Source organism: Lactuca sativa, chromosome 2 (genome assembly GCF_002870075.4).
Source record: "Lactuca sativa cultivar Salinas chromosome 2, Lsat_Salinas_v11, whole genome shotgun sequence".
Classification (NCBI taxonomy): domain Eukaryota; kingdom Viridiplantae; phylum Streptophyta; class Magnoliopsida; order Asterales; family Asteraceae; genus Lactuca; species Lactuca sativa.
In genome coordinates, this window is record NC_056624.2 from 149,536,226 (window position 1) to 149,654,798 (window position 118,573).

The 118,573-nt window shown below is 33.7% G+C and overlaps 4 protein-coding genes and 2 long non-coding RNA genes across 7 annotated transcripts; 5 read left to right on the forward strand and 1 right to left on the reverse strand.

Annotated features, from left to right (window-relative positions):
* The first annotated feature begins 14,327 nt into the window (after window positions 1–14,327).
* Window positions 14,328–19,550, forward strand: LOC111909682 (uncharacterized). The gene is made up of 9 exons (XM_023905459.3): window positions 14,328–15,266; window positions 15,400–15,726; window positions 17,105–17,365; window positions 17,536–17,958; window positions 18,047–18,115; window positions 18,210–18,374; window positions 18,479–18,695; window positions 18,785–19,084; window positions 19,165–19,550. The coding sequence occupies exons 1-9, from the start codon at window positions 14,508–14,510 to the stop codon at window positions 19,260–19,262; spliced, it is 2,619 nt and encodes an 872-aa protein (XP_023761227.1). The 5' UTR covers window positions 14,328–14,507; the 3' UTR covers window positions 19,263–19,550.
* A 722-nt stretch (window positions 19,551–20,272) lies between these two features.
* On the forward strand, window positions 20,273–22,179 carry LOC128132064 (uncharacterized). The gene is made up of 2 exons (XR_008229995.1): window positions 20,273–21,162; window positions 21,321–22,179. It is a non-coding gene; the product is annotated as an uncharacterized LOC128132064 (long non-coding RNA).
* Window positions 22,180–23,522: 1,343 nt separating this feature from the next.
* LOC111909680 (guanosine deaminase) lies at window positions 23,523–25,270 on the reverse strand. The gene is made up of 5 exons (XM_023905458.3): window positions 25,105–25,270; window positions 24,380–24,439; window positions 24,092–24,282; window positions 23,901–24,005; window positions 23,523–23,826 (listed from the first exon to the last, which is right to left on the reverse strand). Exons 1-5 carry the CDS (start codon window positions 25,118–25,120, stop codon window positions 23,638–23,640), a joined length of 561 nt encoding a protein of 186 aa, XP_023761226.1. The 5' UTR covers window positions 25,121–25,270; the 3' UTR covers window positions 23,523–23,637.
* A 5,959-nt stretch (window positions 25,271–31,229) lies between these two features.
* Window positions 31,230–36,053, forward strand: LOC111909679 (phytyl ester synthase 1, chloroplastic). The gene is made up of 13 exons (XM_023905457.3): window positions 31,230–32,201; window positions 32,294–32,345; window positions 32,445–32,500; window positions 32,584–32,742; window positions 32,826–32,930; window positions 33,039–33,139; window positions 33,224–33,345; window positions 33,445–33,553; window positions 33,652–33,782; window positions 33,861–34,230; window positions 35,216–35,329; window positions 35,433–35,518; window positions 35,624–36,053. Exons 1-13 carry the CDS (start codon window positions 31,766–31,768, stop codon window positions 35,922–35,924), a joined length of 2,142 nt encoding a protein of 713 aa, XP_023761225.1. The 5' UTR covers window positions 31,230–31,765; the 3' UTR covers window positions 35,925–36,053.
* A 22,703-nt stretch (window positions 36,054–58,756) lies between these two features.
* On the forward strand, window positions 58,757–83,186 carry LOC111909651 (phytyl ester synthase 1, chloroplastic). 2 transcript variants are annotated; one of them, XM_052768460.1, is made up of 13 exons: window positions 58,757–59,456; window positions 79,285–79,336; window positions 79,428–79,483; window positions 79,571–79,729; window positions 79,815–79,919; window positions 80,021–80,121; window positions 80,463–80,584; window positions 80,706–80,814; window positions 80,896–81,026; window positions 81,116–81,485; window positions 81,892–82,005; window positions 82,340–82,420; window positions 82,535–82,702. In XM_052768460.1, exons 1-13 carry the CDS (start codon window positions 59,027–59,029, stop codon window positions 82,559–82,561), a joined length of 1,857 nt encoding a protein of 618 aa, XP_052624420.1. In that variant the 5' UTR covers window positions 58,757–59,026; the 3' UTR covers window positions 82,562–82,702. The 2 variants fall into 2 exon arrangements, with proteins under 2 accessions (XP_052624420.1, XP_023761198.2); XM_023905430.2 differs by having other exon boundaries at window positions 58,763–59,456; window positions 82,340–82,425; window positions 82,535–83,186.
* A 2,029-nt stretch (window positions 83,187–85,215) lies between these two features.
* Window positions 85,216–87,522, forward strand: LOC128132065 (uncharacterized). Its single transcript, XR_008229996.1, has 4 exons — window positions 85,216–85,351; window positions 86,184–86,969; window positions 87,044–87,101; window positions 87,308–87,522. It is a non-coding gene; the product is annotated as an uncharacterized LOC128132065 (long non-coding RNA).
* Window positions 87,523–118,573: the final 31,051 nt, after the last annotated feature.

Consider the following 118,573-nt stretch of genomic DNA (forward strand, 5'->3'; position numbering starts at 1 on the left):
TCAGGGCAGAGTTTGCGCCAGCGGTCGAGCTTCAGCAGCTGGCCAGGGAGTTCTTAGACATGAGGCAGACGACAGAGACCGTGGCGGAGATCACCGCCAAGTTTCGGGAGAGGGCTTTATTGGTGCCCCAGTATGCAGGTGACGAGGATATGAGGAGGACTCGTTACCATGATATGCTACGAGCTGACATTCGGGAGCATGTTAGTTTTTCGGCTTGCCCTACCCTGGACTCCATGATTGCCAGGGCTAGGGAGAGAGAGATAGATTTGGAGCACATCCGGAAACGGAAACTTGAGGATGGTCAGTCATCGGGGGCTTCGGGGAAGAAGCCCAAGGGATCAGATGGAAGGCCGAAAGGCCAGTCGGGACCGAGCCGCTGCAGGAGGTGCGGCAGGCCGCACGAGGGGGCGTGCAGGATGGGATCGTCAGGCTGCTACAAGTGCGGCAAGTTTGGGCATATCAGCAGGGATTGCACTGCTCCTGCGACCGTTATTCAGACATCGGAGTTGCTGTGTTTCCACTGCAACCAGAGGGGCCACAAGAAGGCCAATTGCCCCATGTTGACAGCTTCAGCGCCAGTGAAGGCGCCAGCTCCAGCGACCCTGCGGATCACGGATGGCCGTCAGGGCAAGGCAGAGGCTCCAGTGGTGAGGAGTCGGGCATTTCAGTTGACTGCCGAGGAGGCACGCGCCGCGCCCGATGTGGTGACGGGTATGATTCCTTCCTTCTATCTTTTATTTTACGTTGTTATGATATTGATATGTGCTCCGTGTGTATACATGTGTATTAGGATCGTTCCATGTGAACGGCATCCCGGTTCAGGTATTGTTCGACTCGGGTGCATCCCGATCGTTCGTTTCTCTTGCTCTTAGCAAGAGATTTCATAAGACTTCAGGCGAGTTAGATTGCCCGTTAGAGGTAGAGATTGCCGATGATCGATCGGTGCGAGCATCGATGGTGTTTCGAAATTGTGTCCTGCGACTGTTTGAGGAGTGTTACCTGGTAGACTTGGTTCCCATTCCATTGCGTGGGAACAAGGTGATTATTGGTATGGATTGGTTGAGCCCTAATGGGGCAGTGATAGATTGCGCACAGCAGCTAGTGCGAGTCAAGACCCCAAGCGGGAGAGAGTTAGTGATTCATGGAGAGCGGCCGCAGTGTGGACCCACTGTATGTTCAGCAGCGAGGGCTAGGCGCTACCTTCAGCAGGGATGCGCGGGTTATGTCGCGTACGTGATGGACACCCGGGAGGCGGGTAAGGCGACCGTGAGCGAGGTCCCGGTGGTTCGAGATTTTGCTGATGTTTTTCCGGAGGAACTACCTGGGATACCTCCGGAGCGACAGGTGGAGTTCAGGATTGACCTCGTTCCCGGTGCGGCTCCAATAGCCAAAGCACCGTATCGGTTGGCTCTTCCCGAGATGCAGGAGTTGTCTACGCAGCTGCAGGAGCTGCTGGACAAGGGATTTATTCGGCCGAGCAGTTCGCCCTGGGGAGCCCCGATTCTGTTTGTGAAGAAGAAGGATGGGTCGCATCGGATGTGTATAGATTATCGGGAGCTGAACAAGGTAACGGTGAAGAACCGTTACCCGCTTCCGAGGATTGATGACCTCTTTGACCAGCTTCAGGGCGCATCTTGGTTCTCCAAGATTGATTTGCGTTCGGGTTATCATCAGATGAGGGTCAGGGAGGAGGATATGCAGAAGACCGCGTTTCGGACGCGCTATGGCCATTACGAGTTTGTGGTGATGCCGTTTGGGCTCACCAATGCTCCTGCCGCGTTCATGGACCTCATGAACCGTGTATGCAGACCGATGCTGGACCGGTCTGTGATAGTCTTTATCGATGATATCTTGGTTTATTCCAAGACCCGGGAGGAACATGAGGAGCATTTGAGAGAGGTGTTAGAGACCCTGAGGAGGGAGAGCTTGTGTGCCAAGTTCTCCAAGTGTGAGTTTTGGTTGCGCGAGGTGCAATTTCTGGGGCACCTCGTCAACCAGAACGGGATTCTGGTCGATCCGGCCAAGGTCGAGGCCGTGATGAGATGGGAGGTTCCGAAGTCCCCATCTGAGATTCGGAGCTTCCTAGGATTGGCAGGCTACTATCGGAGATTTATCCAGGATTTCTCCAAGATAGCCGTGCCCCTGACGCGGCTGACGAAGAAAGCCGTGGTCTTTCGGTGGGGACCCGAGCAGCAGGCTGCATTTGAGACGCTGAGACAGAGATTGTGTGAGGCGCCAATCTTAGCCCTGCCAGATGGCGTAGAGGATTTCGTGGTCTATTGCGATGCGTCCATTTCTGGGTTGGGCGCGGTGCTGATGCAAAGGGGGCATGTCATTGCTTACGCTTCGAGGCAGCTCAAGCCTCACGAGGCGAACTACCCGACGCACGATTTGGAGTTGGGGGCGGTGGTATTTGCCCTCAAGATTTGGCGACATTACCTCTATGGGGTTCGGTGTACCATCTACACGGACCACAAGAGCTTGAGGTACCTCATGGACCAGCCGAATCTGAACATGAGGCAGCGTCGGTGGTTGGATGTGGTGAAGGATTATGATTGCGAGATCCTTTACCACCCGGGAAAGGCCAATGTGGTGGCCGATGCGCTTAGTCGCAAGACGGCACCGATCAGGGACGCCTGTTTGAGGATGACTGTGGTGACTCCCCTGTTGGAGCAGATTCGGGAAGCTCAACAGGAGGCTATCAAGGAGGAGCATCGGAAGAACGAGCGCGTAGTAGGTCAGGTTTCCTCCTTCGATTATGATAGCCGAGGGTTATTGACACTACACCATAGGGTGTGGGTGCCGTATCGCGGGGGCGTGCGCCAGATTTTGATGGAGGAGGCGCACAAGTCCCGATTCTCTATTCATCCCGGGGCGACGAAGATGTATAGGGATCTTCGTCTAGACTATTGGTGGCCCTGCATGAAGCGGGATGTGGCATGGTACGTCGAGCGGTGCTTGACCTGCAGGAAGGTCAAGGCCGAACATCAGAGGCCGCATGGCAAGATGCAGCCGTTGGACATTCCACTGTGGAAGTGGGAAGATATCACGATGGATTTTATCACAAAGCTTCCCAGGACCGCGCGTGGAGTGGATTCGATTTGGGTCATCGTGGATAGATTGACCAAGAGTGCTCACTTTATTCCGATTCCGGAGAGCATATCGGCCGAGAAATTGGCCGACATCTATATCAGGGAGATTGTGGCACGGCATGGGGTGCCAGTATCGGTGATCTCGGACAGGGATGTGCGTTTTACTTCCAGGTTTTGGAAGAGATTCCATGACGAGTTGGGCACTCGTCTGCATTTCAGCACCGCCTTTTACCCGCAGACAGATGGACAGAGTGAGCGGACCATCCAGACTTTGGAGGACATGTTGCGGGCGTGTGTTCTGGATTTCGGTGGTAGCTGGGATACCTATCTTCCTTTGGTTGAGTTCTCCTACAACAACAGCTATCACGCGAGTATCGACCGCCCTCCCTTCGAGATGTTGTACGGACGGAGGTGTAGGACCCCGATATGCTGGGGTGAGGTTGGCCAGAGAGTTATGGGAAGCACCGAAGTGGTGCTCAAGACGACTGAGAGGATACAGCAGGTCCGGAGCAGGCTTCAGACTGCTCAGAGTCGACAGAAAAGTTATGCCGACAAGCGTCGATCCGATTTAGAGTTCCAGGTCGGGGATATGGTCCTCCTGAAGGTGTCACCGTGGAAAGGCGTCATCCGATTCAGGAAGCGGGGCAAGTTGGGCCCGCGATTCATCGGACCGTTCAGGGTCTTAGCCCGGGTGGGCAAGGTAGCATATAGGCTGGATCTGCCAGCCGAGCTTAGCCAGATCCACAGCACTTTCCATGTTTCGCAGTTGCGGAAGTGCCTAGTGGACGATTCTGCAGTAGTACCTTTGGAGGATATTCAGGTTGATGACAGCCTGAACTACATCGAGCGCCCAGTCGCAATCCTCGACAGGAAGTCGAAGGATTTAAGGAACAAGAGGGTGGAGCTAGTGAAGGTGCAATGGCAGCACCGCAAGGGTTCAGAGTGGACTTGGGAGTCGGTAGACGAGATGATGGAACACTACCCCGAGCTGTTTCAGGATCAGGCAGCAGACTTCGAGGACGAAGTCTAAAATAAGTGGGGGAGATTTGTAGCACCTGGTTTCCGGTATGTGAATTTTATTTGAGCATTGCCCTAATTTAGCCTTAGACTCGGCGAGTCATAGGGTCCGACTCGCCGAGTAGGGACGAGACTCAGGACGCGTTTTAAGTAGGCGACTCGACGAGTCCATATCCTGGACTCGGCGAGTCACCGCTGCGGGATGAAACCCTAAGTTTCAAGGGTTTGCACCCTATTTAAACTCTCATTCCGCCCCAACTCGTCCCCATTCACCCCCAGAACTCCCCCTACATCGTTTTCCCTTGTTTCCTTGAGAGTTTGAGGTGTTCTTGGTGTGTTCTTGAAGGTTTTGAAGAGTAAGAGGAGTAGATCAAGAAGAGGAGAAGGAGATCAGCCATCCTTGTGTCATTTCAACATTTCCTTTGAGGTATAACCCGTTTTCCCCTTGATTCTATGCTTAAAACTTCATTTGGGTCCTTCTTGGTCAATTCCCCAAGTTTGCATGTTCATTATATGTTGTAATAAGGCGTTTGGCCTTTGGATCTATGTAAGATTGAGCTCCAGGAGCTCAGATCTGTTAGCTTTTTGGCCTCATGAGGCTTGTTAGCCCTAGATCTACCATTTTGAGACATTTTGAGCCTTATAATCCATATTGGTGAATATCCACACGTAAAGTTGGAAACTTTACGTGTGATTCGTGTCCTAGAAGTCCAGATCTATGAATGGCAGGGTCTGGAACCGAGCAAATCGGTATATTTAAGGAGTGCATGGCGACGACTCGGCGAGTCGCATAGGTGACTCGGCGAGTCTGGTCGCGAGTCACCGAATTGGTCCCTTCTTCATGTGTCGAGTTGAGCCTTGAGTCACAGGGGGTGACTCGGTGAGTTGGGAGCTGAACTCACCCGTGTTAGGACTCGGCGAGTCAATGCCCTGACTCGGCGAGTCCAAGGCAATCTTCATAGCTCAAGAACAGACTCGGCGAGTTGTTCATACAACTCGGCGAGTCTTAGCATAAAGTGTTCATCGGATGAAGATGAACTCGACGAGTTGTTCATACAACTCGGCGAGTAGGATGAAGGTGTTGAATGGCAGTTAGAAGGTGAACTCGTCGAGTCATAGCCCGACTCGACGAGTAGAACCAGGGGCCCAGGACATTGGTTTGCTAGGGACTCGGCGAGTGGTGATCCACTCGGCGAGTCGGGTCGACTGAAAGTTGACTCCAGCTTTGGCTTAGAGTTAATCCAGGGGTAAAATGGTCATTTTACCTAAAGGACAGTTAGCAGTGTTTGATTGAGTATGCCGTGGAAATTGCAGCCGGAGGACTCCCGGAGCAGCAGCAGTCAGTTAGTTCCCGATCAGTTCAGCAGCTACTTTGAGGTGAGTTACCTTCCAGTAGCGGTGGGTCTAAGGCCACAATGCCGACCCACCAGTAGGAGTTGTATGATAGATGATTGTCTTTGTGATATCATCTAAGTTCGCTAGTACCTGACATGTTATATGCTAGTATGATATGCTGTATGTGATAGTAGTAGAGTTTGGTTGTTCGGACCGAAGGGTAGTCAGACACCCCAGATACGTCTGACAGTATGTGACGATATGTATGCATGCTGGCTTGTTATGTTATATGTGATCGTAGTAGTAGGGGTGAAATAGTCCCCGAGGATCGGTTGTTAGGACCGATGGGTAGTCAGCACCCCAGAATGGCTTGACACGGGTAAGACGGCACCCCAGAATGGCCGTATGGGTAGGTCGGCACCCCAGAATGGCTGTACCGGGTAGTCAGGCACCCCAGAATAGTCTGGCAGTATATATGTTATGTGTTTGTATGGTATGCGGTACGTTGGGGGAACTCACTAAGCTTTGTGCTTACGTTTACAGTTTTGTTTTCAGGTACCTCTGCATCGAAGGGGAAGGAGCCGGCGCGGTAGCGACACGTCATTCACACACTCTTCGGTTTCCGCATTTATGAGATTTACTGGGATTGTACTCTGATATTTTGATGGGATGTACGGTTTGGCTTTTGAGAACATGGTTGCAATGTGTTATGGTGTGAACAAACAATGTTTCTTTTTATTTAGACAATGTTTTTATTTATTAATGTTTTTCTTAAGTAGTATAAAAAAAAAAAAAAAAAAATTGGGTCGTTACATGATTGATTATTCTTGAAGTCAAAATAATACTTGGACTAAAATTAAAACTTTATTTCAAGCTTTGTTTCATTGAGTATACCTTCTGGTAAGATTTTGAAGGGTTTTTTTTAAAAGAGAGAATTTACATTAATTAGGGGATTTTTTTGTGTGAATTAGCTTGGAGTGTTGGGCGTATGAGTTTTTGGTTCTCATGTGGGGTCTTATTTCTAATCCTTGGTAAAATCTTTGTTGATGACATTTGAATAATCCTTGGTAAAATCTTTGTTGAATATTGAATTGTTATCACTTGTATTTCTTTCATGGAGATCAAGTTTATGCTTATATGCAAGTTTGTGCTTAAATCATTGAACATGCTAAACTTATTTGTTGATTGTGTTGTATAATGTTTGCTTATATGGTTTTTTTGTTCATTCATGATGTATTTTTGTTGAATATGCTAAACTTATTTGTTGATTATGTTGAAATATGATCAATCTTTGTAGCTAAAGTATGTATTCTATATATTTTTTGTTATTAGCAATGGGAAATAAACATACATGGACCAATGAGCAAACAAAATGCTTATTGCAAACTTGTATTGAAGAAGTGCAAACCGTGGGTATAAAAGGTTTGAGTTTGCACAAACAATCATGGCACAAGTCAGGAACAACCATTAAGGAAAAGTTTGGCGTGGATTTGAATCAACGACATTTAAAAAAACGCCTATGATAACCTTAAAGTGAAATACACAGGATGGTCATACTTAAAAATCAAAACTGAAAACTTTTACAATCCACAAACAAATACTTTTAACTTAACAAATGAGGAGTGACAGGACTTTAAAAAGGTATATATATATATATATATATATATATATATATATATATATATATATATATATACACACACACACACACACATCTATTATATGTATTTTGTTTATATCGTTGTCATTTATTCTTATATTACTTTTGTTACATTGATTGCGTTTAGGGACATCCGAAAGCCGCTTCTTTGAAAACTGTCCCATTAGTGTTTCCAGAGCTTTGTGCATAACTCTTTGATGGAAACAGTGCATCTGGTAATCTGAGCTATGCCACATCACAATCACCATCGGGACATGGATCATCTTCTTTCCATGTCGCACCACTACAACTTATGGACGCCCCTTCCATTAACATAGACGAGGATAAGTTCTTTTCCAATCATACTCATCCTCCACCTTTTGCTGCTTCACCTTTTGCTGATTCACCTTCTACTGCTTCACCTTCTGGTAACCCCAACAAAAGGGCTAAACCCTCAACTCCAAGACCTCGAGCTCCTAGTACCTCACCTGATCCACCTTCTTGTGCATCGCCTAAAGCTTCTATTAATGCTGATGATTTAGCACTGGAGATGCAAAAAGCTCTACGTCATTTGACTCAAGGGCCAACAATTCCCCAATGCTTAGAGAAGCTTGAGTTGCTCGAGTTAGACCCAGTAGACCCTCTACGATTTGTTGTGTATCATATTTTTTGAGGGACCATGAATAGGAGAGAGATGTGGGTAAATTTTCCTAATGATCCACAAATATTAAGAGGATGGATCGAGATGACAGCTACGAGTTTAGGAGTTTTAAAGGATGGAAAGATTGTTCGTTAAGTTTATACACTTGAGTTGTTTAGGTTTTAATTGCATGTTTTGGAACTTGAATGTTATTTTTAGTATTTGGAACTTGAATGTTATTTTTAGTATTTGGTACTTGAATGTTATTTTAGTATTTAGTACTTGAATGTTATGTTATTTTTAGTATTTGGTACTTGAATGTTATTTTTAGTATTTGGTACTTGAATGTTATGTTACTTTTAGTATTTGGTACTTGAATGTTATTTTTAGTATTTTGTACTTGAATGTTATGTTATTTTTAGTATTTGGTACTTGAATGTTATTTTTTAGTATTTGATACTTGAATGTTATGTTATGTTATTAGCTTATGTTAGTTGGCTCTTGAGTCTTAGGTTATGTTATTATCTTATATTATGTTATGTTTTGTTGATTAATAGGTTTGTAATGGATCACGACAAAAAGATACTACTCATAATTCTTATGTACTTGTACGTCCACTACTTTTGGAAGATGGGTGTGAAACGAGTGCAGGACAACGATTCGGAAATGACGGGACATGAATTTACGTTAGAATTACTTCACCGTAATCCTCTACAATGTATTGAAGTGCTACGCATGTCCTGTGAATCATTTGTCCGACTATGTGCTCATTTTAGAGTAAACTACGCATTAAAGGATAGCAAACATGTGTCGGTCGAGGAGAAGATGGCTATGTTTTTTATGATGATTGATCATAACCAACGTTATGTGATTATCAAGCGGAGATTTCAACACTTAAAGCAAACAATTCATAAGTTTTTTCATGAAGTGTTGGACAAAATGTTGCTTTTCGCACATGACATTATAGTACCAACTTCTTTTAATCTGAATCAAAACATTTCGGGACATAATAGGAGGCTACGACGGGTGTTCAATGGAGCAGTTGGTGCACTTGATGGCACTTTGATACATGTTGTTGTCCCAGCAAACAAACGAGATTTATATAGAAGTAGGGGAAAAGGCGATTGTTACCAAAACGTATTGGCAATATGTGACTTCAACATGATGTTTACGTTTGTTGTGGCCGGTTGGGAAGGGATAACACATGATTCTAGAATTTTATCAGAAGCATTAGCAAATCCACATGCACCATTCCCGCTTCCACCATCATGTAAATTTATGGTTATTTAAATAGTTTTATCTTAGTTTGAAAAATAAATGACTTTTTTTTTTGTTTTTTTACATATAAATATTATCTTTGTGATGCCGCCTATGCAAACATTCGAGGTTTTATGGCACTGTGTCGTAATGTTAGGTATTGGCTTGGAGATTTTCGTCGAAGACGTGCATTAACGAATAAAGAAAAATTTAACCATGCACATGCAAAACTTCGGAATGTCATTGAGCGTGCTTTTGGCGTCTTGAAAGCATGATTCCCTATATTGAAGAGGATGACGCCATTCTCGTTGGTTACACAACGAAACATTACCCTAGCATGTTCTGTGCTTCATAATTTTATAAGAAGAGAGAGACTACGTGATGAGTATTTTGCACGATATGATGAACCAACTGTCCCGGTTCGGAATAACAATGCAGTCGTTGATAATGATGAAAATGAGATTCCAACACATGGTACTGCAACGAACCGTGAATATATAACCCAATTACAGGATGAAATTGCCGAACAATTGATGTAACATATGGAATGAGAATTATTTAAGTTTGGTTGTATGGATTTTATTAAAAAATGTTATTGTAAGACTAATTTGGTTGTTTGAATTTTATTTCAATGTTTTAAGACTACAATTGTTACATTTTTGTTATTAAAAAACTATTTTCGGTTTATTAAATTACTTTATTTTTTATTTTTTAATATCTGCAGCAGCCTGCAGACGTTAAAAAAACAAACATGTTTATCATTACAATCTGCAGCACTTTGGTCCACATCTTCTACTGCAAAGGTCTGCAGAAGTGGTCCGCATACTTCAGACAGTTTCACTTCGGAAAACAAACAACACCTTAACGTCTTAAGAACAACTTAATACTAGTGAAGACTAGTATCTTGAAGTAGTTTACTCTTACTTGGTGGATACCTCTAGAGAATATCTCATTTGAGTCTTTTGTCATCTTCATCAACTTCTAATCTCCCAAAAGGAATCAAAATCTTCAAATGTTGTAACACTTTTTTCTTCTATGGTTGTTAATCTTTTAATGTTTTTCAAAATAATCATTGGTGGGTTAAAAATAGAATTAAGTTTATTCTATTTTTAGACTTTTGTTATTGTTATTAGCGTTTTTGGAAAAACAATTTAGAATAAAGCCCAATGTCATCATCAAGTGAGAAACTTTGGTCTTGAATGATAAAAAATAGTCATATGTAGATGGTCTCTAAGGGTGGATGTGAAGTAGCAATGTTGTATTTTTATAGTTTTATTGTGGAATACTCAATGTTGAGTTTAACTTTGACAGAAGATTGGTGCCCATCTTTATCAATTATTTGTTTGTGTGGCCATGCTATTAGTAACAATAATGTAATAAGATGACGTTAATGAAAAAAATAAGGATATCAAGAAAAATGACTATTACGGATTAGGAATGGCAACGGGGCGGGTTCGGGGCGGGGCATGGTTTCCCAAACCCGCCCCGATATCTTTCGGGTTTCTTATCGGGGCGCCCCAATAGGTTCGGGTTTTCCAGTCGGGTTTCGGGTTTCTTATCGGGTTTACAACAATTCATAACGAAATCTTTATTCCGTTTTAGGGTATCCCGATGTCTTATAAAAAATATGTGTTCTAGTCTCCCTTTTAAATTAAAAATATGATGAATCACTTTAATAAAATTAAATCGACGTTATATTAAAAATTATTTTATTTAATTTTAGTGTAATACGTCAAAACATAAAAATGATCGTTCACACCGGATTGTTAATAACTAAAAATATTTTCCACAGTAAGTATTTTATCTTTGATGCGTGCCATTAATATATATATATATATACACACACACACACACACATATACATATAATCGGGGCGGGTCGGATCGGGGCGAGGATAACCCACTCCCTGCCCCGAACCCGATAAAAAATCCGATAACGACCCGTTACCCGACCCGAAATAGTCGGGTTTCCCCATCGGGTTCGGGTTTTTTTTGTCATCCCTATTACGGATGAAGAACTTAGTTAAAATACAAAGTTTTGTGTGTTTTAAAAAATTAATTTTTTTGTTCAAAATGAGCCATTCCAGACTAATCAAATATATAATATGTATTTTTTTCTTATTTGCACCAAAAAATCAAAAAACTATCTCTATTTATGTTTTAAATGGCCGGTTTGAAATCTATATCACCATCTTTCCATTTAAGTGTCATATACCGAGTCCTTTTATTGTATCTACTTTTCATTTGTTGTGATTCTTTAATTTGTTGTTGGATTTTAGTAAAAATAAAGATCTCTCGAAATTCTAGATTTTTTCTTCAAAATTCTAGAATAGTTTTAATTTGTCTGCATTCACGAATGGTCAACAACTAGTTTTGAGACCCATGTATTACATGAGTTAATTTAAAAAAGAAAAAATATAAATGTCTAAATATTTGAAATCTTTGAATTTATAAGAAAATAAGAAAAATAATAAATTATTATAATGAAAATGTTTTTTTTTTATATTTTTAAATTTAAACAAACAATTTAAATATTTAAACAAAAGAAACTAATGAGCTTTAAGTTTGAGAATTTTGAAATTAAAAGGTAAGGTTATTAATGAAATTTATATTCATTTATTACTATATTTATTGCAATTATTATATTAAAATATTACGTGAAATAAAAAAAAAACAGAAAAACTTATAAAATGACATGTGAAAAAAAATTAATTCAAAATAACCACAAAATTACATTTGACAAATTGAATGAGAGTGTAATAAGTGACAAAAAAATCTCTTTATTTATTAGAATAGATATTAGTCTTAATATACTTTTTTGTCATATATTTTTTTAAATGACATAAAGTTAGTCCAAAATACCAAACAAAATTTTCAATTACCCAAAAACAAAAAACATATCATTTTTTATTAAGTTATTAAATGATCATTTTGTTAAATATTAAATGGAAAACTGTAAAAAAGTCATTACCTATTTGCTTCATAATTAATTTAGTATTTATATATATTTTTTATTCAGTTAAGTCCTAAAAATCGGTAATAGTATTCAATTTAACCCCTTTACCCGATCAACAGGTCATCCAATTTTCAAAAATTACACTTTTGGCCAGATTACAAACTTGGTCTAAAATTTACACTTTTGGTGAAAAACTTACCATTTTGGCTTATATTTCAGAATTTTGTTATGAATTCATTTTAACTTTAGTGTTTTTACAACTTTTTTCTCAAAAAAAAAATTTCAAATATGTTTTTTCTTTAAAAAAAAAATCATATTTATACAAAAAAAATATATTTTCACATAAAATGTAAACCCCTAACAGTAAAATCTAATTTGTTTTGAAAGATGGTAACTTATAACTTGGAAATTAACCCATTTGATATATTATTTTGGGTTTAACACAAAAATATAACGTTGTGTGGATTGAAAAAAACTTGTATGACAATAAATTTTGTTTTTTAATTTGATGATGCACATTTTTTTTTTATCATTTTTAATCTTTTTCTTAATTTGATGACAATAAAGTTTGTGAGGTTTCATTGTTGACGCACATTTGATGACAATAAATTTGATGATCAATATCTTTTTCTAAATTTAATGACAATAAATTTTGTTTTTTAATTTGATGACGCGTATTGTTTACAAAATTCATTTTGTATGATAAAAATTGAATCTTTTTCTAAATCTGATTCCTTTTAGTTGCTCTTTTGTATTATAAAAACATGTTTGTATGTATTTGTTTATAAAAACGTGTTTAAATGTATTTTTATAAAATACGTGTTTGTATATATTTATATAAACATATTTTAATACAAATGCGTTTATTATAAAATAGGTGTTTATAAAAAATATAGAAATATATTTTTATAAAAGAAATGTATACAAACATTTATTTGGATGCATGTAAATATGTTTTTACAAAAATAGATGTTTTTATACATTTTTTCTTGTAAAATACGTGTTTGTTTATATTTTTTTAAATGGATTTGTATATATTTATGTATTTAATAAATACCTATTTTTATAAATAGGTATTTCGTATACATAAAAGTTTTTAAATTTTTTTTATATAGAAAATATAAGATTGTTTATGTGAAAATATGTTTTTTTTTATATAAATATGATTTTATAAAGAAAAAATATATTTGATTTTTTTTTCTGAAAAAAAATATTCTAAAGGAAAATAAAATCATGATGAATTCATAACAAAATTCCGAAATTTGGGCCAAAGAGGTAAATTTTAGACTAAATTTGTAATGAAATTTAAAATCAAGTCAACAAATTTTAAATATGAGCAATAAGTGTAATTTTTAAAATATAAATGAGTATAAAATGATCAAATTGAATTCGATTCCTCATTTTTAGGACTTAAATAAATCTACCATAATAAATGAAAATAACTTTGCCACATGTCATTCTCTTATAAAATTAGCCACATGTCATTTTGTTATAATTTGAGATATATTTATTTTCCACTCATTACTTTAACTAGTTATGACACCCGTATGTTATACGGGTTGGATAAAACAAAAAAATTAAACATGAAGGTTTAAACAAAAATTTATTTGAATTTTAAATTTGATTTTTTAAAAGAAAACATATTAAATACTATATGAATTGTAATATTGTAATTTATTGGTTATTTTCAATTAAGGCAACTATTAATTGAGATGTAAATATGATGTGTTAATTAAGAAAATATAAAAAAAAATGAGAAAATGACAAATGGAAAAACATTTATTCAAAAATACCAAAAAATGACATGTGTCCAATTTAATGAAAGAGTGACATATGGCAAAATTATTTTCATTTATTAGGAAAGATTTTCATTTTCAATATATCATTAATTTGGTTTCCATAAATTAAACCTACCATTAATTTCAAATTTTAAATTTTAAATTTTAAATTTTAAATTTCAAATAAATTTAGGGTTTAAATATTTATGTTTAATATTTTGTTATAATTAACCCGTGTACTACACAATAAATACATAATTTTTATTTCTTTATTTTTTGCATGTTTTTTTCTCATAATTTTCACTTATTTCAATTTCAAATTCAAATAAAATTTGTATTTAATCGTTCGTACTTAACATTTTGTTTTAATCAACCCGTATAATATACGAGTGTCACAGCTAGTAAAAAATATATATAAAGTCTAAATGTAGATGAATCAACAAAAACTTTTTTTACGGTAATTATTAAATAGTTATTTCCACATATTAACAAATTAACCGTTAATTTTGACAATCAATAGACCAAGAACATTGTGAATCAGAAAAAGGAATCAGATTTAGAAAAAGATTCAATTTTTATCATACAAAAGAGCAACTAAAAGTATCATTTCTCTTTGTGTAATTTTGCAAAACCTGAAAACCCTTAAAAGGCACGTCCAAACACCCCATATGTGTCGATGCAAAACCAACTCACAATGAAACCTCACAATTCGAGCACAAGACGAAGATATTGATCATACCATCTTGTGCGCATCAACCATTCGGAGCGTCGGAGAAGAAAAGCAACCCACAGTTATGGCGGACGACGATGACGACGACTCTTTTGGTGAATTCACATTCGCCTCTAACCAGCCGACGCCTAATTCCTCCTCTCAGATTCCAGCCACCACCGGCGACGACGACGATTGGGGGGATTTCAATTTTGTCGGAAACAACGCAACAGATCACAATCTTTCTCCACAGCCGCAGCCACAGATACAGACAACGCCAAAGTGGGAGAAGATAAAAGGAGCTTTGCCGCTATCTCTATTTGGAGGTGAAGAAGAGGAGGAGGAGGAAGATAAGAAACCGGTTATGCCTGTGGCAGGAAATGATGTTAAGCAATCATCTTTTCCTGGTAATAGTGGTTTTCCATCCAATAACAATACTGATAAAAGTAATGCTAATCTGGGTATCAATGACTTGATCTCGGATCTTTATGGTCCGAGACAGCAGCAGACGGCCACAAAGGCGACCGATAATGGCAATGGATTGGACTCTACTGCAAGAAGTTCATCTGTATACAAGGATCCCCTTTCAAAATCGGAATCCTTGAGTTCTTTTAGCTTTCATTCAGTTGCCACAAAGGCGGCCGATAATGGCAATGGATTGAACTATACTGCAAGAAATTCAGCTGCATCCAAGGATCCTTTTTCAAAATCGGAATCCTTGAGTTCTTTTAGCTTTCATTCAGTTGGTGCTTCTGGGTATCATGGATCTGATGATGAAGGCGGCTGGGAATTCATGGATGCCTACTCAGAGTCCAAGTTAGCGCAAAATGGGAAGGATAATAAGGTAATGATTGTTGCTTCATGTTAGTATTGAGATCGTAATCCCTTTTCTGGAATTTCACTTGATGCGTCTGCTTACAATTACACTCCGCCATAGGAAAAGAGTGCACCTTGACTGTTTGAATCCTCTCTTTTAGGAACGTTCTGAGAAGACTGTGTCTCCTCCAAGTCTACAAGATGGCTCACATGGGCCTAATGATCCGTTTGGAACACCAAACAATGGTTCGCATAGGCCTAATGATCTATTTGGAGCACCAAGCAATGGAGTTTTTGTTGAATCTCATGTAACTGATAGTGGATTCAACTCCAAGCCAATCACAAACATTCAGAATGGATTTGCAGCTGACACAAAAGCTAATTCGAAAGATACCACAAACGAGTTAAATTCAAATCCACTTGGTGGAAGTGTTGATAGTTTTGGGGAGTTTGAGGCTGCATTTATGGAACAACCATCAAAGAAGAAGGTACACAATCACATGGCTTTTTTTTGTAGTCTTTTTTTGTTATTTCTTAAAAATATGTGGCACATGTTTCAATATCAGTGTTGAATGAAGCAAATGAATCAGATTCAAATCTTATGAAGCAAACATATTAGGCTATTTTAAGGTGGTCTTGATGAGAGATAACTGGGACAAATTCTTTCAAATGTTGCTTAGATGCATAATGTACAATCTGAGTGTCTGTTTTATCGCATAATATCAAGGGCATGATTATCATTCCATTACATCCAGTTCATCCATAAACCCTACTCACATTCATCCAAAAACTCCATTTGATTCTGTTCCACCAGAAAACTCTGTTTTATCGCATTCAGAGGTGCATGTATATTATATTACATAATGAAATATGCACATATGTAAACAATCATGAAAAACACTTAAAACATAAAGAATCAAAAGGCATAAGTATCATTTGCATATGCATAATGCATTTAACAAGACTACTTTTTGTAGATTTGAAACCTAACATAACTTGTGAAGATGTAAACTCCTTTTGAGAGTTTTTATTGCACATGTGCGTAATTTATGGTTGTTCAATAAAAGCATTATAGGTGATTTCTATGATATGAAGTGTTATGATTTCCTAATTCTGTGGATAGGAATTTCCGATTTGTATGATTCCTCTCTTCTGTGTATAAATATGAAATCATTTCTCTCTATGATTTGTGATTTCTATGAACATTCAACTCTGGATCCTGATGTTTTGGTGTTTCCTCTTACATGTGATCTTCAATTCTGGATTATGATGATTTCTATTGCTAATGATTACTGAACGATTTTTGCTGTTTTGAAATTGCACAAATTAGCACTACCAATTACCAAACTTCATTTAATTCATCAGTTTGTGTTAATTATCTCAAGAACACTAAAAACTTGATTAAGGGCCCAAATTCCCCTTTCTCTCTAGTCTGTTTTTATGGTGAAATTCATTAGAAAAAGGCGATTAAGGGATTTAATCTTCTCCTTCCCCTCTATTTATAGCTTCCTTAGGCTAACTAACCACCAGCTATCAAAGTGAGTTCCCCAAACTACCCTCCCTAAACTTCCAATTGCAACTTCACTTACACTTAAATGGCAGCATATTTTGTCCCTTTCCATAACATAACTTCCATGTTATCTTCCCCAAATCTTTTAATTAATAATATAGTTGATCAAAACAAATCCCCTTTCCTTCAATTAATAAGTTATGCCCAACATTTTAATTACTTTTACGCAATTATAAACTTAAATGAATCAAAACTGTTACTCTATGATAGGGTCGACATTAGTTATCACCTTATCATACACTTGATTGATATCCAGGTTTGACCACATCTAATTTGAGGTTGACCTAAACATGCAGGAAATATCCGATGAAGATGATCTATTTTCATTTCCAAATGGACTTAATGATGATTCACACAAGGAGAAGAACAATGGATTTGATTTCAGACAAAGTCCAGTGGCTCAAAACATTGTCTCCTCAGATTCATTCTCTCAAACCGAGTCAAACAAAAGTAAAAATGCCACAGTGTCACAACCTCCTGTTGAGGGTAATGAAAATGATGATGAAAATGTTGGGAAATCTGAGATATCATTTCAAGAAGCTGAATCAAAGCCACAGGTAGATTTAACTATTTAAGCTTGTTTTATTCTTCTATTTCCTACCATTATATCTTTTATTATAGCATTTTCATTCAGACTTAATGAAAAAATCTCAGATAGTTTGTTACCAATATTCATCTCATCAACCCTTTTATTAATTTTATTTTTATGATTCTTTGATTGTTTTAGGGATACGAGCCAAGTCCAAAGAATTATAAACAACCTGTGCCACTTTCCATTTTTGGCATTGAAGAGGAAACTGAAGTTGATAATTCCTTAAATCTTGAGCATGAATTGTTTAAATCATCATCATCACATGGGAAACACATGCGTACTCTTAGCTCAAATTTATCAATAAATGATATTTTATCCGATTTGTACAACCAATCAGAGCCAATCAGTTCTGATGTAGTGAATAATAATCATGATGATGATGATGATGATGATAATTTTGATGATGGTTCATGGGAATTCAAGGATGCTTCCTCTCAATCAAAAGCTCAAAATCAGAATTTATCATTTAAAGAGAAACTAAACAATTTCATTGATTTATATTCCAATTTAAAGGATGAGTTATGTTTTGTTGCAAGACACCATCTTCATGGTCTAAAGGTCAGTGCTCTACTAAATATGTTTTTAATTTAAAATATTGATTTAGTAAATCACTAAATTGGTAATTTCTATATCTTTTTTTTTCTAGAAAGCTCAAATTACTGCTACTCTAGCTGGTGAAGAGATGAAAGTGGCTGCTCTTGATAAACAAATTCAGGTTTTTTTTTTTTTTTTTTAAATTTGTTTTATTAGTAAATTTTACGATTATGCAAACATTATATAAAAACAATAACTTATTTTGCATATTGTAGGAGGCCTTTGAGAAGCTTCACCAAAAAGATATAATATCCACAGAAGTCAATGAAGATGATGACGTGGCACTAGTTATTTCTTTAAACCAATATATCAAAACTCTCCATGAGCCACATTTTCTAATATTCGACTCAGAATATAACATATCAAAAAGATTGCCATTAGTATGTAGTTATCAATTCATATAAATATAAAGTTACAAACTTTTTATTTTTATTTGTGATTGAGGGATTATTTGCATAAAATCTAACTTGTATCTTGTGATTAGGCAGAATCAGATTTGCAAACAGCCATTGACCTCATCAACCACATTACAAGAGTGTTGAAAATTATAAAATTAGCTCCAAAGGGCGAAGCATGTAATTATGTCACTCAATGGTTTAAGGTGATTCAAGTATGCTCTCAAGAACTCAAACATGCCACATGGATTTTGAATCAATCATTACAAAAGAACATCAATCATCAAATACTCTCTCAACAACAAGGTACTTTTTGCTTTTTGCTATGATGAAATTTATGATTGTGTTATAATTTATAACACAATCTCAAATTTAATCTTTTATTTTTGTTTTAGGTAAACAGTTTGTGAATGCCATTGGAGAGATTTATAGAGTGGTGGTGATATTAGGAGCAGCAGTCAAGTTTTACAAACCGTGGATTCTGTTAAATGGTGTAAATTTAGAGGGGCTTTATGGTCTTTTAGCAGAATGTGACTCTCTGTGGTCAACTTCAGGACTTGAGGAGGTTATATCTGTTGACTCTTTATCAGAGTCCATTAGTCATATTCGAGATCTTGATGAATTTTCAATTGTCAATCTTGATGAAGAGGAATCTCAATGCCAGCTGTCACTTTTATCACCACGAATAGTTCCAGGTGTGTAAATCAGTGAATAATTAGAGTAGCAATTGAAATTACCAAACTGACCCTATAATTGGTTTTTGTGCTGTATGCAGAAATGAAGATGGTGATATGGAATGGAGAAACATTTTTTGTAACAATTGCAAATTTATGGGCGAATTTAATCAGCCCTGATCCCCCAAAGTTGACATAAATGGTGTTCTTCAATATGAACAAGGTGTGTAGATGATGTGTGTTATTTAAGGGTAAATAGATTAGTTATTGTTTGATGATTTTGCAGCTTGTTGTGGACTATATAATATATATAGTTTTGCAGCCATTATATGCTTTGGAAATATTCTTATTAAAATTTGAAAAAAGAAGGTTTATTTAGAAAGTGTTGTCAGTGTAGAAGATGTAATACAAGTATAGACCAAAAAGTGTTGTTATTTTGGAATGCTACAATCAAGTGATTTTTTAATAAATTTATTTTGTTTTTTTAGTTATCCTTTTATAGTATAAGTTTTTATTCTCATGTTTTTACTATTATTTTTTTTTGTCATTTTGTTGGTGTAGACATTTTCCTTGAATTAAATGATTAAATTGAAATGGAATCCCTACACCATCTTGTTCTCAAGTTTAACTTAGAAGACTGATATTAAATTAACATTGTTTTTTCTTAAATAAGCTCCAATGAAACTCATGATCATTTTTTTTTTGTTTTTTATTTTATTATAAATTAGTTGATATAATAGTTATTTTTCTTTTACTTTTATTAAATCAATTATTATTTAACATCGTCTTATTATTTAATATTGTTTTTACTTATATTTGTTTTTATAGTTTTAGAAAAAAATTGATGTTTTGTTCAATAAACGGTTTAAGGCTGTAATATTTTTTTAAACAAAAGGTTGTAATTTAATATTCTTAAGAAAAACATATTTTTCAGACATTCAAACATATTTATTAATTAAAAATATGAATTTAGAAAAAACATAGATAATTAATTGATAGTACATCAGTCATCAAATATAAGTTTATAATGGATGGAAATGTTATATATATATATATATATATATATATATATATATATATATATATATATATATATATATATATATATATATATATATACAGAGAGAGTGAGAGAGAGTTAGGTTCAAATGTTTTTAGCAACTATTGTGTGCATAAATGCACCAATAGGAATTTAGGAATAATAAAATTTTTAAAAAATAATATAAGAGTAATTTTGTAACTTTACATCACCTTCATTTATTAAACCAAAAATAATTCTCTTATATAGATAGAAAACTCCTTAATTAATGGAACAATTACCATAAAAGGCCATAAACTAACCCTAGTCGTCCAAGTCCATTGTGTGAGGATGTGTTGCGTTGGTTCCCTTTTTGCTATCGGCCGAGAAAGAGAAATCTGGAGGGGAGGGGCTGTGCGATCGGAAGAGAAGAGGATGAAGGGAAGTGAGGCTGAAATCGAGGATCGACGGGAAGTAAGGGAAGGGTCTTCGGTCTTTGACTGGCCGCAGGAGGTGTGCCCCGGCAGCACGAGAATCGTTTACTGTTCCGGGCCGGATCAAGGTTGGGTTGGTGTGCCACCCACAGTAGGCGATTGTTGGAGAAGATCTCCACAAGTTCGTTCCAGATTTAGGGCTTAACCACATGGTCTGGAAAACCCTAGCGTATAATCGACCTACCAGAATCTCTCTAGACCAAGAACCGACTACTGAATTCAGTCACCTGATTCCCTGACTACAACCGTTTACAGATACCACCGGAGATGGAGTTTTTGCCCACGCAATCTTCGTTTTTTCTTCCGCAGTTTCTCAAAGTCAATCTCCAATGATCGATTTTGAATTTTTATATGTTTTTTGTGTTATGCCAAAATTTTAAAGATTTGGTTTGGATTTTACTATACAAAGCTCCCCCTCTGATTGCCCCGTCTTTGTCCTTCTTCGAATCAGGTATCAGATTACACAAATTATATCCAAAAAAGGTCTCCGTTCCTCAAACTGCAGCGGAGGATGACCTAGAACCAACCTCTCTCTGTAATCTTCTCCAAATCTTTTTCGTCTCCACATTTCGTCGATCATCAATCAGGTAAAAAAAATTCTCTTTTTTATTTGATTTTTAATAGAAATCATTGGGGTGTTTGGGTTTTCCTGGAAAATCGATATAATAAAGGGGATATGGGTTTGAGTTTTGAAAGAAATCCATGGGTGTTTGGATTGGGTGTTTGAGCTTTGGTGTTTTGACAGGGAAAATGAAGGAGAAACAATGAAGGTTTGATGCCCCATTTTCTTGATTGATTTGTCATGAACAACACCGTGTTCTTGACCGGAACATGATACTCAGAAGAAGAAATAAGGAAACTGGATGTTGCTTCTTTGGTGATTCATTGACTGTCAATCAAAAGAAAACACATGTTGAAACAAAATAAAAGTTAATTTAAAACTCAATCAGATATCTTATTTTCTTTATTGATTACAATATTCTATTATCTGAGATTTGACTAGATAATATCTGAATACATTAAATTCCAACAGAATATCTAAATCGATTCCAATTTTCAACTATGCTTTAATTGTTTTGTTTTTCTAAACCATTTGAATTGAGTAAAATTATATAAAAAAAGTAAAAACTTCTGAGTTTTGTAGATAATAAGAAGAAAACAAAAGTTAAAAGTTGGTGTGTATTTTTGTGGTGATGTAAACAGGAACATGTGTTTCTTTCAAATATTCATGATTCAGATATTCTGTTGGAATTTAATGTATGTTAGGATGATGCAGGAATGATGAGGTAACTTATGAAAAAAAGATTTGTGATACTTCATTCTCAAAGAATGAAGAAAAACAACAACATTCTTTCAGATTTCAGGATTCAACATCCAAAAACAGCAGCATTCTTTCAGAATTCAAGAATTCAAGAAGAAAACATGAAGAACGAGAGTATTCTAGCAGAATGTTGTTATTTTTTAAGAATATTATTCATTTTTGTTGATATTCATTTAGAATATTTATAACTATATTTAAAATGTACAAGACTTTTAGTCTGTAAGAATATGTATGAATTTGTATTTAAGTTCGGATGTATAAAAATATATTAGAATGTTTGTTATTTTTCAACATCTTATTCATGAATTTTGTTTTTCTTCAATAATATTCTATTAGAATAAAATTCTGAAAGAGTATCATTCTAACAAAAATATTCTGATAGAATAAAATCGGTAAAAATTGAAATTGAATTAATTAAAAAATCAATTAGGAGAATTAATCATCCCTAAAAATTCGAAAATTTCCTTTTATAAATGTAGTTAATTGTCCAAAATACCCTTTTGCTAAAAATTGTGTGATTATATGGTACATGTTACCCCATTGTAATATCATACACTCTCAAATCATGTTCATTGATTAATTTCATCCGTTGGTCCAGATCTGTGCATTCTGGCACACAATACTTAGTAAAAACAAAATAACCTAACTATATATATATATATATATATATATATATATATATATATATATATATATATATATAATATTTCTAAAAGCATATGTCAATTATTAAAGTATATCGATTAATTTTTATAATTGATGAAAATCTGTAAGTTATGTCATGAATGGTGATGAATATCAATTACTAATGTCATTATTTATTTGTCCCTAAGGTGAAGGGGTATCCTTACAATACATTTAAGGGTGAAAAACGAAACCACATCATCATCATGTATTTTCCTAACACATTATCTACACATTTCAGGAGAGAGAGAGAGAGAGAGAGAGAGAGAGAGAGAGAGAGAGAGAGAGAGAGAGAGAGAGAGAGAGAGAGAGAGAGAGAGAGAGAGAGACTCCCCCTAAGCATTGTGACCACCCCCACTCCACAATACAATTATTATGCTTTGGGATGATGTTTACTAGTGAAAATCCCATCCATATAGGATTTTTGTGTGTGAAAAAAAAAACCTCCATGCCAGATGGCCTAAAGTTTAATTAAAATATTTAACATTTGAATACACGGAAAAACTAGATATTCTGTATCTATTGATTGTAAAACTGATTGATGGGACATCTAAGAGTAGTAGGGTTTTTTTATTTTTATTTTTATTTTTTATAATGGAATGAATATGAACATACGACTATTATTTGAGTCGATCGAAATAAAATCCACCAACAAACCTATAATAAGAAGAGACGGATGATAATTGATTATTATCTTAAAAAGCCGAAAGTTGTACTTTGCACATGGGTATATCTTTTAAAGCGTTTTGTTTATGGAACACTTCATTTCCAAAAACTCCATTTTTGGAAAATTCTTGTTTAAAAAAACCTTCAACAAATTGGAAAACTCTCAGTTTCAGAAAACCTCAACAAAGTGTATATCCACAAAAAAAGAGTATTGTCTCTCACTTTCAATGCTATTTTAAGAAACACTACCTAACACTTCAAAAAAACAAACTTACGTATGACGAATTGATCATTTATAACATCAGAATTTATACCATTTTTAATCATCAGTAGTAAACAGCAACAAATTGTTGAACAATTACAAAGTTAGAAATATGCAAATTGAGATGAATTAATACATGGCAAATTTGGCTTTGGTTTTCTCAAACACTTGTTCAGCAATCATTGCTCCATTCCCATCTGCCTTTTTAATCTCCAGATTAGCCTTCTGATAGAATCCAGTACCTCTCAATGCATCTGCAATAAAATCATCAAATCCAATTGCAATTGCTGCTTCAGCTTTAGCTCCATAAACCAACCTCTGCAAATAGCAAATAAAGATTAAAAAAAAAAAAACTTCAAATGAATATATAAAATTCAATATTTAAAAAGAACCTTAATTCTTGAAAGATGAATGGCACCAAAGCACATTGGGCAAGGCTCACACGAGGCATATATCTCACAGTCTGAGAGCTCAATTTGGTTCAGCTTTTTACATGCCTGATATAAAACAAAAATATAAAAATTAAAATACATAAACAAAATACAATATTCAATATGCAACAAGATCAAAATCAAGATCAAACCTCTCTTATTGCTGTAACTTCAGCATGTGCAGTTGGATCAGTGTGTTTTAGAACCATGTTATGGCAACTCACAACAACTTCATCATTTCGAACAACAACTGCTCCAAAAGGACCTCCATCTCCACAATCGACTCCTTTGTAAGCTTCTTCAACAGCTCTTGTCAAGAATTTGTGATCTCTATCCTTCACAGCTGCTCAAAAAAAAATTCACCAGAATTGAAATCTTTATAAGCAAAATGCATTAATCACTTTTATTCACCATTCACCATTGTATCTTTTTTATCTTACCTTCCTGGTGTCCAGCAAAAGCAGAAGCAACAGCGATGGTTCCATCTTTAGTTTCAACAACTAATCAAGAAAAGGAAGAACGATGAGACCCGATTTAATTATAAAACTAAAGATCAGACTATAGCGATTCAGAAACCAGTTAAAATGAAAGAATCCCAATTACGATTTTGATGTAATTGGAATATGTACGATTGATGAAGAGAGATTTAGCCTGTGATTCAATACAAGTTTGCAATAAGATTTATACCAGGGTTTCATCTTAAGATCAATCATCGGATTGTGGATCCTTTTTAAAAAAATTTGATATAGTTATAAATGCATAATATATAGTACTATCATTGACTTAGTTCCATCTTTGACGTTTATCCTTTTTCGTAAGCTGTCAAGTCTAAAGTAGTAAGAGTACTACTCCATGAGAAGATCATTGACGCAAACATAAAACTAAATACGAAAACAAAATTGTGAAAACTGTTCGACTATGAATTGTCAATTTCGATACCTAACAAAGGGAAAATGGGATCTGTTAGGTAAATATGAAATTAAATTGGGGATCATCAGATGAAAACCCACCACACAAGAAGCAATCAATGATATAAAATGAAGATCGGAAGATCGACTTGGACATTACATGATCAACAACATTGAAAGCAAAAGCAAAAGTACAGAAAAACGAAAAAGGAAGGCCATGTGGAGGGAAAGGCGATCGAAAGAAATGAAAGACTCACCGTTAGCATCCTCCATGTGGGGTTTCAGGAAAGGTGAGTTGGCGTCAATGGGTTTGATTCAAAAGAACGCAGAGAAATGATGAATTGTGATTTGTAAAGATAACGAGAGAGAAAGAGATACGTGGAGAAAAGGTCGAAGTCGGTCCACTTGTGCATCTACTCTCAATTAGCAGAACTTTGGGGATTTATGATTTTTTAAAAATAAATTTTATTAAATCAAATACAACCATTTCTTTTCCAAGATAGAGTGGTTTGCCGTGAACGTTAGCGCATCCTTGATAAAATTAAGGAAAAATAAATATTTATATAACTTTAAAGTGAACAATATAATTTGGTTTTTAATTTAATAATATACAATTTTCGATACAATTAATCCTAAGCATTTGCTACATTAATTTGATATTTCTATATTTTCTTACACCATTTTCTTGTTTAGAAGATTTGTTGCATTTATCAATACAGAAGCGGATGTCAAACATCCAGAAATTCAGGATCTTCATTTATTCCCAAAACCCATTTGGGCTAGAACTGAATCTAAGTACTCCCAGTTAATTGAGTCGAAGGCTTTCTTAAAGTTCACCTTGAATAAAATTACTTTTTTCTTAATACTTTTTGCCCAAGAGCATATTTCATTAATTATTAGAGGATCATCCAAAATATTCCTTCATTTGACATACGCAGATTGTACTTCACCGATGACACTGCCAATCACCTTCTTTATTCTTGTTGCTAGAACATTGGTTATTATCTTGTAGAAACATCCTATCAGACTGATAGGGCGATAGTCTGATAGACTTGTAGGGTCTTTTGTTTTTGGAGCAAGTGTTATGAATGAAGAGTTACAACATGAGGCAAGTGATCCCCGATCTTCAAAGAGACGCATGGCTTTCATCACATCATCACACATCAGGTTCCAATAGGTTTTTTATGAACTTGAACGTTAGCCCGTCTGGCCCTGGTGCTTTGTCTCCACAACAAGCCCAAACGGCCGCCTTAACTTCAGAAACGGAGAATGTAGCTTCAAGACGTATGGCGTCCATCATCGATAGAGACTTGAAGTTTGTGTTAATAAATTTAGGCCTTGACTTCCATCTCTCCTTGAACTTCAATTGAAAGAATTTGTAAGTTTCATTTTTGATATCACTTACATCAGTTGACCATCTACCATTGATAGTTAGACCAATGATTTGGTTCTTCCGTTTGTTGTTGTTAACATGACCATGGAAGAAGGTTGTGTTTTCGTCTCCATCCACCACCCATTTCAGCCGGGCTTTTTGTTTAAGATCTAATGTTGCCATACGTTCGAGTTCCATAATCCTTTTTAGACCATTACATCGGATCAATAGTTCGTTTTCTGACAGGGTACGCGTTTCAGCTACATTTTCCAAGCCTTGATCTTTACTTTTAAATTTGTGAGTTCTTGGGCTTCTTTTTTATGTTCACTCTTACGCCATTTCTTGATCTCTTCTTTTACATGTTTAAGTTTTGCAGTCAGGTAAACATCCGCCCGACCGTATCCATTGAAAGTCTGAAACTGATCCATGCATTGCTAACAATCTGGTCAATTCCATCCACCGTGAGCCAAGAATTGAAAAACTTGAATGATGGAGGACCAAAATCTTTGGAAATCAAATCCAAAGTTAGAGGGAAGTGATTTGATAAGTGCCTAGGGTGAGCAGTGGCAGTGAGTGATGCCAACCATCTTATTATTAGCTGCCCATTTGCGGTAATGGTGCGAGAGATGATTTTTAGGTGGTGTGGGATTAATTTGATTGAAGTAAACGAAGTGGTGGATATTGTGGAATTTGCGGCTAAATGGGGAAATAATCCAAAAAAACGAAAGTGACTCATTGCTATCTGTTATGGTCTAATTTGGATGCTTTGGAAAAACATAAGTGAAAGGTTGTTTCAGGCGAGATTCTTTAACCCGCGTAAAGTTGTCGAGAACATTAAGTCCATGGTGTTTATTTGGATAAAAAATAGGGGCAAGGGTGAATTCTGTAGTTGGAAAGATTGGATTGTCTCACCTTTTATTTGAGTTAACTGTAATTCATTTACTTTCTTCTCTATTCATGTACTTGGTTTGGGGCCTCTGTTAGCTACTTGCTATTGAGGCGTTCCCTTTATAACATCATTGCTGTTTCTAAAAAAAATAGAAGATTTGTTGCACTTTTAACTATTTGATTCGTAATTATATTAGACCATGTACTTACAACGAAAATATAGGTAGTTTATGTGGTCACACACCATAATTGTAAACACCACCTCATATGTTTAGTGGTGGAAGAATTAATTATGGTAGGATCACATACAATAAACTTATTTCTCTTTCTCAGTCTCTGTAGTCGTATGTATCCTCAATATTTTAGTGGTTGAATGCAGTGATGACTTAACATTTTCTATTATAGTGGTTAGTGATACGTATAAGTAAACGAGATGGTCTTATAAATATTAACAAAACCCAACTTCTCATATGAGGAGATGTACCGTAGCTAAAAGTAGTTTTTCTAATGCACAATATACAAGTACTTTAGTACGTAAAGTACTATTTCATTCTCTTAACTTTGTATTATTTGTCACTTACAACCTTTCTATTTTATAAAATTATATTTTAGATTTTTTTTATTTGTAGAATATCACTTTCAACTATTTACCTTCAACTTTGTAAATTATCATTTTTTCCTGTCTATAACCATTCTATTTTGTAAAATGATATTTTACATCATTTTACTTTTTAAAATAACACTTTCACCCCTTCACATTCAACTTTGTAAATTGTCACTTTCATCCTTTTGTTTTCTAAACTTTCATGTTTATCCACCGTCACCGTAGTATATATATGATATGTGGTATTTTGGGGAACTCATTAAGCTTTGTGCTTACGTTTTCCAGTTTATGTTTTATGTACTTCTGGTTCAAAGGGGAGGAGTTCGGGATGATGACAGTGCGCACACCACATTGTTCAACATTTTATATTACTCTGATGTATTGGGATGATTATTGATACACTCTAATTTACTACGATTTTTATGATGTTTTGGGTAATAGTTTTACTAATTTAAAAATCAAAATTTTTAGTCTTAATTTTTAGGACATACAACTTTGCAGCAGTTGGTGTTAATAGACCATAACATTTGTTAATTACCTCTGGAACATTACACATCATTATCATAATTAAGGTATTTTATTATGTACTCTAAAACATATATTATGGGCTTTTTTCTATAATCTATAAGTTTTACAATAAATATCTCATGTTATTAAAAAAATATCAGAATATGTCCGACCTTGTTTAAACATGTACATGTAGTCACAATTTTGAATATTATATAACACAAAATGATTAAAATAGTTACACGCATTCTCATTGTGTATGGTGGTGGTATTTGTTAAGCCATTTATATGCAAATTTCTTGAAGGCATATAAATCCTTTATTTGTCTTCTCAAAGTAGATGATAGTTGTTGCAGTTGCATATTTCCACATAAGGTATTTTAGTTGATAGTAATCCTTTATTTTGAATTTATGTCAGTCCATTTCAAAGGAGAATTACCTTTGGAAACAACAATTGAACTAAAAAACTCCATGTAATAATATAAAAAATCAAAATAGATACCTATGATTCACTTAATCAACTTCGAATCATGGAATTAGTTTCAAAACTACACATTTCAGCTAGAATACAACTGATTTAAGTTATTTCCTTCGATTCCAGATGAGAGTTATCGAAAATCAAAAATTGAACTCACAAACTCCATGTAATCATTGAAATCATATACAAAATCAAAATAGATGCATATAACTCACTTAATCAACTGCGAATCATGAATTCAAATTCAAAACTACACATTTAAGCTAGAGAACAATTCAACTTGAGATCTAGAATCATAGTTAACCCTTTCACCAAGTTAGGGTTCCATTTTCTCGAAATCCACCAATATTGGTGGAATCAATCATTCCAAGGGTGGGGTAATGCTTCTTTGATGATTTAATGCATGTTTCTTGTCCCAAATCTCATGCAAATCATATAATAACATGCAAACTTTTGATTTGGTTAGAAAGTCAAACCGTAGGCCGAATTCATGAGAAACAAACTCTATAGTGAAATTCCTAGTTTCTCATCTTCAAAACTCTTCAAATCTCAATTATACACGTCCATAATATTAAAATCGTCATGAAACTCCTTTGCCCCTTCTTTAAGTTATTTTTTCTCACATAGGGAGAAAAGAGTTGGGTTATGTCTAATGTTTGGCTAATTGACATCTAAGCTTATCTAATACCTATTTTTGTACACCACTTAACCTAGTCAAACTTCTAAGTTAATGATTATAAGTCTAGAACCCTTCTACTAAATTATTCTAACATAATCGTTTTCAGACTAAATATTAAACTAGACATAACAAGTTTGACCTAATTAACATTTTAGCTAATATTTTTTTATTTTTATAATTTATAATTTATAATTTAGTATAACGAAAATGACAAGACAAACGAAGAAACAACCATATATCTATTTAAATATGATGATAACTTTATTTTGGAACTAATCGAATGTCTGCGCGTTGCGCAAAAATATCTATATAGTTGAAATCTTTACAAATATATGTTTTTTTAAATATAACAATAAAGTTGTTGTTAAATTTGATATAATAATTCGTATACTAAATTGATATAATATATTGAATATTTTGAAATTATATGATAATATATACATTTATTATAACAGTATAATCTCAACCATTTGAATGACTTCCACCCGCGAGTTACTCATGAATAAAATTAAATATAATATATGGTTTAATGCTATTTATAGTTGCTGTTGTTTTTAGTTAATTTTTTAAAATTTATTTGCTTAACGTTTTAATTTCTATCGTTATAATTATTTAAAACATCAAACATTGTTTTTTGATTTTAAAGGTAACCATATAATCATTTATATAGACTTATTTTTAACTATTGTTATTGTAAGTTATTTTAAGCTACTTATTTGAAAACTTTTAACGATTATCAAAATATATTTAGGAAATATTTTAGTTAAATTGAGGTTATAATTTATTTTTTGCATTTAGCACTATAATTTATCGCATTTAACTATTCACAAAATATTCATTGAGTTTTTTAAGTAGACTGAAATTTATATTTAAGTTGACACTGTAATGTTACATTTAAATTAACAATTTAAGTATTTTGTCCAAATTGTTCAAATATTATAGCTTTAAACTGATAATGGTTTACATACAACAACATATTAAATATAATAAATTAAGTATAATATGTTAAAAGTTAAAGACATAACTTTATAAGTATAAGTAAAGATATTACTTTAATATTGAAATTTAGTTTATTTATGATTACACTTTAAGTTTGATATTTATTTAACCTTATTAACCAACTTATAATCGTTATTAGAAAGACACTATAATTTATCACTTTTAACTATTTATAAAATATTCTTTTGGTTGTTTAAATTAAACTAAAATTTATATTTAAGTTGATCCTGTAATGTTATATTTAAATTTATAATTTAAGTATTTTATACAAATTATTCAAAAGTTGTAGCTTTAAAATGATAATGGTTTACATCCAACAATATATTAAAACTAATAAATTAAGTATAATATGTTAAAAGTTAAAAAAACATAACTTTATAAATAGAAGTAAATATATTCTTTTAATATTGAAATTTAGTTTATATATGATTACACCACTTTAGGTTTGATATTTATTTAACCTTATTAACCAACTTATAATTATTATTAGAAAGAAATTGAAAAGTAATGAGAGTTTCAAATGAATATGATGAAAAGAAAAATATATGAGAGTTTCAAATAAATGTATTAAAAGAAAAAATGCTTTATTTATAATATAATATGATATATAAATCGTTAAATTATTTACATAATTAATATTTATCAATTAGTTTTACTTTACCTGTTTACCCTTGTACCTCTCCACGATGTTGGCGGCGGAGCAAGGTTGTTCTCCACCTTGTTGGTGGCGGGGTGGGGTTGCGATACTCCCAACCGTCCATTGTGGTCTTCGAGGTTGCGATTAGATCATGATTTTGTTACTGTAACCTTCTCATATGCATGCGTTTATGCGTATCGTTTCGTGGCGCATGGACAACAATCAAATCTCAGAGGTGGTTAATCGTTTTCGTGGTCGAATAACCCGAATTTTTTATTCTGCTGAAGCAATGGTCAGAAATCACCCACATCATTTCACTCATCTGTCCAAATCAATCAATCATTCACTTAGCTACGCCAATTTTAACTGGCATTAGAACACTGTTAATGAACGAAAACACCATTCCTCCGCTCACTTGCACATCATCCCCTTTCTAGGATTCTATCTCTCTACCTCTTTATGTGAAAACTTTCTGTTTGGTACTCGTAGACCCACTCACCTTCTAATTTCTATTTTAGTTAAAAAAACCTCACGTTTCTTTTCGTTGTCCTGGTATGGGGTTTCCACCATTCACATGATACAAACTTCAAATTGTTGTACTGTGATACAAGACAAACTCAAAACTGGAAACTGATTTCGACTTTCGAACCATTCTTGTTGAAGCTACAACCCTCAATCTTTAATGCAAACTGCAAGTGGTTATACTTCTAGCTAATTCCGATACACGAAACCGAATTTGAATCTGATTCGGAGCCATGTTTGTAGAAGCTACACCATCAATTGTGAATTTGTCACCATGTTTTGCTTTGAAATCTGGTTACAAGAATCAATTCTCTCGAGTTTCAGTTAAGTGCACACAAACAGCAGCAGATTCATCTCTTGTGGAGTCTACAGATTCAGTTAAAGTAAATGGAGTTTCTTTAAATCAGAGAGTTGGGTCTCTGAATGATGTTGAAAGGAGGGAGTTTCTTGGTTCAAATGCTATTATAGATGACAAGAGTCGATGGAAAGAAGAAAAGCTTGAACCTTTGTGGGATGATGGATATGGAACTCAGAGTGTGAAAGATTACCTTGATTTAGCCAAAGACTTCATTAAACCCGATGGTGGACCTCCCAGATGGTTTTGCCCTGTTGTTGCAGATGGGAATGAAACTCCTTTACCCAATTCACCTGTTCTTCTGTTTTTACCAGGTAATTTCTTGTTTCTCTTCAGAAGATTCAGTATGTATACACATATACATATAGTTTTCTATTAATGTGTTTGAACTTGGTGATGTATGTAGGGATGGATGGGCTTGGTTTAGGTCTCATTTTGCACCACAAATCTCTTAAAAAGTGAGTGAAATCTTTTGCTATTGTTGACATGTTACCTAATCATCATATAAGACATATTTCACCTTATTATAAAGATCTATTCTTATAATCTTATTACAGGGTGTTTGAAGTTCGATGCTTACACATCCCAGTTCAAGATCGAACGCCATTTGAAGGTCTTATGTTAATCAAATAACTTATTCACCTCCCTACATTTAAATGGTTCATAAATTAAATCATTTTTACTTTGTATATGAAGATTTGGTGACATTTGTGGAGGAAACCTTGAAGTTTGAGCATGCTTTATTTCCAAATAGGCCGATATATCTTGTTGGAGATTCTTTTGGAGGCTGTTTAGCTCTTGCAGTTGCTGCACGTAATCCAGCTATAGATCTTGTAGTTATACTCTCAAATCCAGGTCAGTTTTTTCTAAAAAAATTAACTATCATCCATAATTTTTTATTTTTTTTTAAAACAACTTATTTAAATTATCTATTTCAGCAACTTCATTTGACAGGTCACAACTGCAGCCTTTGTTTCCTGCTTTAGAGGTCATGCCTGATACACTTCATGTCACAATCCCTTATCTTCTTAGCTTTGTTATGGGTATGTACATCATACATCATACATCATACATCATCTGTTTCTTTTAGATGCTATGGTTAATAACTATGGTTAATTATCTAACATTGTTAAATCTTGTTATCGTATCAGGTGATCCTTTAAAGATGGCAATGGTGACTGCTGAAACCTCACTTACTCCAAATGTTGGGAAAGTAGCTGACAATCTTACTGCTTTGCTTCCTCGCCTTTCGGTAGGGATTATCTAAATGACCATTTTACCCTTGCAATCACCAAACAGCTTTTGTAATGTTCATCCGTTTTATATTTGATTCCAGGGGTTGTCTGATATTATTCCAAGATCAACACTTTTATGGAAGCTGAAATTACTGAAATCTGCTGCTGCATACACTAATTCTCGGCTTCATGCTGTTAAAGCTGAAGTTCTAGTTCTTGCAAGGTTAGTTTCATTTGGGATTTATTTATTTATTTATTTTTTAAATACAAACTTATAATCTAATTTACATAAAGAAGCATAAATTATATACTTGTGTTTTAGTGGAAAAGATAACATGCTTCCAAGTAGCAATGAAGCTCAAAGGCTTTCAAAAACGTTGCAAAACTGCAAGATATGTTACTTTAAGGACAATGGCCACACTCTTTTACTGGTACTTAATAATTTTCTATTTTTCTTTTATTCTTTATGATTTTCTTTTATGATTTTCTTTTATATAACTAATCAAATCCAAATTTCTTGTTCTTTCAGGAAGATGGTATGAATTTGTTAACAATAATCAAAGGAAGATTAAAATACCGAAGAACATGGAAACATGACTTTGTAAAAGACTTCATACCCCCTAGCATGTTAGAGTACAAAAGTGCCCTTGGAGGAAACGGGTAATATTTCTTTTATTATTTATAGTTTATACACGAATGAAAAAGTTTTTAATTGCATGATAATATAAAAAAAATCAGGTGGTTTCAAATTGCTACAAGTCCAGTGATGTTTTCAACTTTAGAAGATGGAAGAATAGTGAGGGGACTTAGTGGGATTCCAGATGAAGGTCCTGTTTTGTTAGTTGGTTATCATATGCTGATGGGATTAGAACTTGCTCCAATTATTTTAGAGTTTTTAAGGGAAAAAAAAGTTATGGTTCGTGGTGTGGCCCACCCTGAGCTTTTTAAAATGAATTCTACAAATGAGCTTCCGGAATTTTCTTATGTTGATTTGATGAAAGTTTTTGGTGCTTTACCTGTTACTCCAACCAATCTCTTCAAATTGTTTTCCTCAAAATCATTTGCATTGCTCTACCCTGGTGGTGCACGTGAGGCTCTTCATCGTAAGGTTAGTTGACTTTTTGTTGACCTTTTAATGGTTAAGCACTTAATCTGGATAGTTATATTATACATGGTTGTTTCTTTTTTACTTCATTTGGATAGAATGGCCTTTACTTGTTTGTCCTTTTTTCCTTATGACTCCTCTCAATTGATGAATATTGTTTGTTGGAATGTAAGGGTAAAATGGTCATTTAGTAGAGTTAAGATGTTTTTATTTGGCCTAGAAAAGAAACACATATTATGTATACAACACTTTATCCAGATAAACATCCTTACCGGTTCAGCCACTTTACCCTTGAAAGGGTAAAATGGTCGTTTAGTCTCGTTAAGATGGTTTATTCGGTGCAAAATAGAAACACATATTATATATACAACACTTTATCCAGACAAACATCATTACCGGTTCAGCCGCTTTACCCATTAAAGGGTAAAATGGTCATTTTGTCTTGTTCAGATGGTTTATTCGGTCTAGAAAATTGTTTTTTGGGATGTAAGGGTAAAATGGTCATTTAGTCTCTTTATTCGGTGATTTCAGTCTAGAAAAGAAACAAACATTATGTACAAAACTCTTTATTACCCGTTCATCTACTTTACCCATGCAAGGGTAAAATGGTCATTTGGTCTCATTCAGATGGTTTATTTCATCTAGAAATTCTTTTTGTTCGAATGTTAGGGTAAAATGGTCATTTGGTCTCATTAAGATGGTTTATTCAGTCTAGAAAAGATACAAATATTATGTATACAACACTTTATCTGGACAGACATCATTACCGATTCAGCTGCTTTACCCATGCAAGGGTAAAATGGTCATTTAGTTTTCATTCAGATGGTTTATTCAGTCTAGAAAAGAAACAAATATTATGTATACAAAGACATCATTTACCGATTTCAGCTGCTTTACTAAATCATTCAGATGGTTTGAGTCTATAAATATGTTTGTTGGAATGTAAGGGGTAAAATAGTCATTTACAATGTTTAATGACTCGTGGCAGGGTGAGGAATACAAGTTGTTTTGGCCTGATGAACCCGAATTTGTAAGAATGGCAGCAAAGTTCGGGGCTACAATCATACCATTTGGAAGTGTTGGAGAAGATGACATCACTGAGGTAACCTATAAATATACATGTGTTTCTTTTTCACTTAATGCATAAAGAACTTAATAGGGAAAGTCAGATAAACAGACATTAATACTTTGACTTCTTTTTTTAGTTGGTTCTTGACTATGATGACATGATGAAAATCCCTATCCTAAACAATTACATAAAAAAATCAAACGAAGAGGCTATCAATGTAAGGTAAAATTCACTTCTCCTTTGATCCTCTCTAGATTGCTTTCAAATATAAAAACAAAAAAGCCTTTTGATCTAAAAAGTCAAATGTACAATGTTTTGGTCAACTAGGGCTGAAATGGATGGAGAAGTTGGTAATCAGGACTTATTCCTTCCAGGCCTTGTACCAAAGGTACCTGGTCGCTTCTACTATTTATTTGGGAAGCCAATACAAACAAAGGGAAAAGAAAAGATGTTGAAAGATAGAGAAAATGCAAAAGAGTTGTATATGGAGATAAAGTCTGAAGTGGAAAAGAGTATGGCTTATTTGATTAAGAAGAGAGAGGAGGATCCTTATCGTGGGATTGTTAATAGACTTGTAAATCAACCGATTTTAACCCCCGTGCATCAAGTTCCCACATTTGAGCCTTGAAAATGTATATATATATTTTAATTATTAAGTTAATGATATACCATCTTCCATATACATGAGTTATGTGTACATATTGACATGATTTTTAGTATTATGTAATCTTGTATACAAGTATGTGTTATTATTTTCCTTGTTTATTTGTTATATATGAAAGAAATTGATTTTTTTTTTAATAATGTTATTGGTAAGTGTTCTTAATGGCGGGATTTAAAGCAATAGATATGGAGGGTCTAGGATGGAATAACATACAAACCACAGGGGTGTTTTGGTAATTCAAGCTAGAAAGGTACTAGATATTTTGAAGAATTATGGCTTTGGATCATTAGATGGTTGTACGATTTCAAATTTGTTTTTGCTTTAAAAGGGGTTATTTTTTAGGAAAAGACAAAAGAGAAACAAAAGATAGAAGGCTAAATTTCATTTGATGGGGTTATCTTTTTAACATGTGCAAAAGTAACCTCTATATTATTACATAATATATGAGAAAAAGACAAATAAGTCTATTTTTATTTATTATTTTTTTAAGATTAAATAAAAAATTAGGCATTATACCCAAATAGCTATTTATTTATTTATTTATTTTTTTTGCAGATAAGACACGCAAAAATCTCCTCCCATCCGCGACAATCTATTTTTTTTCTAATAAAATATTATTTTTGGTACAAAACATGTCTAATAAAATATTATATATGGGCTGCGGAGAAGTTTTTATGGACTTCGAAAATCACACAATGAGACGAAATTACGGGTCTATTATGGACCCTTTATTTAAGGTAAAAAAATTATTTTCACATTTTTTACTTTTGATTTTCGCAAACCATAAATAATTCTCTCTCAAAAACTCATACAGGCTACACACAAATATTTGCAAAGAAAAATGACACAAAACGACGACGTTCTACCTGAAACAGTACGCGTTGACGTTTTTCTACCTGAAAATCTATTTTTCCATATCTATCAGGAAAAAAACACATATAATCTAATATTTTCTTAGAAAAAGGTAAGATTTCGCAGCTAGGATCTGCAAGAAACTCAAATCTGTTTTAGAAAATGATTAATAACTAATTTTTTATTTGTTTTTAACATTTTATTTGTTATCTTTAATGTAGCATGTGTACACATTTAGTGGTCAGATGAATGCAAATAAACTCTTTAACAAGGAAGATAACTCGAGTTATTTTGGTCCACCACGTATGGATGTTGGGTAGACCCACTCATTGTTTACAGGGTAATGTGAATGTTAAATTTTTTGCTTACTAACCAGATTCAAATTTGGCAGATCAGAAAATAAGGAAATGACCAATGTTGAATCAATGTTCGTGCCACGATGCTTCCAGAGCAAACATATAACTCTTTGACAGTTAGTTATTTGAATTGAATTGTCTTGACCATATTTTTCAGTGGTCGAGGATTTAATTCTTTGTATAATGGATATGCATGAGGGATTTTTTTTTTTCTTGTGGCCAAACACTTCTGTTGAGATGCACAAATATTTAAAAAAAATACATAAGCATGCAAATCGTCATCAGAATAACGAATCCACCCAACCATTTAAGTACATGTCTCTCGTTTTCTTTTTCCATTCAAGGAATGATTTAAATAATATAAACAAAGTTTTAGTTTTTTATTTGAAAGTAATTTACTTATAAATTTTGTTAGATATGGATTCGAGAGAGTTCCATGGGTGTCATCAAGTATTTACTACCCTATGCGCGGTTGGAAGGCGATTAAGAAGATGAGTGGATTTGTATGTGATTTAATGTAAACGATTTGCATTAGATGACCACTATATGCATAAATAAATTATGATGACCATTGAGATTAATTACCAAATTAAGTCCTACATGAGAAAATAAAGACTGATTTAGGGATGATTAGTTTATAGGACCATTGTGATTATAGTCCTTGTATCATTAGGATTAGTGAATAGACCAATGGATCTAATCAACTCAGAATCAGTGAATAATGACCAATATTTGTTGCATTTTGTATGAATCAACCATAATGTTAGGGAGAATCATGTCTAAATGTAAGTATTCTTTATCATTTTTTTTTTCAGAAATCTTGTTCTCTAGTTAGTTTTGTTGCTAAATTTTGTTTTTCTTAAATTGTATTTTATAACCTCATCCCCCCCCCCCCCCCCCCCCCCCCCCCCCCAAATTTTATTAATTATGATTGACCACTAATTAAGTATCCTTTACTAAATCATTCATGTTCCCCAAGTGTTCGACAAACCGGTCTCTTACCCTAACTATATTTTTTATGTGATTAGGTGCACTTGCCCAGTTGTGGTATTTCTTATTATAAATTTAAAACTAGTAAAATCACATCAATTTCTATTTAAAGTTCATGATTAGAAGTCTATATACCATTTCCATGATGTTGGTGGCAAAGTTCGATTGATCTCCACCTTGTTAGTGATGCATGGGGTGGAGTTGTGATACTCCCAACCATTCCATGTGGTCTTGGAGGTCATGATTAGATCATGATTTTGTTGTTATAACCTTCTTTATATATATATATATATATATATATATATATATATATATATATATATATATATATATATATATATATATATATATATATCAACCCGTGTAATACACGGGTTTCACACCTAGTATATATATATATATATATATATATATATATATATATATATATATATATATATACTAGGTGTGAAACCCGTGTATTACACGGGTTGATTTAAAAAAAAAAAATTAACCATTAAAATGTAAACATAAAATATTTTTTAATGTATAACTTTAAAATAAAGAAGATACATATTTATTGCAATTTAATATCATATATATCATATTTAATACTTACATATATAAGTATATGACTTTAATTTTAAAAATTAAAATAAATCAAAAATTGACAAGTGGATAATATTTATTTCAAAAATACCACAAAATGACAAGTGTTAAAATTAATGAGAGGTTGACATGTGTCAAAAAAACCTTCATTTATTAAGGAGGATATATATATATATATATATATATATATATATATATATATATATATATATATATATATATATATATATATATATATATATATATATATATGCATTTATGCGTATTGTTTGGATGGATCATTTGGATCCGATCAAGTAAATCCAAAAGGATTTTAGTATTTAATATGTTGATCTAAATAGTTCAAGCTAAAATAAATCAGATCCGAACCAACCAAATTAATTGGATTGGTTTTATAATTCAATTTCTAGGAGATAACTACATTTCAAAGAATATATATAAACACTATACATCAAATTGAGCTGGATAATAAAATTAAAAATATATTGGACATAATCGGGAAAGCATAAAAGTAATTGAACATAAAATTGATGGCCCCATCTTAAGATTCATTAGTTCAACAACAAAAAATTGCTATAAAAAACTATAAATTAAAAACTCATCAATGGACATAAAATCATGGATAGACACAAACCAACATTCAACAAACAATTTGGTTTTATTCAAAAATAGTTAAAAATAAATAGTTAAAACTACAAGTTTAGTTACAAAAGCAATTTTATGTTTGAATAAACTAAAACAATTTTAACCCACAAATATCATTTTGCAAACATGAAAAGATTAATACAACATAGGAAGAAAAGAATATAACATTTGGAGACTTTAGTTCCTCTTGGGAGGTTGGAAGTTTATGAAGAATGTATAGTAGAAGTCCACTTTAGTTATTTAGTTCCTTTCGATCCTCGCTAGGATCGGTCCCGTAGCCTATCAACTCCGACTACCTCAAGAACTTAGCAACGTCCATCCTGTATTCCACGTCTCTAATCTCAAAAAGTGCCTATCCGACGAAACCCTCGTGATCCCTCTTGATGAAATCAAGATCAACGAAAACCTGAACTTCGTGGAAGAACCAATCGAAATCATGGATTGAGAGATCAAACGTACGAAACAGAGCCGTATCCCGATAGTGAAGGTTCGCTGGAATGCCAAGCGGGGACCCGAATTCACTTGGGAGCGCGAAGACTCAATGAAACAGAAATATCCGCATCTCTTTCCAAATCCATGATTTGTATCTTCATTCTAAATTTCGGGACGAAATTTCCTCAAACGGGGGGATGATGTGACAACCCGAAATTTATTCCGTCACTGTAACCCATTTCCGTTAATAAAATTTATTTTTATTGAAATTTTCCGTTAACTTTTGGGTTAGGCAAATCAATTAATGTTTTTATTTTATTTTATTAAGTGTCGAAACAAAATAAAAACACGTGAAACACCCTCGATAATCCTTTAGAAAATTTCTAGTTTACGACCAAGTCGGGTTACAACCATTTAATCAGGTACGACCATAAACTCCGTTTAACGTCAGTATTGGGTAGATCCCCACCTGGCCACAAACTCAAACCCTATATATGGGTTGAGTGGTCATCTTTTGAAACCTTTTGCCCACCCTCATAGCTTTCTCTCTATACTCTCTCTCTACAACTCGAGTTTTGATCCAAAAACGCCCCTTTCGAGCTCCAAAATCGTAAGTGATCTATCCTAGCTTATTGTTTAACTTGTTAAGCATGCAAATATGTGTTTACATCATTCACAACTCTCAAAAACTTGTGTTTACGGTTGGGGAACACCTCCCAAAACCGTAAACTCCCATAAGTGGGTTTTGAAGCCCCAAAACCCTTCCAAATCCTTTCTAGTGCTTAGCTATGACTTAGAAATTTGCATGCATGAACTTAGAACCCCAAAATCATGTCTTTATGGGTGTAAACATGAGTTTACGGTCCATGAACATTCATGAACCGTAAACACCTTTTTAAGGTGTCTAAATGCCCTTAAACACCTCCAAAAGCTTGCATAAGTGCCTAAAACCTTGTATCCTTTCATTTGAAACCCAAAATCATGCAAGAATGGACCAAGCATGAGTTTACGGCCGTAAACTCATGTGTTTACGGCCGTAAACTCATGTGTTTACGGCAATAAACTCACCAAGGGTCCTTCAAGAACCATAAACTCCATTTCCAAGGTCATTTCAAGTCCCGATCACTTCCTAAGCCTTTGATTCAACCTTAGAACCTTCCCTTGTGCATTATAAGACCATTGGACACCAAAAAACACTCCACCCATGAGTTTACGGCCGTAAACTCATGGGGGATATGGTCTTTGGTCCGTAAACACCCCTAAGGGTTTACATTCGAAGAGTAAACTCCTTATCTAGGCCCTACACTCCTTAGATGCAACCTGTACCACTTCCAACACTTGAGATAAAGTGTTTTCATGCATCGGAGTGTATTATCTTACTTAATTAATGGTTCAAAGTCTAATTAGATACAATTATGTATCTCCTCATGTTACATAGGATCCTCGCGCGTGTTCAAGCCCTAAACTGACACTTAGCATCCTACCCGACACATTCTCGTCTGGTGAGTTCATACCCCTATACCTTTTTCCGTGTTTTTCATGTTTTCAGGGGGGGGGGGGGGGGAATACAAGCAAAAGTACAAGGATACTTGTACTCAAAACCTTTTATTTCGTATGAAACGTTTACATGTTCAGCATGCTTTTAACACAGGAAATCGTATTACCAACCGTTTAACTTGTAGAGTTTGTTTTCGAAACTAAAACAGAGAAACTCGTGAAACTCATTATAAAATGATATATTTTATATTTCACAAAGGATTTCATGCCATTCATAAAATAGGATTTTTCCGTATTATTACTTGTAAATTCGTTATTCTTAAGATTAGAGCACGTCCTCAGTAACACTCCACGAAGATACGCGAGTGGAGGACCGCCCCTATAACCAGAATCTCCTGGAGGGAGAACGTGACTTGACTGTATAGATCTATACGGGACTGACTACCCCACACCTTGTTGCTAGCTACAGTGGGACCGACAGGTCTACAGGTGACAAAAGTCATAAATGATACTGGCCTCGTTACGCGCCATATCCAGTTTATCGTATGGTTATGGAACTCGCGACTTAGATAAGATGTTAGTCTTCTTCTTGTAACGAAAGAATCTCTTAAGATATAAGTTAATAACCCAAGTATTAACTTAAAGAGATATGCAAGTAAAATATCAACCTTCTTTCATGCAAATGATTAACACTTTAAGAATGAAAGAAATAGTAGAGAAAGGGATAGAGAAATTCGGAATTTCACTAGTAAAAAAATGAAATGAAAATGGTATCTTAAACACTTTCAAGAAGACACATTATCCATTGATTATTTGTCTTTTGACACCATCTCACCAGTTAACAAAAAGGCTAAAAAGGTGGTATGGCTTTATGATTAAACTAGTAAATCTTTTATCTCTTCCAAATCATGTAAATCCACGACTTTTATGTGGAGAAAGAGAAGCAATGCTGCAACCAAATATCATGAAGAATAAATAGTTTAAAACCCTTCCAAGTCATGTATATCTCCCATGTAATATCCTCTCTTTATCATACTTAATCATTGAGAAGAAAGCATGCTTCCAAAGCATGTTCCTCTTAATATAATAAGTATCCAAGTACAAAGAAACCATTCCTTATCCTTGACCATGTTTTTTTTCTTTCAAATTGGGGAGAATGAAAGGCTTTCCATCATTCTTTTATTTATAAGTGATGTTCATTGAATATTGTTAGGTGTGTCAAACCCAACAAATAAAGGGTACAAATGACTCCTTAAACACTACTACTATGTACTAATAATGTACTACAAGGTAAGTAGGGTCAATCCACAGAGACACGGGACAAGTGTTTATACCTTTTTTGCGGAAGGTACAATAATGTTCACATAAATGGGGGGGTTGGTATGCAATGATTTAAACAAGTGGATAAAGCAATACGTAAATGATCAATTAAATGAAACAAATTCAGGATTTGTGATAACTCCAACTCTATGCAAGACAATTTAACAATGTGATTCCAATGATGAAATAATATCTACTCAATTTCACCTAAGTTGGTACTTGAAAGTGTTAACAAGTTCTAACACTTCCCATTCACCAAGTTGTCAAATTCAAAACAAGCTCTTTGAAAATAACCTAACCTTCTAATTTAAGTCTAAACAAGCTCTTAGATAGAAATCAAAAGGTTGCAATAAGATTTATGTGAATGTTCCCAACAACACCCAATACTCCTCACAAGCTTGGGAGTTTAAGAGTATGTGAATAAGATTTACACTAAATTCATTCAATGGAAATCAATTTAGTGTTTGTTACTTAGTCCAATTCACAAAACAATTACGGATTTTGCAATTAGATAACTTGAATGACCTAACCCTAATTCAAATGGCCAATAAGAATTACAATTAGAATCAAACATTCAATTGAAACAAAATCAAATTCACTAGGTAGGAATTGGAAGTAAACATCAAATCACATGATTGAAATCACAACTAAAAAGTCAAGACATAAAGTTGGAGAAACTAGGGTTCTAGCCACTCATGACTAGAACAAGATCACAAATCTAGAAAATGAAATTAAAGTTCTTACAAAATGAAATCAAATGTTCCCAAGTGTTAATCAACTCCAAAATCCTCAAGAAATCGCCTTCTCTACTCCAAAAGTCGACCCCCTCAAGTAAAAAGTCGGTTCCCCCCCTTTAAAAATGGTGAAAAACTGCTTTAAAACCCGCATTTACGTTTACACGGCCCGCGTAAATTAACACTGTCATTTACACGGCCCGCGTAAATGCAAAAATATACTGCGCAGAAATCTACGTTTACACGGCCCGCGTAAACGCAAGGCTTGCATTTACACGGCCGTGTAAATCTCTGTAAAGCCAAAATCTTCATTTCTTTGATATCTTGCTCCTCGGTGCTCCGCAAGTCCTGAAATTTTGTCCGCAACTTTTATTTACCTCCTCCAACAATAGCCTACCTCCAAAAGTCCCTGAAATATCACAAAAATATTTGAATGAAATTGCATCATGAAAAATCCCGAAAAACATGCAAAATGCATGAGTTTAAGCCTATATGCAATGTACTTTTATGAAATAAAGCTACAAAATGGGTACATGAAATGCACCTAACAAATATATATAACAAAACTCTAATATATATATATATATATATATATATATATATATATATATATATATATATATATATATATATATATATATATATAAACAAGAACGTACACAACTATATAAATCTTTCCTTTATTTATAAATCATGTGTTTTTGGTTTATATATAATAGAACCCTTATATATATATATATATATATATATATATATATATATATATACATATATATATACACACACAACTTATAAAAATCATTCCTTATGATTTATTTTGATACTTAATATTTCCATGAAATAAATAATTTCCAAATAATTACAAGGGTTATATTTATTTATCAACGATCAAATTCTTATAAATAATATATTTGCATCAAGTTGTTAGTGTGACCCTTTAGGATCATATATTATCTGTCTACATCATTCTATAATGACTCTTGGGCATATAGATCTTTCAATCTCCGACTTGCATAAGACTCATTCTAGATTGATATAGACATTGGTGAACGTTTGGTAACATTTCACTGCCCCCAATAATATATGACTTGGTTCCATTCTATTAACATCCAATTCCTAAAATCTCAAAGTCTCAACTGATGTATAAGGTAAGTTTATCTTTTATCCCTTTGTTACAGACATCATGTTGAACACGAGACTTGGATCTCAATCAATCTCATTTGGTGTTCAACTTTGGGTAACACGCGTTAGATGTCAAACTCTCAGCACATAAGATGAACAAATCCCATCTTGACTACATAATCCTCTTTCATTGTTCACATCACACCTGACAATGGCCTTTATAATTGCCTGGTTAAAGATAAGCATTTGACCACATCAAATCACAACAGTCCCTGTACTTAAGTCCCATTATATATCTTAGGTATTATGGATACAAAGATAGTACCTTAATCAAGTATCACTCATGATAGCAATCCATGAGGTGATCTTGGTACAGGTCATGTCCAATACTAGTTCTCTGACAAGTACTTATGAATCTTGGTTACAAAACCTTGCCTACTTTCATCGTGTGGAAGTCAACCAATCCAGTTCATGTTAGTCTTACTTCATAATTGCTCCCATAATTATGACCGACTATGAAATTTTAGAATAATAATATTATTAATGGATTAAACACGTTAATATAGAACACAACAAATATTGATGTGATGATCATATCCCAATATATCAATGTAACACCCGATTCAAGGTACTTTCATTTTTGACCCTTGCTATGTAAATATTTTGCAGATTTTATGTGCCTTGTTAGGCCACTAACCTTCTAAATTTGGGCCATTGTTAGGCTTTGGGTCTCCCTGGATTTGGGCCATGTATGGGCTTTGGTCATCATTTAGGATTTTGGTCCATATTGGGCTTTTGGAGCCATTGGATGGGGCCTCGGTTATTGGGCCAAGTAAGGAAGGGATAAAATGGTCTTTTACCATAGGAGTTGGTCAAATGAAATAGATTCCTATTTATGGTTATGACCCAATTATTAATTGGGGTTTTATTGATTATTTAGTGTGGGGACTTTCCAGATCAACACTCCGCACATTTATCTGATTTTCAACAGTTTGAGGTGAGTCTCCTCCCAGTGTTTAGCAGGTCGAAGTTACCAATGCTGACCCATGATTTATTATGATTAGGATGCTAGTTGTCTGTGTGACTCTTGCATGTGTAGTATGTGATATGTATACCGGGCGGGGTTTGATGCCAGGTGGGGGTTGATGTGCGTATTATATGCTATTTGTCTTAGTAAGTCTTGCATGTGTTTTATGTGTTTGTATGAATGCCGGGCGGGACCCGATGCCAGGCGGGGCCTGATGAATGTGATGAGGGGAGGCCCATCTCATGTTATTGACAGATATGTTCCATGCGGGGTCGATACCGGGGAGGCCCGATGGTTGTTGGGCATGGCCCATTGTATGTTTGATATGTATGGTATGAGGTATTTTGGGGAACTCACTAAGCTTCGTGCTTACGGTTTTCAGTTTATTTTTCAGGCACTTCCGGATCGAAGGGGAAGAGGTCAGGATGATCACATCGCACACACCGTATTGTTCCGCCTTTTATTTGACTCTGATGTATTTGGATGATTATTAACACACTCTGATTTCATTATGGTTTTATGAAAATGTTTTGGATTATAGTTTTATTATTATAAAAATGAAATTTTTGGTCTTAAATTTTGGGACGTTACAATCAAAACAATATAATAATTTTTTTCTTAATGTTCCAATATCCAAATACTAAATCCAAATAAAAATCCTATTTCTAGAATCATGAAGTCATATAGCTGAAGTGTGACCATTCATACTTAGCTTAAATGGAGAACTTTATTAATGGGTCTGACTAAATTTAATTTATGTGAATTTTGTGAATACTATCATCTCCATATTTGAATTTAGCATGTATAATAGAGAAAACATAGATCCAAGGTATTTAGGGTTGCATGTACACTTAGGAGTGTTAGAATGCTCAAAACCCAACAGTGGTATCAGAGCCTAGGCTTGTTTTCTTGTTATACTTGCAAAATTAGCTTAAAAATCGAATTTTAATGCTGTATGCTCAGCAGACTCGCCGAGTCCACTGATGGACTCGCCGAGTCCAAGGCAAAATGCATCCAATTCGCCGAGTTGGTTCGTGCACTCAACGAGTTGGACCCCCAGACAACATTGATTCGATTGTTTTGGCTGGAATTGGACTAGGAACATTACCCTAAGATGTTTTTGGACTTATAAACTTGTTTTTGATGTGGTAATGTTCATGCTAATCCAATTTCAAAGATAATTATCAATAGATTCATGTTTTGTATTAGTTTAAGGTTTAGACTAATTACATGAAAAAGTTTGATTTGAATTATCTTGTTCATATGAGTTGCTTAGATTAATAGATAAGTTAATTGATTATGTGTTTTCAATCCATTTTAATCTAAGAGATGATTCTAAAATGTGTTTGTGTAACTTGTCCTCAAGTTACATGAAAGGTCACATTTAAGTTTCATAAAAAACTCATAAAAGTTGACAATGGTTACAAAAGTGAAGAGTCTTGTCCTCAAGTTATGGAGGTTCAAGAGTCACTTCATTAAGTAATAATGTGTAACCTTAATTAATTCCATAAGTTACAAAATAAAAAAAAGTTACATTCTTTTATTAGTTTAAAGTCTTCCATAACTTGTCCTCAAGTGATGGAACTTGAAGAGTCTTTTAATTAAAACTACTTTAAACACATAAGTTATGGAATTAATTAGTTTTGAAGAGTTTCAAAACTTGCCCTGAAGTTTTGGAATTTGAAAAATTTTCACTTATGAATACTTTAATTCCAAGTTAGCCCTTAGAATTTTAAAAGTTAAAATTCAACCCTTATACTTTATAATATTATAAGTTAATAATATATATATATATATATATATATATATATATATATATATATATATATATATATATATATATATATATATATATATATGTATAAGAGTAAGTCAGTCTTACCGTTAGTAGGCCTCATTCACGAAGCCGGTCTATAAGGGGGTATAAGGTTACTGCCTATAAAATGACAGTTTAATGAGTGTCCACTCTCACCCACCACTTCCTTGACTGGTGGAGGGTCGTTAGTCGAACGGGTAGGACAAGGACTATAATTCTCCCTTCATTAAAAGTATTAATGATAAATACTAAGTAACTAAACCTTTTATAAACATGAAATTACACTTTGCACTTTGCACTTTGCTTAAGTTGTTAGTGGAGCGTGTGTGGTTAACTGGCACACTAACTTGTATTTAACAAGGTAGGCAAAGGGTAACTTAATATTTATCCCAGTATCGATGGAGCGTGTGTGGTTAACCGACACATCGATTGAGGGGTAAACACTTAAGGGTACCAAGTAATTTGCATGGTGACTTCACACCTTGTTTTGTGATCCTCGGCATCCCAGTCACAAAACCTGAAGGGCACACTCGAGATTTAAACATGCCATTGAACAGTTCAATGAATCTCAAAAGATCTAGGAGTTTCAAATCCAAGTAAAACCTAATTAAATTATTTCGTTTTCATGGTGGAAATTGGTGAATCATCATTCGCCTACCTTCAAATATTTTATAGCTTGGATTACGACATCCCTCTTCCAAGTTATAAAAGTATTGTGTTGGATCCTAACCTTAATATTTCATATTGGGTGTTATATTAAGGACTTTAAATCAACTATCTTGAATATCTCCCAACAGATGTCTGGTTTAGACATTTATGATCTTCCTAAATCTCTTGAAACAAGCTTTCCTAAATGAAGATGATGTCCCATGGAAATCATACTTCTTTCACCTCCTCCAATTATTCTCCCTAACCCACAAGTTCCTGAAAAGTTTAAGGTCACTCAAGCCCTATTGACAAGCAAAGGTCTATGTGTGATCACATCTTGGAGATGTAGTCACATATTGACAAGCCGAGAGAGTTGGGTGTCAAAGTCTTGAGAAAGTTGGTGGCTCAACTACTTTCTAAGTCACATAGTGAGTTCCTTTGGGACTCCTATGAAACAGACTATGACAAGACCCTTAATGATCTTATCTATTTGCTAAGATCAACTTCCTAAAACTTTATGGACATTGATAATGATGACATTGGATATCCAGTAAAGCTCTCTCTTCCCAACGGAAAGGGATCGACCATAGTCAACTCGGTTGACCAAATGGTAAAGAGAAAGGAAAGTCTGTGATAGTCCAATACACCATTCCCAGAGAGTCCATATGGTTCTCTTTCCAAAGGAAGAGGCATTGGTTGCAAAGCTGCCTATTTACCTGAAAGATCATAAGGTTGATCAAGTCAAGAAGTTTGAATCTACTTCAGGTAAAGTCCACTGTCTAACTCTGCTAAGTTTCTATTATGAGATTCTTGATACATGATGTGACTGGGTCACATGTTGATGTTTTAAGAATCAAAGAAAAATGAAGAAACTTAGAGAAAGAATATGCTGAATCTGATCGCGTAGATGGATTTCTATCGCGTAGTTTGAAGATCGGATTCTTGAGCTACTTCTTAGGAGTTATGATATATTGATTAGGAATAGATAACAACAAAGTTTTCATGTGTTTTTTCACTGTAAGGATAGTTTTACGCAAAGTTTTTAAATAAAAGGAAAATTTTTGATTTTATTTAAAATATCCTTACAATGGCGTTTGTGGAAAATTGTTTCTTATAAGATTCCAATGATAGCAATATTGGAAAGTTAATTTGTTTCTTTCATTTGTGGTAATGTCTAAATTTACCAAATAAGGAAAGATTCTCGTCACCCAAGGTTTCAGTTGGATCGAGACTTGGAATCATGCAAGTTGTTTAGCATGATGGATGAGAACTTTCAAGCATTGGAAAAATTAAGACTAACTACTTGTTTACATGGATGTGTGAGTCAAGTAAAGGACTAAGGGATCGAGTACACATTCTTGTGCACTGGCCAATATCCACCACAAAAGATGGATAAGACTATTCATCATGGTTTACTAAGTCTAGTAAATATGGTTATACTTACATGCCTAAGTATAATTCTGAAGCATTGGAAAAATTTCGATGTATGGCAGAACGAATGAGAAGAATCAAATTAGGCAGAAGGATAAAAGTTTCTCAAATCTGAAAAGATGGGAGAGTACTTTAGTATCATGTTGTATAATAATCTTAATGATTAAGATACCTTATCACAATTCATCCTCTAAGTGCATTCTGATAGTTAAGAAGAGGGGTTATGAATTGATGAAGTGGTTAAATCAAGAAGATGATTCATACTTCGTTCCAAAAACAATTCTTAGAGTTATACTCTAAGATTGTAACTTTAGTGATATGTCTTAAAGAAGGTTTAAAACACTTGTCAAATGTAAGAGTACAAGTTTTCTACTCTTGTACATTTCAAATTGGTAAGTTGTGATGTTTTGGATAAAACAAAGACCAACTAAGGCCAATTGTGTAAAGTGTTTGTCTTGATTAGAATCCACACTATCTCTTGAATATTTGACAAGAGAGTCTTATATGTCATGAGGACAGTGGGAGTCTTAAAGGTCTTGAAAGTCTCAAGAACTAATCAAGAATAAAACCTGAAGTTCTTCACTAGCACACGACTTGAGGTTTATAACCTATCGTGTTGACATATTCTGTGCCCATTCCAATTAAAGTTGGCTTTGCATATGAGTTCTTAGAGTTCTCAATTGGTTGCACAACAACTTGGAAGCAATGACAGGCCCTTGAACTGTCAGTTGGCAAGAAATTAAGATTGAGTTCAATCCATATGAGTTTGGATTTGTCATTATCCTTGTCTTGTGACTATGGTTTTGACAATTCACATGGATAAGAACACATACACTATTAAATCTAAGTGTCATAAGGTTTCTCTCCGATTCATGAAAATGATGGTGAGGAAACACTTTCACTAAGTAGATTTTAGCTAGGTAGCAAGTGTGATATTTGCATTCTCAAAGTCGTTAATGGAGTGTGTGTGGTTAACCGACACACTAACATGGACTTGTGAGAAGTGGCAAAAAGGTCTAACCATTATGATTACGACATCCCTCTTCATAATTGTTTAGACACACCTATGAGCTATCTAAGGGAAGGTGTTTGATTTTGATAAAGTTTTATCAAAACAATCTAGTATCAGAAATCTGAACTTTAGTAAGAAAGTCAGCTGATTTCTGAGTACATGTCAAAGCTAGTGGGAGTATAAGTGTCATGCTAATAATCATCATGTTAGTGGGAGCATGATAATTATGATAAGTATTGCAAGTTAGCAATGTTAATTATAGAAAACAAAAGTTTCAATTGGGAAAGAGTTGTTTTGCTATAATTAAGGGAGAGGAAATTATACTTCATCTCAAATCTAAAAGCTTAGATTGAGGTTTTAATCGTATTTAGTCAAGGATATATATATGAATTTCATGTTGGAATGGCTCAACATAAGAAAATTCTGTATATGAGTCCATTATTTACGTTCTAAAATTCAATTATGATTACGACATTCCTTTTCATAATCTGAATTATGAGAACTTCGCAAATAGAAATGGAAATGTTATAGCAAAAGACTGGTTTAGTCTTTATGTGAGACATCATGAATCATGTCCCATATGCTTCAGATATAGGATCGATTACATGTGCTATATTCATCCTTTCTAAAATTTTCCAAATGCCTGGGGCATTAAGAAGGGGAAAGGTCTAGAATTGGATATGACTAAAAGGATTAATCAATTGTCAAGGAGAATCTAAGGTTTACCAAAGATTGGGTGCTCAAGGACAGTTGGAAGTATATTGATAATTCTGGAAGGACCATATTGACATAATTTGTAAGGAGGCAACTCTTGTTCAGAAGTGATAGTCAAAATGAATCTGGAAATGTTTGAAAGTTAGAATTTTCAATCTATGTAAGATTAAGGAAACTTAATGCAAGAAGGATGTTTCCAAGGAGTTGATCTCCTTTGGAATACTTTGTAATGTTTGTTGTCAAGTCCTTGTGACTTTGTGCATAATCATTACAAGAGGATCAATGCATATAAGTTTAGAATCTAACAGATTTCAGTAAATCGCATGAATTTGGAATTTTTGCATTTGCAGTAAGGATTTAGGACTGTGAAAAGAGGATCATTGTAGTTATGTTCAATTGATCTATTTCACAAAGTAAAGATCATAGACAAACATAGTATGCATACTTGGTGTATGACATGATTAGTGTTTAGAAAACATAGTGTACATGTTTGGAGCATGGGACAACTATTGTTTTAAATTCAAGAATAAAGTTGATAGCTGAAACACTATACAATGAATAATATGTAATCATATGGTGATAAATAAAAGATGTTTTATTTTTGTTCATAGGTTTTGATACCATATTGGATTCAATTATTCTTGTGTTTCATTTTGCATGTTGGCTTGTAGAGGTCTAAGATGTTGGACAAAGGGCTACAACACTCATGAGTGCTCATAAGTTCTGAGTATTGGATTCAACCTGTGCTCATTGGAACCACTTCATGGATTTTATCACAAGTGATCATGAGACGATAATATCTTATATTCTTCAAACCTAGAGATATGAGTTGTTACTATGAGTAGGTTATACATTGATTGCACGAAAACGCATTGGTAACTCGATGTTATAAAACATGCCTTTGTGTATGATTCAACAAGTAGTAGAACAAGCCATATGAGTCGAAGTTTATCCATTCCTTTTACCTTCGTGATAAAAGCAATATCTGTGGGCCCCTCGATGATATGATGATAACAAATGGAAGTGCTCGGCCGGGCCAGGATTGATTTGATTTGTTCAATTAGTCAGTCATCATAAATTGGAAATCGGGAAACAACAAATGGACAGAGAGAATGATTATAATCCATGTCTCAGTCCATATGATATCTAGAATGGAGGAATATATGATCCCTTATCTAATGGACAAGTCATTGACAAAGGTCAGAGTTCATCGGCAAGGTCAGAATTCGACAGAAGCTTTTGAGAGCTACGATTTCCAGTCGGTTCTTGAAGTCATATGCAATAATAGTTTTAGACTTATCCAAGTGGGAGACTGTTGGATTAATGTCTAAGTCCATAACTATAATTGGTAAGACTTGACCCGACCCAGCATGGTCCATTTGGGTTGCATGACATCATGCATTTAGATAGACTACAATGAGAGAAATAACACTTAAGGTTTGTTAATATATTATAAGTTCTAATATATTAATAAGATTATTTAATTAGTATTGATCAAGAATTAATCTAGGATTAATTAAGTGATCAAAAGAAGACTAATTAAATATATGGGTTGATTGTGTAAATCATCCATACTTGTATAGTGGGCTAATGCTCCATGGATTATCAAGTTGGGCTAAAACCCATAGGATGCTCCATGGTGTATTTGAACCCATAGATCCAAGGAAACTGAAAGCCATGACAATTAGAGTTTACCCTAATTGTGTAACTATATAATGATCTTATTCTTGGAGAAAATCGGCCACTATGTGTGATAGAAAGGGCTAGCCGATTTTATGAAGTGTTCCAATTTCTCTCAAGTCATTCCATTTGTATTTGATGTTGTGTGAGCCATTTGAGGTGTCATACTTGGGGCACTAGGCACTCAAGCTTCATGAAGACTTTCTACATCAAAGAGGTATGTAATTCTAACTTGATATATTCATATGAATCAATGTTATTATGCTAGTTAGGATGAATACCTTGGAAAGTTCATATTTGCATGTATAATAGAGAATACATAGATCCAAGGTATTTAGGGTTGCATGTACACTTAGGAGTGTTAGAATGCTCAAAACCCAACATAAGTATGTCTTGGTCATACAAGATTATGAATACCACTATCGCTCCCACTAGTTTTTAGTAAACATAGTTGTTATCTTCATTTTGATCTAAAAGCATACCTTGTATTTTCATATTAAAATGCCGATTCCGACCTTGATATGTATTATTTATATCCACAAATGGATCTTAAGGCATACACATTTTGTTAGGATAACTTAAATTAAGAGAACCTACAGGCTAAGCTATATAGACATCTCCAAATAGGTCTCTATTAAAGCGTTTTTTCTTGAAATATATTAGCCATATCTCATATTAAGAATATGTAGTTATGGTAAATAATATTCTTATTGATCTAATCATAGCTAATTGATAAAATATTTGATCATATCATTGACATGATTATGATTAAATCCTTTAACAAGTCTTACTAAACGTGTATAGATGACATGTAATGTATCATTTCTAAAAAAATTACTTACTCCTTCTAGCCTTGCTATAGGGAGGAAGATTAATCAAGCCCATGCTCGATCATAAGACATGGATTATATCTCAGTGTTCATGACTTAAAGTCAATTATCAGATTCAAGATCTGATATAATATTTTGGTAGTTGATGAATTTGTCAGAAACCATCAAGAAGAACTCATCAATGAGATATCCCATATTTCTCATGTTATAGATGATTCCTACATTGATGAAGAGTGCTTAGATCCTCCGTCATCTTATTCAACTCTAAAAAAATAAAATAAAAGCACATGATTAAGTTGTGAATTAAAGTTTACAAAAATTAAATGTTAAAATTTGATATAATACATACATTCAACAAGTTCTTCATTTTCAAGTATCTATTCTTCATAATTTAAAATATTATGGGATTTTTCAGATTCAATCTTGGGTCCATATAAGAGAGCTTGGACCATTTTAGGGCTAAAAGAATCAAGAACTCAACCTCAACGTCAAATTAATGATATGGTACAATATATCTCACGTGGATATGTTTTCCCTTCGGTATATCACTGCCCCATTGTTCCATTCTTTCTTTCATGTAAGCTACAGTCGTGTCATTAGAGCTTGCATTGTCAAACAATGATAGTTAAAAATGTATCAATCCCCTAATCCAACAAGCATTATTCAATCTTCTATCCAATTTGACTCCCTTTGTGACTCAATATGGGACAAGATTCAAAACCTTCTTGCATAAATTCCATTCATGATCAACAAAATGTGCTTTAAGACGCATGTAGTTCACTCTGTATAATGAAATCCAAGTATAGTGGTGAGATGTATGTCGACCATTCCTAGCAAACCATTGTTGTAATTTATTTCTTTCATCTAGGTATATTCGAAAGGAAATTGAAATCTAGGGTAAGCAATTGACATGAAATGTCTAAAACCCCCTTTCTAAACAAATAAGAATGATTGCTCGTCCATGATTCACATGTGCCGTATCTCTAATATGAAAGTGAACATTCTCATTCTTTTCCACTAATTGTATTAGAGTGGAATTTTAATAAAGTATGTTGGGCAGCATGATCGAGTTTATTGGGACATGCCTTAGAATGCTTAAGAAAACTAGAGGTTCCATTCACTACTAGAAAAATAGCATTTTACGGCGCGCAATGCGTGTCGTAAAATGCTCAGACGACGCACAAATGCGTGTCAAGGAAGGCCTTGCCATAATGAGAAACGACACGCTTTTGCGCGTCGTCTATTTACGACGCGCAATTATGACACACATTTACGACACGCATTGCATGTCAAGGAAGGCCCTGTCATAAAGGAAGATGAGACGCATTTGCGTGTCATAACCTTACGACGCGCGTTTAGGACACACATTGCGTATCATTAAAGCCCCTGTCATAAAAGAAGATGACACACATTTGCATGTCATAAACTTCAACAAACATTTACGATATACATTTACGACACGTCTTTTCGATACTCATTTACGCATAGTACAAAAATATGGAAACAAATATATACCAAAACAATCAATTTCATCCAATAAAATCATGTCAAAAAATTGTAATACATTGGTATTAAGGGGATCTGATTGTACATTGCTATTAAGAGGTTTTCCCTAACTATATAACCTATTTGTATAACCAAGTCCAAATGAAAGTATCCCCGGCCTTCTTCCAACTGTGTTAGATTCCAGACGAATTAACCTATATATTAATAAAAAAATAACATTAACATATAGCAATAAATAATAATAATAGATATAAGATAAGTAAGTAGCCTTACCCTGTTGGTTGTACTGCTTTAACTTGGCCATAATTGTATTGCATTGTTGCCTCTAAAGTAGATTCTGCCATTACAACTCTCTTTTCCATTTGAGCAAGAGTATACACAGCTTCTTCATACTTCCTCTACACATAACATATATATAAGAAAATCATCTACTTTTCATTCATTTGATTTCCTTTGTTCTAGAAGAGTAAATTAATACTCCATTTCTTTATAGACAAGAGTAGAAAGGATTGAGTACATCGGATCTGTCCAAAAAGATTGATAATCAAGAGGTGGGAGAACGAGAGTGACGTTCATTATCTTGGCGATAGCCACCATGTCACATATCTGACGTTATAAATAAGATTGGTTTTTATTAAAAGTAGATATCTGAGATATATAATAATAATTAATATTGGTTTAACCCTTACTAAAAATAGAAAAATTGTAACATGTAAGAATTCTAAAAATAATAAATTTGGAGGGATAAGAACTCACCCATGTCCTCATTTGGTTCAATCCGCCGTTGGCATGAAAGAGAAAATATCCGTTTGTTATGGAGCTGCTCTCTAAAAAGTAAAATAAAAAAATCAGAATATCTTTCCAGAAATTAATAAATAATTTTCAATGAACATAAATATAAGTTTATCTATTCTATTTGATTTTAGTCAAATGTTAATATACAAAATTATAATTTGTTAACAGCTGAAAAGCCTAAAATGATCGTGACTTATTGCTTTGATTCCGAGGTCTAGCAATGCATTAATGATAGCGACTGTTGTTTGATTTCATCCAGATTTTTGAGGCCTAAGGAAACAAAATAAGTTGTTACAATTTATAAATTATTTTATCAAGTCATTAAACTATAAGATTAAATAAGATCTAAATAACAACACTAACAAGTATTTATGAGGTTATTAAATGGCTGCCATACTATTTGTTATTTGACTGCTCGGTCCTTGATTTATTTAGACTTAAAAGTAGAAACTGGTATGGAACGAGGGTAAAACGGTACTTTAAGTAAACAAGCTTACAGTAAAGGGACTTCTCATACAACCTTTCGGGCATGGAAGATGTTGAAGAAACAATGTCTGCTAAAGCTCTCCGAGCGATTATATCGCATTTATAGTCCCTCAAAATCAACAATAAGAGAGATCAAAAAACTACTGTAAGTAACTTGAGTTTGCTGCACAATGCAACTGAATCAAGGATATTTTATATATGAGAAAAACATGAAAAAAGTATAAGTTGATGAAAGAGACAAGGGCAAAATGGTCATTTTGACAAATTCGACAACTAGGCTGTTAAAATTGACAATCCAAGAACATAAAAAAGGCTTTATCAAATTGCAGCTTGCATCACTCTCGAGACTACACTCTATTTCTTTCTTTTTCACATGGGAAAGAGATGCACTAGGACTAATTTTTTTTAAATGTTGCATTAGTCTATTTCAGATTCAACCACAACCACCTAATGGTTGTGGGTGGTGGTAGAGAAACACGTAGGTAGCCTAGGCTGCCGGCCACGACGGTAGGTGGTGCTTAATTGACGTAAAAAACAAAAAAGAAGGAGAAGAAAAGAACAAGAATCGATACCTTAGGCTGGAGAAAAGTTTGTCTTGAGGTCCTCTTCCGTCTTCTCCCTCGACGGTGACTCAAAAATCCGACAGCCCTACACAAAAACTTGAACAACTCCCTCTCTAGCCACTAAGATGAACGAACGAAAGATTAGGGTTATTTTGGGATGCTAAGGGTTTGAGAAATCGGCCCTAACATAAGAGCCCAAGGGGATCTCTACATCAAAATGAGGCTTTCATCTCAAGGGTACCTCACGTCAACATGTGGCTGCCAATTAAGGTTTTTTTTTGTTTTTTTTTTTTTGTTTTGTTTTGTTTTTTTTTTTTTTTCATGTAGAGGATGTAGTTGGAGGTTTTCTTGCAGATTAAAGCCCGAGTTGTGTTGGACGAACGGAGAAGGGTTGGAGGTGCTTGATGTAGGTAAAGATGAAGGCCCTAGGGTTTCTTTCTAGCTAATTCAAAGATTAGCATCGGTGGAAGAAGGTGGAGGCATCAGTAGAGGGAACAAGGGAGACTGAGAGAGGAGCAAATAGGTTTTGGGGAGGGGGGGGGTGTTTAATTTTTGGGATGCCATTTCCCCCTGACTAAAAACGCGCGTTTCATTAAAAAAAAAATTATAAAACAACATGTTTAGATGACAAACATTTTATAATAAGTGCCCTCCGTGTTTTTTTTGTGAGACACTGATTTTAGGGCACGCAAAAATGCGCGTCCTAAATTCTTCAACTTTCTAAAGATCTAACATTATTTTTAGGGCACGCCTTTTGTGTATCACTAATCGGTGCGTGTCATAAAAAGCGCATCATTAAAGGTCTGTTTTCTAGTAGTGATTGGTTGTACTATCACAAGAAAAAGTTTTATTAGGACAAAACTTACATCTCGCTTGTGTGAAAACCATATTTTTCAGTATACTTAACAAATAATCCCAACCACTTGATCTTTGTTTCATTCGCTTTCTTTTTATTCTATCTTTCCATGGTTTATCTGGACTTCTTGTTGCATATCTCTGATTGAACTTGGTTCTTGATTCATTTTGGTTAATATATATGCATAAATAAATTAAAAAAAACAAAATTATGTCAAACGTTAGCTTATATAATCTTACTTACTAATCAATGTTCATAGCACGAAATTGCAAAACACACGAACATAATATACACGACTGAATCAATCGACAACCAAAGGAAGCGCCGAATTAATCAATGATTCAAAATTTCATATGCTTTTTGGAGTTGTTTTGATAGACATAAGGTAAGCGACGTTTGATTTCCTTTGGCATTTGATTTTTTTCCAATTAATTGTTAAAAGGTTTACATTAAGGGGTTTGATATTTTATTGCATTATGCATGATTTAAAAAAAATAAGCGAAGTCCATTAATTACTATATAGTATTAAAGATATAACTTACAAATAATAAATTTAAAGATTTATATTAAATATAAATAATATAAATAAATAAATATCAAAGTTTTATTCGGGTTTTTTTTGGACTAATTGGTTTTTTAACATATCCAAAACCAATTTAACATATGAATTTGGTTTTACTCGAATCAATCCAAAATTACAAATATACTAACCAAATAGTCTAATAAAAAATAATTCACTTTTTTATGATAGTAGTTAAGTGTCCTATTTCAAAATCAATCAAGCATACACTTAGGTACGCCAAATTTAAACTGCATTAAGACTAACATTAAAGGACGAAATACATATTCTCCGCTGTACTTGCGCATCATTCCCTTTCTAGGATTCTATCTCTACCACTTTCCTTGGTGTTAACAATTGTTGCATGTGGAAGCTTTCTGTTTGGTACTCGTACACCCACTCACCTTCTGCTTTCTATTTTTGTTCAAAAACCTCACGTTACGTTTCGTTGTCCTTGTATGGGTTTTCACCATTCGCTTGATACAAAACTGGTAACTGTTTTTGAGCCATTCTTGCTGAAGCTACAACCCTCAATATTTAATGCAAACTGCAAGTGGTTATAGCAAATTGTGATACAAGAAACCAAATTTGAATCTGGTCTAAAGACATGTTTGTAGAAGCTACAACTTCAGTTGTGAATTTGTCACCATGTTTTGCTTTGAAATCAGGTTATTACAAGAATCCATCCTCCCGAGTTTCAGTTAAGTGCACTAAAACAGCATCAGATTCATCTCTTGAGAAGTCTGCAAATTTAGTTAAGGGAGTTTCTTTAAATAAGAGAGTTGGGTCTTTGAATGATGTTGAAAGGAGGGAGATACTTGGTTCAAATGTTATTGATGACAAGAGTAGATGGAAAGAAGAAAAGCTTGAACCTTTGTGGGATGATGGATATGGAACTCAGAGTGTGAAAGATTACCTTGATTTAGCCAAAGACATCATTAAACCTGATGGCGGACCTCCCAGGTGGTTTTGCCCAGTGGTAGCAGATGGGAATGAATGTCCTTTACCCAATTCACCCGTTCTTCTGTTTTTGCCAGGTAATGTCATTTTTCTCTTCAGTAGATTCAGTATACACATGTACATATAGTTCTCTGTTATACATGATTGCAATAAGAATACTAGTATAGTGGTGGTAATGATGCATGTTATGTATTCTATCTGTTCCTGATACAAAGAGGTAATCTTTGTTAACCATTTTGGAAGTTAAACTTATGAAGAACGATGCTTGAGTTACAGGGCCAATATCTGCACATTCTGGGGTGGGTGCTGCTTGGATGCTAATTTAAAAAACGAAATCAGATTAAAATGATAAGGGTGGCATGCTCGTTTGCATGGGTCCCACATCTTTGTTATAGAGAGTTTGGCTCATATTTTGTCATTACAAATTCTTGTTTAAAGACCCACGCTTTGAAGCAAAAAAATAGACATAATACTTTAATTTTTTTTGATTTCTTATATATATCTATGGTTATAAAACATAAAATATCTAACTCCCTCCCTTCAAATGATTTTTTTGACAATTTGTCTTCTACTTTTCTCTACTACGTACTTTATTTATGTTCTTCTTGATATATACTTGCTTCTTAGCTTTCTTTTTACATGCTCGTGTTTTACTGAAACATGAAGATATACAAAGAAAATGTGGTAATTAATTTCGGTCTTTATTTGGTAAGTCAACTTTATTTGTGAGGGATAAGAATGTGGAGAGCACTAAAAGACACCAAAAGACTTAAGGTGAATGTTTCTACCCAAAGATGAAAAGTGAGGACGTGAAAATGGTTAAGGAGGCTGGGAGGGGACAAAGACATAAGGCCAAACCAAATCCCTATTAGTGTGTGGTTGTGCCTTTGAAAAAGTTCGGTGGCCGATGAACCTTTTCAACATTTTAAAGACAACAAGATATCATATATAGGAGTGGAGATCTAGTATTGTGATAGTAATATATAAACAAAGGATATGCCCAAAGTTGCAACAACTATTTAGGTATAAAGCTTCTTAGTGACACAATGAAACTATAGGAGAGAATGGTAGAGGTCATGTTGCGACGTGAAATAACTATATCAGAAAATCAATTCGATTCCATGTATTGGATGGGAGAGCAACGTCTAACGTGTTCACCTCCTATATAGTGGCGGATTCAGCCCGGAAGTCAAGTGGGGTGCACAGTTGACCATTGACCATTGACCGTTGACCGTTGCTTCTTTATGAGTCTTAAGTCTGTCTGTCTTTCTGGTTTATTCCAACCAATAAAGCCATTGTCCCCTTGTTATTCTGTTAAACAATAAGATAAGAATTAAACAAGAATATAAAATTTAACATCAAAACGCCCCTTAAACTAAACAAAAAGAAAGCAGAAATAGGATAATATAAAGCCTCTACATTAAACCCTATATCACAAAAAACACATAACAATAGAGTGGTTGGCTGATTACAAGTCAAATTATTAAGTTAAGCATAACAATACCTCTTAAACTATGCAAAAACAAGGTCAGCCTAATAAAAAAACGAAAACATTGACAATGGATCACTACTTTTCTATAAAGAGATAAACACTTCAATTAAATTGAAATGGCGGCAACAAGACAACGAAGGACCCAAGCAAACACAAAAGTCAAATCCCACAATTCAATGCTCTTGAAGCTCAGAGCTGAATCTAATCAGATTCATCAATCTTCAGATCACTTTAGGAATTTCTTAAGAGATATTACATATCCAAATGGGGATTTCTTAAACAATCAAATCAATTTTATCATGGAAAAAGGAACTTGATTGAATGCCTGAGTTTAGATTGAATTCTTATCATAAATTTTGTCAAATGACCAAGCCAAAATGGTCCGATAAAGATTACCCCAAAATCGATTCGAAAACATCCGTTACGATTACTCGGAATTTTCTTGTTTTTAACAAAGTAAATGTCAAAAATAAATAGCCCGAAAAAACGAGCTTTGTGGTTGTTTTTAGACTTCAGATTTAGAGAGAGCCCGAAAAAACGAGCTCATTCCGGTCTCTGATCTCTGTGGACGGCATCAGAAGCAGTGCATATGAGCAGCTAGGTTTAAGAACGATGAAAGAAGAGGGATTAAGAATGATGAAAGAAGAGGGATGCTTTTGTTGAAACTGAACAGAGAAAGAAAAATAATATGCAGCTTTCACCTTTCAAATGGGGTAAGTGGGTGCACATGATTTTCTTAGAGGGGACCATCTATTCAAAATTTTTTTTTTATTGTTTATGTATATATCTGGTGGAACCCACATTTAAGTGGGGTCCTTGCACCCCACTACTAACCCATTGGTTCCGCCACTGCTCCTATACACCTTTTAGAGAAATTTAGAGAAAAAATGGGATATATAATGCTCATTGGCGTAGAGAAGGCATACAGGGATGTACTACGGGAGACGATTTGGAGGACCCTGGAAGCAAGAAGGAGGTATATAAGAGCTATAGCCTATACATAATATTTGCTAGTTGTAGTATTCTGCTATATGTATGGTTGTATCTGAAGCCTATTCGTTGACATTGACTTTTTCCCGATCGAATTAGATCATGTCAAGGATTGCCTCTTAGCCATACATTTTTGTTTTAATGATGGACATGATTTCTCTAAGCCACGGTGTACGTTTTTTCTATGACATTGTGTTGGTTGTAGGTATCAGGACCGAACAAAAGGCTAGATTAGGTACATGGGGATCGATGTTAGAAGAAAAGGGTTTATGGATAAACATAATTAAGAAGGAATATTTATGGTGCAATTCCAACAGGGTGCGTAATGATGGAGTAAAAGTACATATCTTTGAGAAAGTACTATACCTAAAGTAAAGTTTCAAGTACTTGGTATTTATTATCTACAAGGAAAGAGCGCTAACGACCTATATAATATATATAGGGTTGACTAGACATCCCATATTGCAATATGGACATCCTAATTAATTTTTTAAATATTTTTATTGGATGAAATTGCATTGTTTTCTGAAAAAATTGATTATAAGCAGCTAATTATTGGTTGATTTTTTAAAAAGTGGTCAATGAGATATCTAAAGGGTATCTATTATCTACAAGGAAAGAGTGCTAAGGACAATATATATATAGGGGTCGGCTAAAAAGACACCCCATATTGCAATATATATATATATATATATATATATATATATATATATATATATATATATATATAGTGTGTGTGTGTGTGTATTTACTTTGTGTTTTTTTCTCTCAAGTACAAACAAGTATTCTTTGCATTATGGTTACTAATTACATGGTATTAGAGCTAATCTTAGGGTTAAAGAATTATTTTTGTTGAGCACCCTATAAGTGTGGAAGCACTGTTCATCCGAGTGAGTGATTATTCGTCATGAGTATTGTTCATGCTAATTCACTATTCATCTTGAGTATTGTTCACATTAGTTCCACTGTTTATTCTGAATATTGTTCACGAGCGACTTATTAATGTTTATATTGAATTTACGGTTCAAAACACATTCGTTATTCATATTTTCTATTTTTTTTTTTTGGCTAGGGAGCCCTATGAGTATGTCATTTTCTTCTATTTAATTTTTAAGTTTTGATTCGGGCACTATGTAAGTGCAATGTATTATAAGTTTTCTGGCCTAAGAGTCATGTGATTGTGCTGTTTCTTCTGGCAAGATCATATTTTTCTTATCGAAACCGCTTGGAGTTGTGACCTAGTTTCCAGAAAGATTAGAAAATGACTAAGGATGGTCAAGTAGTTCCTGGTTCTGGTTCTATTACTATATCTTCGGAAGTGTGTGTTCAAATTTTGGGATACAAATATTCACATGTGTTGGATGCCATTTTTCCTGAGACAAACATCTATAGTAAATGTTTGTTATCTTATGTGTCTAAATGAGTTATTGATTCTAGTGGCTTCAGATCACATGATATGTAACCTTAGTGTCTTCTCAAACTTACATACTCATAGGTCTATATCCTATGCTACCATTATTGATGGGTCTACCCTTAAAGTTATAAGATTTTGCCCCATTGATCTTACCTTATCTTTTACATTATCTCTAGTTTTAATCCTACCTAATTTCTCTTTTAATTTGCTACCAGTCAGTGAAATTACTCATGGATTGAATTGTAGTGTCACATTTTTCCTAATTATTTTGTTTTTCAAGATCTTTCAACAAAATAAATAATTAGTAGAGGACAAGAGTCAGGTGGACGTTATGTATTTGAACTTTAGAGACCTAAATCCCTATTTGGATTATTGTCATTATCTCCATTTAAATTACATTTTCATTTAGGTTACCCATCTCTTCAATTTTGAAGAGATTATATTCCTAATTTGGTCATCTGTCATACCTAAATTATGAGTTGTGATAGTTTGCTAAATATCAACATGTTTATTTGATCCCTAGAGTTAATAAATGAGTCACATCCTTATTTGAATAATGTCTAGGGTGCTTGTAAAATCTATGCAATGTATTCACTTATTTTTTTTGTACCGGCTATATCCTACAAAAATCACACCGATGTATTCAATTATTTTTTACTGGTTATATCCTACAAAAAATCGCTTTGATGTATTCACTTATTTTTGTTCATTTGTTGCTAAGATCAAAACACATATCAGTGTCTATGTGAAAACTTTGTGTAGTGATAATTAAAAACAATATACCGTTAAAATGTTTCAGTCTTACATGATTCAACAATGTATTCTTCTTGAATCTTCTTGTGTTGATACACCTGACCAAAATAGAGTTGCTGAAAGAAAAAAAATCACGACCATCTTGAAGTAGCTTGAGCCCCATTATTTCAAATGACAGTTCTAGAACCATTTTGGGTTGGAAAAATCTCTAATGCACGCTTTCTCATTAAGCATACACTCTTTGTAATTACTGGAAGTTGTGTTCCATATTATGTATTTTGTTTTAGTTGTTTTGTTCGGGATTCTTGATCTCAAATAAGGAAACTAGATCCCAAGTCCCTAAAATTTGTTTTCCTTGGATATTCTTGCATTCATAAAGGTTATAGGTGCTTTTCTCATACACTCAATCAATACATTGTTTCACGAGATGTCATTTATTTGGAGAACGTACATTTCTTTCCGGTGACCACTTCACATGAATGAATTTCCTTGATCATAATGACACATGAACTCTTGGCCTATCCTCGACGTCGTTCTCTAATAACTGAAAGAATGAATTGCCTTGATCATAATGAGATATGGAATTTAGCTGAGTTACTAGTTAATGAAAAGCAAATTGGATGCAAATGGGTGTTTATTGTTTAGGTTAATCCAGATGGATCGATGGCTCGTTTAAAGGCATGATTATTTTCCAAATGTTATGCTCATAATTATGAAGTGGATTACTCTAAGCCTTTTCTCATGTAGCTACATTATCCTTTATGCGCCTATTTGTGTCTCTAGTTGCTACTTATAATTGGTCAGTTTATAAACTTGATGTAAGAAAATGCATTTCTGTATGGTAATCTACATGAGGATGGTTACATGGAGCAATCACATGGGTTTGTTGCTCAGAGGGTGTGGGAGAGTCTATAAACCTAGACAATGATTGTATAATTTAAAACAATCTCTTAGTGCTTTGTTTGGATAATTTAGACACCATGCTTCTAAAGTATAGGTTTCTTAATGAAATAAGTAACCAACACAAAAGTTTGTCCCCTCTAAGGGGCGTATTCGATTTTTCTTCAAAAAAAAAAAAAAATAAGAAGAATATAAATTTTTTAACATTATTCATACCTTTTATAAGTTATGTATATTTATTTAAAAGACAAAACCCTTTAGTCCAAAAAGATGTACATGACTTTATATATATATATATATATATATATATATATATATATATATATATATATATATATATATATATCATGCCTTATGATATATATAATCTTTGATACTTTTATTGGAAATATTATTTTCAAAAAATATTAATTTCCAATTAAAAATGCAAGAGGTATTAACATTTATCATGAATAAAATTCTTATACATATTTAATTTGTGTCTACTTTAATTGGCGTGACCATATATGATCATATGTTATGGGTGATATCATTCTAAAATGATTATTGAGCATATAGATCCTATAATCGTCCACTCATAAGATTCATTATAGATTGATATAGACGGTGGTGAGCGTTTATCAGCATTTCATTTTACCCAATAACACACTAAGAGGCTCCATTCAACAATATCTAATTGCCAAAAAGCTCACAGATTCAATTGATGTACACGGTAAGTAATCACTTATCACTTGTCACAAACATCATGTTGAACATGAGATATGGATCAAAATTAATCTAATATATTCTTCAACTTTTAGTAATGCACCTTATATGTTTAAATTTCAACACACAAGAAGAACAATTCTCATCTTGACTACATGTGCCTCTTCTATAGTTCATATTATATCGAATAATGGCCTTTATAACTTTCTAGTCAAACAACAATGTTTAACCATATCAACACATAATATTTCCTTTACTTAAGTCCCAAATATGTATCTCGGTCTAAGGATACAAAGATATTACCTTTATAAAATTCATTCATGATATCGATCCATGAGGTGATCTTGAACATGGTTCATGTATAATACTTATTCTTTAACAAATACCTATGAACTTGGTTGCAACACTTTGCTACTTCATCATATGAAAATTAACCAATCCAATTCATATAGTGTTGCCTTATAGTTGTTTCCAAAACTATGAAAGACTATGGACCATTTAGAATAACTAGATTATTCATGGATTAAACATGATAATATAGAACACAACAAGTATTAATGAAAATATCATATCCTAATTTATCAAAACAATACAATGTTTTTGTTACAATTTTCCAATACCAAAATACTAAATACTAAATACTAAATCCAAATAAAATCTCTTTACTAGAATAACGAAAACATGTTGCTAAAGCGTGATCTTCGTGTATAGCTTATGGAAGGGCTTCGTGAACGAGTCTAACTTAATTCTGATTTGTGTGAATTTTTTGAATACAATCATCTCCTTATTTAACTTTATTCTTGATATAGTTAAATCTTCAGAGGAAATGTTTGGTGCTCTGATGTGACTAATGATCCTTAGCTAGAGTAAGTGTACCCTCATTGTAATAAACGATTTTTAGGGGATCTTGAATGGAAGGATCATCATAGTTTTTAATGAGATTCTTTATCCAAGCATATTCAATTTCAGCTTCCAAAACAACAATGTATTATAATCATGTAGTAGATTGTGCAACAATGTTTTGGTTGGATCTCATTCCAACAAAATTCCTTCTTCATTCACAATGAATTCATAACTCGATTATAATTTACACTTATCTCGATCTGTTTAGAACATTCTTCAGTTCTTCTTAGGTACTTTTTGAACGTTCTTCATAGTCAATAAATGACTTTCCCTTGTATGTTTTTGGTATCTTATAGCCATGCTCAAAGAATTATCATACATATGGTGTTGTCTTTAACATGTCATACATGTTGGATCTAACTACTGAGGAAAATAAGATACCATTCATATTATGTTGCTCAAATTTTGTGCTATGGCCTTAACACGAGCTCAAAATCGTGTCATGTAGCATCAACAAGAATCCTCTCTAAGAACCTTGAAGATTGAACCTTTTCAAGATCTTGTTAATATATTCACTTTGAATTAACTTTATTAGTCAGCATATGTCATCTACATACAAGACTATGAATGTCACTATACTTCCACTAGTTTTCTCTTAAACATAAAACCCCTCTTCATTTTTGATGAAACCATACATTGTGATTTTCTCACGAAAACAAAGATTCTAACTTTGAGATATTTTCTTTAAATCCATGAATGGATCTATAAAGCTTAAACACTTTATTAGGATGTTTTGGATTGACAAAGCCCTTCACATTGAACCGTAAGACATCTTCAAGTAAGTGTTTGTTAAGGAAAGAGGCTTTAACATCCATCTTTAATATCTCATAGTCATAATATGTAGGTATGAAAATAATATCCTAATTGATCTAAGCATAGAAACAGGAGAATTTTTTTTGTATGGTCAATACCATGAGTTTGAGTGAAATGTTTTGCGAAAAATCTTGCTTTAAATGTGTATAGGTTTCCATCTAAGTTTGGCTTCTTCTTGAAAAATAACTTATTCCTTATAGTCTTATCATGGGGAGAGGAAGATCAACCAATCACATACTTTATTATCATACATGGATTGCATCTCAGTGTTTAGGGCTTCAAGCCATTTTTCACACTCATAATTTGACATAACATTCTGATAGTTGATGGGTTCATCAGAATCCATCAAAAAACATTTGTCAATGATAAATCCATATTTCTCATATTCTTGACAAATTCTACTAGATCTACGAAAACTTTGTGTTTCATTAGATTTTGAAAAACAATTTGTTCAAGCTCAACAATTTATTGTTGAGAACTAGTGCCAAACTATGCTACATTAGGTTGTAGTTCTTGATCTCCTTCAAGATCCAATTTCCTCCCACTATCTTTTTCCATTAGAAACTTTCTTTCTAAGAACTCAACTTTCCAAGAAACAAAGATCTTATTCCCGGTGTGGCTGTAGAAGTAACAACCTAAACAATCTTTAGAATATCCTACAAATATGCACTCATTAGATCTTGGGTCGATGTTTGTTGGAAGCTTCTTGTCTTACATAAGGTTCACATTCCTATAACTTTAAGTAAGATAAGGATGGAACATTTCAATGCCAAATCTCATAAGGTGTTTTATATACTTTCTTGGTTAGAGCCATATTTAAAAACGAGTGACAGTGAGCCCGTGAGTAAGGCATAACTCAAAAATGTGATAAAGGAAGATTACTTCTATTAATCACAGAGTGAACCATGTCTAATAAGGTTTTGTTCATCCCTTAATAATTTGTAAGGCCTTTAATGGTCCTATGGGCTAGTTTCTTAACTTCGCATTGAAGCAACTTGAACATTTAAAAAGTTTCATATTTATGTTTTATCATAAAAAATATACTTACAACTATAGTTGTTAATGAAGTTAATGAGGTATCTTGCACTATTTCTAGGAATTCTTTTGGAAGGACGCCATACATCACTAAGTATGCTTCCTAACAAAATTTGGTTCTCTACAACTAGAGAAAATAACATTAATCTTCTTCAAACCTAAATAAGATTCACATATGCCAATGTAACATTCATAGTATTTTTTTTTTAAATTTTCAAATAGAATAAACAACCATTTTGTAAATGCATCCACGTTAAAACCACTCGTTCATAATTTATAATTAAAAATTAGAGTATAAGGAAAACATTGTGAAATATCGAATCTTAAACCAATTGGTGTGCGTGTGTAGAGTCCCGCCTTCGCTATTCGATAAGTACCTGAAAAATATTTAATCCATAACTAAAACCAGATCTTAGTGAGTTCCCCCAAAATACCTTACACAAAAATACACATATAATGCATGCACACATGATCCTACAGTCTGCTTGGATCACCTCACGAGGTCTACAAGATTCCTTGACCGCTCTACTGAGCCTAGAGTCTACTTGAATGCCTCGTAAGGCCTACAGTAGCTGGACCGCTCCGGTTTACAGTCTGACTGGATTGCCTCACAAGGCCTACAGTATACAGGACCGCCTGGGTATCTTGGCCTACAATACAAAGCAATACCGCCTCAACCCTACCACAATATGTCGACATATGCAAACAACAAACAAACAAACAATGGCCAACAATACATGTAATCATAACAGATCTACCGATCAAACATATCGCTACAACATACCACTATGCTACACACAAGGATACATACTGCAATACAAAGTATAGTGAATAACTCACCTCACAATCTAGCAGATAACCGTACAGCTCACACAATCCAAGTACTAGTACTACAGGTCACTTATACAACAATCAGGGACCAATTCTTAACCTGCAACCTAAAACCCTCAAATTTAACAACGGTCAACTTGGTCAAAAAGTCAAAAGTCAAAAGTCAAAAGTCAAAAGTCAAAGTCAACGATCAAAAGTCCATCAGTTGGTCACCACATCGTGGCTAAGTATTTTCCACGCTGTCGTGACCTCACGATAAAATAGTTACGCAGGCCACTTAATGCCACATCGTGGAGGCCAAATCTCTACATCGTGGGAACTGTCCTGACCAACTTAATGCATTAAGCACTTAATCCTTCAAGCTACATATCCATACTTTCTAGAAGGCCTTCTCTTACCCAATAAGTAATAAAAATCATGCTTTATAGATAAGCTGTCCAATGCATGTCTTGAACTCCAACTAGGTCAAAAATGGAGGAAATGAGACCCAAAACTCCATGCTTAACATCAAGACTCTATTAAACTTCAGATTTGGAACATATGTCCACAAGGGGACCCCAAGGATCTATAAATTTGCTAACTTTATGGAGTCTAACCACTCAAACTATACCAATATTGAAGAACAATACAAATAAACCTAGATCTAGAAGCATGGAACATAAAGGTTGAAACTTGAAGACTCATAAGGGTCCAAAAGATGAGCTAGAAAGTGGAGGGGGGGGGGGGGGGGGCGTTCTTGTTGCATCATCACACAATGGATGCCTTATTCTTCTTCTTCCCACCAAAAATCACCACAAAACTTCAAAAACTCAACAATGGTGGATATGGGTACTTCTAGGTCGAAAGGAAGGTGATGGAGGCTGAGGGTGTGCAAATCCTAGCCATCACGTCCCTTAAATAAGACCCAAAACTGAAAACTTTAGGTTTTTTACTTTGGCGGCCACGACATCATGGCCAGACTCTTGACATGTCGTGGTGCACATGATTGATGCACATTTCCTCTAGCTATGACCACGTCGTGATGCATCCTTCACCACGTCGTGGCCACCACAAAACCAATATTTAAGACCTAAATCACTTGACCCAGAATATTTAACATCCAATAAGGTTTAAACTTTATTCCTTTGAAGCTCAAGACCTCCACTTGATCAAATTACAACATGTTATCCTGAACTTAGAAGCATTCTAAAACTAGGTGTTATAGTCAAATAAACCAAATTCATTTGCCTTCAACAGTCCATTCTTTGAAGTTGGAATATGTGTCTCTTATTTATATTTTAAAGGTGACAACGTAATAGATAAGTTTCATTCAAATAATATTTGAGTCTAAAGGTGTTTTCATTATGTATAGAGCTATTGTTTAGAAAACCATTGATATTTACTTTATAATTCCATTAAGAGGTCGAATCCTCGAAATAGTATTAATCATTTCAGAATATGAACATGATCATCTTGAAAAATGATTAGATAAATTATAATCATCCAAACGTGCATTGATCAAAACAATAATTTTTATATAATACAAGCCTTTATGTTTAAAACATAAATCATTATCTCCAAAAGCTCTAGTCTGCAACTCTTGCTTCTTTGCTCACATAGAGAGCCAAGTTGCTTTTGCTCACCTGCTAACATTTCCTAAACATTTGTAACACATTTAAAAATGTTATTCATACACTTAGTATCAAATGATTAAGTGTTAGATAAAAAAATACAAGTTTTATCATATAGATACCTGAAGTACCCACCTTGGGCTTATTCATTAGAAATGTCTCAATGCGAGTAAAAAAATCCCCTTTCCAATAACCAATGGTGCCACATTCATCACATGTACATGGTACTTTAGGAAGGTCCTTGACGAAAACCTGAAGCATCACATGCAACTCAAAGATGAAGGCCACCATGTGGTCAATGTTCAACCTCATGACAAAAACATCAAATGACTTGGTCAACGAGTTGAGGACCAAACCTGTGACTAACTCATCAGAAATAGGATATCGAACTTTATCCAAATAGTCAACATATCCTTTCATCCTAAGAATATGAAAGCTTACTTCTTGGCCTTCCTCCATTAGGGACTCATGTAACACCTAAATGGTTTCGAAGCGGTTGATCCTCACATGCTCTTGGAACATTTTCTTCAAGTGAGTTCTCATGTCATATGCTGAAAATGTTCTAGTTCTCTCCGAAGATACAAAACTATATATTCAAGCATAAGACGTGATATGTCGATTGAATAATTAAAATGTTTCAACCAAGCTTCACGAGTGTCCATAGAAGTGGAAGGATGTTCACTGGGAAGTGGTTTGATAAGTACATATGACTTCCTCTCATGTTTGAAAACGATTCTCAAGTTTCGGCACCAATCTAGGAAGTTGTTGAGGTATAACTTGTCCTTATCTAAGACGAATTGTAGGTATAAGGTGTTTGTGGTTTGGTGGTTACCATTTGGGGTCATCTACAAAATTTAACGAAATTCATTTAGTATTTTTAATATTTAAATCTCTAATACTTTATATTTCTAAAATATTAATTAATTATTAAAGTTTAAGATTGTTGAAGTGAAACAAATAAATGGTTAGGTATCATTTATCCCATTTACTTAATTCAACAAGGTAGGTAGCGATTACTAATTACATCCCAATATAATTCCAAGCGGTATGGGATCCTTAACAACTTTTTGTTAATTTGACATGTTCGATTCCATGTATTCAACGAGTCTCTAATGCTTAGGTGTCCTTTATCGTAAAAGATTCACAATAAAATCATCCAACTTGAAAGATATGTGGAATTGATGCATAACTAGTGGTTAAGTATCATTTATTCCACTAGAAATCACAAAACCACCTCGGCTATTAAAAGACAATACAAGTGGTTTGCATTTTGAAAAAAGATTTATATATTTTATAATTCTAGTTTTTAAAACATATGATATCATGGATGTTACATGTATCAATACAATGATACTTTTATTAAAAAAAATCCCAGTTTTCATATTACATTCTTTATAATTAAAATCCACTGTCATTTTTTATTTCGAGATGATCAATTTTAAAATTAATATATTATATTAATGTCTCTAAAATCATTATTTTAAACTTATTAATTTTATTCGTCAAAATTATATGTTATAGAGTTTTAAACTATAAAATTCCTTTTAATTTTAAAACTATTATACCATCTTATACCATATTATGTTAAAAGGTCAAATTATGAAACTTAAATTCCATGTTATGATAATAATGTTCAAAATATTATCTTGGATGTAAATCCTATTTTCAACCATTCATCATATCAGCATTAAATATAAACATTGCATACATGCAAATGTGCAAAAACCAAACCATAAATTAACGACAATTTTTGTAAGTCATCATAAGATATGTTAAGTCCATTTCTAAGGGACATAAGTACCAAAACTTTCAAGTGATGTCCTGAAGCTCCTACCTGTTAAAAAAATTATTATAGGTGATACTAATCTATTATAAATCTTTTAAAGTTATCATAGAAAACATATATGATCATTTTCTTACAAAATAAAATAATCCTTGTTTAGCCAAAAAAAAACAAGATGATACAAATAATCAAATAATCTAAACATACATGCATAGATGACTCTGATATCACTTGTTGAAATTAATTGAAAATTTTGGTTTCTAAAACGAGATAATTGGCAACGGACGCTTTATAAATTTGAATAAGATAAAACTATTTTATTTTCACCAATGATCATTTTGCACGAACATTAAAAATTAAGTCGTAACCATATGAAGATTAGCAAATTACAACCTTTGAAGAATTTGAATCCTCTTGGAAGGTTGGAAGTTAATGGAGATGAAAAGAAAACAAAATAGAGTTCCTTTAGAGAAGTCCACCAACAAGTTGTAACACTTTAGATGCCAATCCATTACATGCAATATTAGGCTCTTCAGTTTTTAAGCACAAATCATAATTTTTTTTTTTAAAAATAGAGAGTTCAAGTATCAAGATATTTCTTAATATCTTAACACTTCAAGAGAGAAATGAGAGGGAAGGTGAAAGCTACAGTTTCATCAAGGAAATAAGCAAGAGCATGGAAGCCTTTATGCACCTTTAAGCAAGTATTTATTATTTCTCTCTTAAGACTTTAAGACACACCTTACCTCTAATGCCTATACTTAGTGATTATGAGACACCATGATTCTAAAGTATGGTGTTCTTAGTAAAAGATTAACTAGCAAAAAAGCTTATCCTACTAAGGGGTGTCCATGGTTTTGCTTCAAAAAAAAAAAAAGAGGAATATAAAAGTTTTTACATTCATTATATGTTCTACAAGTTATGTAAATTTATTTAAGAAGCCAAAACCCGTGTAGTCCAAAAAGATGTACATGAATTTATATATCATAAATTATGAGATATAAACTTTGATACTTCATTGAAAATATTATCTTCATAAAATATTAATTTCCAATTAAAATTGCAAGATCTATTAACATTTATCAAGAATCAAATTCTTATGTTATAATGAGGAGTCAACTAGTTGACGTGTTCACAAAAACGTTACATACGAGTAGAGTTAATTACATTTGTATCAAATTGTGCATGATTAATATCATGCCTAACCTGAGAGGAAATGTTGAAGTGTATATAATAGTTAGGCGTAAAATTGGCCCAAGAGGCGTAGGGTTTAGTTTTAGTCATATTAACACACATACACACATACACACAAACACACATACACACACACACACACACACACACACATATATATATATATATATATATATATATATATATATATATATAATGCTAAGAACCATCTTAAAATGATAACTTTTTTTCTACACAAGTTTAAAAAACAACACAAAAAATCTTTGCTTCTTCTAAGGCATTGCAAAACAAATTGAATATATATATATATATATATATATATATATATATATATATATATATATATATATATATATATATATATATATTTGTAAATGTGCATTTTTCACAAAAGAAATATATGAATATGCATCAAAAAAATGCATTTTTGTAAAAATTCTTTTTTTATTAATAGTTTCGAAATACATACAATTTTTCGTTGAATTTAAAAAAAAATAGAGAAAGTTTTATTTATATTTCAAATTTAATAATTAAAGAATATATTTTTTATGCATATTCATATTTTTTAAACATATACACATTTAAAAAAAATACACATATACAAATGCGAAAAAAATCATTTCTTTTTCATATGGATATATGTATATGTATATGCTATATACATATGCATATGGAAAAAAATTTCATATTCATATAGCATATGCACATACACACATACACTATGTGAAAAATATGTTTTTTTTTAAATATATATATATATATATATATATATATATATATATATATATATATATATATATATATATCTTAGGTGCATATGCATATGGAATAAACTTGTAGCAACATACACTTTTGGCATGAAATTCCACATCTATACCGGATATGATATATCTAAGAGAATTGCAAAAAAATATACATACACATATGTATATTTTACTAATATATATATATATATATATATATATATATATATATATATATATATATATATATATATATATATATATATATATATATATATATCCAACAACAAATATGAATATGCATTAAAAATATATTTTTTAAGTATTAATTTCGAAATATAAAATCTACTTTTGAAAAAGTAAAAAAATTATTTATTTTTTTAACTACAAGGAATTTTTTTATTCAACGAAAATAGTTTATATATTACAAAATTTACTCTTAAGAAAATATATTTTCCAAAATAAATGTATTTTGGATGCATATTCATATTTTAAAAAATAATATTTGCATATGCACAAAAAGAATTTCAATATATTTTTTTTCTAATGTCTTAGATGCAAAAATAATGATTTTTGTTTTTTTTTTAAATAATATTGTGTAGAAAAAAATATCAAATTTCTGTTTTTGTGGTTTTCATTATAACTCAACAATATATATATATATATATATATATATATATATATATATATATATATATATATAGAGGTTAGTTTGAGACCATAAATATTTTGTGAGACATGGGGACGCAATCGTAGTCACTCATTTTCGAGATAAAAAAAATAATTTTAAAATGAAAAAATAAATGAAAATTTTTGAATTTTTTTAAATATTATTTTTGTCATTTAGGTTATTCAAAAAAAATTGCTATTTTTTTTAAATATACGTGAAATATTACAGTATAAATATTAAAACAAAATTTTTAGATTATTCAAATATTCTACTAGAGTATTAAACTATAAATATTCAAACAATTCTAAAAGTATATTAGATTATTCTAAAATTTTTAACAATTCTAGTATAATATTAGAAAATTTTAACATATATAACATTTCTAATAGAATACTAGAATATGCTAACATTTTAAGAATTTTATTTGAATATTTATAGTGTAATATTCTTTTTGAGTATTTCACGTATATTACAAAAGAAACAGTATTTTTAAATTTTTTTTGGGTAAATTAAATGACGAAAATAATAACTAAAAATAGAATTTTCAGATTTTTCCTTTTAGATTTTATTATTTTTATTCTTTTTATCTCCAAGATGAGTGGTTTGGATTGCATGTTCTATGTCTTACAAAATTAACATGGTTTCAAATGAACATTTACCTATATATATATATATATATGTGTGTGTGTGTGTGTGTGTGTGTGTGTTCTCTTTGTATTTTTTTTATTAAGAAAATACACGTATTCTTTGCTTTTTTGTACCGGTTAGTTGGTTACAATGTGTTTGTTGGAAGTGATGTTAATCATCAAAATTGAAGGGAAGCAAGATTATATAGTTCGTGCATGTTTACACGAGGAAACCGACCACTGTTTAAGGAAGGTGGAGAATGTCATGAATGATAGTATGAGGAGGAGAGGACATCTAAGACAGAAGTGAGATGATGACATTAGGTTAGCATGAATGTTTTGGCTCCAATGGAGTATAAGACCTCAAATATGAGGATGTCGAGGCTTAAAATCAGGAGGAGTTGCATACGGCCTGGCAGGGGCGGAACATAGACATTTGAACTAGGGGGGGGGGGGATTCCAACTTTCAAAATAAACCAAATACAAAGTAAAGAATTTTAATTACAATAAAAAGAAAAACTATAACCATATCAAGTAGTAACTATACCAAATACCAATCATAGTAAACATTAACAAAGAAAGTATGACCATTCTTGATTTGTTTAGTAAGAGTTTGCTCATATTCTTTGCTATATCATCATAGTTACGTTTGTGAATAACACTAAAAAGAGCTAACAAGTGATCATAAGAGATTAAGTACAGACAGCCTAAAAAAAAACCATACAAGTACATAGTGTAAAAGCAACAGTTACTATGTGTGTGAGAATCTCCAAGCATCAAACCTATTTATTAGCTACTTTCAAGATATTCATATGTGAAATAAAGCATGTAGAATGCCCAAATGATGGATCTAAGTAAACCAAACACAACTATTTAATTCAATTGGACTTATGAGCTCATTATTCATCTAGTAACTAAAAAGACACATTTATCCGTGTAATAAAAAAAATGCAATGATCATGAACTGTCATTAATTTAATGTAGAACAACCTACAAAGGTCTTAAAGGATTCTAATCTTTTAATCATGTAATCAGATATTTAGCTCAAAGTATTACATCCTCCAAAAGCCTTAAAGGATTTTAATAGGCCTGGCAATCGTGTCGTGTTCGGGTTGGCGTGTCGCGGGTTAACGGGTTAGCGGGTCAAAATATGTCAACTCAAACACGACCCATTTAAATATACAGGTCACGGGTTAGCGGGTTTGGAACATAAACCCATATATGACCCGCCAACCCATTTATTCATACGGGTTCACAGGTTGGCGGGTTCGTGGGTTAGATTTGGGTTCGTGGGTCTGAATTTTAGACATTTAAGTTTTAAACATCCAAATGAAAATTAAAAACATTCATAGAAACATGTTACAGACTTAGCCTTATAGGTTACGACTTACGACCTTAGACTATCCTTCACGAGTCAAAATGTCAAAACAGTCAAATGGTCTATGAATTAATGGTATATATTATATAATACTTATTAAATATTAATACTTGATACATAAATACATTTAAAAATAAAATAATTTTTTTTATTATGAATATAAACGGGTTGGCGGGTCAACCCGTTTATTTTTTGAGAAACCCATATATGACCCGTTTAATAAACGGGTTGACGGGTTGGCGGGTTAGCGGGTTGGCGGGTTGAAAAACTCAACCCAAACCCATTTATTTCGTGTCGTGTCGCGGGTCGTGTCACGTGTCGTGTCGAGAATTGCCAGCCCTAGATTTTAATCCTTTAATCAAATATTTTGCTTAAACTAATAAAATATAATGCTGCCATACCAATATGAATCAAATTCCAAAAAACTAAGAGAAACAAAAAAAATACAATACATTTACCTCCAAAGATCAATAGCCAACTTTTTCAACTTTTCAACCAGGAAAAGAGTCTACGATTACCAAGGAGCGATGACCCTGGTTTTATTGTTGATAATTTTGATTATTGAAACTCAAAATACTCATTCCTGTACATATTCAAATCTACATGTTATGAGTATGAAATCTGATTTCAAAGCCAAAATTGATGTTAACATTGAAAAATGCAAATGAATTTGTATCAAAATTGGGTTGCAAAACCCTAATAACCGAACTCCAAATACAAGTAGATAGCAATTTTGGAAAATAAAAGAACTAAAAAGGAGACGGAGAATGAAGCATACAGATTAATTTGGGTAGATTTCCATAAAACATGAGCAATTTAGCAATGTAGGAGTCCACAATTCTGCCACCGGAAATTAGTCACTCGAAGAATCGTTGAAGCAAGAGGGTTTGAGTATGAATAATGGCATTGGATGGATAGCGGGAACGTTTTGCAGATATTCTTCGAAGGCCGTACTTGGTCTCGTCAATCATCACATATATGGCCTAAACAACGGGGAGGCCACAACCTCATCGGCCCTAAGAGATCCGCTTCTACATTCACACTCCTTGAGTATTGGACTTGGAAGGCTAAAAACCGGAGGGGCCATGGCCCCTCATGGCCCCTTAAAGCATCTGCCCCTGCGGCCTGGTTTCTTTTTTCTCTCATGTGGTTTTCATAAAATATTTACTCTTCAATGTTATTACTAGTATTTTCTTTCCTCCCCCGCCACTTTTATACATCAGTGTGAGACTGCGTTTCTAATGTTGGAGGTCATGTATGGAAGCAGTCTCTCCACTTGTATGTGGAGGCAGGATTGCCTACATCTTACCTCCCTTTAACCTATTTTTACGGAAACTCATTATTGTTGTTGTTTAGTTTTTAGGTTGTTTATGTGCATGTAAAATATAACATCCTTAAAGAATTTTGTGATGAAGTACTTCAAATCTCCAATGGATTGCTTTGTATGAGTACAAAGGATTTGATGATTTTCACATGTGTCTTACCTAATTTATTTTGGTTTCCAATTGAAAGTATATTACCCATGTAGCAAATATCGCACACGCTACACACATTTCTCCACATGGTTCCTCGGATCAACATATTACTTTTGGGCTTCAACATTAATATATGTCTTCATTTGGAAATTACATTAAACTTTACGAAATACTATGACCTTAATATTGTTCATGGTAAATTTCTAATATAATCTAAAGCAATTCTGACTTGAAAATCAATTAATATGTATTCTACGAACTAATCAAAGTATAGAAATGGGACATTACTTTCACAAAAAATAATTACTACAATAATACATCATTTTTGTAATATATTAGAGAGAAAAATGAGTAACTAATTTTGAACAAAGAGAGAATGTTCCTTAAGCATGTTGTCTTCATTTTTAAAATGGGTTTCTATGATGAATCATCTTCTTCATACCCACATGAAATTAGTTCTATCAAGATTAGTTCGATCAGAGACCATTTCTTTCTTCAATGTAGTATACAATTCTATGTACTTGGAAACACACTTATGTATAGTATGGACTTTTTTAGTTGACTTGTTTAAACTTAATGATTTTCTATAGGGATTGATGGTCTTGGTTTGGGCTTAATTTTGCACCACAAGTCTCTTAAAAAGTTAGTAAAGTCTTTTGCTAACATTTACATGGTACCTAAATATCATTTAAGACATATTTTAGCTTATTATAAAGTGTTATTCTGATTACAGGGTGTTTGAAGTTCGATGCTTGCACATCCCAATTCAAGATCGAACACCATTTGAAGGTCATATGTTTTCTTGTTTATATAACTATATGCAGAAAATACATCATGGGGTGTCATAATTATATAAATTTTACTTTGTATATGAAGGTTTACTGACAATTGTGGAGGACACCTTGAGGTTTGAGCATGATTTATTTCCAAATAGGCCAATATATCTTGTTGGAGATTCTTTTGGAGGGTGTTTAGCTCTTGCAGTTGCTGCACGCAATCCGACTATAGATCTTGTAGTTATAGTGTCAAATCCATGTTAGTTCTAAAAACAACCACCTTCAATATAACTATCTTCTACAAATTGTTTTTAGTATCAACTTATTTCAATGATCTATTTCAGCAACTTCGTTTGACAGGTCACAACTGCGGCTTATGTTTTCTGTCCTGGAGGTCATGCCTAGTACACTTCATGTCACAATCCCTTATATTCTTAGCTTTGTCATGGGTACATACATCATCTGTTTCTTTTAGATGCTATGATTTATATGTTACAAAGTTCTAAATATTGTTAATTATCAACATGATTATATCTTGTTGATCTATCAGGTAATCCTATAAAGATGGCAATGGTGACTACTGAAGCCTCACCTACTCCAAATGTTAGGAAAGTAGCTGACAACCTTACTATGTTGCTTCCTCGACTTTCGGTATATATTACCTAAATGACCATTTTACCCCTACAATCAATAAATAGTTTTTAGAATATTCATCAGTTTTAAAATGAGATGACTTGGGAGGAAAAAAGAACGAAAAATAGGTAGATGATTGATATTTGAATACATTAAGCCAAGTTTTCTTGCTTAACCCATTAATTCAATATGTCCAGATTAAGTAAAAAAAAAACAACCATGTATAACTTTCTAGATTAAATACTTAATCCATTATGCTCATTAAGTAAAAAAAGAATAACCAATACATCATATTTGATAATTCACTTAGTTTATTCACTTGTCTAGTTTTCCACCGTTTATTTTTCATTTGATTTTAGGGGTTGTCTGATATTATTCCAAGATCAACACTTTTATGGAAGTTGAAATTACTTAAATCTAGCGTTGCCTACACTAATTCTCGGTTGCATGATGTTAAAGCTGAAGTGCTAGTGCTTGCAAGGTTAGTTTTATTATTCTTTAAAAAAACATACTCATACATCCATATGCACAGACTCTAATTAATATAAAAAGCATGCATGTCGATTATGGTGTATATTTTGAATTATGTATTTATATTTTAGTGGCAAAGATAACATGTTTCCGAGTAGCAATGAAGCTCAAAGGCTTTCAAAAACGTTGCAAAACAGCAAAATATATTACTTTAAGGACAACGGTCACGCTCTTTTACTGGTACTTCATAATTTTTTGTATTTCTTTAAGATTTTTCTGGATATTTTTTATAACTAATTAAATCCAATTATGTTTTTTTAGGAAGATGGTATTAATTTGTTAACAATACTCAAACAAAGCTTAAAATATCGAAGAACATGCAAGCATGATGTTGTAAAGGACTACCTGCCACCTAGCATGTCAGAGTACAAAAATGCCCTTGCAGGACACATGTAATTAATTTTGCATTAATATGCTCCATTTTTATATTATTCACACACGTATCACAAAGTTTTTACTTGCATCATAATATAAAAATCAGGTGGTTCCAATTTGCTACAAGTCCAGTGATGTTTTCAACTTTAGAAGATGGAAGAATAGTGAGAGGCCTTAGTGGGATTCCAGATGAAGGTCCTGTTTTGTTAGTTGGTTATCATATGCTCATGGGATTAGAACTTGCACCACTTATTATAGAGTTTTTAAGAGAAAAGAATGTTATTGTTCGTGGTTTGGCCCACCCTGAACTTTTTACATCGAATTTTATAAATGAGTTTCTTAAATTTTCATATGTTGATTTGATGAAAGTTTTTGGTGCCCTTCCTGTTACCCCAACCAACCTCTTCAAATTGCTTTCAACAAAATCTTTTGTATTGCTCTACCCTGGTGGTGCACGTGAGGCTCTTCATCGTAAGGTGAGTTGACTTAATTGGTTTAATTGTTAAGCACTTAATCTGGACAATTATATATGGTTGTTTCTTTTTTTAATTTATGTAGACATAATGGTTGCATAGCTCAAGCCAAAAGCACATGGATTAATATATTTAGACACTAATTCATTAATTACGTCTCATTTTTTTTCTTCCAAACTCATCTCATTGACGAATATTGTCAAAATTGTTTGTTTGAATGTAAAGGTAAATGGTAATTTAGTATTGTTAAGATGTTTATTCGGTTTAGAAAAGACATAAATAATATGTATTCAACACTTAACCCATATAAGGATAAAATTGTAATTTAGTCTCAGCTAAATGGTTAGTTTATAAAATTATTTGTTGAAATGTAAGAGTAAAATGGTCATTAAGATGGTGATTTTGGCAGGGTGAGCAATACAAGTTATTTTGGCCTGATAAACAAGAATTTGTAAGAATGGCCGCAAAGTTTAGGGCTACTATCGTACCATTTGGAACTATTGGAGAAGATGACATTACTGAGGTAAGTTCTTTTGAGAACTTAGATATTTGTATGCGGGAACTACTAATCCAAACATTATTTTTCAAAATCAAAATCGCAAATAGTAATGAAATTCATCGTCTAAACCATATCTCTAGACTAAAAAAAGATTTAACATTTTTTTAAAGTGTTATATATATATATATATATATATATATATATATATATATATATATATATATATATATATATATATATATATATATATATATATATATATATATATATATATATATATATATATATATATATATATATATATATATATATAAAACTTAATAGAGAAAATCAAACACTAATATTTTAATTTTTTCAGTTGGTTCTTGACAATGATGATATGATGAAAATCCCTATCCTAAACGATCAAATAAAAAAAGCAAACGAAGAGGCTATTAATGTAAGGTAAATTTTACTTGGCCTTTGCTCCCGACATTGCTTTCAACTATCTAAATTAAAAAATACAATTTTTTTTTGCTAACGGTGGCAATTAATTAATGTGATCTGGTTGTAGGGCTGGAGTGGATGGAGAAGTTGGTAATCAGAACTTATTTTTTCCGGTATGCGTACCAAAGGTACCTGGTCGATTCTACTATTTATTTGGGAAGCCTATAACAACAAAGGGAAAAGAAAAGATATTGAAAGATAGAGAAAATGCAAAAGAGTTGTATATGGAGATAAAGTCTGAAGTGGAAAAGAATATGACTTATTTGATTAAGAAGAGAGAGGAAGATCCTTATCGTGGGGTTGTTAATAGACTTGTAAATCAACCGCTTTTAACCCCCGTGCACCAAGTTCCCACATTCGAGCCTTGAAAATGTATATATATATATATATATATATATATATATATATATATATATATATATATATATATATATATATATATATATATATATATATATATATATATATTTTAATTATTAAGTTAATGATATACCATTTTCCATAATACATGAGTTATGTGTACATATTGGCATGACTTGGAGGGTTTCTGATAAAAATTACTCTTACGGATTTATGTTAGAATATTTTAATCAAACCATGCATCTGTTTTTAAATGAGTCAATACTGCGTTTGATTATGGATTTATAACATGTCTTATGTAATGATTTTTAATATATAATTTTTAAAAGAAAATTTAATTGAAAAACATATTTGTTGTATGTATAATTTGCTATTGAAATAATTATACAATATACTTAAAAGGGAAGTCACATTTCATTTGAACAATTGACATTTAAACTACCATGTGAAGGTCTCAATTATTTGAGCATATTCAGTTGGGAAGTCGTTTTTATTTTTTATTTTCTAAAATAATTTACGAAATAAAAATATTAAAAATATATAATTACACCCAACACTTTTACTAGTTATGATATTTTTATCTAATTTTACTTGAGTAAGTTATTTTGAATTATTTATAATCTATTAGATATTAACGTTCTCTCCATTATACTTTTCTTTTCGGTGGTAGAAGAGAAGCTTGTATTGTTGTTGTTTGTGTCAATACTCGACTATTTTTTTCTGCCTTCTACTCTGGAGAGCTAGATCAGGTTTTTTTATCTGGCTTCTAGTCTATTAAGAGCAACTGGCTTAAATACGAACTTTAAGTTTGAATTATTTAATCTTTATTTTATTTTATTGGACAAAATAGTACAATTCTGATAAGAAGTAGGAAAACATAGCTATCTTGGAAATTATGATTAAAACAAACACAAACATACACTTCAATTAATGATACTTTGTCATTTTATAATTAGTCCAATCAAGTTTTTCGGTTTGAAAAATAATAAACGAATGAGAGTGCTGGGTCGGCCCTTGTTGGGCCTCCATCTTGATTTGGCACTTTTATTTTTAATATATTGTTCACATGGAAATCACATTTGATATATATATTTTTTGTTAATACCAAATTTGATTTAGCTGTTTGTGTTTCTGCAATTACAATTTAAATATATTTATTAAAAATATAACAACATCATTACAGATATGCCAATTATAATACTTTTATTTTATTTTTATTAAATCTCTTCTCTCTATTCTAATAAAAGAGTAGTTTTATTCTCTTTTTGACATGTATCGCCATATTAAGCCTCATAATTAATGCAAATTTTATTTTATTTTTGCCATGTTTCACCTTATTATGTCTCATAATTAATGCATACTATTTGTCAATATATTGATTTTTCTATTTCAAATTTCAAAATTTAAATTTTTCATTCTAATTACATTAAATTAACAATATTAGAATAAAAATTAAAATAAAATTAATACAAATTATAAAGTGATATAATTTTACATATTTATTTAAATCAATGATTATAAGTTTATATAACTAAAAAAAACCTCTTAATGAATAATTTATTTAAAACAAGTTATTAATATTTTTAAATTTTAACTATTAATCTTTAATTAATTTTATAACCGTGGTTCCCACGAGTTATAAACTAATTACATAATACATTTATATATAATCTACCAGCTATTAGAAATTGGAAAAGAAAAACATAACTACCCTGAAAATGACGATAACAATTAACACCAACATACGCTCAAGAATCGTTTGTCCTTTCATAAGCGGTCCCGAAACTATTCAGTCCAATCAGGTTATTCAGTTTGCAATAGTAATTTTGTATAAGTACGAGTCTTTGGTCGGTCTTGATCTTGATATGGACTTCTCTTTTTCAAATATTAAAAATATGAAAATTCAAAAAAAACAATTATATCAAAAAGTAAAATGTTGTCAACACTAATTTACAAAATTATGAATAAGAAGATACAAATTATATTCTTAAAACTTAAAATATCTTTAAAGTAAATTTGAAGTTCCATAAACCACAAAAGATAAAAACTCAATTCGGATCCATTAGAAACAACTAAAATATTAAAAAAAAAAAACAATTCAAAAAATATAGATAAGGCTAGAGGTGACTAAAACTGACACGATATGAAATCCGATCTATGAAGTTACGAAATTTACAAAAATCTAAAAATCGCACGCATTCGTGCATGCGTCTTCTAGAGAGCAACACGTGGACCACCAGGAAACTTACATGTGGCACTCCCAGGTACCAACGAAGTGCGCGACGCGTCTGGTAGGTGTGCACGACATGCATCCTCGAAAATGGATATAAATACCTTTCCAAGCCTCCATTTGTTCATTACTTCTTTCCAAACCCTCTCTATGATTTTCTAAGTTATAATCTCAAAAACTCTTAATAGTTATGGTATTTTGACAAAGCCCAGAGGTCTCTGAGCGCCCGAAATTAGTAGCTATTAGGTTATATTTCTGCCAGCGTAATTTCCATCCTTTCGCTAGAAACTCTCTGTAAGTTTGGTTGTACTTACTACGCTTTAAGTGTAACTTATATTATATTCATAGTCGTTATTATGAATATGTAAATAAGGTTTAGCAGTAATTCCAGTCATATACTGATTGATTTACTTACGGGAGAGGTGTCTAGAATGTTGATGTTGGTTTGGTTGTTGGATTTAAGAAACACAATATGCCGAAATGGTTCTGCCTCCCAACTGTCGTGCCTGACTGATCCTTATTTGATAGGACTCTTGGTATTCATTGGGATTAGTGAAACATCTAGTTTTCCTTACCAAATTTCCATAAGGATTAATAATTTATAATACTATAGGTTAATACTTGTTAAGCGTGTTGCCACCTGGATTGGATCATCAGTAGAAACGCCCAGATAGTTGTCAATTGGTTGAATAACTCTCCAAGTGAGTTTTCTCACTATATTACGTGCTCCAGTATATATCCTCTGCATGTTAGGATATAGTTTCCCTATAATATGCAATTAGGCTAGTTCTGTTAGTTGTCTGTAGTGCTAAATTGAAGTCTGATATATATATATATATATATATATATATATATATATATATATATATATATATATATATATATATATATAGAGAGAGAGAGAGAGAGAGAGCTAGGTTCATCTATTTAAAGTAATTATTGTGTTATTGTATGCATAAATGTGGGTCAATCAAAATTTAAAATAAAAATAAATAAATAAATAAGGGTAAATAGGTAATTTGATAATTAGTTTCCACAAATAATATCTTATAATTATGGTAACCATTGACTTCAACTACCTAGGGTTTCTCTATCCATCAGCTTTTTAAAACCACCATCTACCTAGGTCCGCCAAGTGCTGAAGCAAGAAGCGGGAAGGTGTATCAATTGTCTGTCACCGACGGATCTTGTCGACACCAAAATCACGTCCCTTCTCTTCCAGCCGTCATTGACTCTTCAAGCCATGATTGACTCATTCTCTCCATAATCAATAGCAAGAAGCGACCAGCAAGGCACCAACCACCTTTTGGCCCGTCGCATATTCACAGGTGTAGGTCAAAATCAACGAGAACAGGCACGCCTTCCTTCACCTCTTGCAAAATTGATCGACATGAGCCAAAGAAATAAGAAAAAAAACTGCAGCTCTCCTTTTGTACGTTCTTCGGTTCTTCCTGTTCTGGTTTCAACAATCACGTCCCCAAAAATCGATATGGCTCTTGTTCTGTCTCCACCTTTTATCGACGTCACACACACAAGAATAAATCGCAGGTATCAATATTAAACTCGAAATTGGATCTCTTCTCTTCTTTAATCGATCACACCCTTCTTTCTCTTTTTGCTTTCTTGAAACCGATCACATGTTCCTGTTGATCTAGAGTGAAATAACAAGCCACTAGTTGACTCTTCACCCTTCAAATGCACTGTTGAAAACTGGTTTTCTTAGTTTCTGATTTCTTATTGATCCATCCCAAACGAAATCCCCAATAAAAATGTACGAAATTAGGAATCTTCTGTTGGATGATTAAAAAATACAGTCTTGAATGATGACATTGAACGAAACTTGTGCAAAATTGCTTACATTTACAAGCTCCAAGGCATAGATTAACGATAATCTGATAGAAACGAATGTAAGGTACAATGTTTTTCTGATAGACTCGATGTGTTTAGGTTTATTGGGAATTTGTTCTGATTGTCTAATTTTTACAGGAAATTGTAAGTTGTTTTGATGCACACCAAGCGCTCGCTAAAATGCTTCAACTGAATGGTATTTCTTTGTTTATAGTATTCTATCAGAAAAAAATGTTTTTTTTTATGATAATCATGAACATATTTTATTAGAATGTCCCAAATTAATATAATTATTGGTAAATGAATTTTAATTTTATCAGAATGAAATCACGAATTCCAATTATGCTGGAATAGAATATGAATATTTTCTCACTAATTTATTCATTGAATTTGTTTCCACAGAAGCTGATGCTTGAAAAACGGACCACGAAATTTGAACGACGCCTCTTAGCAACATTATTCTTTTTAGAATAAATTAGTGTATTTGTTAGATTTTGATGTTTTTTTTTTCGGAATTGAAAGTTTTTTAGTTTTATTCTTTAACAATAAATGTAATTCTTAGCAATTGTTACATGTATTCTATAAGAATTAATATAATTTTTATTTTAATTCTTCAATTGCTGGTTCCAGAATTTGTTATTCTACAAAAAATATGTTCAAGAATATTTTTATTATTTTATGGTTCTAGAATATTTTTATTTTTGAACATACTCAAACATTTTCTGTCATATTGTTCGAATTAAAAATCTTATAATTTGTAAAATCGGATTTTTAAAATTAATAAAATCAATAATCCCTTAAAATATGCAAAATTTTTTTATTAAATCTATATTAATTGACTAAAATACCATTCTAGTTAAATTAGACGGTATTTTTCGATTATTTTTAATTCAATAATATGTATTAATCACCTTTTTAAAATAAGTAAAATGATTGGCTCATATTTATGCATACAATCACACAATAATTAATTTGAATACAATAACCTAAGCCTATATATATATATATATATATATATATATATATATATATATATATATATATATATATATATATATATATATATATTTGCCGAAAAACCCTACCCGTACCGGCGCGACGGAAGAAAGTAATATTCATGTGTGGATATTAACCATAACCATATATTTCTTTTTGTTGCAAAACCCTTCAGCGTACCGGCGCGACGGAGAAATGTAATATTTACGTGTGAATATTAAGTCCCTATGTCATGCCGCTATGCTAGAGGGTTTTGCCGCAAAAAAATATGTGGCGCAAATTTGTTCTCGCGTTCTCGATTTCATAATTGTTATCATTTGGACCTTATGTATATATATATATATATATATATATATATATATATATATATATATATATATATATATATATAAATATATATATGTGTGTGTGTGTGTGTGTGTGTTGATATACTATCTGGGGAGTTGAGGGCGAATCAACCTCGTGTTAAAGGCCAATATACTCTGGCGCATTAACATTATGCTGAAGGCCATGTAGTGGACCAACTTTATGCTGAAGGCAAAAGGGCCGCCCAACTTCGTGTTGAAGCCCAAGGGCATACCAACTTTATGTTGAAGGCCATTATGTGTATGCATTGTATATGTATTGTGAGATATGATATTTTTGGAAACCCATTAAGCTTCGTCTTTACCCAATTGATTATAAATTTTTTCAGGTACTTCATTGACTTGTAAAAAGGACATGGTTCGACTGTACACACACATTCATATCATATTTTCTGAAAATGTAATTATACTCCTATATATTTTGACAAATAAAAATGAAAATTTAGGTTGAAATTTGGGACGTTAAAATTCATATGATTAGATTGAAAGGAAATATACTTCGATTCATATGTAAATTTAGTAAAATTAATTTGTGATGATTAAAGTGTTGAAATAGTAAATCAGATTCACATTGTGAATGCTAATAACAAAATTATATACATTTCATATTCACATTGTGAATCTATTAAATATATTAGTTTATAACCCGTGAGAACTACAGTCATAAAATTAAATAAACTTTCATAGTAAAAATTCAAAATTATTAATCAATTATTTCAAATAAATCATTAATTAAGATATATTTTTTTAGGTATATAAAATTATAATCGTGGATTTAAATAAATGTATGAAATTACATCACCTTATAATACATATTATTTTTATTTCATTGTTATTAATTTAATGTAATTAGAGTGTGAAATTTAAAATTTAAAATGAATAATCAATTATCAATTATTAATTTAATTTAAATAGTGTGAGAAATTTAAAATGAAGAATTAATAGGTTGACATGTGGCATGATTAGTGACATATAATATTAAGTTTCATGTTTGATATTGTGCTGACCGGGTCGAGTCAGTACCTTTTAGCTAACTCGGTCCGGTCAGCGTGTTTGATACATGCTAAATATGTTTCTGACCCGGTCATTACTTCATGACTCGGTCCTAGAGAAAATAGCAGTTGACCGAGTAGGTGATAGGAAAAAGACATTTGTGCCCCAGTAAAAAACATATCTACTCCTTCCAACACCTTCACAAAGCCCATCAAACAACTCTTCCTCCTTCAAAACTGATGGGTTTTAGCCATAAGAACTTTCCTATGTGCGCATGCAAAACCCTAATGCTTGGATCTAGGCTTTCTAATTAAATATGCTTTGAATCTAAGACTTCTAATGGCTAATTAGGTTAAATAACAACATTGAAACAGATCTAGAACCATACCTTTGAATTCCTTGTTGATCTTGTAGTCTTGGAGCTTCTAGAGTCACAAATGTCACTCCTCTAATGGCTTACAAACACCAATAGCAAGGAAGATGATTTAGGAGAGAGGAGAGGGGAGGAAATCGGCCAGGGTTCTCTTACTTTAGGTGAGGTGCCGATTTCCCTTAGCCATGGGGTCTATTTATACTTGTAGACTCCTTAAGGGTTACAATCTAAACCCTAATTGGATAATCTTCTCTTAAGGCTATCCAAATCCATTCCATAGATAAGTCATGGACGATTTTGAAGCTATCCTAGCTTCTAGAATCCGTCCACTATATATCTATATGGATTTATAGTCTAAAGCTTAACTATCAAACAATTGACAGTTTATACCCCTTTATTTAATTAATCTCTTTAAGTCACCAAATTAATTCTAATTAATTCTATGAATTATATTAATCAAATAACAATATATTATACTTTATATTATTCTCATAATATATTAATAATATTTACTCTCTCTTAATAAATCATCCTATCAAGTTGCTATGGTGAAGGCAACCCAAAAGGACCATGCACAACCGGGTCAAATACTTGCCAAATATAGTCGCAGCCTTAGACACTATTCCAACAGTCTCCCACTTGGATAAGTCTAGTAACTATATGCACAAGTACAATTCGGTTTGCAATCGTAGCTCTCAAAGACGCTGTCAAACTCTGATCTAATCAATCTTGTCCTTTAGATAAGGGATCGTACAGTCCTCTGTTAGATATCATGCTGACAATCCTATGGAATGGTTAGTCAAGCATTTAAGTTTCTCGATCTCTGATTTATTTGACATAGAACTTAATCGAACACATCAATTCAGTTCTGACCGGGCCCGGCACATAAGTCAAATCAAATCACCGAGTGGCCGAGATATCGCTTTTACCTTCTTAGACAAAAGTTACAGATAAACTTCGACTTATATTCATTTACTTATTCATTAATCAACTATACACAACAATGCGTTTTATAACATCGAGTTACTGATGCGTTTTCGCATTATCAATGTACAATCAATTAACAAATAACAAACCATATATCTAGGTTTTAAGACTATATGATATTATCGTCTTGCGATCACCTTTTATATCGTATTCCATAAGGTGATTCCAGCAAGCGCGGGTTTGTTCCAATGCTCAAAACTAGTTCATAAGCACTCATGAACGTTGCAGCAACCCTTTGCTGTGTCTAACACCATTTAGACAATCTACACACCAATTCATGACAATCTTCATTCATATCTACTTCCAACATATGAATGATTGTGGACAATTTGAACAATTCGATTATTCCTAATAAACTCAATTATTCTGGAAGTCAAAATATGCAAAGTGAAACAATAGTTAAACAATTAACATAAGACAGTAACATTACTCATAAATAAAACTCCTTTATTTAATCATCAAATGTTAATTACATTTATCTATTACACGTTTCTAATACTATCTAATCTATGCTAATATCATCCTTCAGCCCAATACTCCTAGCATGCTGCAAGTGCTTAACCCTACTCAGTCCCTTCGTAAGCGGATCTGCTGGGTTATCTTCTGATGATATCCTCTTCACTACGAGTTGTCCTTCTTCTACACGATGTCTAATGAAGTGATATTTTCTGTCGATATGTCTTGATCTACCATGATCCCTCGGTTCCTTGGTCAAGGCAACCGCTCCTTCGTTATCACAAAAAATCTCCATGGGCTCCTTTATGGCAGGTACAACTCCAAGATCACCGATGAAGTTCTTTAGCCATATTGCCTCCTTCGACGCTTCGCTCGCTGCAATGTACTATGATTCGCACGTTGAATCAGCTACGGTCTCTTGTTTGGAACTCTTCCATGTTACTGCTCCTCCATTTAGGGTAAAGACCCAGCCCGACTGCGAACGGTAGTTGTCCCTGTCGGTCTGAAAACTGGCGTCACTATACCCTCGCACCTTCAAGTCATCACTCCCTCCGAGGACTAAGAACCATTCCTTCGTCCTCCGAAGGTACTTAAGGATATTCTTCACCGCAATCCAATGTGCTCTGCCAGGATTCCTTTGATATTTGCTAACCATGCTCAACGCGAAGGCTACATCAGGGCGAGTACAAGTCATAGCGTACATGATTGAGCCAACTGTGGAAGCGTATGGTACTCGGCTCATTTCTGCTATCTCAGCTTCGGTACTCGGACTTTGAGTCTTACTCAACTTGGCATTATTTTGTATCGGTAATTCTCCCTTCTTTGAGTTTTCCATACTAAAACGTTTTAGTACCTTCTCTAAGTAAGTATTCTGACTAAGTCCAATTAGTCTCTTACTTCTTTCTCTTACTATCCTTATTCCCAAAATGTAAGAAGCCTCTCCGAGGTCCTTCATAGCGAAGCACTTCCCGAGCCAGGACTTAACCTCCTGTAGAGTCGGGATGTCGTTTCCTATGAGTAATATGTCATCGACATATAGAACGAGGAAGCTTACTATACTCCCACTGGCTTTGCATATACACAAGATTCGTCTTTGCTTCGTACAAATCCAAACTCTTTGACTTTCTCATCGAAGCAAAGATTCCACCTGCGAGATGCTTGCTTAAGTCCATAAATGGACTTCTCAAGCTTACACACTCTATTCGGATGCTTCGGATCCACAAACCCCTCTGGCTGAGCCATGTAAACATCCTCAGCCAACTTTCCGTTAAGGAAAGCGGTCTTGATATCCATCTGCCAAATCTGATAATCATGAAATGCGGCAATTGCTAGCATCACTCTAATAGATTTAATCTTCGCAACTGGTGAGAAGGTCTCATCATAGTCAACTCCGGGAGTTTGAGTAAAGCCTTTCGCAACCAATCGCGCTTTATATGTGTGCACGTTTCCATCCACGTCGGTCTTCTTCTTGAAGATCCATTTGCACCCAACGGTCTTACGTCCGGGCACATAATCAACCAAATTCCAAACTTGGTTGTCATACATGGATTGAATCTCGCTATCCATTGCCTCTTCCCATTTTGCAGACTCCCGGCCTGCCATGGCTTCCTTATAGCTATTAGGTTCATCAAGATTTACTAGTGTACCATCACTAATATACGTGTCCCCTTCAGTAGTAATATGGAAACCATAAAACTAGGGATGAACTCTAACTCTATCGGAACGTCTAAGAGGTAAGGACTCGTCAATCGGTTCAATTGGAGTTTCCTCCTCGGGTTGAGTGCCAGCGGTAGAGGTTCCTTCATCTATCGACTCTTGAATCTCTTCAAGTTTGATTTGCCTCCCACTGTCTCCTTGGCTTATGAGTTCTCGCTCTCGGAAAACTCCTCTCCTCGCAACAAAGACAACATTGTCCTTCGGTATATAGAAGAGATATCCAAAGGATGTCTGCGGGTAGCCGATGAAAATACATCGCTCACTTCGAGGTTCAAGCTTGTCGTGAGTATCTCGTCTTACGAAAGCCTCGCAACCCTAAACCTTGATATGTGCCAACGAGGGAGCTTTCCCTGTCCACATCTCGTGAGGTGTTTTGGCAACCTTCTTAGTAGGGACTCGGTTAAGGATATGGGCGGCAGTCTCTAAGGCATATCCCCAAAAAGAGATAGGTAGTGAAGCACGACTCATCATAGAGCGAACCATATCCAATAAGGTTCGATTACGCCTTTCTGCCACACCATTCAACTGCGGTGTCCTAGGAGGCGTCAATTGCGAAACTATTCCACACTCCTTGAGATAATCGTGGAATTCAAGACTTGGGTACTCTCCTCCTCGATCGGATCGAAGCATCTTGATTTTCCTGCCCAATTGATTCTCCACTTCATTCTTGAACTCTTTGAACTTTTCAAAGGTTTCTGACTTTTTCTTGATTAAGTAGATATACCCATATCTACTATAATCATCGGTAAAAGTCACGTAGAAGCGGTTCCCATCCTTTGTGGTTGATCTAAATGGTCCACATACATCGGTATGTATTAGGTCCAATAGACCCTCACCCCTTTCACACGTACTCGTGAAGGGTGATTTAGTCATCTTTCCAAGTAAACAAGACTCGCATGTGTCATCTTCCCTAAGGTCGAATGACTCAAACACTCCATCCTTTTGGAGTTGGGCTATGCGTTTCTTGTTGACATGTCCAAGACGACAATGCCACAAGGATGCTTTATCCATACTAGTGGAAGAATCTATATTCAAAACATCATTTCCTAAGTTATCAACAATCATAACAGTTTCATATATTCCATTACATGGTATAACTTCAAAGTAAAAGACACCATTTAGATAAGCCAAAATAGAACCATTCTCATTATTAAAAGAAAATCTAAATCCTTGTCTATATAAACCATGAAATGAAATGATGTTTCTAGCCATTTCTGGCGAATAGCAACAATTGTTCAAATCTAAACACAAATTATTCCTAAGCACTAAAGAATACACTCCAATCTTGGTCACAGGCGACGATCTTCTGTTCCCCATGATTAGATTGATCCTTCCTTGCTCCACATCCCTACTTCTTCTTAGTCCCTGCACATTAGAACAAATGTGATAACCACAACCGGTATCAAGAACCCAAGAAATAGCATGATTAGAATCGTTAGATTTAATTGTGTATATACCTGCGAAGGATGGCTTGATCTTTCCTTCTTTGATTGCGTGCAGGTACTCTGGGCAGCTTCTCTTCCAATGTCCTATCTTGTGGCAGTAGTGGCACTCTGCCTCCTTCGGGTTAGGACAGGGCTTAGCGGGATCAACTTTGGCCCCACTAGAAGAGGCACCATCTCGGGCTTTGACCTTGCGATAGTTCTTCGATGAAGCCTTCCTCTTCTTTCCCTTTCCTTGACCAATAGCCAAGACAGGAGCAGTAGGCGGATTGGGAGTAGGTGCAACAGACTTGTCTTTGAAGTTGCTCTCAGCAACCCTCAAGAGACCTTGGAGTTTGCTTAGGGTGACCTCTTCTTTGTTCATGTGGTAGGTCATCATAAATTGGTTGTACATCGGAGGCAAAGAGTGAAGCACCATGTCGATCGCCAAGTCTTCTCCAAAGTCAACATTTAACTTGCGAAGGCGGTCGACATACCTTTGCATCTTTTGCAGGTGCACGATAAGAGATTCTCCATGACCCATCTTAGCGGAAATCATGTTGGTGAAAATCTCATAACGCTGTTGTCTCGCGTTCTGGTGGTATCTCTCCAATAAGTCTTGGTGCATCTCGTACGGGTACATGTCCTCGTAGGACTTTTGGAATTCGGAGTTCATGGTGGCAATCATGACGCAATGTACCTTCGTTGCATCTCGCTCATGAGTCTCAAAAGCGGTGATTTCGGCCGGAGTAGCGATTTCAGGGTTGATTTTATCGAGCTTCTCATCGAGGACATACTCCTTATCCTTATAGCGAGCAATGGTGCGAATGTATCTTATCCATTCGCTAAAGTTCGTTCCATCGAAGGTGACCTTTTGGCAAAGGCTCATCAACGTGAAAGAACTAGCAGCAGCGTTGTTTGCGTTCGACATCTACAAAAGAAAAGGACAAAGATAGATTAGAACAAGAATCCCTAATTATCACCCAATAAGAAAAATTAGGGCTAGGATCCAACAATAACATTTACATACTAGAAAAGGGATGTCATAATCTAACATGCAAATAAATTGAAGGTAAGTGAATGACGATTCACTAATTCTCCATCACAAAACTTAACTATTAGTCCTAAGTGTATTGAGAATTCCTAGGTTCGAATGAGATTCATTGAAACTATTCAATGGCATGTTTAAATCTCGATATGCCCCTCTTGTTTGTGACTGGGATACCGAGGATCACAAAGCGGGTGTGAATTACCATGCAAATTTACATGGTGCCTTCATTGTAACGATCACCTATTCGATGTGCCGGTAAACCACACACGCACCATCGAACTATGATAGACAATGAATCACCCTTTGCCATCTTTGCTTAGAACCAATTAGTGTGCCGGTAAACCACACACGCTCCACTAACTTCTTAGCAAGGGTGCAAAGTGTAACTTCATGGGATTGCATCAATTCACTTTTCCTAAAGTAACTAAGATTGGGAAATTTTAAAATATGTGTAGTTACTTTGTATTACTTATTATACTTTTAATGAGAGGATGAGGTTGCCCTATCCTACCCGTTCGGCTAACGACCCTCCACCGATCAAGCAAGTGGTGGGTGTGAGTGTACACCCATTAAGCGCCATTTTATAGGCCGCAACCTTATACCCACCTTATAGATCGGCTTCATGAATGAGGCCTACTAATGGTAAGACTAGCATTTAGTTATACATACATACATATATATATATATATATATATATATATATATATATATTATTCTAGTAATATCATATTAGTATAGGGTTGTATTTTAAACTTTTTAAATCTAGGGTTTGAAATTTAAGTTGTCTAAATTAAAACTTTTAATCACAAATATAAATTTCAAAACTTGAGGGCAAGTTTTAAACATTTAAAACATAGAGGATCAAATAACAAATAATTCCAATTAACAATTAATATCCTAATTATCTATATTTGATTTTATTCAAGATTTCTTTGAAAGATAATTACCAAAATCATTAAAATAATTAATTAATTATCATATAAGGAAATTAAATATTTTATTAGTTGATAAATACCTTGAACTAGATCAAGATGATAGTCATATATATCAAAAAATCGGATTTAGGTTGATCTATTATGATTAAGGTAAGTTTCCATAAGATAATTATGAAAATATCCCGAATCTGGCCATTCCTGACGCCTGGACTCGCCGAGTGCACAAAGGGACTCGCCGAGTCAGACCTACTCGCCGAGTCCACTTTGGAACTCGCCGAGTCCATGACTGAGAAACCAAAAAATCGAATTTTGCAGGTTTGTTTCAGTTAATCAAGCAACAATTTAAAGAAAACCAAGCTAGGCTCTGATACCACTGATGGGTTTTAGCCATAAGAACTTTCCTATGTGCGCATGCAAAACCCTAATGCTTGGATCTAGGCTTTCTAATTAAACATGCTTTGAATCCAAGACTTCTAATGGCTAATTAGGTTAAATAACAACATTGAAATAGATCTAGAACCATACCTTTGAATTCCTTGTTGATCTTGTAGTCTTGGAGCTTCTAGAGTCACAAATGTCACTCCTCTAATGGCTTACAAACACCAATAGCAAGGAAGATGATTTAGGAGAGAGGAGAGGGGAGGAAATCGGCCAGGGTTCTCTTACTTTAGGTGAGGTGCCGATTTCCCTTAGCCATGGGGTCTATTTATACTTGTAGACTCCTTAAGGGTTACAATCTAAACCCTAATTGGATAATCTTCTCTTAAGGCTATCCAAATCCATTCCATAGATAAGTCATGGACGATTTTGAAGCTATCCTAGCTTCTAGAATCCGTCCACTATATATCTATATGGATTTATAGTCTAAAGCTTAACTATCAAACAATTGACAGTTTATACCCCTTTATTTAATTAATCTCTTTAAGTCACCAAATTAATTCTAATTAATTCTATGACTTATATTAATCAAATAACAATATATTATACTTTATATTATTCTCATAATATATTAATAATATTTACTCTCTCTTAATAAATCATCCAATCAAGTTGCTATGGTGAAGGCAACCCAAAAGGACCATGCACAACCGGGTCAAATACTTGCCAAATATAGTCGCAGCCTTAGACACTATTCCAACAAAAACGCCTTCCCACCGGACACTTTCGCCACCGCCACCGCCGCCGCAAGTAGCGTAGCCGACCTCCGCCTCTCCTGATGCAGATTCCTCCTGTCGTCCTCCACCAATCCTGATGGTTGCAATAGAGGGTGAATTTTGATCGAAATTTTCAAAAGGAGGGAGCTATCAAGCAACAGAGGGAGATCGTGAGCACTGAAGTGGATTGAAGCTCAAACAATTGATTAATTAACCTAGGAATCAAAGGTATGATCTTATGCCTTTTGTTATTGCAATTCTAAGAACTGAATTGGGCCTTGTTTGCATCTAATGGTCGAATTTAAGCTAGAGTTTCATTAATTTGCTGAAATTGGATAGTTGTGGAGTTTCATTAATTTTACTTTGTAGCTCGTTTTGGCACTTTTGATCTATTAATGCAAATTTCGAAATGTTTAAGGCAGATTTGGTGATCTTATGTTAAAAAATTCACCATTCTTACCTTAGTATTTGCCTATTTTATGAATTAAACTCAAAAAATGTAAGGTAAAACCCTTCTTTGTTATTGTTGGGTTGTTGTAGATATGGTTATGCATATGCTTTGTAATTTCAAATTTTCTAATGAAATTCTATACAGATATCCATGAATTTACACTTGTTAGTATAATTCAACTATTGTTAGGTAACTCGAGGTATACAGATTTTTACAGTAGATGATATTTATGTACAGGAAACAGTTAGCTACTTCTTTTGTTTCGAAGATAGGACTTTACTATGTAGAAAATGTCATGTTGTAAAACATACAGTCAACACTTTTGTTTCATCAGGTGTCCGGTGCCTCTTGGGAAGTTCCACAAATCTGCTCACCACCAACTAATTTACGCATAAAGACTTGGATCTAAATGTAACAACTGGTTATTTAGAGGAAATTGTGTGATGTATTCAAGATCAAAGGGGGTTTTTTCATGTAACTTTTGTCTAAATGGATTGGTAAATGTGTAATTTTGCTTAGGGTTTAGTTTGGCATTTGAGAGATGTTAATCTCTTATTGTATTATAGGTTATTTCTTCATAAGTTATACATGGCAGTGTGTCAATCTTGTTTTAAATGTGCATATATTCATGTTTAAAACTCATGCGTAATAACCAATGGCCTTTGTATTACTTGAATTGAATTACTCGTTATCATCGAATTGTCTTTCATGCACCTCATGTTTTGTTTGACATGAACATAAAAGTAAATTGATTTTGGTTATTAAATTATCTACTTTTAGAACCTTTGGAATTTATGATTTCAACTGTGAATGTGTAATATATTGTTGATACAAGTCTAAAATCCAAACACCCAACCATTATGGGGATAATCTATTAGCAGTTGTTCGGTTGGTTGAACGATTTTATAAAAAAATGTAATGTTATAAGTTGAATGGTAAATTATAAGGGAATTATTACAAAAAATATTGTTTGAGGGTAATATAGTCATTTTCACGGTCAATCAGATGCAAAATCAAACAAGTTTCGGTCAGAAGTTAACTCAGTCAAAACTTCTAACCCATTAGCTTCTAACCCGGTCAGCTCCAACCCAGTTAGCAATTATCAAACGACCCTTTACAGGGTGAATGTGACCAAGAAAGTGAAACAAAAATTCAATTTTTTTAACATCGATATGAATTTTGATATGTTTATTTTTTTCGATAAAAAATAAACCTAAATATTAAAAAAAAAACATAACAAAATGTAATGTGTGTGTGTTTGTAAGTAATCAATTTTTGTATATCAACATATCTTTAGAAAGTTGATAGAAATTTGGAATTTAGGTATATTCTGGTTTTTAATGAAGAAAACAATATAGTTTTTTTCTATGATCTGGTGCATGTGCGTCAATCTCTGAACGTACATCCATTTTCTTTACTCTTGATCATTTTCTTTCTAACGACCAAGATTTATTATTTGGTTCATGGTTTAAAAGGGTTCTTTATTGAACTCAATCTTATATATATATATATATATATATATATATATATATATATATATATATATATATATGTGTGTGTGTGTGTGTGTGTGTGTGTGTGTGTGTGTTTTGATATATTGTCTGGGGAATTGAGGGCGAACCAACCTCGTGTTGAAGGCCAATATACTCTGGCAGACTAACATTATGCTAAATGCCAAGTAGCAGACCAATTTTATGCTGAAGGTAAAAGGACGATCCAACTTTGTGCCAAAGGCCAAGGGCGGACCAGCTTTATGTTGAAGGCCCTTATGTGTATGCATTGTATATGTATTGTGAGTTATGATATTTTGGGAAACTCACTAAGCTTCGTCTTTACCCAGGTGATTATAAATTTTTTTTCGGTACTTCATTGACTCGTAAGAAAGGCAATGTTCGACTATACACACACATTCATATCATATTTTCCGCAAATGTAATTATATCTTATATTGTTAGACAAATAAAAATAAAAAATTCGGGTTAAAATTGCGGACGTTACAATTCAAAACGTTAAAATATTATCAAATTGAAAGAAAATATACTTCGATTCATATGTAAATTTTATAAAATTAATTTGTGATGATTAAAGTGTTGAAATAGTAAATTAGATTTACATTGTAAATGCTAATAATAAAATTATATATATTTCATATTCACATTGTTAATCTATTAACTGGATTTACAATGTGAATGTGACCAACAAAGTGAAACAAAAGTTAATATTTTTTAATATCAATATGAATATTTATTTAAAGAATACCAATGTTATGAATTATTATATATTTATTTTTTTCGATAATAATAAACCTAAATATTAAAAACAACTCACAAAATGAAGTGTGTGTATGTGTTTTTTAAATACTCAATTTTTGTATATCAATACATCTTTGGAAAGATGATAAAAATAATGAATTTAGTTATATTCATTTTTTTAATGAAGAAAACAAATGGGTTTTTTTTTTTTTTTTTTTTTTTTTGCTATCTGGTGTATGTATATCAATCTCTTAATGTATATCTTTTTTTGTTTGGTTTTTTTTTGATATTTTCTTTCTTACGACCCAGATTTGTTATTTGGTTAATGGTTTTTATTGAACTCAATCTTTTATATATATATATATATATATATATATATATATATATATATATATATATATATATATATATATATATATATATATATATATATAGTTGAGATCCGTTAAGAACTCATAATTTCCCGAGAACCCGAGAATTAAAGGTGAAACGTTAGATCAAAACTAATTCATTAAGGCGTGATCGTCATCTTACCGATTTCATTTAATGTTTAATTTTTTTTTTGTTATTGGAAATATTAATAAAAAGTTTTAAAAATTAACATAATAAACCAAATTTCGGATTTTTTTTAATAATTTTTGGGTTTAAAAAAAATGGAGATTTTTTCATTTTTTTAATTAAAAAAAATATATTTTTTTAAAAAAACTGTAATTAAAAAAAACTGCATTTTTTTTAAAAACAAAATTGCAATTTAAAAAAAAAAACTGTAATTTTCTTAGAAAAACTGTATTTAAAAAAAAACAACATTTTTTTTAAAAAAGTAAATTTTTAAAAATCATTAAATTAAAAAAAAAACTGGAATGTTTAAAAAAAACTCTAATTTTTTTAACAAAAAAATCAACGTTTTAGGTGCATATTTGTATATTTTTCAAGTGTGTGTGTATATATATATATATATATATATATATATATATATATATATATATATATATATATATATATATATCTTATACTATAATAAGCGTAAGTAATCATATAAAAAAATTCATTTTTATTTAATATGCTATAAACACAATAATATAGGTATTTTGTTCGATACAAAATAAAAATATATAAAAAAAATACTACAAAATTTCAAAACATTTTTATATCATCGTGTTCCATATTTTCTTTAATTTATCATTTTTCATCTCTTCAATGTTTTCCACAAATGCTTCCAAATCTACAAGAAAAAAAATGATTAATGCAAGAAAACTCACAAAAATACATGTGTACATATAGACATAATTTATATGTGGTTCACTTATGATTTATATGTGAATGACATATAATTCATATGAAATTTACTTGTGAGTTACATGTGGTTAACATGTGAATTACATGTGAATCACATGTAATTCATATGTGATTCACTTGTGATTAAATGTGAATTACATGTAATTTATATCTGAATCACTTGTGAATTACATGTGATTTATATGTAAATTACATATGTATCAAATGTAACTCAAATGTGATTCACTTGTGATTTACATGTGAATCACATGTAATTCACTTGTGATTTACTTGTGAATTACATGTGATTCATTTGTGATTTACATGTGAATCACATGTAATTCATATGTGATTCAGTTGTGATATATTGCTAAAATGAAACAAATTAAAACAAACTATATGGTTAGAAAAAATAAATAATTAAAATGATTTACATGTGATTCACATGTAAATCACTTGTGATTCACATGTAAATCACAAGTGATTCATAAAGCTCAATATAGAAGTAATTAAAATAAACTATATGGTTAGAAAAAAATAAATAATTAACATGATTTACATGTGTATCACATGTAAATCACAAGTGATTCACATGTGTCACAACTGATTCACATGTGAATCACAAGTAATTCACATGTAAATCTCTTTATTCATCATCATTTTTCTATATAAACTTTTTGATATTATATGAGAATTACCTGAAATCCAAGAAATTTGCAATTGTAGAAGGCTCTCACAACTATAGCTTGATAGGAACCTACCCAGCACTCACTAAATATAAATATCATTGGTGTCAGAAAATTTCCTCTTTGTCTTTCCCATAACATGTGATAAGTCCTAAAAACACATACCACAAAACACAAGTCATAAGTCATACATAATCAATGTAACGGGTTATGGGTAAGCTTTTTTAAATTAAAAAATGTTTTAATTAATAAGATTTTTGGAAGCATAACTGCAATAAGGGAAAAACTGAAAACGCAATGGAATAGTGTAATCTTTTTTCTTGCATATAAAACTAACAAGTCTTATAAAAAATGCTTTCTAGTGATGAAATATTTCATCCTCTTGTTTTGTTATTCATATTTCATTTCTATAGAAAAAATATTAAAACGATCATTGAACAAGAAGGAAAGAAGAAAATGATTTTGGATACTTACAATTTAAAAGATATACACTAGTAATGAAAGGTTAAACTAATTTATTAATGAGAATGAAGATATAATTTAATACCTAAATTTCAGCTTCTTTAGCAATGAAAAAGTTAAGCTGAAAGAAATGATAAGGAAAATAAGTTTCTCTAAGCTCTACAACACATTATTATAATTATAAAAAATATAAAATGCATTGTTTCAAGTAAAAAATTCCAGATACGTAAGAACTTAAGAAAATCAAATACAATATCCGACATTCATTGCAAGAATCTGGTACTCATCCAATGCAACACCAGTAGTTGATGAAGGTTTGCTTATAAAGCACTTGGAACCTGAAGGTTGCAGAATGTGACATCCCCTAATTTCGCGGCCAGAAAAAGACCAATTTAATTTATGCTTTTTAATATAAAATTAGAGAAATCTTTTCAAAAGATGTTGCGGAATTGGTCCCCAAACAAAATATGATAAAAGTTTATCAACACCCTTCATTAAGAAGGTATATGTTTTCCATATATATATCAAAAGCTCGGGATGTTATGTTCCGATACAGAACAAAAGCATAAACAAGACATTATAAGCCTTTCAACAGTTATTTACAACTACTGGCCTATAATCCAAAATCTCTCGTCATCCTCCGACTATGCTCGGGGTCCACTACCTGTAACATAAAAAGCTGAGTGGGTCAGGCTTGGGAGCCTGATGAGCATATAGGGTTTTCAACCCACAATAATAATAAACTTACTAAGTTCATCAATCAACAATAACCCTGATTACCCGTTCCCGTTATCCTCACTTTATGTCCCTAAACACTTGTCACAAGGGACCTAGCTTAAAGAATATCATCGGGATGGACACTACTGCTAAGGGGTTTCCTTAGCCATACATGTCCTAAAGGCAACCATGAGGGGGATGGAGTACATCGAATGAACACTCTCAGTTCATTAACACCTACAGGTTGCGGACCTGCTAATGTTTCCCACTGGACTGTCTAGAAAGTCCGTGGTCGTCATCCAAACTCAGGGGCTGTTTGGCAGGATCTGAATTTTTAAGATCTGAATTTTTAAGATGTCTGAATTTCTAAGAGGGTCTGAATTTTTAAGATCTGAATTTTTAAAATGTTGTTTGTTTGGAACATCTGAATTTTTGTGTCAAATAATACCCTCTTAACAAAAACAACTTGAAATACATATAAAATTGACATGTTCTAAAATCTAATAATATATATAAGCAATTTTTTGTCAATTAAAACTAAAATTAATATCAAAGCACACACAAAAATCATATCCATATGTATAGTTATAATTTCTTCACCATAACATAAATAACTTCTCTTGAGCATTCCATCGAACACCTCATGTGCATAATTCATTATATAAAATCGAATAGTCCTGCATACACAATCAACAAACCAAATACCTTCAAAAAAATTATGTGAACACTAAACACCTTTATAAAAAACACTTTACAGATTGTATCCTTTAATCTTTGGATAATGGAAATAATAAACAACATTTGTATAACGAAATTCATCTATAACGGAATGATAGTTTGGGAACCTTGCTATCTCATGTTTTCTACCTGGAAATTTACATCAGAATTAAGAAACAATATGAACGAACGAAATCATCAGAAATTGTTATATGTTAAAAATGGTTCCACATTTTTGTAGAATAAACAGTAAAATTTTACTGCGATTGAGGGGAAGGAGTAGGCAGCGGCGGTCGGTGTGCGAGGGGAAGAAAGGCGGCGTCTCTAGCCGGAGGGAGGCAGAGCGGAGTGGGGGTGAGTGGGAGGAGAAGGGGGCGGTGGTGTCGACGGTGACCTGCGACAGAGGTGGTGTGTGCGCCGGCCGGCAATGGTCCTCTGTGAAGTGCAACGGAGAGGATGGAGGCGGGTCTTTTTGAGGGCTGCAAGAAAAAGAAAGGAGGGTGAAGACTGAAGAGGATAGGTTAGGAAAAGTGAAATACGCGTGCCTCTTTTTTCTTTTCAGATGCATACTCATATCTGAAATATTAAGAGCCTTTTGAAAAATTAAGAGGCAAAAAATAAGATGCTGCCAAACACTCTTAATTGAAAAAATTCAGATATCTCTATTTTTAAGAGGCATTAAGAGGTAAACAAACAACCCCTCAGCTAGATGACTTGATCTCAAAACACATCGAGGCCTCTCATCAATTTTATTTTATCACACATCACTATCTACCCATGTTCTACCCAACATATTTGTAGATAAAAATACTTATACAATTTAAAAATTGTATAAAACATCAACACAACAATCACCTCGAATAAACAATTAATATATTTACACATAGCACGTATTATAAGGTAAATACTTCATATCTATGTGTAAAATGAAAGTGACTATACACTCACATGATTTGATGATAACCGGGCAACAATTCGTTTCCTAAAACGATCGTTTATAATAAAACCGGGAGTTTTATTGAGAAACCGGACTTTGTAAAAGTCGGGCTTCGAAACCGAAAAAAATAAAATTTTCGGGCTTCTCGGGCACTTCGTGGAGTATTCCGGGCTTTACAATCGATACCGGGGCTTCGCGGAATGTTAAGATGAAGAAAATATGGGTTTAGGGGTTAAATATGACAATTTCTTAAAAAATATCTGAGAAGGCTCGCAGCCTTCTATTTATAGGGGAGAGCTTCTGATCGGACGGCAGAGAAGGTGCCACGCTTCACAGATTCGAGGGTTCGCAGGGAAGGCTCGCACGAGGGCATGTGCATGGCTCGCACCTGCGAGGGCTCGCTGGCGGCTTCTAAGTGGACCGGAGTCTACAGGCGCACATGCGAGGTTCGGAACACGCGACAGCAGGGCGAAGCTTCGGCTGGGGAGCTGGCTGCTTCGGATTGGGCCTCCTCCTCTGTCGAATCATGATCCGACACGTGGCTTCGCATGACTCAGCAGCTTCGGTGACTCAGCAGTTTGGTGACTCAGCAGGACACGTGTCACATTCTAAGTGAGGGTGACGTGGCAAAGTGTGACTATGCGAATTTTCTCGATTTTCGCGCCAAAACTTCTAAAATCCATAACTTTCGCATACGAGCTCCGTTTTTGACGTTCTTTATATGCACGCGTAGCTAAAATTACGCTCTACAACTTCCGTTTAGAATTCGTCGGCTAATTTTGACTTTAAATTTTATATTATTATTTTTAACAGACCAGGACAGGAAATCCGTTAAAAATTCATAACTTCTTCATCCGACGTTCATTTTCGTCAGACTTTTTACCGTTGTGCTCCTAAGGACGAGACCTTCAATTCTCGTTTAGGTTGTGTCGGCTAAAAATCGCTCGATCTAAAATTCGAGTTTTTAGCTGTCTACTGCTAAGCTGAAACTTCGAAAAATCATAACTTACTCATACGAAGTCAGATTTGGGCGTTGTTTTTATCGAACTTCTCGGTTTAACGAATAATACGACTTTCGTTTAGATTACTAAGGCTAAAAAGTAGTTTATCGAAAACTCACTTTTTACGACATTCAGCACCGTGCCGGTTTTGTCGCGAAACTTCGACATGTCATAACTTCTTCGTTATAACTCGGATTTTGGTATTCTTTATATCCCCGAAATCCTTGTTTCGACCACTACAACTTTATGTAATGATATCGGGCTTATCTCACACTTTAATTTTGACGCTTATTTTTATTCTTAATTAATTAAGCCCTAATAAGTAAGCTTAAAACCCATAATTCACATAATATTCATATAATTCCTTTTCATTTCTTCAAAATGAGCTACAAAGGTTAACCTAGACTATCAACTCAATATAAATGCCTAGGCTAGAAACACGAGTGTTACAATTCTCTCCCCCTTAGGATGATTCCGTCCCCGGAATCACATATCACCAAACAACTGCGGGTAGCGACTCATCATGTCACTCTCCGTTTCCCAAGTGAGGTTTGGTCCATTCGTATGTTTCCAGCGCACAAGCACTAAATTGACCATCTTGCGTCGTAACTTCATAGTCTTACGGTCAACGATTGCCTCAGGTTCTTCGATCAACCTCTTGTTTTCATCCAACCTTAACTCATAAATCAGAATTATGTCGGGCACATCTCCTGTGAACTTTCTCAAATAACACACATGAAAGGTGTTATGAATACCCTCTAGTTCTTCCGGTAACTCTAGCTTGTAAGCTTGATTCCCGATCCTCTGAAGAACTTTAAATGGTCCAATAAACCTTGGACTCAACTTCCCTCTTTTACCAAATCTTATAAGTCCCTTCCACGGCGAGACTTTAAGTAAAACCGAATCTCCAACATCGAAGGATATCGGTTGTCTTTTCTTGTCAGCGTAACTCTTTTGTCGATCTTGAGCAGCTAACATCCTTTCCCTTATCACTTTCAACTTTTTAGCAGTCTCATGGACTATTTCAGGTCCCATAAACTGCTTTTCCCCAGCTTCCAGCCAACATGATGGCGTTCGACACTTTTCCCCATACAAAGCGTGATAAGGTGCCATCTTGATGCTTGAGTGGAAACTATTATTATAGGAGAATTCTACTAAAGGTAAGTGTTCATCCCAGTTACCTTGGAATTCTAGGGTACATGCTCTCAGCATATCCTCCAATGTTTGAATCGTTCACTCGCTCTGACCATCGGTTTGCAGATGGTAAGCTATACTCAAACACAACTTGGTACCCAATTCCTCTTGTAGACTCCTCCAAAATCTCGAGGTAAAACGGCTATCACGATCAGACACAATCGTTAACGGAACACCGTGAAGCCTAACAATTTCCTTCACGTAAGAATTCACAAGTTTATCCATAGACCATTTCTTTTTGGCCGCTATGAAATGCGCACTCTTAGTGAAGTGATCAACGACCACCCAAATCATGTCGTGACCGTTCCTTGTTCTGGGCAGTTTAGTCACAAAATCCATGGTGATGTCTTCCCATTTACCCATGGGTACGGGTAAAGGTTCTAAACTCCCATATGGTTTCTGATGTTGTGCCTTAACCCTAGCACAAGTTACACACTCGGCCACATACTTAGCAACATCGAGCTTCATCGTCGGCCACCAATAATAGGGTTTTAGATCCCTATACATTTTTGTACTGTTGAGATGAATCGAGTACATGGTCTTGTGAGCTTCTTTCATCAGAAGATCTCTTACTCTGCCCGTCTTAGGTACCCAAATCCTATCTTGGAATACCTTCAACCCTTGGTTGTTTGTACCGAACACTAACGTTTTGCCCAAACATTCTTCCTTTCGGTCATTTTTCTCCAAAGCTTCCTCTTGAGCTTTCTGTATACTTTCCACAATTGTCGAGATAACTTCAATTCTCAATGCTCTTGGCCTTTTCTTTTCAAGGTTTACCTTCCGACTGAGAGCATCAACAACAACATTTGCTTTACCAGGGTGGTAAAGTATCTCACAGTCGTAGTCCTTGAGTAACTCTAGCCAGCATCGTTGCCTCATGTTCAATTCCTTCTGATTAAAGAGATACTGGAGACTCTTATGATCAGTGAAAAGTTTACACTTTGTGCCATAAAGATAATGCCTCCATATCTTTAGGGCGAATACTACCGCTGCCAACTCCTAGATCATGAGTGGGGTAGTTCTTTTCATGTTCCTTCAATTGCCTCGATGCATACGCTATCACTTTATCCCTTTGGGTCAGAACACAACCTAACCCAACTCCAGACGCATCGCTATAAAACTGCGAAGTCATCAACTCCTTCAAGCAGCGAAAGAATCGGTGCTTCACACAGTCTCTTCTTCAACTTCTCAAAGGCTTCCTTATGCTTCTCATTCCAAGCATAAGTAGCTCCTTTGTGGGTCAAAGCTATTAATGGAGTAGCAATCGAAGAAAAGCCTTGGATAAACCTTCGGTAATATCCAGTTAATCCTAAAAAGCTTCGAATCTCCATAGGACTTTTTGGTTGTTCCCACTTCATCACAGCTTCAATCTTTGCTGGGTCAACCATTATTCCTTCTTGGTTAACCACATGACCTAGAAATTGGACTTCTTGAATCCAAAATTCACATTTGGAGAACTTTGCGTACAACTTCTCCTTTTTCAGGACTTCTAGCACTTCACGTAGATGCTTTTCATGTTCCTGCTTGCTTTTCGAATAAATCAAGATATCGTCTATGAATATTATCACGAATTTATCTAAAAATGGTTTACAAACCCTATTCATCAAATCCATGAAACCTGCTGGGGCATTGGTTAGTCCGAACGACATAACCAAAAATTCATAGTGTCCATATCTCGTTCTAAACGCAGTCTTTTCGATATCCTGCTCTCTCACCTTTAGTTGATGGTATCCCGACCTAAGATCGATCTTCGAGAAATAGCTCGAACCCTGCAACTGGTCGAACAAGTCATCGATCCTTGGCAACGGGTACTTGTTCTTTATCGTCACTTTGTTCAGCTCTCTGTAATCGATGCACATTCTCATGCTTCCGTCTTTCTTCTTTACAAATAACACCGGAGCTCCCGAGGGTGATGAACTAGGTCGAATGAAACCTTTGTCCAATAACTCCTGAAGTTGTGTCATAAGTTCTTTCATTTCGGTTGGCGCTAATCGATAAGGTGCTTTTGCTATCGGCGTCGTTCCTGGTAACAAGTCGATACGAAATTCTACTTGTCGATCAGGGGGCAATCCGGGAAGATCTTCGGGAAAGACTTCCGGATAATCACACACCACCGGAATATTCTGCACCTCCTTCTTTTCCATCTTAGCATCGATCACGAACGCTAGATATGATGTACATCCCTTGGTCAAACACTTTCTGGCTTTCATTAAGGAAATGATTCCAGAGTTTACTCTGCGTTTGTCTCCATACACCATAAACGACTCTTTCCCTGGCGGGTTTACTTGTACTATCTTCTTTCTACATAATATTTCTGCATCGTTGGCGCTAAGCCAATCCATTCCTAAAACTATGTCGAATCCATTTAACTCGATAGGCAATAATTCCTCGTGGAACTTATTCCCATCCAAGTCAATGAGGATGTTTTTCATACGATGGCTAACAGGTACAAACTTGCCACTAGTAATCTCGACTAATAAGGCATTAACTTGCCTATCTACAGGCAAAGCTAGCTTTCTACCAAATTCATGCGATATAAAGGAGTAATTGGCTCCAGAATCAAACAAAATTTGGGCAGGCAATTCGTTTACGAGAAAAGTACCTGAAGCGACATCGACTTCTTCTTTTGCAGCTTCAAGTGTCATCTGAAAGGCTCTCGCCTTCGGTTTTGGTGGTAGATTGGGCTTTGCGGCATCCTTCCTCTTTGGACAGTCTTTAAGAATGTGCCCTACTTCATGGCACTGAAAACATACCCTCCTGTCGGAAGGACACACGTTGGCATAATGCCCAGTCTTTCCACATTTGAAGCAAGTCACCTCCTCACTACATCTCCCAGAGTGCTTTTTCTTGCACTTCTCACACCATTTCACTTCACCTCCTCCTCCTCCAAACTTCTTGGATTTAGAAAATTTGCTTTTCTTGTTGGAACCCGAAGTTCTTTCAAATTTTCTCTTTTCACCAACTTTTGACCTCTCTAGACCTTCTCTTTGATCTGAACCTCGACATTCTTAGCGGCCCAAATGGCGGCTTTCAAAGTGGTTGCTTGCTTAACCATCGGACCAAAGTCCGCTGGTAATCCGAAGGCAAAATTGTTGACCTTAGAGAGTTCAGTTGGAACTAGATGAGGAACTAGCTTCATCTTTTCCATAAAACTAGCAGCGTATTCAATAACGCTCATCTTTCGTTTCTTTAAATTCTGGAACTCATTGTTAATTTCCAGAAGATCCTGCTCAGAGCAGTACTGCAGTTTCAGTTGTACCACAAATTCTTCCCAAAACATCTTACTAGCTTCTCCCTTGGGCATTGAATCAGCTAGTAACTTCCACCAGCTCAACACACCAGACTTTCATAGAGGAATCGCAAGTGCAGTCTTTTGTTTGTTGCTGCACTCGCAACTTTCAAACATCGTCTCCATTTCGGAGATCCAATTTATGACTTCCACCGGTGTCGGACTTTCAGATAGACACGGCGGTTTAGATGCCATGAAATCTTTGTATTTGCATCCGCGTCCATCAACTCCTCCATCCTGGTTGTTTTGTCTAACTATCGGTGGGTTGGCTTGACCAAGAGTCCCACTGTAGTTCCCTCCTACTGGTTACCCTTCATTCAATACGGGCTGTTCAACAGGCATCGTAGTCTCTTCCCTATGTTGTTGTAGTAATTGCCTTGTCTCCTCCATTTGGCGATCTAACATCATTTGCATCATTGCTTGTACCCTAGCCATTGTCATTGGCTCAGGTGCAACTCCTACAACAGGTACTTGCTCAACTACTTGAGGTTGAGGCTGTTGATCCCTGTTTCCGTTTGCATTTGCAGCTCCACTACGAGTTCTGGCCATTACTATATATATAATGAATAAGGCGAATTTAGGTCTTTATCCTTGTTAGACATGTCAATTCCCTTATCACTCCGAAATGTTTACATGTTAGTTCTAATCTCGTAATCATACGCTTAGAATCCTACACACATAAGGTTTCCAGATCCGGCCGGCAACAGACCATAGATCCGAACAAATAATGGCACACATGGAAAACACATAGCATTTAGCACATAAGGGCATTTTAGGCATATTCCCTAAAATAAAATAGTGCTCGTGTCTAAAATATGGTAGACACTCATCTCACAATCATCACTTAGCATTCTAAGTTTAAGTTTAGAAATTCTACAATTTCTTAGTTCGCTTAAACTAATGCTCTGATACCAACTGTGACATCCCCTAATTTCTCGGCCAAAAAAAGACCAATTTAATTTATGCTTTTTAAAATAAAATTAGAGAAATCTTTTCAAAAGATGTTGCGGAATTGGTCCCCAAACAAAATATGATAAAAGTTTTTCAAAACCCTTCATTAAGAAGGTATATGTTTTCCACATATATATATATATATATATATATATATATATATATATATATATATATATATATATCAAAACCTCGGGATGTCATGTTCCGATACAGATCAAAAGCATAAACAAGACATTATAAGTCTTTCAACAGTTATTTACAACTACTGGCCTATAATCGAAAAATCTCTCGTCGTCCTCCGACTATGCTCGGGGTCCACTACCTGTAACATAAAAAGCTGAGTGGGTCAGGCTTGGGAGCCTGATGAGCATATAGGGTTTTCAACCCACAATAATAATAAACTTACTAAGTTCATCAATCAACAATAACCCTGATTACATGTTCCCGTTATCCTCACTTTATGTCCCTAAACACTTGTCGCAAGGGACCTAGCTTAAAGAATATCATCGGGATGGACACTACTGCTAAGGGGTTTCCTCAGCCATACATGTCCTAAAGGCAACCATGAGGGGGATGGAGTACAACGAATGAACACTCTCAGTTCATTAACACCTACAGGTTGCGAACATGCTAATGTTTCCCACTGGACTGTCTAGAAAGTCCGTGGTCATCATCCAAACTCTGCTAGATGACTTGATCAAACACATCAAGGCCTCTCATCAATTTTATTTTATCACACATCACTATCTACCCATGTTCTACCCAACATATTTGTAGATAAAAATACTTATACAGTTTAAAACTTGTATAAAACATCAACACAACAATCACCTCGAATAAACAATTAATATATTTACACATAGCACGTATTATAAGGTAAATACTTCATATCTATGTGTAAAATGAAAGTGACTATACACTCACATGATTTGATGATAATCGGGCAACAATTCGTTTCCTAAAACGATCGTTTCTAATAAAACCGGGAGTTTTATTGAGAAACCGGGCTTTGTAAAAGTCGGGTTTCGAAACCGAAAAAAATAAATTTTTCGGGCTTTTCGGGCACTTCGTGGAGTATTCCGGGCTTTACAATCGATACCGGGGCTTCGCGGAATGTTAAGATGAAGAAAATATGGGTTTAGGGGTTAAATATGGCAATTTCTTAAAAAATATCCGAGAAGGCTCGCAGCCTTCTATTTATAGGGGAGAGCTTCTGATCGGACGGCTGAGAAGGTGCCACGCTTCATAGATCCGAGGGTTCGCAGGGAAGGCTCGCACGAGGGTTGCGCATGGCTCGCACCTGCGAGGGCTCGCTGGCGGCTTCTAAGTGGACCGGAGTCTACAGGCGCACATGGGAGGTTCGGAACACGCGGCAGCAGGGCGAAGCTTCGGCTGGGGAGCTGGCTGCTTCGGATTGGGACTCCTCCTCGGTCGAATCAAGATCCGACACGTGGCTTCGCATGACTCAGCAGCTTCGGTGACTCAGCAGGACACGTGTCACATTCTAAGCGAGGGTGACGTGGCAAAGTGTGACTATGCGAATTTTCTCGATTTTCGCGCCAAAACTTCTAAAATCCATAACTTTCGCATACGACCTCCGTTTTTGACGTTCTGTATATGCACGCGTAGCTAAAATTACGCTCTACAACTTCCGTTTAGAATTCGTTGGCAAATTTTGACTTTAAATTTTATATTATTATTTTTAACAGACCGGGACAGGAAATCCGTTAAAAATTCATAACTTCTTCATCCGACGTGCGTTTTCGTCAGACTTTTTACCGTTGTGCTCCCAATGACGAGACCTTCAATTCTCGTTTAGGTTGTGTCGGCTAAAAATCGCTCGATCTAAAATTCGAGTTTTTAGCTGTCTACTGCTAAGCTGAAACTTCGAAAAATCATAACTTCCTCATACGAAGTCAGATTTGGGCGTTCTTTTTATCGAACTTCTCGGTTTAATGAATACTACGACTTTCGTTTAGATTACTAAGGCTAAAAAGTAGTTTATCGAAAACTCACTTTTTACGACATTCAGCACCGTGTCGGTTTTGTCGCGAAACTTCGACAGGTCATAACTTCTTCGTTATAACTCGGATTTTGGTATTCTTTATATCCCCGAAATCCTTGTTTCGACCACTATAGCTTTATGTAAAGATATCGGGCTTATCTCACACTTTAGTTTTGACGCTTATTTTTATTCTTAATTAATTAAGCCCTAATAATTAAGCATAAAACACATAATTCACATAATATTCACATAATTCCTTTTCATTTCTTCAAAATGAGTTACAAAGGTTAACCTAGACTATCAACTCAATATAAATGCCTAGGCTAGATACACGAGTGTTACACAGAAACCCCTGCAAAAGTAAATAATAGGTTTTTCAGCAAACAATTTTTAATTATCTAGTTGGCAGTTGCAATGAAAACAGAAAAATAAAAGCATATTCATATCTTCAGGGAAATAGAGTGAAAAGAACAATACCAATTTTTTTGTTCTTTGTTCATAGGAAATGATATGAGAGCAAATATGAGCATCCCTGAGAATTGTGGTTCAGAGTGTGTTCTTCAGTAAGTAGTTCATCACTCAGATGATGGGGAAGATGACGGAGAATGGGAAGTTGCAGTCTACCTTGAGAGGGAGGATTTGTTGGTGGATGATTAGAAATCATCTTGGAATGAGTTCAGTTGGGAGGAAACTAATACATACAGAAAGAATTTAGTATCACTCAATTGTATCTTACAATCACAATGAGAAAATTCAAATTCAAAAAGAATAATAGCAACAGAACATACCTAGAACTGAATATAAACAAAATTTCTTCTCTGACTTTCCCATATGAATGAACTAGCCAAAATTTTGATTGAGTGGCAATTCATCAAATAGGTTATGTGTACAATCCGTACTCAGAACAAAATAGTGAAACGTATGAATCCCAAAAGCTACATGGTAACAAAAATCAAATGTACATTCAAAATCTCAAACTATATCAGAATACAAACCTTATAATCCATCCAAATACTCTCATATATAACCATAGCTCCTGTTAAGAACAAATGAACAAATCATACATTGAGATAAAGTTATAGAAAATCAGTCAATGTTTTTTTTACATTTAGTTTTTGTGCCAAAAGAATCAGATTACAAAATCAAACGTTAAGCTATATCTTTAATCTTCCTAAACTATCTTACAAACCACTTCTTCTTTACTTATGACATAAAACATAACTTAACAGAGAAAGTAAATGTGGATTTCCTAGTTAACTTCTAATAGTTAACAAATATTTCCCTAATTTGGCATTGTAGCATCATCTTTAGTGATTAGCTGGTCAGCAAAATCTTGCCAATCATTTGGTTTGGAAATATCCTCAGGTGGCAGGCCACAAGAACCATAGTCAATAGGATGAAATTACCAATACAGAAGCACAATTAACAAAGGTAAAGGGTGAAAACATTCTTTGAAGCATTTCAACAAACACGTTGTGTGCTAAAAACAAACAAAAGATATTTTCCAACTCTGAACGGTTGAAAATCCATCAAGGTGAAGGAAACTAATACAATATTCAAGATTAGAGGAAGAAAATAGGAAACAAGCAATGGTAGTTACAAATATGAGAATAAATGAAGAACACTTATCCTTTTCTCCTTCTGTTATCTAATCAGTAGTTGCAAAAATTAGTTTACCAGATATTAGATTTAAGATATCATTTAATTATACTTTTATTCCTATAATACCCCTAACTGAATTAATTAAGATACCCCTCATTCTTTTTTTGTCTACTTATTTACAAAAATGTCACCTTGCATCTCGACCCTTCAATTTTTTTGATCCAATGTTCCACCTTTAGTGTTCGGGTTCTTAGGAAACTTTGAGTTCTTAAATGATCCTTCCCCTCTCTCTCTCTGTATATATATATATATATATATATATATATATATATATATATATATATATATATATATATAGGGATGAGTTATATTGAGAACACTAAAAGGTTGAGAAACGCGAGAACAAATGTGGACGAATCGTTTCATAAGGGTCAAAAATAGGAAAGTATATAGTTACGTAAACAGTAATTAGGAAACATAAACATAACATAAACGTATTAAATAAACATGTAACAGACGTTTTCCATGATTGAAGCCAGAACGATGATGAACGTTAATTGGTTAAAAGTTATTGAAACCATATTCGTTTTTCCTGCAATCCATAACGTCGACATCAGATGTGTAATCAAAATCTGAAAAATATTACATCAATACTCTTGTCGTCGTCTGGAATCAAATTACAATTCATTGATTGAATTCGGCTGTGATGAAGCACACCGGACGTGGGGATTGTTATGGCGATGAAAGTTACTTAATTCACTGATCGATATTGGTGATGAAGGTAAAGGTACATGTGCTTGATTTCATAAATTATTATTTGAATGTAATCCTATTGTGAAACGAAAAAAGAATGTTAGTGTCTACTAAAACGAAATAGAGCTGTTTAATTTGATTGAATTGATTTATACTGATGAATTATACAGATTTGAAGTAAATGTATATCACTAGTAAAAGCAGTGGCGATTGAGTTAGATGTTGTATTGGAATTAAATGTTGGAATATAATAATCAATAATGAATGAGTATTGTGTATTGCAAAGAATAATTAAATTCAGTGTTGATTATGATGTTGTGTATGTACGTAGCTAATTAAGTTGTGGCAAACATAGAGTTATTTTTTCCAAAGTTTGTGGTCGTAGGTTGATTCATAGCTGAATATATTGATTAATACTTAGACCCTTGTTCACTGATGATTATAATATGTTGTACGTACATATATAATTTATCAGTGACAAATATATACTTGTTATTCCATTAATTTGTGTAATCTTGATTATATATGAATTATTCCTTGATTTATGGAATTATGTAGTTTTACGTTGAAACATATTTGAATAGGTTTGTAATCACAAATGATTTAATATAGTTGTTATGGAATTGTCGGTATCTATAAATGTTGTTGTAGTCACAAATGATTTAGTGTAGTTGTAATAACAAATGAATTATACAATGATCTCATTGTAACCTCAAATATACACAAATTGACTTCAAATCAAATCAATTGTTTTCAATCATGAATGAAACAACAACATTTGTAGATACCCCTTTTCCATCACAACTACATTAAATCATTTGTGGGTACAATCCTATTCAAATATGTTGCATAGTCTTGGTTATTAGGCAAAACAGTTATGTTTATTTCAATTTTAGACTTTATATTCCATTAGGTTGCATAGTCGTTGTTATATGTGAATCATTGCTTATTTTAAGGGAGTATGTGGTTTTATGTTGAAACAGTTATGAATAGTTGAGAAATCATAAATGATTTAGTGTATTTGGGATGGAACAGGGGGTATTTATAAATGTTATTGTTTCAATCAGCATTGAACACAATTGTTGTTTATGGAATTGTGTGGGATTATGTTGAAACATAGTTAAATATAGTTGTAATCACAACTGATGTAACGTATTTGTGATTGAAGTGGGGTGTCTATAAATGTTAGTGTTTCAATATACAATTTAATTGATTTGAATTCCATTGGTTGTGTATCTGTAGTTGTATTGAAATCATTGAAGAATATATGTTGAGACCATCATTAATGTTTCCAGCTATTTATTATGCAACACAGCTTTTTTATGTCATGGAATGGCTAAATGTATTTATAAAATGGTAGTTATATTCAACAGTGGTTGTTAATGTTTAATAAATAATATAACAAAATGGTAGTGTTATAAGGTCAATATTTGATATATTTGTTGTGGTGGAACAGATAACTCTACACAAGAAAGTGAAGGTGGCTACGAAGATACATATGACGAAAATGAGAGTGACAATGAATCAGGTCAAAGTCTTGATGATTGTGATGGTAGTGAAATCTGGTTAGTGTTTAAAAAAATTATTATCTATATAAATATAAGTTATTTGGAACTGTTTGGATCAAGTACAAAATCTGATGAAAATGAAAGTGTCAACAATAGCATTCTATATTCACCTGGTGGATCTAATAAGTTGTGGAAACCTAGTGTCGCGAAAGAATTTATGCTTGATGATGAGGTTACATTCAAATCAGTAACACATGCAATCAATATGTACAAAAAATATGCAGAACATGTTGGGTTTGATGTTCGGTTGAACAAAACTACAAGGTTTCAGCATGACAAATCAATAAAGATAAAGTATGTTGTTTGCAATCACGCTGGGAAAATACCAGATAGAAGCGTGGATACAACAAATACAAATAATGGTGGAAGGAAACATAGGAATTCAAACTTTATTGTAACGGATTGTAAAGCATTGATAAACTTTGAGCGTGTTGGTGTTGGAACAAATGAGTTTCAAATTAGAGAGTTTCAAGAGCTGCACAACCACCCTCTTTATACCATAGAAGAGCGCAGACATTCAAAAAGAAGCTAGAAAATTAAATTATGCAGACAAGGAGTTTATTATATGCGCAGCAACAGCAAACATGGGTGCAACAAAGGCGCATAAACTTCGTGTTGCGTTAAAAGGTGGATATGAGTGTGTTGGTCCCGAAGAGAGTGATTACAAAAATTTTAGGAAAAAACTGGGTAACATTATAGGCAACAAGGATGCGCAATTGGTAGTGAATAAAATGAATGAGAGGAAAACATATTATCCAAATTATTCTTTTGAGTATAAATGTGTCGATAGCATGTTAAATGCTATGTTCTGGGTTGATGAAACAGATAAGGTATTCTATAAGGAGTTTGGAGACGTGATATCTTTTGACACTACCTTTCGAACAAATAAGTAAGTGTTATGTTGTGTTTTATTTTGGTTGATGTGTATTCTGGATTAATTTGTTTGTACGATGTCATTAATGATGACAAATATTATTATTTAGGTATGGAATGGTATTTGTCCCTTTTACAGCTATTGATAATCACAAAAGATCTATTATTGTTGGTGCTGGCCTACTCAGTAATGAGAAAATAGATTCTTATTGTTGGTTGCCTGAAGCTTTTTTAAAAGCTCATGGAAAAGAACTAACATTGGTGTTAACAGACCAGGATCCAGCGATTCTGCAGGTAGTTGAGGCTGTATTACCAAACGCCAATCATATACTATGCTTATGGCATATAACGAAAAAACTACAGGCAAAGGTATGTTGTATGTGTAACTGAATTACATCTAGTGAATATGTAATGAGATTTGAATTTTGTTGATGAAAGTACATTTATTTGTTAAAATATATGTGTAATTTGAAGTTTAAAATGGT

What these genes read in the sequence shown, in the direction of transcription:
- LOC111909682 (XM_023905459.3), top strand. Translation starts at nt 14,508, where the DNA reads ATGGCGGACGACGATGACGACGACTCTTTTGGTGAATTCACATTCGCC. An exon ending in ACCATCTTCATGGTCTAAAG is followed by an intron (nt 17,959 to 18,046) that starts GTCAGTGCTCTA and finishes TTTTTTTTCTAG; the next exon opens with AAAGCTCAAATTACTGCTAC. An exon ending in ATCACCACGAATAGTTCCAG is followed by an intron (nt 19,085 to 19,164) that starts GTGTGTAAATCA and finishes TGCTGTATGCAG; the next exon opens with AAATGAAGATGGTGATATGG.
- LOC111909680 (XM_023905458.3), bottom strand. An exon ending in TTTTGCTGGACACCAGGAAG is followed by an intron (nt 24,283 to 24,379) that starts GTAAGATAAAAA and finishes TTTTTTGAGCAG; the next exon opens with CTGTGAAGGATAGAGATCAC. An exon ending in TTCATCTTTCAAGAATTAAG is followed by an intron (nt 23,827 to 23,900) that starts GTTCTTTTTAAA and finishes TGCTATTTGCAG; the next exon opens with AGGTTGGTTTATGGAGCTAA.
- LOC111909679 (XM_023905457.3), top strand. Translation starts at nt 31,766, where the DNA reads ATGTTTGTAGAAGCTACACCATCAATTGTGAATTTGTCACCATGTTTT. An exon ending in CACCACAAATCTCTTAAAAA is followed by an intron (nt 32,346 to 32,444) that starts GTGAGTGAAATC and finishes ATCTTATTACAG; the next exon opens with GGTGTTTGAAGTTCGATGCT. An exon ending in GTGAGGCTCTTCATCGTAAG is followed by an intron (nt 34,231 to 35,215) that starts GTTAGTTGACTT and finishes GACTCGTGGCAG; the next exon opens with GGTGAGGAATACAAGTTGTT.
- LOC111909651 (XM_023905430.2), top strand. Translation starts at nt 59,027, where the DNA reads ATGTTTGTAGAAGCTACAACTTCAGTTGTGAATTTGTCACCATGTTTT. An exon ending in TGTTGCTTCCTCGACTTTCG is followed by an intron (nt 80,122 to 80,462) that starts GTATATATTACC and finishes ATTTGATTTTAG; the next exon opens with GGGTTGTCTGATATTATTCC. An exon ending in ACGGTCACGCTCTTTTACTG is followed by an intron (nt 80,815 to 80,895) that starts GTACTTCATAAT and finishes ATGTTTTTTTAG; the next exon opens with GAAGATGGTATTAATTTGTT.